The sequence below is a fragment of the Equus asinus genome, chromosome 26, assembly GCF_041296235.1.
Source record: "Equus asinus isolate D_3611 breed Donkey chromosome 26, EquAss-T2T_v2, whole genome shotgun sequence".
In the NCBI taxonomy this organism is placed as follows: domain Eukaryota; kingdom Metazoa; phylum Chordata; class Mammalia; order Perissodactyla; family Equidae; genus Equus; species Equus asinus.
The window spans coordinates 21,281,466-21,399,328 of NC_091815.1; the positions used below are offsets into that span (position 1 = coordinate 21,281,466).

The 117,863-nt window shown below is 53.1% G+C and overlaps 7 protein-coding genes across 20 annotated transcripts; 4 read left to right on the plus strand and 3 right to left on the minus strand.

Annotated features, from left to right (window-relative positions):
- Positions 1 to 9,865: 9,865 nt before the first annotated feature.
- NPHS1 (NPHS1 adhesion molecule, nephrin) lies at positions 9,866 to 27,350 on the minus strand. Of its 5 annotated transcripts, none has more exons than XM_044759344.2 (29): positions 27,044 to 27,340; positions 26,719 to 26,934; positions 26,521 to 26,643; positions 26,202 to 26,330; positions 25,588 to 25,669; positions 25,103 to 25,206; positions 24,775 to 24,902; positions 24,516 to 24,687; positions 24,171 to 24,328; positions 23,766 to 23,910; positions 23,543 to 23,667; positions 22,175 to 22,361; positions 21,832 to 21,961; positions 21,558 to 21,730; positions 20,982 to 21,122; positions 20,760 to 20,900; positions 20,096 to 20,217; positions 18,980 to 19,151; positions 18,724 to 18,880; positions 18,477 to 18,628; positions 17,017 to 17,128; positions 16,754 to 16,935; positions 15,009 to 15,065; positions 13,166 to 13,285; positions 13,011 to 13,035; positions 12,828 to 12,903; positions 12,577 to 12,670; positions 12,364 to 12,479; positions 9,866 to 10,392 (listed from the first exon to the last, which is right to left on the minus strand). In XM_044759344.2, the coding sequence occupies exons 1-29, from the start codon at positions 27,297 to 27,299 to the stop codon at positions 10,261 to 10,263; spliced, it is 3,927 nt and encodes a 1,308-aa protein (XP_044615279.2). In that variant the 5' UTR covers positions 27,300 to 27,340; the 3' UTR covers positions 9,866 to 10,260. The 5 variants fall into 5 exon arrangements, with proteins under 5 accessions (XP_044615279.2, XP_070354925.1, XP_044615277.2 ...); XM_070498825.1 differs by having other exon boundaries at positions 10,123 to 10,392; positions 12,364 to 12,470; positions 27,044 to 27,343; XM_070498824.1 differs by having other exon boundaries at positions 12,324 to 12,479; positions 21,832 to 22,361; positions 27,044 to 27,350.
- Positions 27,351 to 30,541: 3,191 nt separating this feature from the next.
- Positions 30,542 to 38,630, plus strand: KIRREL2 (kirre like nephrin family adhesion molecule 2). 6 transcript variants are annotated; one of them, XM_070498869.1, is made up of 15 exons: positions 30,542 to 30,788; positions 31,033 to 31,182; positions 32,074 to 32,223; positions 32,384 to 32,544; positions 32,946 to 33,096; positions 33,367 to 33,472; positions 33,564 to 33,712; positions 34,034 to 34,161; positions 34,253 to 34,385; positions 34,678 to 34,778; positions 34,941 to 35,160; positions 35,633 to 35,731; positions 36,059 to 36,159; positions 36,486 to 36,551; positions 37,672 to 38,630. In XM_070498869.1, the coding sequence occupies exons 1-15, from the start codon at positions 30,737 to 30,739 to the stop codon at positions 38,005 to 38,007; spliced, it is 2,103 nt and encodes a 700-aa protein (XP_070354970.1). In that variant the 5' UTR covers positions 30,542 to 30,736; the 3' UTR covers positions 38,008 to 38,630. The 6 variants fall into 6 exon arrangements, with proteins under 6 accessions (XP_070354970.1, XP_070354973.1, XP_070354972.1 ...); XM_014838282.3 differs by having other exon boundaries at positions 30,600 to 30,788; positions 35,633 to 35,737; XM_044759368.2 differs by lacking the exon at positions 35,633 to 35,731 and having other exon boundaries at positions 30,597 to 30,788.
- A 965-nt stretch (positions 38,631 to 39,595) lies between these two features.
- APLP1 (amyloid beta precursor like protein 1) lies at positions 39,596 to 48,677 on the plus strand. Of its 2 annotated transcripts, none has more exons than XM_070499381.1 (17): positions 39,596 to 39,884; positions 40,770 to 40,913; positions 41,713 to 41,845; positions 42,057 to 42,169; positions 42,401 to 42,534; positions 42,651 to 42,832; positions 43,291 to 43,421; positions 43,790 to 43,864; positions 44,749 to 44,907; positions 44,986 to 45,114; positions 46,022 to 46,121; positions 46,897 to 47,004; positions 47,264 to 47,287; positions 47,479 to 47,549; positions 47,775 to 47,837; positions 47,969 to 48,112; positions 48,228 to 48,677. In XM_070499381.1, exons 1-17 carry the CDS (start codon positions 39,738 to 39,740, stop codon positions 48,324 to 48,326), a joined length of 1,956 nt encoding a protein of 651 aa, XP_070355482.1. In that variant the 5' UTR covers positions 39,596 to 39,737; the 3' UTR covers positions 48,327 to 48,677. The 2 variants fall into 2 exon arrangements, with proteins under 2 accessions (XP_070355482.1, XP_070355481.1); XM_070499380.1 differs by having other exon boundaries at positions 39,637 to 39,884; positions 47,261 to 47,287.
- A 3,193-nt stretch (positions 48,678 to 51,870) lies between these two features.
- NFKBID (NFKB inhibitor delta) lies at positions 51,871 to 58,746 on the minus strand. The gene is made up of 12 exons (XM_014838285.3): positions 58,651 to 58,746; positions 57,224 to 57,324; positions 56,996 to 57,056; positions 56,404 to 56,621; positions 55,955 to 56,145; positions 55,757 to 55,862; positions 55,492 to 55,638; positions 55,324 to 55,375; positions 55,092 to 55,240; positions 53,563 to 53,679; positions 53,092 to 53,256; positions 51,871 to 52,518 (listed from the first exon to the last, which is right to left on the minus strand). Exons 4-12 carry the CDS (start codon positions 56,407 to 56,409, stop codon positions 52,465 to 52,467), a joined length of 987 nt encoding a protein of 328 aa, XP_014693771.2. The 5' UTR covers positions 56,410 to 56,621; positions 56,996 to 57,056; positions 57,224 to 57,324; positions 58,651 to 58,746; the 3' UTR covers positions 51,871 to 52,464.
- Positions 58,747 to 60,576: 1,830 nt separating this feature from the next.
- Positions 60,577 to 62,114, plus strand: HCST (hematopoietic cell signal transducer). Of its 2 annotated transcripts, none has more exons than XM_014838288.3 (4): positions 60,577 to 60,749; positions 61,153 to 61,176; positions 61,604 to 61,735; positions 61,959 to 62,114. In XM_014838288.3, exons 1-4 carry the CDS (start codon positions 60,707 to 60,709, stop codon positions 61,997 to 61,999), a joined length of 240 nt encoding a protein of 79 aa, XP_014693774.1. In that variant the 5' UTR covers positions 60,577 to 60,706; the 3' UTR covers positions 62,000 to 62,114. The 2 variants fall into 2 exon arrangements, with proteins under 2 accessions (XP_014693774.1, XP_014693775.1); XM_014838289.3 differs by having other exon boundaries at positions 60,588 to 60,749; positions 61,962 to 62,114.
- A 142-nt stretch (positions 62,115 to 62,256) lies between these two features.
- On the minus strand, positions 62,257 to 67,080 carry TYROBP (transmembrane immune signaling adaptor TYROBP). 3 transcript variants are annotated; one of them, XM_070498487.1, is made up of 6 exons: positions 66,740 to 67,080; positions 64,837 to 65,793; positions 64,430 to 64,456; positions 64,134 to 64,274; positions 63,916 to 63,962; positions 62,257 to 62,488 (listed from the first exon to the last, which is right to left on the minus strand). In XM_070498487.1, the coding sequence occupies exons 2-6, from the start codon at positions 65,117 to 65,119 to the stop codon at positions 62,423 to 62,425; spliced, it is 564 nt and encodes a 187-aa protein (XP_070354588.1). In that variant the 5' UTR covers positions 65,120 to 65,793; positions 66,740 to 67,080; the 3' UTR covers positions 62,257 to 62,422. The 3 variants fall into 3 exon arrangements, with proteins under 3 accessions (XP_070354588.1, XP_014693772.1, XP_014693773.2); XM_014838286.3 differs by lacking the exon at positions 66,740 to 67,080 and having other exon boundaries at positions 63,916 to 63,959; positions 64,837 to 64,991; XM_014838287.3 differs by lacking the exon at positions 66,740 to 67,080 and having other exon boundaries at positions 64,837 to 64,990.
- A 24,567-nt stretch (positions 67,081 to 91,647) lies between these two features.
- On the plus strand, positions 91,648 to 101,566 carry LRFN3 (leucine rich repeat and fibronectin type III domain containing 3). The gene is made up of 3 exons (XM_014838292.3): positions 91,648 to 92,695; positions 94,102 to 95,538; positions 97,798 to 101,566. Exons 2-3 carry the CDS (start codon positions 94,118 to 94,120, stop codon positions 98,261 to 98,263), a joined length of 1,887 nt encoding a protein of 628 aa, XP_014693778.3. The 5' UTR covers positions 91,648 to 92,695; positions 94,102 to 94,117; the 3' UTR covers positions 98,264 to 101,566.
- The last annotated feature ends 16,297 nt before the right edge of the window (positions 101,567 to 117,863 follow it).

Sequence of the window (117,863 nt, forward strand, 5' to 3'; positions counted from 1 at the left end):
GTGCAGTCGCTACACACCCCCGCCTTGCCTGGCCGTTTTGTTATGCTTGGTTTCCTAATAGGCTACAGGCCGCAGGCACAGGCAGCCCGCATCAGGCGCTGAAAAACTGTCTGTGGGATGAACGGAGGGAATGAACTGAGAGTGTGTCTCACCCTCTGGACCACTCCCTGGTCCACCCCCAGTGTCCGACTCCTCCCGCAGGCTCCCATCTCGGGGAGGCCCCCCTCCTGCTCCCCATTGCTCTGAGGAGGAAGAACAAACCCCTTCAAATGTCTACATGGCCCATCATCAGTGACTCAACCTTGACATCACTTGGGGAGAGTATTTTTATTTTTTAAGTTATCATATTATAAAAATAGCTTTTTTCCTTCGGTGTACAGCTCAATGAATTTTGACACGCGTATAGATCCATTTAACCCCCACGGCATCAGGAAGGAACAGTCCCGTCATCTCCAAGCACTCCCGTTCCAGCCACACCATCTCCCCACCGTAACCCTGATGACCACTGACCTCTTTTCCATCATGCACTTTTGTCTTTTCGAGCAGGTCAAATACATGGAGTCACGCAGAATGTCATCTTTGAGACTGGCTTCCTTCACTTACTACAACGTCCTTGAGGTTCTTCTGAGTTTTTGTGTGTCTCAAGAGCTCACTCTTTTTGCTGCTTGTGTAGTATTCCATTGTGAGGATCCCCTCAGCTTGTTTATCCGTTCACCTGTTGAAGGATAATTGTGTTGTGTCCAGCACTTGGTGAGCTTTTAAAAATCCTGATGTTTGGGCCCCACCACCCCCAGAGAATCTGAAATAACTGGTCATGGGCATCGGGAGTGTCACCAGCTCCCCTGGTGATTAAATGTGCAACCCGGCAAAGACACGCAGCTCCCACAATCTGGCCCCTTCACTTCTCTAACTTAGCTCCTAATCTCCCCTACCCTTCACCCTCTTTTACTCTTCATCGTCCCTCAAACACACCAAGCTTCCTCCTGTCTCAGGGCCTTTGCACTTGCTGCCCCTTAAAACTCTTCCTTTCCTCGTTTGTCTAATTAACTCTAACATGTCATCAGGTCTCAGGATCTAAGCTAATCCCTCAACGAGCCCCTCCTGTGAGGGGAAGTTTTCTAATTTCACACTCGAATGCCAGCCTTGTAGTTCCTGAGACATTCATTTATCTTGGAGGGAACACTTAGTTCAGGTCTCTCCCCTCAAAAGAACGTGAGCGTCATGAAGACAGGGGCCACATGTGTTTATGTCATTAATTTATCCCCAATGATTAGCGCAGAACTTGATTTTTGTTGAATGAATGATTTAATGGATTTCTTTGGCATTTGCTGGACAGGGGACTTGAAAATTCCTTCTTGCAGCAATACAAGTGGATTGTGGATAAGACCCACTTTTTGGGGCTGGCCCCGTGGCACAGCGGTTAAGTTCGCACGTTCCACTTCAGTGGCCCGGGGTTCACCGGTTTGGATCCTGGGTGCGGACATGGCACCGCTTGGCACGCCATGCTGTGGTAGGCGTCCCACATATAAAGCGGAAGAAGATGGGCATGGATGTTAGCTCAGGGCCAGTCTTCCTCAGCAAAAAGAGGAGGATTGGCAGCAGATGTTAGCTCAGGGCTAATCTTCCTCAAAAAATAAATCAAGATCCACTTCTTGAGTCATTGTGATCTTGCAGGAAGTAGAGGAAACCCCAAGAATCACCCCCTCAAGAAATCATGACCTGGCCCAGCCCTGGTGGCCTAGCGGTTAAGTTTGGTGTGTTCCGCTTCAGCAACCTGGGTTCAATTCCAGGGTGTCAACCGACAACATCGCCTGTCAGTGGCCATGCAGTGGCAGCAGTGCACACACGAAAAAAAGGGGAAGATTGTCAGTGGATGTTAGCTCAGGGAAAATCTTCATCAGTAAAAAAAAAAAAAATGAAAATAAAGAAAGAAATCATGACCTGGCAGGGGGTAGGGCAGGGGACAGCAGGGAGAGGTGGAGTTGCCATGAGAGCAGCTGCTGACAGCAGCACTGCTATCCAGGTGCGGAGTCATGGGGCATCTGAGAGGTGGAGAATCTGGACCTGGTGCTCTCAAGTAAAGCCAAGACCCCGAGAGGGGCGGAGACGGACCCAGGTCAATGGCGCCCATAAGCACCACCAGAACCAGAAGCAAATCCTCTCTGGAGGAAGGCGTCCCCTGTTTAAGTTTGCAGGACTCCCAGTGACCAAGATCAAGCAGTAAATTCACACTCAAAAATCACCACGCACACAGGAAAGTAAGCCAGCACGAGTGAGAGCCAGCAGAGCAAACGGCTCGAGGTCTCTGCGGCTGCCAGATCAACCTCCCCTAAGCTTGGCAGCTTAACTTACTGTCCTTACAGATCAGAGACTTGAGCAGGGCCCAGCATTGATGGCGTGTCTCTTCTCCACGCAGTACGAGCTGAGGCGGCTCAATGTGGGGTGGGAGGGCGTGCTTTGAAGATGCTGTACTCACGTGTCTGACCACCTGGTGTTGGCTGTGGGCAGGAAGCTCAGTCGAGGCTGTGGGCTGGGGCCTCAGCTCCTCTCCACAGGACGCTTGGGTTTCTTGACAGCACGTGGTCAAGGTCGTAGAGTGAACATCCTAAGGGAACCAGGGAGAAGATGCACTGCCTCTTACGACACAGCCTTGGAAGCCACACAGTGTCATTCCATCGTAGTCATAAATCTGCCCAGACCAAAGCGGGGAGAGCAGATCCTGTCTTTCAGTGGATAGTCTCAAGTCACTCTGTAAGAAGGGCAAATCTCGGGGCCATCTTTGGAAAATACAATCTGCCACGACAACAAACAAAAGATTCGGACTTGCAAGAATTCAGCTATTGGAACTGTCAAAATCACACTATAACCTAGCCCTTTGTAAATGTTTAAAGAAATAAAATGCACAATCACAAATATAAGCAAGCAACAAGAGAAAATCAGGAATAACAAAGTGGATTTGAAAAATAAAATGAAACATGGAACTTCAAGAGATGAAAAATATAGTAAATGTAATTTCCAAAATGAAAATTAAAAACTCAGTGGATTAGACATAGCTCAAGACAGAACTATTGAACTAAAAGATCTATCAGAGGAAATTACACAGCACAGAAAGATGAAGAGATGGATATATGAAAGAGAGACAAAGATACATCAATATCTATTGAAAGTTCCAAAAGCAGAAAGTTGGGAGAATTGAGGAAAGGCAGTCTTTGAAGAAATAATGGCTGAGAATTTTCCAGAGCCAATGAAAAATATGAACCCACACTTCCAAGAAGCAAGCATATCCTACACTCAATAAATAAGAAGAAATCCATTCCTACACACGTTAAAATGAGATTGCACAACATTGAAGATAAGCAGATCTGTTGTTTATCTCTGCATCCTCCAGAGTATAGCGTGGACTAAATGACCCACAAATTCTTATTGAATAAAGAAGAGTATCCCCAGCTGAGATCACAGACAAATTAAAGATAAGGAGGTCAAAACAACTATGGCTCGTAGAGGAGAAAAGCTTTTCTTCTGACATACCTACCGTAAACACAAAACTAGGGTTGGGGGAAAATAAAGTTGAAAATGACAGTGTGGGAGGGGGAGAGACCAGGTGGGTCATCTTGAGGGCCTGGCAGAAGAGACAAAACACAATGGGCTGCTCAACAGCAGTCAAGGAAGGTTCTTGAAAGAAGTTCCCAGATGGTCCTTCTGTGAGTGGTCACCTGTTTTGTGGTGAGAGGGAAGGGGGCCTTTAATCTTAGCACAGCGGCAGAGTCCTAGTGGGAGAACAGCTCTGGGGTCAGAGTCCTCTCACTGGTTCTGGCCGGGTCACCTGATGACCTCTAGACCAATTACTGGGCCTGGAGCATAAGATCCTCTGACGGGCCAGATGGGAGTGATACGCCTTTGCATGGAGCCCCAAGTAGAGTGGACCAGACACAACTCTCAAAGGTTCCCTGCGCTCATGAACGGTTCTGACGTTCCAGGAGAGAATACACAAAAAGAACTTCGAATGGGGATTGGCATGTGGGAACGGCTCATAAATGCTGTCTGTTTTTGTTGGTTCAACGAGTCAACAGCTTCCTATTACCCTTAGAATAAAGTACAAACATGATAAGATGACCGTCGTGACTTATCCCTGTCCATCTCACTAGCCTCAATTCCTACCACTCCCTGCCTTGACCGTTATTCTCCAGCAACAATTTTAGGAAAATCTCTCCACGCGTTGTGCTCCCGCGGTCGTCTATGCCTCCATGCCCTGCACAGCTACTCAGCCTTAAATGTTGGGGCTCAGTGACCAATGACCATACAGAGGACACTCCCACCACTACCACCACCACCGAGTTTTATCTCCAGCACAGAGCCCTACTGAGCTCCAGACCCCAACACACAAGCGCTTACATAGAATCTCCGACTAGATTGGTTCTTCTCAAACGGGGCGGTACCGCCCCCTGGTGGGAATTTTGGAAATCTTTGGTCGCTATGCAAATTGGAGAGCGTTACACTTTTAGAGGTCAGGGACCAGGAAGGCTAGACACTGGGTCGGCGTCCCGAACAACTTAAAGATGTTCTTTTTTTTTTTTTAAGATTTTACTTTTTTCCTTTTTCTCCCCAAAGCCCCCCTGTACATAGTTGTATATTCTTAGTTGTGGATCCTTCTAGTTGTGGCATGTGGGACGCTGCCTCAGCATGGCTCGATGAGCGGTGCCGTGTCCGCGCCCAGGATTCGAACCAGTGAAACCCTGGGCCACCTGCAGCCGAGTGCACAAACTTAACCACTGGGCCACGGGACCGGCCCCTAAAGATGTTCTTAAAGGCGTTCTCTGAGAAAAAAAAAAAAGTTTCTAATTATCTGAAATTATTAATATAACACATAAACTTATGCATGACAAATTTTGGTGTGGTTTAAAATATACTTTTTCTGAAATGAAACTATGGTGTAAGTGGAGTTGAAGATTGTGATTTTTTTTGTTCAGAACAGGACCAAGGGTTGTTCACCATATTGGAAAATCACAATTCCAACCACAATGCCATCTAAGAGATATAGGGAAAAAGTTTTAAGACATACAACACACATGAAGAAATGTGCGCATATGGCAAGTGTTCAGTGTGATAAGGTTTCAGAAAGTGACGTCTGTATGACTAGCCCCCAGGTCAGGGTGCTGGTTACACAGTCCCCTAAAAGTCCTGATTGTGCCCCATTCCCATCACTCTCTCTCTCACTCAAAGATGACCACCGGTGACTTCCAATGTCATAATTTAGTTTTGCCTGTTTTTAACTTTAAGCAGATGAAATCATATATTATGTTCTCTTTTGGGTCTGACTCCTTTGGTTCAATATTAAGTTTGTGAGATTTGTCACGTTGTTTATCAGTAGTTCACTTATCCTCGTTGCCATGGAATCCATTGGATGAATATCCAGTTTAGTTATCCATTCTCCTTTGGTGGACACTTGGCTTGTCTCCAGTTTCTTGTAGCAATGAGCTTTCTAGTTCACATCTTTTTGTTCACCTATATAAGCATCTCTATTGGGTGTGTACCTAGGAGTGTAATGATGGGGTTGTAGGGTATGCAGATGTTCAGAATTAGTACATACAGCCAAAAAGTTTTGCAAAGTGGGTGTATTAATTTACACTCCCATGAGCACATGGCTGTGCCTGAGCATTTTTGTTTACTTTTGTTTTTCTTTGTTCTTCTTGACCTTAGGGACACCGGACAGATTAACCATTATCCTTGGTTCATGATGCATTCTGGCCCACGGAAAGCCCCCTCTCTGATAGTGAGAAATCTGGCCATTGTTAATATATTTATTGCTTTGATCAATGCCCCTGTATTTACCTGACCTCCCGGCGTGTCTGCTGCCCCGTCCCGGCACCAGCCCTCTACGCTGGGGCTCTGATAGCCTGCACGGCCGCCCTGCTGTGCACACCCCCCAACTCCGCTTGGGCTCTGACACCTCCCCCAGGGCTGTCATGGCTCCCCACTCAACACACACACACACACACACACTCGTGCAGTCTCCAAGGTTGCTTGAGCCTCACAAAATACCATTAGGACTGAAAACCATTACCTTATTTTTAACCCTTGCTTTTCACTTACGGTGCCCTATGCATTCATCACCTTGATGACTTTCTTTCCTATGTCATCAGATTTGTATACTTTGTTAATGTCAAAGAACATAGTTGTGGCTTTTTTAAAAAAGAATCTCTATTTTACATTTTTTCATTCATTTATTCTCCTTTCATTTTCTTACAGCTTCTGTTTTCTTTGGGTTTATTTTATAGTTCATTTTCCAGTTTCTTAAGACAGTCACTTTGTGACTTTGGAGCTTTCTCCTTTTCTAGGATAAGTATTCAAGGGTATAAATTTCCCTCAAAACACTGCTTTTGGTGCCTCCCACAGGTTATGATAGGTAGCATTTTCATTTTCATCCAATTCTAGATAATATTCATTTCTTCTCTTATTTCTTTTTATTTTTTTCGTTTTTTGCAGAGGAAGATTTGGCCTACGCTAACATCTTTTGCAGATCTTCCTCCTTTTTTCTTCTCCCCCAACCCCCAAATCCCCAGTACGTAGTTATGTATAGTTGTAAGATTCTTCTGGTTCTTCTTTATGAGCCGCTGCCTCCACAGCATGGCTAGACACATGAGTGGTGCGGTTCTGCACCTGGGAACCGAACCTAGGCCACTGAAGCAGAGCACACCAAACTTGAACTGCTAGGCCATCAGGGCTGACTCTCTTATTTCTTTTTCTTAACCCAACTTGGGCCAGCCTGATTCGGCCTGTCTGAAATTTGGAATAAAGACACTACGTTTCAGAGCCGGGCAGCTGTGTGGTGCTGGGCTTCAAGGTGCTCTAGAAGCGGGGCAGTCAATCCTGGATGAGCAATGATGATGGACAAGGAGAGCATGGAGGAAACCTGCTGAGGGAAGCAGTCGGAAGGCAATGTGACCAATGAAAAACGAAAAGAACTGGGCAGATTTACACAACCCGTGAAACCCCGCGGCACTTCCTATTCTTTGCTTCTATGACGGTGTTGTGCACATTTATAATACATATTTTTTATTTTAACTTTTATTTTGACATACTGTCAAACCTATGGAAAAGTTCTAAGAATGCTACAAAGAATTCCAATACACTTCATCCACATTCCCCAAATGTCAACATTTTCCACTGTTTTATCCATTTCTATCTCTGTGTATAAACACATATTATTTTTTCTCAGCTGTCTGAGAGCAAATTGAAGGCACAATGTCCTTTAATGCTACGTGTATGAGTGCTCATTTCCTAAGAATGAGGCACTGTCTGACACCACCGTCGTATAATACAATTAACACTGATACAGTATTATTGTCTACTCTACAAGCCATATTCAGTTTTGCCAATTGTCCCCACAATACCCTTTACAGAAATTATGTTTTGCCCTAACCCTAAGCCTAACCCCTAACCCTAACCCTAACCCCTAGCCCCTAACTCTAGCCCTAGCCCTAGCCCTAATCCTAGCCCCTAGCCCCTAACTCTAGCCCTAGCCCTAGCCCTAATCCTAGCCCCTAGCCCCTAGCGCTAGCCCCTAACCCTAAACTCTAAACCCTAACCCTAGTTAGTTATCCTGTCTCTTTAGTCTCTTTGAATCTGAAACAAGTCTTCAGTCTTGTGTTGCGTGACCTTGACATCTGTGGAGATCACAGGCCAGTTATTTTGTAGAATATTCCTCAATTTCGATGTGTCTTTCTCATGATTAGATTCAGGTTATGCACTTTAGTGTGGTGGTCTCGTGGTTAAGATTCGGGACTCTCACCTCCATGGCCCACGTTCGTTTCTGGTCAGGGGACCACACGGCCCGTCTGTCAGTTCTCATACTGTGGCGGCTGTGTGTTGTCATGATGCTGGAAGCTTTGCCACCGGGATCTCAAATACCAGCAGAGTCACCCACTATGGACAAATTTCAGCGGAGCTTCCACACTGAGACAGACGAGGAAGAAGGAGCTGGCCACCCACTTCTGACAAAACCGGCAGTGAAACCCTAGGAATAGCGGTGGGGCATCGTCTGATAGAGCGCCAAAGGTGAGAGGATGACGCAAAAGACCAGGCAGGGCTCCACTCTGCTGGACACAGCGTCACTAAGAGTCGGAATGGACTGACGGCATGAACAACAATGCCCATAGGTCAGGAATATCATTGACATATCGTTGTATCCTCAGTATTTCAGATCAGAAGGACCTTGATGTCATTTTGTCCATGACTGGTAATGTTAACTTTGATCATTCGGTTAAGGTGACATCTGTTGGGTTTCTTCCACTGTGAAATTACTTTTTTTTTTTTTTTTTGGTAACTAATAAAACAAATGCTCTTTTAGCTCTACTACCTTTAGTGAGTTTCTGCCCCTTGTAACTTATTCATTTCTGTATCAGTTAACTGAAGACCCATTCAAAATGGCTTAAGAAGGAGGGTAATTTATGGTTGCAACTAACTGAAGACACTATTCATTTTGTCCTAAGGGAGAAGGAGCATTCATAGTCTAGGAGCAGTTCTGACTTCAGGTGCATTTGGATCCAGGGGCTTGGTGTGATCATCGATACCTATATAAATTAAGAGGGGCTAAATTTTCAGCAGACAGAAGTAATAGATATTTGCTACATTGATTCTGACGATAGCAAAGAGGAAGAAGTAAGAAGTGCATGAACATACCCAAGATACAACATGGTGTTCCTTTGGCGAGCCTTACCCAAGTGGTTCATGTGGCGCTGAGCAAGCCACGGCCTGGATTATCAGCATATTCTGTTCCCTGGCCACAATTATTGGTTCAGGGATGGGCATAAGACCCAAGCTGGGCTGATGAAAGCCCCAGGACTTTCCAGAACTGTTGGCAAAAGAGACATTCTGGCTACTGAGCTTGTGGAATGCCAGTCTAGAACTGTAAGTGGTCATTTTTGCCTTCCAAATGAAGGGTCTACCTGGAAAAGAAGTTAACACAGAAAAAAGCAGAACAAAGAGACATAGAGAGATATACCCCTCATGGCTTTTGTTTCAATGCTGGATCCAGCAGAGCTTGAAGCCAACAATACACCTGGGATCATCAGCTATAAGAGCCAATAAATTTACCTTTCCTGCTTTGCCAATGTGGAAACAGAATGTTGTAGGTTTCTTCTTTGAGAAGGAGAAATACACAGAAAAATTCTGCTTTTAAGAATGGAATCATCTTTTAATTAAAGGGAAATCATTTAGCCTCTAATGTATTTGTGTATTCAAGTGCTATGATGTAAAAACTTATTTTAGTCTGCACTGATAAAAAATAATATATGGACAAACGTTTGAATTTAACAGTCTTGACAATATGATTCATCAGGTGAAAGTGGAGGCCTAAAGAAAGGTTATATTTTGTTCCGCAAGGAAATAGACAGATTTCTCAGTTATCTTTCCTGCTATTCAATACAAAGAATAAGAATTCTCTTGCTGGGCTGCTTTATTATTTATTTTTTAAAATCTCCTTTGCTGAGGTGTAATTTATGTACCATACAATGAACCCATCTTAAGTGTACAGTTCAATGAGTTTTGAGAAATTTATATACCCATGTAACCACCACCACCATCATAATAGAGAACATTTCCATCACCCCAAAAGCTTCCCTCATGGCCTTTGCAGTCAATTCCCTCCTCACGGCCCCAGGAAACTGCTGATCTGCTCTGTCACCATAGATTAGCTTTGCTTGTTCTAGAATTTCTATAAGTGAAATCATACAGTATGCATCCTTTTTGGTCTGGCTGTTTTGATAGTCTATTTACTTTCTCTTTATAGAGTCTATGTTTACATGTTTGTCATAGTTCATACATCATGTTTTAGATAACTGTGGAAAACAATAAAAAAGTAGGACATAGTGGTTCATAAATTCCATTTATTCTTATTTAGATACAGTTGAACTCAAAATGAACTAAGTTTTTAATGTCTTTTCCACTTATGAAATTTTTACTTTAAAAAAGCATAAGAGACCCTCAGAATAGATTTTCATTTTTAAGATGTCTTTTACAATTCGCGGTGTCCCTTTGGAGAAGTTTAGTTTCTAAAACCAACCCCAAAAGGAGCCTCGCTTATACTTTGACCCCAGCTTGAATCATCTTCTGTCTCTTACAACCCTCCATGTCCTCTCCTGAATAAGTCCAGTCCTTTGTGTCTTATGGAGCTCACTTAACATGCTCAGCCCCAGCTGGACTGGAAAGGACCATTGGAAGATTATGTCCTGCAGGTGTAGGAAAAGGGTGTTGAGAAGGCTTTCACACCAGATGTCCCCTCAGCTCAAATGGGAGAGAATCAGGTTCCATAGGGTCAAAGTCTCCTGCCACCTGATCATAGATTCCTCTTGGATCCTCAAACTTGTCTTCAGGCCAGCGGGGGTCATAGGGGCCCTGAGAGGCAAAGGTGGAGTTAGAACCATAGAGAGATGCCCTGTGGGTCATCACTGAAGCTTTGGGGGGATACACACTCCTGCTCGACTTCTCAGGGAAAAAAAATGTGTTTTAGCTTCTAATTATGGGGAAAAAATTCTAACATATACAAAGAGTAGAGTGATTATAATGAACTCCCATGTACCCCTCACCTAGCTTCAACAACATCAACCCTGCGTCAATCTTGATTTATCTATATCTCTATCATCTCATCCCCACCTCCACTAACTGGATTATTTTTAAGCAAGTCCAAGATATCCCATGATTTCTTGTCAAAAAAAATTTAAATGTCAGAAATATGAAATGTTTAAAAGCCAAAGATAGCAGCTATGGGAACTGTGGAATGTGAGTCATGATTCCGTTAGTCCTATGATTTCCAAAACATTTTCTCATCAAAATAAAAGAGAAAAAAGACCTCGTAGGATGGTCTTTACTGGGAGAAAATGGTTGCTTTAGGTCAGCAAACTTTAGAGCAGATTTGCCCATGGGCCAAAATATGGCCTGCCACATATTCTCGTATGGCCTGAGAGCTAAGAACAGTTTTACATTTTTTAATTTGGGGGAAATATCAAAAGAAGAGTATTTGTGACATATGAAAATTACTGTATATGAAATTCAAATTTCAGTGTCCAAAAATAAAGTTTTATTGGAACTTAGCCACACTCGTTCGCTTGTGTATTGTCCATGGCTACTTTTACACTAAAATGGCCGATTTGAGGAGTTTTGAGAAAGACAGTATGTCCTGCAAAGCCTAAAATACTTGCTATCCAGCCCTTTACAGAAAAAGCGTGCAGACTGCGTCTGTGCTTTAGAGGGGCATCCGGTTCAGCACCGCGGACAGCACTTCGTGCCTGTATTTCCACGCTGGTGGGAACAGCGCCTCACCTGGCGCAATGTTACGGAGCGAAATCCTTAGCCCAGAGGGGCCAGAGCATTGGCCAAGGCCACACGGAAAGTCAGCGGTTCTGTCCCACCTCCCTCGCTGTGGGTTAGCGGGTGGGGGCTAGCTGAAAGTCAAAGTGCCTGTCTGTCGCTTTTGCCTGCCCACCACCATCTTCACTTCCCTCTGGGCTCTCTGTCCCTCCCCACTCTCAGCCCAGTGGATTGAATGGGGCTGGCCCTCACTCCCTGATGCCAGGGACACATAGTGATCCAGACCTGTCCAATTAGCATAGTCCATCCCAAGCCTCCGTGATTGGTTCAGCGATGAGTATGTGACCCATGCTAGACCTATAACTGTCAGCAATGGGGCTCTGGGGATAATGGAAAAGATACATTCTCTTTCTTTGGAGGTTTCTAATCTAATATGACGCAAACCTGGATTTGCTAGGGATATATTTAGGGAGGAAATTCTGGGTCCAGTTGGGTGGGCCTGAAGACAATTCTATCCCTTGACTTTTCAACTGAGTGGGCCAAAAAATTCTTTCTCTATATCTCTTTTCTTAACCAGTGTAGTATAGATGGCTAATTATCCAATGAAATGCATGCCTTCCTTCTTCCACAGTGATAGAATTGTAGCAAGGCATATAGCTGCCAAGCTAGACTACGTTTCTCAGCCTCCTTTGCCATTACGTGTGGCCATGTGACCACGTTCTCACCAGCGGAATGAGAGCAGAGTGTATCATTTCCAGGCCTGGACCATAGGAGGGTTGTGCCTCCACCACGTTCTCTTTTTCCTTTTCCCACAAGCTGAAATCCCCAGTGAACTGGCCCATCCAAGCAAACTTGCACAACACACTAAGGGATACCAGAGGAACACAGTGGGAAGAACTCGGGTTCCAGAATAACCACATGCGACAGGGCCACTCATCTCTGACTGCTACCTGAGAGAGAAATAGATGGTCTGGCCCCTGGATCATGGCCAGGCCTCTTTGTTACAGCAGCTGGCTTACCCTAACTAACACAAGCAGTAGGAGGTGGGTTTCTCCTCACCATCTGTACTTCATCATAGAGGTGTCCCCAGGCCCCAGACGGGGCGTACAGTCTTTCCACCTCATCATACAGGTGCCCAGGAAAGGTCACATCCTCCGCTTCAAGACCTGTGAAAGCTGGAGTTGGAGTGGAAGGAAGGGATGATCATGGCACCCAGTCCGGATGTCAGAGGTGGCTATGAGTGGGGGAAGTTCAGATGTGCTCTTGACTCACCTCGGGGATAAGACACCTCCTCCAGCGTGGGGGGCAGCTGGGGACTGAAGTCCCTCGTGGAGTGGTAATATGGCTCTACGTCTGTTATGCTCACCTGTAAACCCCCCCCCCCCAAAATAAACCAGATAAAGTTCTCCCATCCTCTGACTCCATAGTTCCTGGAAAGGGCAGGGATTCAGCTGAAGCTAATGGCAGAATTTTAGTCACTGTCAGTTCCCTGCCAGGGGGCTGTCGGGACCACCCTCACTCACCGTGGAGCTTCGAGTGTCCCGGTCCCCAGTCCACTGGCTCTCCTCATATTCATTTCTGACTCGGTCCTCCTCCGACCTTCCAGGATGGAGGGAGGCAGGGCAGTTGAGTGTTGACCCTCGGACACCTGTCGCTCCAAACCTCCTGCCTCCAAGCCTTCCTTCCAGAAACATATCCCCACTTACCCTGCCTCTGTCTTCTCTGAGATGCCTGAGGGAAGCAGAAAAAGGAGTCAGAGACTCCCCCCAGAGCCCACCCAGCCTTGGGAGACCTTCAATACGCAGCCGCCCCAGGGCTCCCTGTCACCCTCCACCCCTGCAGAGGAAGGGTCTCTCCTCACCCTCAGCAAGACGCCTCAGCCTCCGCCACCAGAAGAATCCCCCAACACAGGAGGCGTTAGAAAGCAGCAGAAGACCCCCAACAGCAAACAGCACAGGCAGCAAGGGCAGCTCTGAGGGTCCTGGGGGCAGAAGGTACCACTCAGTGAGCCCAAAACAGCTAGCTCTAGGCCGAGAGCAGGGTTCTTTGGGAAAGCCTGTCCCTGACAAAGCAAAGCCCTACTTCCTAGACAGGGAAGAAGGTGGGCAGGGGTTTCCATGTCCACTCCTTCTTGCCACCCCAGGGCAGGTGGCTCTTTTCTCAAGTCAAGCCACTAGCAGCGGGTCCTACCTTTGCCTGAGCCCCACGTATGGACTCAGGAGGGGCTCCAGCTCCTTAGCTGGACACAAGACCTTCTGTGATATGGCCTCTTCCCACATCTTCAGCCTTTCCCATCAACCATAGACTCTGGTATTCACCCTCCACCCACACAAACTAAACACTGGCTCTTTCCAGAATTACTGAGGCAAACCCACACCACCGTTAAGGCTTGGAACAGCCAACTGTCTGTCCTTAAATGTCCTTTCTTCTCAAATTCTATTCACTTTTCCAAATCCAACTCAGATGACTTCTTCTTTGCATAAACTTCCATCCCAGATGATACCAGACTCCTCTGCTGTATCCCTGAGGACAAGACTAAGTCCCTATAAGTAGACAACTGCTCAGCATCCGTTTCCCCGTCTTCTGCTAACAGCACTCATTTCCTTCAAGGAATCAGCTGCACCCCCGCTCTCATCTGCGTGGCTCTGCAGGACTCCGTGGAGGACATATGGCCCAGCCTCACCAATAAGAGCACCCGTTCCTCTTTCCACAGTGATCGCCTCAGGGACCGGCATTTGACCCAAGATGGGTTTTTGCCAGAATGTTTAGGCCACTCTTCTGCTGGCTGCTAAGAAGTGGAACAAAAGCTGGAGGTGTGGGGGGAGTTCTTTGCCCTCTTGATGGAAGGACCTGAGAAAGAAACCTTCAGAGACGAAGGCAGAGTTGAGAGGGGAAGAAATAGATCCTTGGTACAAATTTTGAGCGCTTGAATCCAGCCACATTTGGAGTTTTCAATTTCACGAGCCAAGCAATTCTTTCTGTTGCTGACAACAGCTGAATTTCTGTCACTTGCAACCTTCTTTTCAGGCTCTGAAGGGGATTGTTTGCAAAATGGTCATAATTCTTTGTACTCTTGAGTAGTCCCCTTCCACACCGACTCCGAGTTGAGCCACGTCTCTCACTTCAGCCAATGAGACAGTAGCAAATGTGACAGAATCAGAAGTTGAAAAGTGATTGCAAATTGGAGCTTGCCCTCTCTTGCTGCCCTTGGGACTCCTGGGACCAGCTCCATGTGAAAAAGCCAAGGAGAGACACGTGGCCAAGGTATCTTCATTGACCCAACCAAGATCCAGACTGTCAGACAGGTGAGGAGGAGGCCATCCTAGACCGCCAGCCCCAGCAGAGCTGCCAGCTGACTGCAGCCCAGGCCAGAACTGGTGAGCCACTCATACAACCATGAGAAATAACGTTTGTTGCTGTAAGTGCCCGTGGTTGGGGTGATTTGTTATGCAGCAAAAGCCAACTGACACCAGCTCTGCACAGGGCATGGAATCAGCTTATTCTTTTAGAATTAAACTGAACTAGGAAGAGAGAGAGTTGATCACCCTCCAAGCAAGAGGAAGAGCTAAGGATATGAGTGTGGGCCTACAGGGGCAGAGTTAAGTCTTGAGGGACTGTGGCCACAAGGAAGAGGAGGCAGGTTAGAGACCAGGGAGTTCTATTCTCAGGGGAGAGAGGGGTGTTCTGGGGCCTTGAGGACTTGCCTGCAGGCTGCTCTGTGGGCAGCTGGTAGTCAGGTTCTCCAGAAGGCTGATCTAGACCTGGGAGGTGGATATAGAGATTGTGGATTAAAACCAAGAATCTGGGATAAGCCTTAAATATTTCTCAGTCTCCTATTAAGCTTTTCAACCCATTTTGAGACTCATGGGAACTGATTTATGGCTTCTTAGGAACATTTCAAAGAGACCTGGAAATTGCTGATAATAATGGCAATACTATTAATTGCCATTCTAATGCCAGTAATAATAATAATTAATTATTGATGAGCGCTTTATGGTGTGGAAGGTCCTTTTAACCTGAATTGTCAATTTTGGAGGTTAACCAAAAAAGTTGCTGGGCTGTCAGGATGCACTGAAGAGGAATATGTCCCAGAGCCAGGGAGGTGAGTGTAGTATTTTATGTTTTGGGGCTTAAAGGAAAGACTGGAATGGGGGGCAGGGGAAGAGGAGGAAAGATTGTAGGGATGGGAAAGGGTCCTTACTTCTGTGGGGAAAAGGCTGCTCTTTCAGGAAGGGAAAGACAGAAAGAGAGAGACTTCATGGGGCAAAGTAAACCGAAGGTGAGCAGGAGTATTTCTTTAAATTAGCATTTACATAGCACTTACTTTGTACAGGGCCCTGTTCTAAACACTTCAGATTTATTAATTTATTCCTCGCAACTGTCCAAGATAGACCTTATCTTCAGAAATTGAGGCATACAATATACAACTATATACCAGGGGGCTTTGGGGAGACAAAGAAGAAGAAAAACAGAAGGTTGGCAACAGATGTTAGCTCAGGTGCCAATCTTCAAAAGAAAAAAAAAAGAAAATGAGGCATAGAGATCTGAGATATGCCTTATTTTTAGAAACTGAGGCTCAAAGATGTTAAGTGCTTGCCTGAAGTCTCCCAGCTAGGAAGTGGCAGAGCTGGGACTCAAACCCAGGCTGGTCTGAAGAGGCTCTGTGTGGCAACCACTATAGCAGAGTGTATGTCAGAGGCACAATGTTCTTACTAGTCATTTTCAAAGAATCTGTCCATTTCATCAAAGCTGCTGAAGTTATTGGCATAAAGTTGTTCATGTTCCCCAATTACCCGCCCAGCGTCTGTAGGGTCAGTAGTAATGTTCCCTCTTTCATTTCTAATATTGGTTAAGTTGTCATCTCTCTTTTTTGCCCTGATTACCTTTACGAATGTTATGGATCTTTTCAAAGAAGGAACTTTTGGTTTCATTGATTTTTCTCTATTGTTCTTCCGTTTTCTACTTCATCAATTTCTGCTCCTGCCTTTATCATTTCCTTCCTTCTGTCTACTTTGGGTTTAATTTGCTCTTCTTTTTCTGGTTTCTTAAGATGGAAACTTAGAGCATCAGTTTGAGGCCTTTTTTAAAATCCAATATGAGCATTTAATGCTATGAATTTCCTGCTAAGCACTGCTTTAGCTGCATCTCACAATTTTCTCACGTTTTCATCTTCATTCAGTGCAAACTCTCTTCTAATTTCCCTTGTGGCACTGACCACATTCAGATAGTATGGTTTCGTGGTTAAAAACTGTCTCTGGAGTTCATTTGCCTCAGTGTCAACCGCATCTCTACCTCCCTCTAGCTGTGTGAGCTTTGACAATACGCTTAACCTCTGCTTAAGCCTCAGTTTCTTTATCTGTAAAAGAGGAAAAGTAGTATCGACTTCACTATACCACCTGATAAGTCCTCTGAGGAACTCTGCAACCTGCCCAAGACTGTCCCTTCCCACCTGGCGTGGTGATGGGGATCTGGGACCCCTTGTCGGCTAGTCCGCTGTCCCCCAGGGCATTGCTGGCCAGCAGCCAGACCCTGTATCTCGTAGAAGGCTGCAGCCCAGTCAGTGTGAAGGTGGTGGCCTGGGGAGGTAGGACATCCACGTAGAGGAACCCTGGAGTCCCCAGAGCCTCATACCTGTAGGAGAGGGAGGGCAGTCCTTCAGGGTGGTGCCCCAGCCCTGTGGCTTCACCCCTTCCTGCCTTCACAGGAACCCACCTGATCTGGAACCTCTGTGGCAGGCCCCCATCAAAGCCCGGTTTCCACTCCAGCCCCACCGAGTATGGGGTCATGCTCACGACCTTTAGTCCCGACGGAGGATCAGGGCGGCCTTTGAGGAAAAGGACGGGAAGAAGATACAGAAGGATTCTGGAAGATTACTTCCAGATTTTTCCTAAGAATGATTTTGAACATGCAGTCGATTCTCATTCTTCGTGGTGGTTTTCTTCTATAAAGTCTCTGTGGACACCGAATTAGCAAAAACCCAACTATTGCTTCTGGGGGTAAATGAGGGGTTAGGTTCCTGCCAGCCGATAGTCACAAGGTTTTCACCAACCAATCAAAACATGATCTTGTTTCACGTGTGTTTCTGTTTAAAGACACCTTCTTTAATACGTGTCATTGGTTCATTAACAGTGTGCTCATGGTCAACAGCGCCGTAACTCACGCCTGAGCAAAGCTCATCCCACACAAGTGTTTCCTCCATATGGCACATCATGGCCTCCTTGCTCTCAGGAACACTAGACAGCACTGTGCTTGGGACCAGTTCAAATAGCAGCATCACTAATAAAAAGCACAAAAATGCAAAAAAAATGTGGCACTAAGGACACATTTTTGTCTGAGAGCTGAAACAGGAAGGCAGAGGGTCGCCTGGTTCTACCACAGCTGACAATGTGCTCAGAAGATCACTCAAATTTTCACCCACTCTGTACACGTCTCTGAGTGGCTGTGAAAGCACCATGAGAGTTGATCTGGGGGTGACATGTGAATTTTAGGGACTAGGCAAATTGCAAATACAGACTGGACAAATAACGAGAATGGACTGTGTCACATACATGGTCCTTGCAGCAGACTTCTTGTGCCTAGCTCGCATTCATTCCCCTTGTTTCTTCTGGATACAGAACCCTGAATATCCTTTGAAGAACCACCTGCCTGCATTTTCAGACCACGTACTTCCGACAGAAGTGATGCCACCCCTTGTAGGATGGACATGCGACCCGGCCTGGCCAACCAGAGTGTCACCTTCCCCTAACAACATTATTGGTTCAGGGATGGCCCGGGAGCCAAGTAGAGCCAATGAATCTTAATTCTGGTACTTTCACACCACGGTTAGGAAGAGAAAAAATTCTGTTTCCCCTGGGAAGTCTAACAGCCAACTATGAGGAGCCTTAGAATAAAGCTGACACAGAGAAAAGCAGACCTGAGAGATGGAGAGCTCTTGATGATGGCTGAATCTAGAGCCAGCTGCTCCTGAAAATCTACTTCTCGATTATTTGGGCCAAAAAGTCCCCTTTCATCTTTTATTCTTTTGTTGTGCATTTTCCTGAAGATCCAGTCTCCTTTAGGATTTTCAGGGCAGGCAAAAACTCCATCCTCACTCAGTGTGGGGCCAACCAGAGACTCAGGGATTGACTGAGGGAGCACCCTCCCAACCCCGCGACAGGCGCCTCCCACCGTACTGATGCTGACGAGTTGAATGTTGATGTGGTCTGAGCCGAGGGGGTTGGTGGCTGTGCAGGTGAAGAGGGCATAATCCTGGGCTGCAGACACATTGGCAATGGTCAGGAGACTGCTGTGGACCCCACCCTGGTGGTATGTGTGCTCCGTGTACCTGGAGAGGAGGTGTGGCAGGGACTCAAGGACGGTAACTGGGACTGGAGGTCCAGAGTCGGGGCTGGAGGGCTACCTGGCTGGACCTGGGCTCACCTGGGATCCTGGAGATCCAGAGGGACTCCATTTTTTGTCCAAGTAAAGACAACGTTGGGGACTCCTCGGGCACGACAGTGGAGGGTAGCGGAACTGGTGCTGTCTCCAGCTGCAGCCACCTTACTTAGGGGAGTGGGGTGCTCCACCTGGGGGGCAACTAGGAAGAGTTGGGGGTCAACAAGAGGCATATGGAAGAACATGAGAGAGGTGGGTTTAGTGGCAGGCCTTGAAGTCAGGGGTTTGGGGTGTTACTCACATCTGACAACAAGACGGACTAGCCCTCGGGCTGGAGGTGCCACTCCATTGTCTGCAATGCACTGGTAAGCACCAGCCTGGGTCAGCTTGGCCTGGCGAATCTGAAGACACCCTGTGGATCCCTTTGACGTCATCTCCATGTCATCCAGGCTCCGGTCCTCCTCCTCTTCTCCCTAGAGGCCCAAGACTCGAGAGTTGACCCCCCAGTTTCATCACCCTCTAAACTGGGTCCCTTCTGTAGCCTCATTCTCCCAGTCACAATCACCTTCCACAGAGCTAGCAAAGAAAAATCCCCCCTGTCATCCATCCAACCATCCATTTATCCCATCATTTGTGCATGGATCCATTCATTCATCCACCAATCCAGCCAACCATTCACCCATCCATTTATCCAATCATTCATGCTTGGAACCATCTATCCACCCATCCATCCATCTATTTAACCATCCACCTAACCATTCATCCATTTATCCATCCATTCACCTCTCCTTCCATCCATTCATTCATTCACCCAACCATTTGTCTTCCTTCTCTCCATCCATCTATCCGCCCTTCCATGTCTCCACCCACCCACCCCATCTATTCACTTATACGTGCACACACTCATAAGTTACATGCCTCTGTTCATCAATTCACCCAGCTACCTATTTACCCATCTCTCCATCTCTTCATTGATCTATCCACCCATCTTCTACATCCTATCCTTCTACAGATATCTTTCCACTGATGACATATCTATCCATTCATCTACTCGCTAATCTAATCCATTTTACTACTCATGTCTCTTATTCAATCACCTAGCCACCCTTCTATTCATCCACTCACTCACTTGTCCATTTGTCCATTTGTTCTTTCATCCACACATTCATCCATCCACTTGTTCATCCACCCACCTACCTATCGATCCATATATCCATCTACCTGCCCACCCACTCACCTGGTTATCTATGCACTCATCCACCCATTCATCTGCCATTCAACAATTAGTTCAATTAGCCCTGACAAATATATGGTTACACAAGGTCATATAGATGTGACGCCTCCTCCCAAGGAACTCACAGTCAAGAAACCATATCCCCCAGCCTCCACTTCCATTTAGCAAAGCTTGTTTCCTCACCAATCTCTCCCACTGGAACATCCCCGGAAGGATTGGGTTGGCATCCACAGTGCAGACTATGTCCACAGAACCCCCAACATTCACCTCAGTGGGGTCCTGGAGAGCTCGGATGGTGGGGGCATCTGGAAGAGACAGAGGCTTGGGGGAGGCACTTGGGCCCAGATAAGCCATGGTAGGAGAGGGCCCCAGTGGGAGAGGTGTCTTAGAGGTGCCCAGGAAAGCCACGAGTGTGAATTCAGTCTGCCCTTTACGTGGAGCACTTGGAGTAGAGTTCTCAGGATTAGTGAGGTTGTCCACACCCTCTACTGTGCCTCTGTGGTGACATGAGTAGGTCTGGTGGACTTGCAGAATTGTGTAGGGGTGGGGCTTCCACAGTGGGCTTGGCTTCCTGATGGGAGCAACTCCCGTGTAGGTGGGCTCCCTGTCTGGGCAGAGACTCCATTCTTGGTCTCTCTAGTGGGCAGGGCTCCCAAAGTGGGCGTGGCTCCAACCCAGCAGGGCTTCCAGAGTGGGAGCTTATGGGATGGGTGAAGGTCCCTAGGTGGGCGGAGCTTCCACAAAGAGGAGATTCCGCAGTGGGCAAGGTTCCCCAGGTGAGGGTGATCTACACGGTGGGCGGGGCTCCCACAGCTCCCTAGTTTCCTGGGGTTGTGAGGGGGCTCACAGTGGACATCCAGCCGCACTAGCGCTTCAGCGGTGCCCTCGGAGTTCTGGCAGTGCAGCTGGTAGAGACCATCATCAGCGCGGGTCACATTCCACAGCTGCAGAGCTCCACCAGACAGGATGCGATGCCGGGGGCCGCCAGCTGGGAGAGGTCAGGATGAGCAGCCCGCCAGGCCCTCCCGTCCCGGAGACCTGCGCCCCTCTCCATGCCCATTGTGCGCACCTGGGCTGAGGCGGTAGCCGCGGAAGGTCCAATTGAAGGCCTCCGGGGCGGGGTTGGCAGACACGGACACCGGCAGCAGTGCCTCGCCCTGCTCCACCGCCGTCACCACAAGCACCTGCTCCCCCAGGAACTCTGGAGGGTCTGCGGAGGGGCACCACCAGGAGTCAAGACTGTTGTTAAGGTTAGGGTCTGGGAAGGCTTTGAGACCAAACACAGGTACAAAGGGTTAAAGTCAGGGTCACGACTAGATCAAAGCGGTGGACAAGGTAACAATTAAGTTCAGAGCTGAGCTCGAGGGTTAGGTTCAAGATAGCGGTTAGGGTCCGGTTTAGGAAAAGGGTAGAGACCAGAGTCAGGTTTAAGGATGGAGAGAGGGGTCAAATGGGGGTCATGATCAGGAGCAAGGATAAAGGACAAAGGCAAGATGCAGGTTGGGCAGGATAGGAGTTGGTGCCGGGCCAGGGGTCAGGAAAGTTTCAAGATTTAGGATGGAGGTCAGGAACAGTGTCAAGGTGACGACCCAAGTAGTATAGTGTCAGGAGGGAATCGAGAGGGGTTCCAGGCCGGCGCACGTACACAGCACGTTGAGGCGGTAGAAGGCGCTCACGGTTTCTCTCAGCTCCGCGCTGTGGGCGCGGCAGGTCACGCGGTGGCCGTGGTCGCGAGATGACATCCTCAGAAGGACGCTCCTGGCGGCGGCGGAGCCTCTGAACGGGGCGCTCCGGGCCCGGGCGGCCACGCCTTCCAGCCTGCGGACCCGGCAGAGGGTGGCGGGGTCGGGGCGGGGCGGAACTCGGACCCAAGGGGAGCGCGACCAGAGCCAGGGCTCGGCGAGGCCACGTGCGCGCACCTCTCCCCCTCCTTGTCCCACGACAGGTTGACCGGAGGGTTGCTGCTCACGCTGACGCACGTCAAGTTTAAGGCCTCCCCGGGGCGCAGCGCCGACGCGTTGGCCAGGATCGTCACGTTAGTCGGGGGGACTTCGAGAGCGGGTCGGCGGAGGGAGGGTCCGAGGTGAGGAGGAGGCCCGGCCTGCTCCCTCTCCGCCTCCACCCCAGGCCCGGCCGGCCGGCCGGCGTCCCCTGCCGGCCTGCGCGTCCCGGCGCTGCGGCATCGGCTGTCCCCCGCCCGGCGCCGGCTCGGTCCCCGCCGCGGCCAGCCCGCCCTCGCCTCGCCCGGCCGCGCGCCCTCACACTGCACCACGAACTGCGTGGACGCGCTGAGCTGGCCCGCCTTGCACGTGAACTTGGCCTGGTTGTCCGACGGGCCCGTGACCAGCACCAGCTCTCGGGAAAAGGTGCTCCCCGACTTCTCCAGGCTCCCCAGCTGCACCCGCCGCGGCTCCTGGGGCGGCCGCGGCTCGGTCACCGTGCGCGAGTCCTGAGGGCGGAGACTGACTGCAGGACCGCGGGTGGCCCTGCCAGTCCCCCCTGAGATGCCCCCACTGGGTTGGCCCCACCAGCCCAGAGAAATCCTTCGTGTGATGCGGAAAAGGCGCCCCCTTCCGCTGGCACTCTGCTGGGGTGGGGGAATGGGGACTGGAATCCAGGGTCCCCGCCCCGCGGTGTGGCTGCCTGACCCCGCCCCCAGCCCCTGCCCCACCCCCGCCCCGCCCGCTCGGCTCCCGGGAGCCCGCGATGCTGGTGCCCCCTGCCGACCCTCAGCCCACTCCTCACTCTCCATTCCCCCCTCATTTACCGAAAACCGTGTGCCGGGAAACTCCCTGAATTCCCAAGCCTTCCCAGAATTCCTTCATTTTCCCTATACTTAGTTCTTTATCGTAACATTCCCTCTTTCCCAAAAGATTTTCTTTGAGCTTTCCCTTAATTCCATTCTCTTTCCACAGATTTCTGACTCCTTTTCCAATATTTTCTTATTATCCCAGTCTTTCTTTTACTAGAATCCTTGGTATTGCCCAAGTTCTTGGGATTTCCCTAGAATTCCATCTAATTAAGTGGGATTCCATTTCATTCCTATAATTCCTAGTCTTTCCCCCCAGAATTTCCACTAACTCCCTAACTTGCTTGGATTTTCCTAGAATTCTGTCAGAATGTCTTTTAATTTTAATAGAATTTCACTTTCTTACTCACAAATCCCAAGAATTCAATTTAATGTAATGGGTTTTCAAATGCTATGTGGAATTACTAGTCCTTCCCCCAAATTTTGGGCCTTTGCTCAGACTATCATTGTCTTTGTTCCTGGAATTCTTAGTTTTTCCCTAAAATTCCTGTCATTTCACCTGAATTCTGATATTTCACCAGGATTTCCTTGAATTTTAATGAAATTAATTGGCTTTTCTCTAGAATTCCCGATCCTGATCCAGAATTCCTTCTTTTATTCTAGAATTCACACTGTTTTCCCAGAATTCCCAGAATTTTCCTAGGACTCCATTTAATTCTCATGGCGTTTGTGTCTTTTTCAATTTCCTGACCAAACTCAAAATCTGTAGTATTTTTCACCAAATTCAGGTTTTTGCAAGATTTCCCAAGACTCTGGAGGAGACAGGGGTTTCATCCTTTGCCACATTCCTGGCCACCCCACAGCCCTTGCTTGACACCGACCTTGTACCAGGTGAGGGTGGGGTCTGGGTTGCCTCCAATGGCCAAACACACCAGCCTCACCCGAGTCCCAGCCCGGAGGCGCTGCCCCACTGGGGGACCCTCGATCCACAGCTTCTGGGCAGGATCTGGGGGAGAGCCGGGAAGAGGGGCTTTTCTCTCTGGGCTGAAGCCTTGGGCGGGGTCTCTAAGGCGTGGGGCACCCCCAGGCATGGGTGGGGCTCACATTTCACGTTCAGTGTGAGCGTCTTCTTGAAGGTCTCCTTGGTAAAGGCATCACTGAAGGCCTCGCACGTGAGGGTCAGACCATTGTCCTCCCGGCGCACGAGGAACGTCAGGTTGGACATGGAGATGTGGCCACCATGCAGGCCCTGGCAGGGAGTGAGCTTCAGACTTGGGGACTAGGGTACCCCCATCCATGGCACCGGAAACCTGGGTCCACCCCAGACCCCAGCAGGGACATATGAAACGTCTCCATCCCCTCCTTGTCAGACCCAGGAGGCCCAGGCCCCAGTCCATGCTCCCCAAGGACCAAGGCATCCAGGCTGCCAGACCCTTCCTCTCCCAGATCCAGGAGCCATGCCCTCAGCTCCCTCCTCCCTCAGACCCAGAAGCCTGGCTCCCGCCTCACATCCATGACCGTCTCCTCCGTGGGCTGCAGCTGCCGCCAGCCCAGCCACCATCGCAGGAGAACGCGAGGGCGACTAGACTTGGTGATGCAGGAGAGCGTCACGTTCTTGTTCTCAGACTGGGATGCAGAACCCAGGATGGTAATGGCGCTGGGGGGAACTGCAGGGACAACGGGCGGAGGAGAGATGCCAAGCTGGGCTGGATTCCTCACAGGCCAGCCCAGAGAGACAAGAGACCGGGGACAGATGCCAAGGTCTTTGGCATCAGACAGGCATGATTTGGGGGCACAAACAGATGGTTCTCTGGGGCGTGGACTGACAGATGGGCAGCTGGCACCAGGACTTACAAGTGACCTGTAGCATGACCCCACGTTCCTGTATCTTTGTAGATACGCTGTTGTGGGCCTCACAGCTGAGCCTTGCCCCGTGGTCTTCCGGCTGCACCATCATCACTAGCATGCTGCGGGCCACCGAGTGAGCATGCTCCGTGCCCCATGCTGTGGACAGAGGCTGACCATTCTGGAGACAGAACAGCCCTGAACCAGCTCAGGGCCAGCTCCTGGCCCCTGCCCTTTGCCCCACCCCTGTGGCTGTTTCTGCCCTCACCTTCAGCCACTGCAGTGTGGCTGGCGGATTCCCGCCTCGGGCCATGCACAGCAGCTCCAAGGTCTGCCCTGCCCGCACGTGCCCCTCGTCCAGGCCCGGCCACTCAATGACAGGGGGTCCTGGGGGGACTGGGGAGCAGGAGTCATTCAGTGGGCCTGGGGAGCCCATCCGTTCTTTCCAGGCTTCTCAACCTGCTTCTGAACTGCGCCCGCCCCCCCAGTTTCTCCTTGACAGTCTGAATCTTCCATAATCCCTGTGCCCCCCCCCAGGCTCCCCGATTCCTGCTCCCCATTCCCAGTGCCCACAGCTGACTCAGTTTCCCACTTACACAAAACATTCATGGTGACTGAGACCTTGATAGGGGTGTCCAAAGCTGGGCTGGACCCCTCACAGACCAGTAACTGCCCATTATCCGAGCTCTGGGGTGTCACCCTGGATGAGAAATTGGGATTCTGGAGTCAGAGTCATCATCTGAAATTTAGGGAGTCAGGGTGAAGAAGTGGGGGTCCCACGTCCCACACCTGATCTAAGTCTCTATGCTGGTTTCTTCTAGGATCTGGAATTTCGTGGAAGAGATTTAGAGGGTCAGCAGTGAGAACTGGGGTTCCAGAGGCCCACACCTGGCCAAAATCTTTGTGTTTGATACTCAGGAATGGGGGTTCCCATAACAAAGTTTTGGAGTGTCAGGTGAAGACTTGGGTCCCAGGTGTTCATACCTGGCCCAGGCTTTCCTGCTCGAATCCCTGGGATATGGGGTTTTCAGAGAGAAGTTTGGGGGTCATCATGGCGGGGAGGGCATCCCAACATCCGTACCTGACTTTGGCCTCTGTGATGAAGAGTTTCTCCTGGGACCCCGCATTCACGTTAGCAGAGATATCCGGGATTACCTGTCCACCTTTGGGTAACAAGAAGGCTGGAGGAATGCCAGGCTCCGCCCAACATAGACCTTGGGGAGCATGGCCTGGAAGTTCTCAGGGTAGACACTCTGCTCCCTCCCTCCTGGCTCTGGGGGAAAAACACTAACTCTGTCCCCTCCACATCTCCAAGCCTCGCTGAATACTGGGGTCCTCAGGGCTGGGGCCTGAGTCTCCCCACTCCCCTCCCCTCCTTGCTGGGTTGTATCACCTCCACCCCATTACCTCAGCTCCTTGTTTCTGCACCAACAATGACACTCATATCTCCATGTGGAGCTTCGGCCTCTCCCCGAGTCTCAGACCAGCAGTCCTGCCATCTCCTGGGTGTTTCTCCCTGATGTCCCCTCCCATCCACAGGGTCCAACACTGTCCCCGGCATCTCCCCAGGCCTGCTCCTGCATCCTCATCTCAGGAATGTCGTATTTTCTGGGCCCCTGGGAGGTCACTGGCAGGGAGACATCCCCTCCCACTCCAGGGGCTTCACGTTGCCCCCACCAATTCACCCACACTCACTCTGGACAAAAGTGATGTCAGGTGCTGGCTTTGCGTCCCCAGACACACAGCTGACCTCGTACTCCTGTCCAGCCACCCACGTGACCGTGCTCCCTGCCTCGGGGGTCAGCTGAAGCACCTTGGGGGGCACTGGTGAGAAAGGGTCTGGGGTGAGAGGCCACTCCAAGAGGGAGATGAGAGTTTGGGCTTTGGGGCTCATTGCTCATGAAATGAGTTCTGCGCCCCTGGCCTTGGGAGAGGGCTTGGACTCTTGGATCCCAGGGTAGGAGAGGGCTTCGGGTCCAGCCTCCTGGGCCCTGGGGGGGTCTCTCATCCATACCCAGCACGGAGAGAATCACTCTGGGAGACACGAGCTCCGGGCCCGTCTCTGAGCGGCTGACCTGGCACTCGTACTCTGCATCATCGCTCAGGTTGCAGGCTTCAATGTGTAGGTGGAATTCACCTGCAGGTGGGACCAAGATCAGGGCCACAGTCAGCCTCTGCTGGTGGCTCAGGGTCTCAGGCTCTGACCCCTTACCTCTAGCAGGGTCCCCTTCCAGGCGGTACCGCGGGAAGCCCGGGACCCTGCGGTCAGGGCCGAGAAGGAGCCCATCTTTGGCCCATTGCACAGCACTGCCAGGGGCGCTGACCCCACACCGCAGCTCCGCAGCGGCCCCCTCCACCACCGTCATGTTCTCAGGCAAAGCCCAGAAGCCTCGGGGGGCGGAGGCAGGGATCGGCAACTGGGCCAGGCCTGGGGACACAGGGGGGTCAGGAGGAGAGAGCAGAGGGTCTGTCTGGAGAACGTGGGTGGGAAATGAAGGCGACTTGGCGCTGGGTCATAAGGCCAGGATCCCACTCACCTGTGGTCAGCAGCCCCATGAGGAGCAGGGGAGCATTGACGGGGATCCTCAGGGCCATCCCAGGTCCTCTGCCTGTAGCCCCAAGCGCCCATTGCCTGCCCCCTGCGTCTGCCTCTGTCTGTCTCGTGGTCCCTCGTTCTATGTCTGTCTCTAGCTTTTCTCTTTGTCTCTTTCTTTCCATCTCCTCTCTCTCTGTTTGTCTCTCTTCCCCTAAGTCTCTCTCTCTCTCTGCCTTCCTATCTCTCTCTCCCTCCATAAGTACCCTCCACTCTCCTTCCTCCCGCCCCTGTCTTTCTCTATCTCTGTCTCCCTGTCTAAGACACTCTCCCTCTCTCTCTCTCTCTCTCTCTCTCTGAGTCTCTATCTCCCTCCCTGTTGGTCTCTGTTTCTCTTTCTTCTATCCTGCCACCCCCAGCCCTGCTCTCCTCCCACCGCTCACAGTCCCTCAGGGAGGACCCGCTGTTCAGAGTCTAGCAGACCCCATGAGCCCAGGAGAGCGATGAGGCTGATGAGGTCAGTGGCTGAGTTGGGGCCATCCTCGGATCCAGCTTGGTCTCCTCCTCACACTGCTCCCTCCCCCAGGCTCCTTCCTGGGTCCCCAGCTCCAGGCCTCTGCCCAGCAGGCTCCTCCCGGCTGAGCTGGAACATGAAATCCCCTGTCAGCACATGCCAGGCACATTCCTTGGTGCCTCCCTAGCCCCCATGACCCCAAGGGCCTGGCTGGGGCCAGGGACAAGGGGGAGTAGTCAGACCCAGGCAGTCCCAGCTCAGCGTGGGGAGCAGGGAGCCGGCCGGCTCTTCCCTGCCCTGGTACATGACCTTGGTAAGCCCCTTCCCTCCTGGAGTAGATATCAGCCCATGGTGACACCAGAGATCTCTGCTGGGGAGTGTGCAAGAGTGTGTGTGAGACACTGGGAGAGTGCAGATACCTGTGTGCAGTGTGTGTGTGAAGTGCATGTGAGCATGTGAGCATGTGTGTGAGCGTGGGGAAGGTGGGAGTGAATTGTGAGCTGTGAAAGCATGTGCAGAGGTGTGAGTGTGTAAGAGTGTCTAAGGTGTAAGTGTGCAGAGTGCAGGGCAGTCAGAGTGAGTGAGAGTCAAAGGCAGGGTGCGAGACCCCCAGCACTAAGTGTGTGTATAGCACTGAGCCAGCGGAGGAGCTCAAGTTCATGTAGCTTCCCTCCGTCTCTCCAGTCTCTTCTTTCCTCCTCTGTGTCTCTCTCCCCCTCCCTCTATCTGCCTCAATACATCTTTCTATCTTTCTCATCTCTTTGAGACTCTCCTCTCTGTTTCAGTGTCTTTCTCTCCCTCTCTCTCCGTTAGGTGTTGTCATCTCCATCAACCTGTAACTATTTCACTGTCTCTCTCTCTATCTGCCTCTACGTGTCTGTTTTTCTGTTTTTCTGTCTTTCTGTCTTTGTTCTCATCTCCCTCCACTCCATACTCTCTCTCTCTGATACACACCAGGAGCTCAATAAATGTTTGCTCTCAGTCAACTTTTGACTATGTCTCTTTCTTGTTTGTTTCTCCATCTCTGAGTCCTTCAGATGGTCAGATCTTCGAATTTGACAACCATATGCTGGCTGGCCTGCCCTCCCCACCCCAGTTTGCGCATACACGCTCACAGGGGATAAGCTTCTTCTGCCTGCTTATCTCCTGCAGGAATTGGAACTGCTCGCTTTCTCTCTCTCTCCCCCTTCAACTCCCCTCCCTGGTCCTCCTCCAGGAACCAGATGAAGCATCTGGCCTGAGCCCCCACAGCTCCATCCTTGATGCTCCCTCTAGTCTTTCTCCTTCCCTCCCGTTATTGACTCCTTGCCCTCCTCCCACGTTGCCTCTCCCACTACCCTCGACACCTCCTGGGGAATGGGCTGGATGCAGAGCTGGAGGTTCTGTTATAGGGGCCCTCACCAGATGGTGTCCCTTGGGGCCAGGGCGAGAGCTGTCAGTTGCTGGGATCTTTAATTAGCACAAACCTTCCACCCTCCACCTTGGCTGTTTTCCTTCTCTGGTTGCTCCTGGGACCTCAGGCTCTATGCCTGTGGCCCCAGAGAGCTTGGAAGGGGAAGTGAAGTCAGGTGTCTGGAAAAACAGCCTTACTACCTGACTTCCTCCCCAAGATTCAGGAGTCCTGGCCCCAAGCTCATCATCCTATTTCAACATCCAGGAGCCAGGAGTTCGAGCCCTCAAGCCTAGCAGTCTGGGCCCCCAGGATCCATCCCTCTCAGACTCAGTTGTCCAGGTCTGCAGCCCCTTCTCCCCAAAGACCCAGGAGTTCAGGCCTCCAACCCTTCCCCCCATACACACAGGACTTAGGGCAGATGTTCACTGTTGATTTTCAAATCCTCCTGGGTCTGTGTGGGGGTGGGAGAGAGATTGGTGGTTAAATCCACTGAACTCTCAGACTTAAGACCAGATTTTCTGACCCCCTGTCGTCCTCTCCCAACTGCACCCTGCCACAGGCAGGGGACCTAGTCGAGTCCCCAACTCCTCAGAAACTAGCAATTCAGGCCATTGGTGTCTCAATCAACAGAGGTCTGAACCACAGACTTAGAATCCTGGGAGTCCAAGCCCCTGCCATGTAGGGATGCAAGAATCTGAGCTCAGGAACAACGGAGAACCTGAGTGTGGACCCCCAGTCCCTACAGGTTCAGGAATGTCAGACCCAGGGTCCCAGGCCCCCAGGTCCCCCTCAGTGGGCTCGGGGTCCCGCCCACCTGCCCGGCCAGCTGCGCAGCGCACTGGCCTGCCTGCAGCGTGGGAACGCCCCAGCTGGGCGGCAGCAGCCGTCAGGACAAGCTGTGCGGTTCCCAGCCTCCCTGCCGCCCCCAGCCCGGCCCCGCGCCGCCCAGCCGTCGCCCAGCAACCACGGCCTGAGCCCGGACTGCGGGGTCTTGGCAAAGGAGGGGCTGGGGGCCTGGATCTTCGGGCCTGCTTTGGGTTGCAGCGGTAACAAGGCAGGCAGACGGATAATTTGAGGAGGGGTTTTGGGGTGGGGAGATCTGAACCCCCCTCTTCTCGGGGGTCCCAGCTACCCCTCAGGTCCCCCGGTGCCCTCTTCCTGACCTGCAGGCCGAGGGGAGCCTCTGGCCCCGCCTCCCCAGGGCGCGGAAACTAGCGAGGCCCCAGGGGCTCCCATTTATAGCTCTGTTTCCACTCAGCGCTGTCCCTCCAGGACCTGGGCTGAGCAAGTTTCTTCCACTCCCTCGCCTCCCTCCTCCTCACTCCCGGGCCACCCCCCCCAACCATGGCAGGATGCAGGTGTCCAACCCAGCCGGGACCCCCTCCTTCAACCCAGGTGTTCCGGCTCCCAGACCCCAGTTGGGCTGGGGCGCTGGCCCGCCGGGGGGACCCCGCCCTGCATGCCCCCATTCATCCGCGTCGTGGCCGCGGGAGTTTCTCAATGGGAAGAGGGCGGGTCTCCCAGGGGCGGGGCGAGCGGGATCCGGCCCTCCCGGGGTCTCTCCCAGAGCCAGCGCGCGGAACCGGTCGGGTTTCAGAGCGTCGGAGGCTGTTGCTGAGCGGACTCGGGAACCTCCAGGCCGGAGACTAGGGGGCGTCCAGCCTGGGGCGAAGAGTCGGGGGCGAAGGGGGCTCTGGGCCAGAGTGGTGGGAGGTGTGCTGCCGAGGAAGGAGTTGGCAGGGAAGCCAGTGTGAAAACAAGTCTGCGGGATCTTGGGGGCCACACTCAGGATGCCGGTCCCCGCCCTCCTCCTCCTCTTTCTCTGCCTCAGAGGGCGTGCAGGTACCGCCAGGGGCGGGGGATGGGGGGCGGGTGAGTAAATATGGGGGAAGATTGTTTGCCAGCCCCCGCTTTACTGGGGTGATGGGGCTGAGGGCTCCGACTCCTGGGTCTGAGGGAGGAGAATTCTGGGGGCCTGGGCTTCTGGGTCTGAGGGAACAAGGGATTGGGGACTGGACTCCTGGGTCCTGAGTCAGGGAGCTGGTGAATGTGCTAAGCTCAGCTGTGCTGCCCCCTATTCTCCTAGGCGGATTGCCCCACTTCCTGCAGCAGCCCGACGACCTGGTGGTACTGCTGGGGGACGAGGCCCGGCTGTCCTGTGCCCTGGGCGCATACCGGGGGCTGGTTCAGTGGACTAAGGATGGGCTGGCTCTAGGGGGCGAAAGGGACCTGCCAGGTGAGGCTGTTCTCTCGACTCAGGGAGGGGCTGGCTGCATAGTGAGGGTGCTGGGCTTGGGATGTTAGTGAAGTTTCGATTTTGACATTTTCAGGTTTGGAAAATTAATGGACTCAAGTAAACATTTGGGAGTCCTGAATTTTTAGCTTCTTTGAGGATGACCCATAGGGTTTGGGGATTTTTATTTTTACTGGAAAATAAATAAATGCAGAAAAGCACATAAAACATAAATGGGGGGGCCGGCCAGGTGGCGCAGCGGTTAAGTTTGCACGCTCTGCTTCTCGGTGGCCTGGGGTTCGCCGGTTTGGATCCCGGGTGCGGACATGGCATCGCTTAGCAAAAGCCAAGCTGTCGTTGGCATCCCAGGTAAAAAGTAGAGGAAGATGGGCATGGATGTTAGCTCAGGGCCAGTCTTCCTCCGCAAAAAGAGGAGGATTGGCAGTCTTTAGCTCAGAGCTAATCTTCCTCAAAAAAAAGAAAAAAGATATTAAAAAAACATAAATGGAAGATTTGCCAAATAATTATAAAGTAGACATCCATGTAACTACTACCCAGGTCCACTGCCAGGCCCCCGGAAGCCCTCCTTATTCCTTTCCCCTGCTCCCTCCTTACCCCAGAGGTAGCATCTAATCTGACTTTTGTTCCTTAGTTTATTTTTTTATTGTAGTCATTTGTAACATCATGCTGACTTTTATGGCAGTTGTTTTCTTGCTTTTTTTTTTCTACTTTACCCCCCCAAGTTTGCAGTGACTCTGGATTTGGAGAGGGTCAGTGTCTCTCTGGCCCAGCATCTGCTTTTGGTAGTGTCTTTCTGGTGTGGGACGTCTGGGGATGGAGGCCTGGGGCCAGGAACTCAGAACCATGGCACGATTGCCTCTCCCCCAACTCCAGGATGGTCCCGGTACTGGATATCAGGGAACGCAGCCAGTGGTCAGCACGACCTTCACATTAAGCCCGTGGAGCTAGAGGATCAAGCATCGTACGAATGTCAGGCTACACAAGCAGGCCTCCGCTCTCGACCAGCCCAACTGCATGTCCTGGGTGAGGACCCAGCCCCCCTTTCCCCCGGGAGCCCAGGGGGACAGCCAGTGCTAGCCGGGAGTATCAGAGTCCAGGGAACCCAGAGGAGTGGTCTGTTAGAGCTGGGAAGATCAGGGTCTCTGGGCCCATGATCCAGCTCTGACCCTAGACCACCCCACAGTGCCCCCAGAAGCCCCCCAGGTGCTGGGTGGCCCGTCCGTGTCTCTGGTTGCTGGGGTTCCTGCAAATCTGACTTGTCGGAGCCATGGGGATGCCCACCCCACCCCTGAGCTGCTGTGGTTCCGAGATGGGGTCCGGCTGGATGGGACCACCTTCCACCAGGTCAGGTCCAAGGCCCTGTGCTACCCTTGCCCACACAGGGAACTTGGGGGGTCCACTCCCACCACAGGCTCATCCGGAGGAGAAAAGGTCATGGGAGGGCAGGGGTTCAAGGGCTGGGACCCTTGGTATGTGGTTAAAGGTAAGGACTCTAGGACTAGACTACTTGGGTTCAAATCCTGCCTCAACCACTTGCTAGTTGATTGATCTTAAGTAAGTAACTTAACCTCACTATCCCTCAGTTTCCTTATCTGTACAATGAGGATAATAGCAGTATGCACCTCATAGGGTAAATGAGAGGATTAAATAAAGTAATCCCTATAAATGCCTAGAAGAGTGCTTGCCACATAGTAAGCACTATGTCAGGGGTAGATGAAATCATTATTATTATTGATAACCTCCAGACCCTGCTGAAGGAAGGAACCACTGGATCAGTAGAGAGCATCTTATTCCTGACCCCTTCCAGCCATGATGATGGAGCCACCTTGGTCTGCCGGGCCCGGAGCCAGGCCCTGCCTGCAGGGAAGGACACAGCTATCACACTGAGCCTGCAGTGTGAGTGCGGTGGACCCTGGGCCCTGAGCTGAGGTCCTGGGGGGAAGAGGAGGCTGGGGCCTGGACTCTAGGGTCTGAGGAAGGAGGGAGCTGCAGATCTGGGGTCCCTGGGGGAGTTGGGGACTGGAGGTCTGGACTCCTAGTTCAAAGGGAAGAGAGGACTGGGGACCCAGACGTCTGGGTTGGAGGAGCTGGGAACTGGACTCCTAGGCCATCAGTGAAGGTGTTCCAGGTCCTTTCCCACTGCTGACTGTTCACCCACCTCCACAGACCCCCCAGTGGTGACTCTGTCTGCAGAACCACAGACTGTGCAAGAGGGAGAGAAGGTCACTTTCCTATGCCAGGCCACGGCCCAACCTCCTGTCACTGGCTATAGGTGAGGACAAAGATCACCTCTTCCCAGCCGGGAGCACAGGCTTGGGGAGAGCTTGGGCTGGGACAACTCTAACAGCCCACCTCCTTCGCAGGTGGGCAAAGGGGGGCTCCCCGGTGCTCGGGGCCCGCGGGCCAATGTTGGAGGTCGTGGCGGACGCCTCTTTTCTGACCGCACCGGTGTCCTGCGAGGTCAGCAACGCCGTGGGTAGCGCCAACCGCAGCACCGCGCTGGATGTGCAGTGTAAGCTGGAGCGGGGCCGTGGGTGTGGCCATAGTGGAGAGCTTGTGTGGGCTCGGGACTAGAGTGGGGCGTGGCTGCCACCCGCTGTGGGAGGGGGTGGGGCCTGAATAGGTGGTAGGTCGGGTTTGGCTGTGCCGGGTCAGCTTCCAAGTGGAGCAGGGGCGGGGCGAGGGCGGGGCGAGGGCGGGGCTGGGCGAGTGAGCAGAGTTGTCGTGGACAGAGGGTCTATACTGGGACCCTTGAGGGCGTCGTTTCTGAGTGGCTGATCCTGAGTCAGAAGTTGCATCCGTCCCCGGTCATGTGACTCCTACTCTCCTCCAGTCGGGCCAATTCTGCAGGCCAAGCCGGAGCCCCTGTCGGTAGACGCGGGGGAAGACGCCTCCTTCAGCTGTGCCTGGCGCGGGAACCCGCTCCCACGGGTAACCTGGACCCGCCGCGGGGGCACGCAGGTGAGGCCCGATCTGCGGCTTGTGGCGGTGGCTGGCGGTGGACGGGCCTTCCTCCCAAGGTCCTGCCCCTGATGCCCCTTCCCTATCCCAGGTGCTGGGCTTCGGGCCCACGCTGCGTCTTCCGTCAGTGGGGCCCGAGGATGCAGGAGACTACGTGTGCAGGGCTGAGCCGGGGCTCTCGGGCCGGGGGGGTGGCGCTGCGGAGGCTAGGCTGACTGTGAACGGTGAGAAAGCGGCGCCTTCCAGAGGCCGGGGCAGTTCCTGGGACGCCGAGCGGGCAGAGTGGGTGGGGCTAACGCATGGGCGTGGCCTCTGGAGGAGGAGCTTTGTGGGGGCGGGGCCTGGCTAGGGGCGGGCCCTGGTGAATGAGTCTCCGAGGGGTTCAGAGTTAGTTGAGGGGCGTGGCCTGGTTGGCTGTGGCTCCTGGAGGATGCCCCAGGTCTGACCCGCCCCATTGAGGACGCGCCTTGGGGAGGCGGGGTCTCTCATCTGATTGGTCCACAATCTCCAAACCAGCTCCCCCGATAGTGACCGCCCTGCAGTCTGCTCCCGCCTCCCTGAGGGGCCCCGCCCGCCTCCAGTGTCTAGTCTTCGCGTCCCCCGCCCCAGAGGCCGTGGTAAGGAAATGTCCCTGCAATCATGACCCACCCAGCCGTGATCCCTGACCTCCCAGCCGGACCCCTAAAACTGCCATGACTATCTCTGACTTCCCGACACCCTGCCCGCCCTCTACCCGCCTCCCCAGGCTCCTCAGTGACCTCCCTCTTTTGTACCCCCAGGTCTGGTCTTGGGATGAGGGCTTCCTGGCAGCGGGGTCGCGAGGTCGGTTCCTGGTGGAGACGTTCCCAGCTCCGGAAGGCCGCGGGGGACAAGGTCCGGGTCTGATCTCTGTGCTACACATTTCTGGAACCCAGGAGTCCGACTTTAGCCGGGGTTTCAACTGCAGTGCCCGGAACCGGTTGGGCGAGGGAGGCACCCGGGTCAGCCTGGGCCGTCGAGGTGAGACCCTGGGCCTGAGGACCCTAAATCTGAGGGTCCCAAACCGCAAAAGCTCTGCAATCCCAAGACCGATGACCCCCAAATGCAGAGACGCCCCAAACCTTGCGAACCTCAAAACTATGAGTCTCTTGAATCCTGAGACCCCCCCAAAAAAACAATAAATTAGCTCAAATACGGAATCCTAAACTGAGAGACCCCTCACACTTAGGCCTCCCAAAAACTGGAACCTCCAAATAACCCCTATAAACTCAAAGACTCCTTAATGCCATGGAGTTTAAACTTGTGGGACCCCAAATTCATGAGCCCTTAAATCCAAGGACCCCAAGCTAGAGGACTCCAAACCTTGGAAATTCCCAAACTTGGAGACCTTCTGAACCCAGAGAGCCCCAAGCGACGCCCTGAGCCCCTGTCCCCCAGTTCCTCCTCAGTCTTCTGCTCACCCTCCTCGGGACACCCCCTCTTCTCCCTGCAGACTTGCTGCCCACTGTGCAGATCGTCGCTGGAGTGGCTGCTGCAGCCTTGACTCTCCTTATGGTCATCACTGGGGTGGCCCTCTGCTGCTGGCGCCACGGCAAGGGTCGGCTCCCAAGCCCCGCCCCAGCGCCTCCCCTGGCACACACTCACCTGCCCACTGACTGGCTGGGCCTTGGGACCTGGCCCCAGTCCCACCTCTCTGGCCCCTCACGGGCCTTGGGTCACCTTCAGGCCTGGTTCCTCCCTTAAGTCTTAACTCCATCTCCTCAGGGTCATGCTCCTTGCCTTCCCAGACCAGAGTTCTCATCTTCCCAGCTTCCCAATCTTATCGGCCCCAGTCCTCTCTCTTCCTGCTCGTTGATCTCCCCAAACTATAACCCTACCCCTTTGCTTACCTCTGCCACCCCACTGTCTCTGGCCTCAGCCTCTTTCTCCAAGCAAAAGAACCTGGTGCGAATCCCAGGCAGCAGCGATGGCTCCAGTTCGAGGGGTGCCGAGGAGGAGACAGGCAGCGGCGGGGACCGGGTAGGATGCCAGGAACAGACTGAACTATGCCTCTAAACCCAAATAGTAACCCAGACCCAAATGGACCCCCAAACTCAAATAGGGCCCTAGTCCCAGCAGTGACCCCAGACACAAATGTCCCCCAAGTCCAAATATGCCCCTGACCAATTACTCCCTAGACACAATATGTCCCCGGGGCCCTTTGTTGTCCTCAATCCAGACCCCAGCTCCCTGGTGCTCTTGGTCCCTCCTGCCTGGCCTCCCCTGTCCAGCTGAGGGTCCTTGGGTCTGTCACTGGGGCAGGAGGATCCTCTGACCACTCCCTCTCACTAAGCACTCTCCCCCAGGGCCCCATCGTGCACACGGACCACAGTGACCTGGTTCTGGACGAGGAGGGAACTCTGGAGAGCAAGGTGAGCATTGGGAGGGGAAGGACTCCCTTCACTGGATCTCCAACTCTCTCCCTGCTTCTGTCCCCTCCTTTCTTGTTCTGTTGTCCCCAGAACCGGGGCCTTGCCCCCCTCCCCTGCCCCCCCATCTCACCTACCTCCACAGCCTCAGTTTGCATGTCTGCTGACTGTGCCCACATAGCTGTCCCAGCCTTGGCCTCTATCTTGGGCCCCAGATCAGGGTTCACTCTGCCTGTGCTTTCCCCATCACAGCCATGTTTCAGGCCTCCTGTGTGCCTCCCCCAGGCCCCTTGCACCTACCAGGTCCCACACTGGCCTTACATCTCCCCACACCTGCCCCTCCTTTGGGGTCCCATCTCAGGACAGCCCCACTGACCCCAGGCTCCAGTCCAGAGCACTTCTCTCTCTCCTCTGTCCCTAGCACATGCTATCCTCTTGGCCTGAAACATTCCCACCTTCCTTCCCATCCCTACCTGATTCTCCCCTTCATTCCTCCGGTCTCAGCTCAGACATTTCTTGTTCTAGAAAGCCTGTGCTTCCCTCCTCACAGCCTGGATCCTTCACAGCCAGGACCACTCTGACCTGGGCTTCCCCGTCAAGCCCTATCACTCTTCCTGTGTTTCCACCATCGCAGCCCCAGACACTCTGCCTCTACTTACCCCCTCACAGCCCTGACCCCTCGGGGCTCTGTCTGGTGATTTGTCATTTCCCATTTGGCCTGGGATCTCCCTGAGGACAGGGCCAGGTCTCTCCTAGTGGTAGATGTCCCAGCACAGCGCAGGGCCTGACTGTAGGGCAGATGCATGAATGAATGTCTTGGTCCCTCTCTTGTTCCCTCTCATCCCCTTCCACACCGCCAGCCCTCAGCAGGCCTATGTCCCTCTCTCTCCACCTTCCTCTGCCCATCTTCTTCTGTCCCTTTGTCTCTTGTCACTATTTTTCTGTCTTACTTTGTCTTTCTATCAATCTATTTGTTTGTCTCTCTGTCTCTGGGTCTCTGTCTGCTTCTGCTTCTGTCTTTTTGTCCGTCTGTCAGTCTGGCTCTATCTCAGTGTGTTCCTCCATCAGTGACCCTCACCCACATACCCTCACATAGCTTACCTAGTCCCGTTTGTCCCCTCAGGACCCAACCAACGGTTACTACAAGGTCCGAGGAGTCAGTGTGAGCCTGAGCCTTGGTGAAGCCCCTGGAGGAGGCCTCTTCCTGCCACCCCCCTCTCCCCTTGGACCTCCAGGGACCCCTACCTTCTATGACTTCAACCCGCACCTGGGCGTGGTCCCTCCCTGCAGACTGTATAGAGCCAGGGCAGGTTATCTCACCACACCCCATCCACGAGCTTTCACCAGCTACATCAAGCCCACATCCTTTGGACCCCCAGATCTAGCCCCTGGGACTCCCCCCTTCCCATATGCTGCCTTCCCCACACCCAGCCACCCACGTCTCCAGACTCATGTGTGACATCTCTCCAGCTGAGGAGTCCTAGGATCTTCAACTTGCCATAATGGTTTGTCCTGATTTCTAAGAACCAGAACAAGTTGGCGAACTTACTCCTCCAAAATTGAACATTGAGAGGAGGGAAAGATTGCTACAGTTGTCTGGGTCATTGATGTACAGTCAGCTCAGCCAAAGGGAACGTCCCAAATGGGAGCAAGATGGCCACTATACCCACCTCTCCCCACGTGGAAAAGAGATTCGAGATGGCAAATGGGCCCTTTGAGAGGGATGGAGACAGGGGGTGATGGGAGTTAGGGGCAGGGATGGAAGTTGTTTCCAGACACTGAAAGAAGGTATTTCAAGATGACTACCTGCATTGAGAAGAAAGGTAACATAGAGATGGTAGCCAGGCCAGGCCATGTGCTGAAGGGCACTTTGCTTGGCCACTGGAAGTGCTGCCAAGATGGCCCTTCACTCCCTGGGAACCCAAGATGGCCACCATCTTGATTCCTTCCATCTTCCTTAAAGAAGAAGAAGTGGACCTGGAAGAAAAGGAGTGAGGATAGGGCGAGAACTGTCCCTGGAGGTGGGGGAGGGGAATCTGGGGATGAGAATATTTATGTTTAATAAAAAAAAATCGAGAAGTGAATGTGTCTTAGGGTTCTCCTGGTGTTATCACCCTCCATCAAGGAAGCGGTCCATCCGACCTGCCCCAAGGCCCTTCCTCCACCCTAGGCTCTGAAGTGGCTATCGGAGCAAAACTGTGAACTCCTCCCAGCTCCTTGCTACCCATTTAGCACTCCAGGCTCTTTTATTCCACAGCTACACAAAGATTCACACACCTGACGGGGCTGCCCCAGTTGGCTTGGGTAAGACCGGATTGGCTTGGGGAAGACAGAATTCAGTACCATCATTTGAGGAGACAAGGCAGTGAGCCCTGAAGGGGAGGCGGGGAGGAAGAGGCCAGGGATGGGAAAATACAAACGTCCTGGTCCTTAGAGCAAGGATAGGGGTCCTGGCCCTTGCCCTGAGGTGCTGGGTACCTGACTCTGGTCATCCTTAAAGAAAGGGCCTGGGGGCTTTGGTGAGTGGATCCTTGAGCTAGGAATTAAAGGTCCAGACACCTGGGACCTCTGGGAAGCAGAGCAGAAGGCCTGGACTCCCGGGTCTTAGGGAGGTCTCTGGTCCCGAGAGAGAAGATGCCTGGGGCCCAGACTTCTGGATCTGAGGGAGAAAGGGACTGGGTCTCAACTGATGTGTTCCTGATTAGAGAAATTTGGGAGGCCTGAATTCCTGAGGAGGAATGGGGGCGGGGGCTGGGGAGGAGTGCCGTCTCCAATGCTGGCGTGCCTGGAAGAGGAGGAAGGTGATTTGTGAGTGTCTGGGTCCAAGGGAGAAGAAAGCTGGGGGTGAGGGTCCGGAGGGAGGACTCAAAATCCACCACGGTGGGGCCCATGGTCTGGACTCCTGGCTGGCTGGGCCCTGGACTTGGGCCGGGCCGCCTGGCATCTCGGGGCGGGGACCTGGCGCGGGCTCCCCCCAGGTCCCACAGCGCTCCACTCTGCGCAGAGCTGCCACTCTATTGTCCTGGCCGGGAAGGCGGGGCCGGCGCGGGGCGGGGCTGGCGGCGCCGGCGCAGCCCGGGGGCGGCGGGAGGAGGAGGCGGCGGCGGTGGAGCCGGGAGCTCCTGTCACCGCTGGGGCCGGGCTGGGCCGGGCGGGAGTGCAGGGACGTGAGGGCGCGAGGGCCGGGACATGGGGCCCGCGAGCCCCGCCACGCGCGGTCTGGGCCGCCGCCGGGGTCCGCCGCCGCTGCCGCTGTTGCTGCCACTATCGCTGCTGCTTCTGCGCGCGCAGCTCGCCGTCGGGAGCCTGGCCGGTGGGAGCCCCGGCGCGGCCGAGGTGAGCCCCGGCTGGGTCCTGCGGGATGGGGGAAGGGGCGGGACCGGGCCTCTGGACCCCAGGGCAGAAACCGCAGTCTTTGCAGCCAGGTGGCTGGCCCCAAGGCGCCCCTAACGGCACTAGGCGTTCACGAACCCAGGCCCCAGCTCCCCCATCATCTGTCATCTCAGCCCCCTCCCGTCCTCAGCAAAGGGACTGGCTTTTCCAGAGCCCCTGGTCCCAGAAGTCCAGCCCCCTCAGACCACCGTCTCGACCTACGTGACTCAGCCCAACCCCTTCCCGCCTGAACATAGGACCCATCAGGCAGGAAGGCACCTGGATCCAAGAATCCGGACACCTTGAATTCTCTGCACCCACTGAGGGCCCCCACAGCCTCCCAGAACCCAGGAGTCAAGGCCTCCAGCCACCGCCCCCTGACCCAGGACGTAGCTCTCCAGCCCTCAAGGACTGGTGTCCAGGCCTGCAGGGCCCTGAAGCCCGGCCTTGTCGTCTTTGCACCCGAGAATGGGAGCCTGAGCTGGGGATGGAGGGAGGAGGGGCCAGAACGCCTGGGTTCTGGCCGCCTCCCCCGCGATTCGGGTTTAACCCCTTCGGGCTCCAGCGCGGCTGCGTCGGGGTGGGGGCGGAGCCTGTCTCCATGGCAACCAGGCCGCGAGAATCCAGGGGGACCCGGGTCGCCATAGCAACAGGAGAGCCGGGGCGCCCCCGCCCTGTGGGAGCTGTTTCCCGGGGAACGGTCCCTCTACGGAGCCGAGCGTGCAGTGCTTGGTGGAGGAGGCTGCTGCTGGGGGTCTGAACATCTGAGTCCTAGGGAGCAAAGGACCGGGTAACCCACGTGCCAGCGTCCCCTGAGCCCTCACTGACCCCCTCCGCCTTCACCCCCAGGCCCCGGGGTCGGCCCAGGTGGCTGGACTATGCGGGCGCCTAACCCTTCACCGGGACCTGCGCACCGGCCGCTGGGAACCAGACCCACAGCGCTCGCGACGCTGTCTCCGGGACCCACAACGCGTGCTGGAGTACTGCAGACAGGTGGGCTGAACCTACTGGGAGGGGCGTGGTCGGCGGCAAAGCTGGTCCAAGATGGGGTGGGGTCGCCCATAAAAAGCTAGATATGCAAAAGACGTGGTTCAACGGGCTGAGGGATCTAAGAAGACAGGGGAAGCTAGGAGGCGTGGCCAACAAAGAGGCGAGGTGAGGATAGGGCAGGACCTGTTTTTGAGAAACCAGATCAGGAAAGGTGGAGAACTGTGCAAAGACCAGCTGAAGAATATATCCATCCGGTGAAGAGACGGAGTCTAGTGGTAGGGTCCTTAAAGAGTAGGGTTAAGTGGGCGTGGCTAAAGGAAAGGCAGGGCTAAGACAAAAAAACCTATGGTCCAGCAAGATAGGGAAAGGGGTGGAGTCCAATGAGAGTGGATAGCGAGGAGGCGTGGCTATAGAAAGGCAAGTCTAGTACACAGAGGCGGGACGGTTACTGAGAAGCCAGACTGAGAAAGAGGCGAGGCTTAAGGGAGGGCGGAACCTATGGGGAGATGAACCTGATTGGGGAAGGGAGCAGAGGTGACAAAAAGAGAGGTGTGCTTAGAGGAGGGACCTTTGTAACAAAACTGGACAGGCAAAGGGGCGGGGCCTAAGGATAGCGGGGCTTTTAAGAGAGAGCTACTAGGGGGCGTGGCCAATAGGCAGGCAGGCGCTTAGATATCTAAGACAGATTCTGTGGAGAAGCAGGACCTGGGGCGGAGAGGTCCTTCTGAGCTTTGAAAAGGGACATGGCCAGTGGAGAGGCGCGGCTGGCAATGGGTTGATCGCCCCCAACCGGTCCCTGCAGATGTACCCGGAGCTGCAGATTGCACGTGTGGAACAGGCGACACAGGCCATTCCCATGGAGCGCTGGTGTGGGGGTGCCCGGGGTGGCCGCTGTGCCCACCCCCACCACCAGGTTGTGCCTTTCCACTGCCTGCGTGAGTCACAGGCTAGGGGAAGGGAATGGAGGTCGGGGGTCTCCAAGGGTCAGGTTTCTGGGCCCCAGTCTTGGGTCCACATTAGGGAGCCGGATGCCTGGGTCTGGACTGGGGCAGAGAAGCCTCCGAGGATAAAACTATCTAGATTCCGAGGAGGGTGGGGTCAGTGGCTGTGGGAGGGTCTCTCACTCTGGTGTCCCGCATTCCCCAGCCGGTGAATTTGTGAGCGAGGCCCTGCTGGTGCCCGAAGGCTGCCGGTTCTTGCACCAGGAGCGCATGGATCAGTGTGAGAGTTCAACCCGGAGGCACCAGGAGGCACAGGAGGTGAGGACCCTGGCCCATCCATCCGCACTCCCCAGAACCCGAAAGTCAGGTCCCCTAACACCCTGCTCCTCCAGAACCCAAGAGTCTGGGCCTCCAGCCCCCTCTTCCCACAGAGACAGAACCAGGAATCTAGGCTCCCAACCCCATCAGCCCCCAAGACCCAGGCATCCAGGCCCCCCTCCACCCTCTCCTACATCACACTCCTGGCAACTGGGCCCACTCTTCCCACAGGCCTGCAGTTCCCAGGGCCTCATCCTGCATGGCTCGGGCATGCTTTTGCCCTGTGGCACGGATCGGTTCCGAGGTGTGGAGTATGTGTGCTGCCCCCCTCCGGTGACCCCCAACCCGTCCAGGACAGCAGTTGGGTGAGTGGGAGGGAATCCTCTATGCCCACCCATCCCAAGGCTCCCGAGGCAGGAGATGGAAGCCTGGGGGCCTGGGCCCAGGTTCTTACTGCATCGGGTCTTTCCCTGCTCCCTAGTGACCCCTCCACCCGGTCCTGGCCCCCGGGGAGCAGAGTAGAGGGGGTTGAGGATGAGGAAGAGGAGGAATCCTTTCTACAGCCGGTAGATGACTACTTCGTGGAGCCCCCACGGGCTGAAGAGGAAGAGGAAGAAAAAGCCCCACCCTCAAGCTCCCATACCCCTGCAGGGGTCAGCAAAGGTGGGGCAGTCTCTGAATCCCGAGGCCCCTCCACCCTGGAGGGAGAATGATTTGAGGGAGCCTTGGTGGAGGGGCATCTTTGGGAGGGGTCTGTGGGGCTGAGGCCCAAATGGGGGGAATGGAAGGGATGGGAATAGCTTTGGATAATGTAGAGGTGGAAGGGCTGGCCTGTGAAGAATGCAAAGAGTGAGAGTGGCTTGGGGGTACCTGAAAGTGGAGGAACCGTTTGGTAGGTCTTGAGGATTATTTTGGGAAAGATTAGAGGATGGTGTAATGGATTCCTAAGATTTGTAAGAACAGGCCCAGTCCAGAACTACATCTCCCATGATGTCAGATAGCAGCTATGGCTAAAATGGACCCATGATGGTCTCCAGTGTGCTCTAGGAAATGTAGTTCTCAAGGTAGGAAAAGTGACCTGGAGATGAGCTTCAGTCTGACTCCGATTCCCGGGCTCGCAGTGACTCCCACCCCAAGGCCCACAGACGGTGTGGACGTGTACTTTGGCATGCCTGGAGAGATCAGCGAGCATGAGGGCTTCCTGCGGGCTAAAATGGACCTGGAGGAGCGTAGGATGCGCCAGATTAATGAGGTGATGATACCGGGGGCCCTAGGATCCCCCACCACATGGAGCTCCCTAAATGCCAGGAAACTCCTCAGAGATACATTGAGACAACCTCCAAGGGCTTGCCAGGCCCCCATCAACCCCTAGCCCTCACCACCACCCCTAAGACGACCTTGACCCACATAGAATCCCACTGAGATGCTACCAAATGCTATGGGAACTCTGGTCCACAGTATTCTTCCACTTTAAATTCCTCCTGAGTCTTCCCTCTTGGGAACCCAAGAGCCTGTGGGACTAAAGGGATCTGGAGCCTCCAAAGTCTTGAAGAGGGATTCAGAGACTCAGTGAGTGGATCAAGGTGGGTTCTAGGACCCTGAAGCCCCCCTTACCCCCAGGTGATGCGTGAATGGGCCATGGCGGACAACCAGTCCAAGAACCTGCCTAAAGCCGACAGACAGGCCCTGAACGAGGTAGGACAACCTCCAGCGGGTCCCACTCATGCCTGTCGAGGAGCTGGGGCACACCTGGGCTCAGCCTGGCTCAGACCTTGTCCCGCCTCATCCATTTCCACTCCTTCCTACTTATATAGGCCTCTCCTGGCCCCACCCCCCTACATCTGGCTCCACCCCTCTTGGCTTCCGTCTGACCGGACATTGCTCTTTCCCTCCTCCGATTGGCCATGTTTTGCCCTGTCTTAACTTGATCCTTACTCTGAGGGCTGGCTCTGAAGTTGTCTCAAGCTGGGCCCCCTGTAGACCCAGCCAGGTCCCTCTCAGCCTCTCTTTGATGCGGTCACATCCCTGTTAGGCCCCGCTCCCTGACTCTGGTCCTGCCGCTCTACTCTCACTTTCACTCAGTCCCTCCCCAGCAGGCCCAGCCTCCTGACTCGGTCCCCCCCTCTCAACCTCACCTCGGTGCAGGTACCCACTGTGGCCCCGCTCAGGTTGACCCCAATCCCTGACCCTTGCTCTCACCCTTCTCAGACTCGCTGGGGCACAGCCTGGCTCCAGTTGGCCCCGCCCAGGCCTACAGCACTACCTTTCCTACAATACTTGGTCTCTTTCACCTTAACACAGGCCAGCTCTGTTCCTAGATTGTTCCCACCCAATACACTTTACGCCATCAGCTTGGCTCCCAGTAAGTCCGGTGCTGTCCCCACCCTACCTGGCCTGTAGCCCCACCCCTTCCGGTCAGTGTCCTGTGATAGTCCCACCTCCAGGTTGACTCTGCCCAGACCTAGGCCCACTGCTCCCCCACCACCACTTGGCCCTGTAGCCTGCCTTTCCAGACTGCCTTTGACCCCGGTTTTCACCCATCTTCATCTCTCCTGACCTTGTGCCCACCCCGTTGCCAGCACTTCCAGTCCATTCTGCAGACCCTGGAGGAGCAGGTGTCTGGTGAGCGACAGCGCCTGGTGGAGACCCACGCCACCCGGGTCATCGCCCTTATCAACGACCAGCGCCGGGCTGCCTTGGAAGGTTTCCTGGCGGCACTGCAGGGGGATCTGCCTCAGGTGTGGGGGCTGTGGGGGCAGAGGGCAGAGGGTGAAAAGGGCTGGGATGGGCGAAAGCAGCCTTCATCCCTCCCACAGCCAGAGCACGTCCTGCTGGCCCTGCGGCGCTACCTGCGGGCGGAGCAGAAGGAGCAAAGGCACACGCTGCGGCACTACCAGCACGTGGCCGCAGTGGATCCCGAGAAGGCCCAGCAGATGCGCTTCCAGGTGCTCAGATTCTTCCAGCTCCCAAATGCCCTGCTATCCCTCAGACTCCTCTCTTGGCCCTCAGACCCTCTTTCTGTCCCTCGGACCTCCTTCCTATTCCTGGAGTCCCCCGTTCTGTCCCTTGGGACCCTTTCCAGTCCCTTGGACCCCCACTTGCCAACCTAGAACACTGCCCTCCCCACACCGTAGACCCCTTTTTGTCCCTTGGATTCCTACTTCCTGTCCCTTGACGCCACTTCCTGTCCCATGGATTCCTACTTCCTCCCCCAGAGTCCCCCTCCTGTGCCTTGAACACTGTTCCTGTCCCTCAACTCTCCTTTCTCCCTAACCCTGCTTATTTTCCCTGGAACCCCTGTTCTGTGCCTTCAGATCCTAATTCCTGTCCCTTGGACGTCCTCTTCCTGTCCGTGAATAATCCATTCTATCTTCTTGAACTCCAAGTCTTACCCTTGAACCACATTATTTCTATATGACCCTCCAATCCCACTTCCTTTTCTGGACGCCCCTCAAACTTCACTTTCTATTCTTCAGACCCTACTTTCTGCCCCTCCTACCCACTTACCTCCGCTTCCTTTCTTCTACGCCATGTTCCTTGTGTCCTGTACTTATTTTGTCTCCTGTGCCCCGCTTTTCCTAGCAACTGCTCCTTTTCCTTCTACTTTACCTCCTTTCTCAAGCCTCTTACTTCCTGTCTTCTATACGTCTTTTTCTTCTTTTTATATTCTGCTTCTCCTCCTCCAGTTTCCTTCCTCTGGTGGCCCAGTTCCTGGCCCTTGTGCCCTGCCACCTGTCCATTATATGTGCTACTTGTCCTCGGACGCTATTGACCTGCCTCCTTCACCCTGCCTCAGTTTCCCCACCTCTAGCCTATACTGCCCCTTCATACTTCATATTCCCTCCCCCACAGGTGCAGACCCACCTTCAAGTAATCGAGGAAAGGATGAATCAGAGCCTGGGGCTTCTTGACCAGAACCCCCAGCTGGCTCAGGAGCTGCGGCCCCAGATCCGTGAGTGCCTGTGACCCCTGGTTCCCATTCTAGATCTCTAAGAGCAGATCCTGACCCCCAACCATTCACTCCCACCCGCCAGTTCAGTTATGTATTCCTATGTGACAAACCCCAGAACTTAGTGACTTGAATCAACCAACTTCTTTGCTCGTGATTCTGCCATCTGGTCTGGGTTCTGCTGGGTGCTTCTCCTGCTGGTCTTGCCGGTGGTCAAGCTCGTAGCTACATTTGGCTAGCCGATCAGTTCGGGCCTGGGACTCTGGCACAAAAGAGCCTTTCTCCCTCTCCGTGTAGGCTTGGGGTCTCTCTTCTCTGGAACCCCTTCACATGGTCTCTCCAGCAGAGTAGCTGGACTTCCTACATGGTGGTTCAGGATCCCCACAAAAGTGGAAGCTGCCAGGTCTTCTTGAGGCTTGGGTCCACATTCTATTGGTTAAAGCAAGTCACAAACCCAGTCCAGATTCAAGGAGAGGGCCTACACAAGAGCATGAGTACCAGAAAGCGTGACCTCCCACAGCCCCCAGATCTATTGTGACTTCCTACTGGATGTCCCACACCTAACCCGAATTCCCCTACTCTTTAAGGAGGCCATTCTCTTCAAACTTCAGCCTCCATCCTCCCTGCCAGGGCTGCCTCCATCTAGCTCCCACTTCCCCAGATCATACTCGGGCTGCCCCCAGTCACTCAATTGTTAGGTGCCATCTGCTCACCCAGTTTTGTTTTGTGGGGTCCCTGTGCTCACGACCTCAGCCACCTTTCTGCATGTTCCCCTCAGAGGAACTCCTCCACTCTGAACACCTGGGGCCCAGTGAATTGGAAGCCCCTGCCCCGGCGGGGAGCAGTGAGGACAAGGGTGAGCTGCAGCCTCTGGATTCCAAGGATGGTGAGTTAACCCAAATACAGGTAACACCAAGCTTAGGGGACAGGCCCTCAACCTCAATCCTAATCCCCTAAAGTCAGGGGTGTCTCAGTCGCCACAGTGAGTGGGAGAGGATGGGAAAGAGTGTCTAAGATTGGGGAGGCCTCTGAGGATCCTTGGTCCTTCTTCTGTGGCCCCCGGGAGGGTGTTTCTCCACCTTTCTTCGATGATGCCCTCCTCTCTTCATTGTTCCACCTGCCTTGCCTCCCCCGGCTGCCAGCAGACACCCCCATGGCCCTTCCAAAAGGTGAGTATCTCACAGAGTAGACCCCAGCCACCAAATCCCATTGAGTCCCTGAACCCGGAATGGAAAAAGGGCCCACAGGTTGGGAACCTCAGACCTCCTGGGGTGGAGTCTGGTGCCCCCTCTAACCCCCTCCTCAGGCGAGGGTAGCACCACTCTGGACTCTCTGGAATGAGATAGCACTTGGGGGGTAGGGTCCACAGAACAAGTTGCTGCATCCCCTGGGAAAGAGAATATGTCTCCCCTGGAGCAGTATGAGCGAAAGGTAAGTTAGTCAGACCTGCGGGCACCTGAGGGAGGACAGGAGAGGGGCTGGACTCCTGGGCCTGAAGGAGGAGGGTGCTAAGGGTTTGGATTCCTTGGCCTGAGGGAGGAAGGGACTGAGGACATGGACTTCAGGGTCCTGGGAAGAAGAGGGCTGGGGGATGCCCTCTTGGGACCCAGGGGAGGAGGAGGCTGGGGCCCAGACTGACACCTCCTGCTCCCCCAGGTGAATGTGTCTGTTCCAAGGGGTTTTCCTTTCCACTCATCGGAGATTCAGAGAGATGAGCTGGTAAGAGGAGGAATATTCTGGGTACCTAGGGGGAGAGGTCAGAGGTCAGTGGCTAGGCTGTGACTCCCAAAACCGCCTAGGGCCCTGGTGAGCCTCTAAGGTGACCCCTGCCCCATCTCCTCTCCCCACAGGCACCAGCCGGGACAGGCGTGTCCCGAGAGGCTGTGTCCGGTCTGCTGATCATGGGAGCGGGTGGGGGCTCCCTGATCGTGCTCTCCCTGCTGCTGTTGCGCAGAAAGAAGCCCTATGGGGCTATTAGCCACGGAGTGGTGGAGGTGAGAGACACAAAGACGTGGAGTGGGGTGGAGTTCCAAATCCTGGGCTTGGAGTGGCTGTGAGATCTGTGGTCAGGTCCCCATGCCCCACTATCCCTCCGCTGTCCCTTTGCAGGTGGACCCCATGCTGACCCTGGAGGAGCAGCAGCTGCGTGAACTGCAGCGTCACGGCTACGAGAACCCCACCTACCGCTTCCTGGAGGAACGACCCTGAACCAGCCCCCTTCACCCCTTCGGCTGAGCCCAGACCTTCCCTCTTCCTGGAGCCCCAGAACCCCGACTCCCAGCCTGGGGGAGGGGTCTTGAAAAAGTTCATTTCACACCCCTTGTGAGGGGGCTGGAAATTATTTTTCCTTTCCAATTCCAAATTCCATCCCTAAGAAGTCCCCAGGTATTCCCAGCTGCCTCCCTGCTTGGGACCTCTTCACCTTAATTTATTTTGTACGTTAATTTATTGTTCCTTAAGGTGACCACTAGCTTGGTCCCAGTGTCTGTTGTTCCCTGAAATTCACCCTCCCACGTGTCCCCCACTAACATCCCAATAAAGTCCTCTTCCCCACCAGGCCATCCTGCGTCTCTGTTGGGGAAATCGGTGTGTAATCATAGCTCTCAGCGCTAGTGTGCATCCTTGCCGGGCCCTCCTCCACCTCCTTAAACCGTAGGAGGGATATTTAAGTCTGGGCGGGGCCTGTGGGAGGGGGCGGGGCCCGGAGACCTTGGACAGCCTCTCACGCCCAGCCAGGAGCTTTCCGTGGTGCTGAACGGGCCTCGACTGCTGGGTCCCAGGGTGGACTGCGATGAGGCTGGGCTCTGGCGAGTTTCCCCGGCCTTCTTGTTGCCCTCACACACAATCACACACAGCATCCCCCACTAAGCTGCGAGCCCGATGAGACACTGGTAATCTTGAACCGCTCTTCTCATTCGCAAGTCTTCATCCCTTCTTGGGGAGGCAGTAGGAATTCCTCTGGGGCGAGGAAATTTCAGTCACATGTTCCAGAGAGGGTTATGTGGTGTTTGCAAGTGCCTATTGGAATTTATACCCTCACGTGTCCCATTTTGTAACATGTTGGAGTTATTACTCTGCGTGAGCTATTACCTGTCCCGTGAGGGTTGTTGTGAGGATGAAAACAGTTAATATTTATAGATATTATTTTATAATATCTATATTATATGTTATTTTATAATATCTATATTATATATCTATCTATATATTATATATCTATATTTTATCTATATGATAAATATAGATAATATTTGTAGGTTAATAGAGACGTTAGAACTGTGCCTGCTACTTCACAGGTAATTGTGGGATAAATGTTAAAATGGTATGGGAGCAAACGCCCATGTGGCGCTCACCCTGTGCCCGGCACTGCTCCGAGGGCTTTACATACATTGGCACACTTAATCGTTACTTCTCCTCCATGAAGTGGGCACTACGGCTATCCTAATTTATAGATTGGGAAATGGAGGCAAGGAGAAGTTACATCATGTTCTCAAGGTCACCATCTAGGAAGGGTCGGAGCTAGGAATTCAACCCAGGAAACCTGGCTCCAGCACCCATACAGTTGGCCATTTTGCTAACCTGCTGCCTAATAATTCGTGGCTGTTCCATATGGCGTTCAGGTTGTGCACTGCAAAATTCCAAGTGATATGGTTCACTTCCTAGACATTATAGATTTGCATTTTTACCACATTTTCCCAGCAGATGGCAGTAGTGTGCCATGTTCCTTTGTCAGCACAGCAGGCAATTTTGGGACGAATGACTTAGGAGGGAGCACCTATTTCTAGTCCTCCCGAAGGACCTATGAGCTCACAGTGGCTCTTCAAAATGTATACATGTAAATACAGGTCATGTATATTAAATATAGGCCTGGAGGTATTAGGAGGAAGATGCCTACACGATGCAAATCGGAGGCAATGCCACAGCTTCATTAGAGAATGCAGTGTGTAGCAGCATCTGATCCTGGTTATACCTTCAGGTGTACGCCAATGACCCTAGCAGAAATCTATGACCAGCATCACCAGCAGGGGAAAAGCTGCCTTTGGGTTTGCACAGCCAAGGTTGATGAACATGCTAACAGTGGGTGAAGAGCTCCAAGCAGGTGGGATGGGAAATGAAAGGCCATTTTGCTCCATGTGCTCAGTGCGTGATTCTTTAATGTTTACCTTTTAATGGCAATACTTAGAGTAATTAATTTAAAAACATTGTTATTATTGAAATTCCAGCAGGAAAAATAACTTTACTATTGCTCATTTGATGTCCTTGTACCCCTAAGCCATTCTTGTTTTCCCACTGAAAATAATGTTAATTCTTTTAATAACACGAAGTTTCTTGGAGACATTTTATCAACGTCAGTGGCATGTGTGTGTACGGATACGTATTGGGATATACATCTTAGATGTCAGCAGAATCTAAGATGCCATTAATGATAAGAAATAGTATTATTTTATGTACCAAAAGGAAAAAAAGGCAGAAATTAAACTATGCCACGTAATTGACTGTAAGATGAATTTCAATTAAGCTCTTAGAAGAGGTGACATTTACAGTGTATTTCCATGAATTCTTCACGGGCCAGCTGCCTCTATGTGAGTACACAGAAGAGCTCACGCATGCCGGCACAGGGCAGCTGATGCAGGAGACTTCCACTAGTGGCCCCTAACAACTCCACCTCCCAAAATTCATGCCCTTGGGTAGTGCTCCCTTCCCCACCAAGTCTGGGCTTGGCCACGTGACTGATTTTGACCAACGGGAGGTCAGCAAGCACGATGCAAGCGGGGGGCCTTGTTCTCTTGGAACACTCCCTCCGGGAGCCAGCTGTGAAGGGATGCACCCACCCTCCTGCAGAGCCCACATGGAGAGAGATGCTCAGCCCACTTCCAGCAGTTCCGGCCGTCTCGGCTGAGCTATCAGACACGTGAGTGCAGCCGTCCTGCCTGATCGGGCCTCCAGCTGACTGCAGACACATGAGCGACCGAAGAAGATAGCAGAACTGCCCAGCTGAGCCCAGTCCAGATCGCAGAATCATGAACAAATAAGTGGTGACTGTTTTAAGCCTTACATTTTGAGGCAGAGGCACCAGCACATACCCTGAAGTGTGCTTGGTTTGTTGTCCATGAGGCTCTGAGCAGTGGGGGGCTACAGTGGGTCAAGGGCTGTCTGAGGTGGCAAGATTGGGATGGAGGCCAGAGCAGAGGCTGTGGGGCAGGTATGAGAAGGGGGCATTGTGGAGGTCTTCTGTCTGCCTTTCAGTTTCTCCAGAAGCAGATGCTGAGGCAAGGATGTGAGGACAAGACTATTGGAAGGGGTGGAGAACTTTGGTCAGGTGGGTAGGAAGTGACACAGAAAAGGGAAAGCAGACAAGAAAGGGTATGTTATCAAGCGAGAACCACTGTGGGGAAGTGGAGCTTAATTCTGCAGGGGAACTTGGAGAGCCAGTGCAGACCACGCACTTGCGAGTTCTCCCACGGAGAGGTGAGGGACCCAGGGTGTTTATACACCATCTTGTCAGTCCCCGGTAGGGGGCTGCGGGAGGGGGAAGTGGCAGGAACTCCCTGGCATTCAAGGCTTGCACACTCATACCCAGGGCAGAGCCACAAACAAAGATTCCCTCGCTGGCCTCAGCCGTCAGACCACCAGGTGTCGACAGGGTGGCACCCACAGTGTCTGCTACGCGCCCCACCCAGGCATATTCATCTGAACCTGACTCCTCAGCCAGGCACTAGCCACTCCCCTGCACCAATGCCCCCAGAGACCAGATGACAGTTCTAGTCCAAACTGAGTTTAATAGGGAGTTTCAGACAAGGGAGGGGTTCACTGGAATGCTGAGGTCTGGGACAGGGCGGGCCCTGAATTAGAAAGCAGGAGAACCTGGGACTCTCAGCTAGGACAGTCCTTCCTACGTCTCAGAGTTAAGGACCTGCAGGGGGTGGGTCCTGGGGAGACTGGGGGGTCTACTTGGATGCTACTGGGAGCTATTTTGAGATGTCCCAAGTACCATGGAGGGGAATTACCTCTGGGGCTCCAGGTATGATGAGCTAAGTTAGAGGAGGGGACCCTAAAAGATCCCGGTGGGGAAAGGGTTAGGGGTCCAGGGTGTTTCACAGAAACAATCAAGGGGCCTCGATTTCACAGAAATCATCAAGAGGGCTCCTTGCAGGTGGGGGAGGGGTATTACAACACCCCAAATATTGGGGCCTGTTTACCCCCCAGCAGCCATTTTGGGGTTTTAATGTAAGACCCCAATGGCAGGACATTCCACATACATTATCACGGATTTGCAACATTCGCATACGCTGGCTGTCCCACAGGACGGTGGGGACTGGAAAATCAGTCCAGGTTCTGGGTTTGAGTCCTAAGAGGACAGGCCTGGGGGTGCCACACGGCTCCTCTTCAGTAGCTGCCGGAGCTGTGGACGAGACAGGGCAGGCGGAGAAGTTTGGGAGGTTGCCAGGAGAGGTGGGGAAGGCACACCCAGAGAAGTTGGGGCTTAGAGAGGGAGAGTGGGGTCGGCTGGGTTTGAAGGTCACGTTCAAAGTCAAGATTTGGAGTTGGGGGTGAAGGTCAGGGTTCACTCATTGAGGATGAAGGGAAAGGTGTTTGTTGGGGGTTCCCACCTGGGGTTAGTATTGGGGACTGGGAGTCAAAGAGTAGAAGGAAAGGGTCAGAGGTCACATTTGGGGGTCAGAAGTCCCATTGTGAGGTCAGGACTCAGGGTCAGGGGCAGAAGGTTGGAGGTCATACTTGGGGATCAAAGGTCACACCTTGAGGTCAGGATTCAGGGTTAGAAGCAGCGGATACGCTTTGAGGTCAGAGTGGAAGTAGAGGTAAGGACACGCCATTACAAGGTAAGGGAGCAAACACTGGGGTCAGAGGTCACATTTTGAAGTCAGGGTTGAATAAGGGTCAGGAATGGGTGGGGTCGGGGGCTCACCCCGTAGGTCAGAGGCCACTCTGCAGTCAGGGTGGGCTCGGTGCTTACCCCCTCGGGGCCCGGCCCGGGCCGCAGCAGGTGGACAGGCTGCTCGTTCTCCAGGTTGCGCAGGGTTGGATCTGCCCCAGCTGCCAGCAGGCGCCGCACGATGGCTTCCTGAGGCGGCCCAGGGGGCAGGGCGGCCGCCATGTGGAGCGCTGTGTTCCCATGGGCCTGGGGACAGTGAGGGGAGGGCTGATACGGATTCAGACTCAGCTGGTCTGGGACCTCAGCAGCACACTTCACATTCTGCCACATCCCTGTCCCACATGTCCCCTTTCACCTCCCAGACCGCCCTCCACAACCACGTTCCACCCACCCCTCTGTCCATGTCTTACACATCCCCCAATCCACGTCCACATGCTACACATGTCCCACACATTATCCCCTCCACGGCCACAGGCCACAGGACTCCCCACATCCCACTGCCCTTCTCTGCCATATCTCACATAAGCTGCACATTCCAGACTAGGCCCCCACCTTCATGTTGACAAAAGCCCGCAGGTCTCCCCGTGGCAGCTCCAGCAACAGCTGAACCAGGGTAGGGTTGGCGGCCTGCACGGCCAAGTGCAGAACTGTCTTGTTGCTCTTGATCTCCTGGAGGGAGAGGAACAGCAGAGGTCAGGCCAGTTCTCTCACCCAGGCCCCCTCCCACAGAACCCAAGAGCCTTTAGAAGCCCTGTCTCTCCTTTGCAAGCATCCAGGGGTGCCTTATACAGTTGTATGTGTTGTGCACTATACAAGAGTACAATGTCATGTGCATCATAGAACTATACATTTATCATGACAAGTTTCCAGCCCAGGTGTCTTTGAGAAAAAAGTTCCTTTTCTAATCCACCAAAGGACGTCTCTGGGCTAGCAGCTGCCCTGGCCACCCCACATTCTATTAAGCACAGTAAAATGCACCAACATCCCACATAGACTGTACTCTATCTACAAGGATGCGAGCTGAGCAGTGGACTGACTAAGTGTATATCCACTTCCATATTGAGCTGTTCTCTTCATATTTTGGAGCAAATAAAGATATTTTCCACAATGAAACTTTATTATGTGTCTTTAAAGAGTTTGTAACGATAATGAACAGTAAAACTTTTATGTGTTTTTACCTAGTTGGCTCACCAAATAAATTATGAAGAGAAAACCAGGAGACGGCAGGGGAAGCTCTAAATTAAGAGCAACTTAAAAAGACATATTGCATATTTGGGCTTTATTTGGATGCTAGTTATTTTAAATGAAAAAAATAAATGTACGTCACTTCAGAGCCCAGTGGAAATTTGAACACAGCCAGGACATCTGATATCATGAGATCGTTCATTTTTTTTTAATGTGGAATAATGGTATTGAGGTTAAAAGAGTTCTTATCTTTTAAAGACACAAATATTTATGGATAAAATTATATGCTTGGGTGTGCTTAAAAGTAATATAGGAAAGTGGACGAGTGGACGGGGCAGGACTGGCTACTGATGTCGGGTACATGGAGTTCATTTTATTATTTTCTGTACTTTATCTGTGTTCCAAATTCTTCGGGAAAAAAACCCAAAACAATAAGTGGATGTTTACTTTTCTCAGCCAGCCTGTGAAGGAGGTACTGTCAGGGGAGAGAGAATAACAGGATTGTTAAGAGCTGGATTCTGGGGTCAGACCACCTGGGTTCCAGTGCTCTCTCTGACATTCACGAGCCATAAGATTTTTGACTCCTAGTGCCTCAGTTTCCTTAGTAAAACAGAGACAGTAATAAGAGCACACGTGTCAAAGGCTGGCTTTGAGGATTCAATTAGCTAATCCATGAAACTCAGGGCTTGATAAATAAGCAGCGCTTGATAATTATAAGCTAGGACCCGTAACGTTATTCCCACTTGACAACTGGGGCACAGAGAAGTGAAGTAACGTGCTCAAGGTCACACAGCTGGGAAGAGGCAATGGTCATGGTCTGTTCGGAGCCCCTGGACAGCCAGGTGCCCCCATGCCACACGCCCTCCGAGGGGCCGGCTGCCCGCAGCCCAGCTCACCTGGCTGGTGTGATCAGCACCCATGTGCAGCAACATCTGGACACAGGCCAGCCTGTCTCGGGCCTGGGTACTCAGCACCCGGGGACACAGGTCGGGTGGGTGCATAGCAACGTTGAGGGCCAGGATGGCTGTGTGGAGCGGTGTGAGGCCTGCAGAATGGAGACAGTGAGGGCTCTGCATCTGGAGTGCCCACCCCGCCTGTGACACCAGCCCTGCTCAGCACCCAACTCACCCTCGAAGTCTCTGGCTTCTAGGTCAACGCGAACCCCTGAGTTAATCACAGCCTGGGAGGAGGAGAAGGCAGAGGGCTGGATTAGGGTCTCCCCAGGCCTCCCAGACTGGAAGCCAGGATCCGGGCAACCAGTCCACCCCATTCACCCCAGCTGCCAGCTGGCCATACCGAGAGGACTCCTGGGAGCCCATACGTAGCAGCCACGTGCAAGACAGAACGCCCCTGGTGGTCAGCGGCATTGGGCTCTGCTCCCAGGTTCAGTAGATCCTCCACAATCAGGGGCTGGTTGGCGGCGGCAGCCACCAGGAGAGGGGTCTGCAGGGGACAGGAAAGGTCAGTCTGGACCCCCAGGCCCCTCCCTTCTGAAAACCAGGCATCCAGGCCCCCAGTCCCTCTGCCCTCAGATCCAGGAGTCTAGGCCCCCAGCCCTCACCTTGCCCTTATGCTCGCGAATGTCCAGGTGTCTGTACACTTGAAGAATCTCGGCTGCAGCATATGCTGCCCAGCGCAGCCCCCGAGCCGCAAACAGGTGCAGGAGCCTGAGCACAGGTGGGGCGGCAGTGAGCACAGCTGCCCAGCAAGCCAGGAGCCTGCCGACGCCATTCCCCATACTCATATTCCCTATACTCACGTGTCCCCCTCCTCATCCTGGGCCAGCAGCTGTTGGGGCCCCAAAGCCAGCATGTGAGCACGGGCTGCATCCAGCGATGGTCCGGTGACCACAGGGGGCAACTGTGGGGGTCCTGAGGGGAGTCCGGAACCTCTCCAGGATCCCGCCTGTGGCAGGGACGGTTCTGCATAGAGCCGGGTATCCAGGGGTTCCTGAAGGGTGCGGGTGGTAGGGAGAGCCAGTCAGCTAATTCCCTCTTCCCAATCCACGGCACACACGTACACATACAGAGCGCCGGCAGAGTGGCTGGGAGTCCCATCTGTACCAAGCGACCTTGGACCTTCGGGCCTCAGTTTTGCCAATCTGAGGAATGGGATCTTAACCCAGCCCCAGACATCTCAGAACACTGCATGAGGGCAACTGGGAATTCTAGGGGCCCTTCAGCATCCCGTTCCCACTCTGCATCTCACCTCCATCCCCAGGGGGAATGGACACGGCCGCCCAGGGTCCGAGGGTGGGTAGAAGTCGGAAGTCAGGAAATTTTCAGCAGCAGCAGCAGGGTAAGAGTAGGGGCTGTCCGTGTAGGCAGCATGCGTGTTGGGGTCCCAGTCTGGAAAGCCCGTGGGAGGTGCCAGGCTGCCAAGTCCAGAACCCACAGTCTCCTGGTGTGCTGGGAAGTGAGTATGGCCTGTGTGTGAGAGGAGTGGGGGGGCCCTCATTACCAGAGTGAGGGAAGTCATGGTCAAGGCTGCAGGATGGGCATGAGGGCCTGGAGTCTCCCAAGGTACTGAAAGCTAGTACTTCTGGGACCCCAAAGGGCTGGGACCTGGACTTCCGGGGACCCCGAGGGGTTGAGGGCTTAGACTCCTAGAGCTCCAAAAGGCTGGGAGCCTGGGCCCCGGGACGCCGAAGGACAGGTGTATAGACTGGGGGGCTGAAGAGAATCTGGAACATCAAACCTACTGGGTCCCAGCAAGAAGGAGGGTCTGACTCCGAAGTTCCTAAAAGTTTTGAGTTGGGATGTTTGAGCCCTGAGGGAAGCAGGTGAGTTTCCAGACTTACCAGCCTCAGCCTCATTCACAGATGGCGTCAGGGGCTGCGCCAGGGGAGGCGGGAACTGTCCCTGTAGAGGCAGAAGCAAAAAGAACAAGGGGGAATTTATTTGGCAGGCTCCTCAGCATCCACTCCCCACCTACAGGGCATCTAAGTCAGGACGACATCTCTCATCAGCTCCGAGGGCGGCAAGCCAGCGAGTCCCTGCACGGCAGGGCAGGGCTTCATGGGCCTCACCGGTACCCCACCAGCGTCAGGCTGCTGCTGGCGGCGCCTCTGTTCCTCCAGGAGCTTCTTCACGGTCTGCGACGGACAGTGGCTGCGCTCACTCCGGCTCACTGCGCGGGGAAGGGAAGTAATCAGGAGTCCTTAAGTCACCCAGGGGCGCGGGGGAGTGGATTCTGGCTCCCTCCCGCGCGGAAAAACTGGCACACTGATGCCGCCTGAGAACTCCAAAGCCAAGCTTAACTTTCGGGTGTGGCGCCCGCCTCCGCCGTTTCCTTCCTTTTGCTCCGCACTTTCCCCTCTGACCCAAGTTTCCACCAGCGTCGTGGAAACTAAGGAAGGGGGAGGAGAGCGCCCTTCTGCAGCACCCCCAACTTCCGTGAAAAATCCCACCTTCCAGATCTCCCAGGCCTGAGGTCGGTGGGCTGGGAGGGGAGAGGGGGGTCACCGGGCATCACTCCCTGGAGACGCAACCCAGGTTCCCAACATCCCTCGGCCCTAGAAGCGGACCTGATACTCCTTCCTCGGGAAACCGGGTGTCCGAGTCCCCGGCCCCTGTCCCCGGGGAAGCACGAGTCAATAGCCCCCTAGCTCAACAGGGATCCAGGGGTTCAGACCCCGCGCCCCTTCAGACCCCGCAGTGCAGGCCCCTCCCGCAGGAATCTGGGAGCCCAGCAGCCCTTCCCCAGGACCCAGGAGTCCGGGCTTCCTCCTCCCTAGGACCTGGGAGTCCCAGTTTCCAGACGCCTGGACCTAGGAAGCCCAGGCTCTCAGCCCACACCCTCCGAGCCGGTTCCGGCGGAGGAAGGGTTAAGCGGGGGAGGGCAGACACGGAAACAGACGCGACGCGCTGACGTCACGGCGCTCACGCAAGGGAATCTTCCATCTCCCCTAACTCTGGGTGCCGGCCCAGGTGTCCGGTCCCGGGGCGGGGCGCGCGGCCGAGCGTGGCGCTCGCGGAATCCCCACACGTGGGGAATTCCTGCTCAGCCCGGGGACCCCGGACGCGGGGCAACTCGGGAAATCCCGGGGCGAGGGCAGGTCACGGCCGGCGTGGACCCCCCGCGGTCAGGCGCCCGACCCTCCCCACGGAGACCCGGGCTGGTTTGAAACAACCACGCCCCCGACGACTCAGGCCAGGCCCTCTCCCCAGGGGAAGGATCCGGACCGCCAGCCCTCCTTCCACGGGACCCAGGGGTCCGGGCTCCCAGCCCTTTCACCCTCGGGACCCAGGAGCCCGGATCCCAGCCGCGCCTCCATCAAGACCCAGGGGTCCGGGCCCCCTGCCCCCTCCAAACACCGGGTACCCTCACTCCTAGGACCCAGGACGTGATGCTCCAACTGCGTCCCTAGAGCCTCCGGAGTCCCCCTCCTAGCCCCACACGCCGGCCGCTCACTCTCCCACCGCCGAGCGTGCCGCGCCTCCCTGCCCCCATTACCTCGGGGATTCCGGGGAGCGGACTGGGGGCCCCCAGGGCCCCGGCCTCGGCGCTGCGCCAGCCTCGCTGTGTCCCCGCGGAGCCGCCGCCGGGTCCCCGATCTTGGGTCCGGTCCCCCGCGAGTTTTTAAACGAGCTTCTGGCACCGCCCCGTCCTGGGCAGGGCCCCGCCCACGGGCCGGGGAGTCCCCGCGTCGCGCTCCAGTAAACCCGGGCTCTCAAGGGTCGGGGCTGATTTTGCGGGCCTGAGTCTCTCGGGAAAGAGGGAGCTGGGGACCCCACCTTTGGTTTGAGGGGGAAGGGGTCAGGGGTAGCGAACTCCTGAAGGAGGAGGGCCCTGGGGCCTCGACTTACGGGTCTGTGTCCAGGGGGTGCGGGAGGCCTTGACTGCGGGGCCCTGGGCTGGGGCCTGGGGGGCTTATTACTGGGTCGCAAAGGAGGAGGGGGCTGGGGTTCTGGACTCCCTGGTCTGGAGGGAGGAAAGGTCTGTTGGTAAGAGTGATCTAGGTGGACTCAAATTGCTCCGTCTTCCTCCCATCACCTTTTATTCCAGAGTTCGGTTCTCATTCATTCATCATTTACAATTATGTATTACCGCGGGGCCGGGGGGCGGGGTGGGGGGTGGGGGCACTTTGCTGAGCGCTGTGGTGGAGCTATGAACGAAGCGGGCAGGACTTCCCAGCCCTCAAGCCCAGCGACATTCCGGTGGGAGGCTCCTTCTCAGTTCCCATGTTGGGACCATCCGCAGCGCTGACCGTGTCAACCATATTTCTCCCCGGGTTCCAAGACTCCATGTTTCCGGGTTCTCCTCCCTCGCTTGCTGCTCCTTGCTTTCCCTGGCTGTTTCCTCCTCTCCACCCATTGTGGGGGCGGGGGGGGGGGGGGGGGGGGGGGGGGGGGGGGGAAGGGGGACGTTGCTCCTCTATACGCACTTCCTTGGTGATCTCATCCAGTCTCATAGCTTTAAATACCATCCATAGCCATCAACCCCCAAATTTACATCTCCAGGCCGGACTTATCCCCTGAACTCAGAGGCAGCTGTGGTTGTTCAACTTCTCCACAAGGAGATGCCGGGGATCAGAATTGGCCACCCCAAAATGTGTCTCTTTGCTTTGATTATTTTTAAGAACAAAAGACTAAAAGAAACTTTGACCTTCCCCCTAAGTGCCTAAAAGAATTTAAGATAATTCTTAAATTATCTTAAACAATTTAAGATGGCCTCTCAGACAGGCCATCACCATAGATAACTCTGGGTCTCATAGACTATGAGGGTCCTTGCTAAGCCTGTTCTCATCTACCAAACATTTGCCTTTGCATCTCGTGTGAACTGCCTTCGTCCCCTTTGAAACCCCAAACCACTACCCCCAACATCCTCCTGTGTCTTTAGCTGAAGATGATATTTAAGGTGATAGCTTTGGCCATTCTGCGGAGTTACCCAGTTTTCCTGAGTTTCTCCCATGTATACATGTTATAAAGCTTTGATTTTCTCCTGTTACTCGATCTCATGTAAATTTAATTCTTAGGCCAGCCAGAAGGACCCAGAGAGGGTGGAGGATTTATCTTCCTCCCCTACAGAGCTCTATCAGACATTTCCAATTCAGTGTGCCCAGACCTCAGGCATTTTCCCCCTGTACTCACTTCCCTCCTTCTGCATCCTGTCAAAGGATCCTCCATCTTTTCAGTTGCTCAGGCCAGAAGCTTTGGTCATCCTGGGTCCTTCTCTCTCATACATACCCACATCCACTCCATCAGCAAGCTCTACTTCCAAAACCTTCCAGAATCTCCCTAGTGCCCACACCCTGGTCCACCTGTCACCTCCCACCTGGACAATGGTAGCAGCCTCCCTGGTTTCTCTGACCCTCCCCCCAGTTGGTCCCTGAAGGCAGTCACAGGGACCCACCACCTCTCACCCTCCCACACACACAACACAGGAAGCAGGTGGCTTTGTAACCAGCAGGGTGACATCCGCTATTGCTGCCAGTCTACTCCCCCACTGTTCCTCAGGACTTCTCTGGACCAAAGCCCTTTGCCAGACCCCTTCCAGCCCTCAGCCCACCATGGCTTCTCCAGACAACGTCCTGTTCCTACTTTTGCTCCCAGGTGAAGCCAGAGGTTATGGGGCGTGGCAAGCCAAGTATTTGTGAAAGGGGTGGCTTGGGTGGCATCTGAAGGGAGGAGTACTCAGGGCGTGTCCTTCTCCCAGTACCCTTTCCCTTCCCCTCTCTTCCCAGAGATCTATGCAGCTTTGGACCTGGTTCTCTGGGGAGGGAAACTGAGTCTGGAGTGGCTGCCTGTTCATCTCCCTTCTCACTGCTGGGTCTCTGCCTCTCCCTCTGATTTTCTGTCTCTCTCTGTGTCTCTGGGAGCTCCCCTTCCCATCTGACCCCTCTTGCTCATTTGATCTCTCTGGAGTATGGGTTACTTTTCAGGACGTCCCCTCTCCCTGCACCCTATTTTGGGAACCACCTCCCCCCGCTGATCCACCTTTCTTCTCTTCTCACAGTGGCTGCAGCTCAGATAACCGCAGGTGAGAAATTGACGCTCCTTCCCTCTGCCATGCCACTTCAGGGACTGCTGGCATCCCTAAAGTGTGTCTCGAGGGCCCTGGAACTCTCCCAATGACTCTCCAGGTCACCATCTCAGCTCGCATTCCAAATCAGAGCTCCCAGAGGATCTGAAGCCCACCCTGGGTCCCCATCTCACTGCCCTCATCACCAAAGTGAAGCCCCAGGGACTTGGCCACCCCCCAGCCTCTCTTTGGCAGTTCCTACTATGCCCAAAGCACAGCCCTCGAGTCCTGGAACCCCTCAGTTTCTCCCCCTTTCACCCACAAGTGCAACCCCAGGGAGTCTGTGACACCCCTTCAGCATCTTCCTTTGCCCCATATGCCCAAAGCACAGCTCTGAGGGTCTGGAGCCCCTCAGCTGCCTTCTTGTCTTGGCCCCCACCCTCAGGTTCCTGTTCTGGGTGTGGACCCCTCTCCCTGCCGCTCCTGGCAGGCCTCGTGGCCGCCGATGCGGTGGTGTCGCTGCTAATCGTGGCGGTCGTATTTGTGTGTATGCGTCCCCGGAGCAGGCCCACCCAAGGTGAGGGCAGGGGCAGGGCGAGGACGGGAGGGGGGTGTCCCTAGGGAGGAGGTCCCCAGGGAGGGGTCCCCGGGGAAGTCCTGGAGGCGGTACTGGGGAAACCCTGGGGGCGGTGCTTAGGGGAACCCCTGAGGAAACCCCTGAAGAGGTGGGCCCCCAGGGAGGAGGAGATGTGGGTGGGCAGGAGTGGTCAGGCCTCATGGTTTCTCTCCCCCACCCCTAGAAGATGGCAAAATCTACATTAACATGCCTGCCAGAGGCTGAGCCCCCTGTAACTGTGACCTTTGACTTCTGACCCTCTCATCCCGGATTGTGTGTGATGGCACAGGAAACCCACTCCCAGCTTTGGGTTGCTTTGGAATAAAGCAATTGGAATACATCTACTTCGAATTCTTATTCAAAGAACCCCAGGGTCCCCGAAGCCTCCATCCCATTTAGCTATTTCTGGGTCCATGACTCTCCCCCAGAACCCCACATATCCCCCTCCCCTCAGCCCAAGGATCTGGAATAACTCAACAGGGTTTAGGGGTGCCTTGTTTATTTGGGGGCAGTGGTGGGGAAAGGTCTGGCATCTCAAGGAGGGCACTCCGTGAATCTGTATCTTGGTGGGAGTAGGAATAGGGTGCTAAGTAGGCATCAGGAGTGACTGGATCCAGGCATCAGGTTGTTGACTGCCGTGGTCTGGGCTCATTTGTAATATGGCCTCTGTGTGTTGAGGTCACTGTAGACATCTGACCTCTGACCTTGGAGCTCCTAAAGGGAAAAACAGGGTAGGGAGCATCAGTGGAAGGGATCCACCAAATAAACTCAAAAAGAATCCAGCCCTCTCCCAGAACTCCCCTCGCAGCTTCTTCAAGCTTGCAGCCATGGAAGAGATCTGGGTTTTACTCAAGTCCATTCAGTGTTCCCCTTCTCCTCTACCTTATCGTTATGCCCCAGCCTCAGGGCCTTTGCACATGCTGTTCTCTCTGCCTGGAACACTGGCCCCCTAGATCTTCCTACAGATGGTTCCTTCCCCCTCTTCATGTCTCAACTTGTGTCATTTCCTCAGAGACGCATTTCCTGATTTCCCCATCTGTGGTGTCTTCCCTCACACCCCACTCCCGGTCACATCAACCCGTTTTATGTCTTTCATGACACCTCCCCAAAATGATCTTATTTGTTAACATGCTTCCAGTCCATCTCCCCAGATAGGTTGTAAATTCTGCTGCTGTGTCCCCAGCATCAGCCCGTACAGATGCTCGACAAATCCTACCAAAGGCATGAATACCTTGGAGTAAGGCTTGGCCCTAAAATTTCAGTGCCCCCAGTAAGTGAAAGCCCCTTCTGTCTCCTGGACGTCACAGAGCCAAACTCAAGACTGTCACACTTTATGAAGAGACCGTTTACCCACAAGTGAGGCAAAGCAAAACTGGGCGCAGAGAATTCAAACAGACTTCACAGGGCAGGACTCACAACGGGGGGTGGGGATGGGGGACAGTCTGTGGCCCCAAGAGGCAGCCCTCAGACAGAATCCCTGAAATCAACGGCAAATGCCCCGTCTGGATGTGCGTCTTCACGGGGAGGGGCTGTTTGGCTTCCATTAGATTATCAGAGGAGCCCATGACCCCCGGAAGGGTCAGAATGGTGCTGACAGAGAGGCAGGAGGTGGAGAGAAGCGTCTGGCTGGATCGTGGTTCTTAAGAAGGGTGTCAAGGATGCTTGCACCACCCCTAGATTATATGCACGATTTTGCATTTTTGGTGTGGATTTTCCTGAGGAGTCTCTAGCTTTCGTCAGCTTCTCAAAGGGATGCATGATCCCTCCCAAGACAATTCGGGAACTCTTTAGTTACCAAACTAGGGCTGAATTATATCCTTATATCCCTTCTGAGAGCTTCTCCCGGAAACCAGCCTGTCCCAGCCCGGGCTTTTCCAGAACAATCTGGAGCCTGCCTTCTGGCTGAGGCCTGCATTTGCCTTCACAAAGGCAAAGCCATCCCTCCTATTTCTTCTCCTCCCACTAAGCTGAGCATAAGGTCCTGATTGCTCATTGAAAGCAGGTTTGGGCAGACGCCCTGTTTGTCTTCAAGGGTTTACAGTGCTGCTGAGAAAGTGGCTTCAGGGTCTCGGTTCGGGGAAGACTGAGGAGTGTTTAGGACAGACACTCACAGGGCAGGAGCGAAAGAGTGGTTTCCTCACCTGGTAAGGCGACTCTGTCTCCGTGATGCGCTGTTTCCGTGTCACTGCTGGGGGTGGCGAGTGGTGCAGGGTGCAGACACAGACAAGGTGGTGAATGGGGACCATTTTGTTGATGCGAAATAAGCCCCTCCATCACCATCCCTTTGGATGATGGTGAATTGGGAGCCTCCCCTCCCCGCCAGGCAAGTCCCGGGCCATCCCCCGCCAGCCCCACTCACCCTCCACAGCCCCTTTCCCTTTCCCCTGAGGGACCAGGCGGCCCAGGGAGTACACGGCCAGGGCGATGAGGAGGGTCAGCACCAGGTCCCCCAGCACGATGGCTGCCAGCACACCGGGGCTCACCACAGAGCAGTTGCATTCTGGGAAGGTATGTGGTACGGGGTCAGGGGCGTTCCAGTGGGAGTTGGGAACTGGGAGGAGGTGTCAGCAGGGGGAGGTCTGGAGAGAGTGGGGAAGGGGCAGAGATGGGGAGGTCTTTGGGAGGTAGGGAGCGGGATTGAGGGTCTAGGCCTACCACTCTGGGCCTGGACAGGGCTGAGACCTGAGGAGAGAAAAAGAAGGTAAACTGAGGCACAGGGCAGTGACTAGCGGGTAGGCATAGAAGCTGGAGAGGGTAGGTTCCGACAGCCAAGAGGCGGGGTGGAGAGCAACATCTGGTGGGGCCTGTGGGCTGTCATCATCAACTTCTACTTCTACACCGACCATCCTGTCCCAACACCCTTAGAGTCCCCTCTCCCGGCTTCTACCAGAGGCCAGATCTTGGGGGCTCAGACTCTGAGAGAGACCCGTAGGGTTTGAGGGGCTGGGGATCTCCTCCCATCCCAACCCTGCCGTTTGGTTCTCTCTTTCCACCCTGCTCTCTGCCCTGCCCGGCGCTGGGCCCAGGGGCTCAGGAGGCAGATACAGAAGCCCCCAACTCACCACCCACAATGAGAAGGAGAAGCAGGAGCAGGACCCTCTGGGAGGGCCCCAGGTCCCCCATGATGCCGGCGACGCTGCTGGACACCATAGTCCAAGGGCTGGTGGGATGTGGCGTAGCGTCGAACCAAGTGAAGGAGGAAGTCTGAGGTGGGTGGTGGCAGGAGGAAGGAGGGGACGGGACGGGAGGAGGGACAGAGAAAAATAACGCCTGAAAGAATGAAGCCCAGACATCCCAGCGCTCCTGCTGCAGCCCAAGGCTGGACCCGAAGGGCAAGGCGTCCATGTGTCAACTAGACCTCCACCCCAATTAGGGGTCAGACATCACTGTACCAGGAGGGTCAGTGGCTGACCATGATTGAAGCCAGTTCTGCCTCTTCCTGGCTGGACAACCTTGAGCAAGTCACTTAACCTTTCTGGGCCTCAGTTTCCTCATCTGTAAAACGAGGAGTAAAATAGTACCTACTTCATACTTCATAGGGTGTTGTGGGGATCAAATGAATTAGTGTTTCTAGAACAGGGTCTGACACTTGTCAGCTTTTTATAAGTGCCGGCTATAATTACTTGATAATCAGAACCTTGATTAATCAGAGCGCCACAACACCCTTCTCAGGTAGACAATCTTATCATCCCCATATTACAGAAAGGTAAAGACGCTCGCCCAAGGTCACACGGCAAATAAAGGTGAAATGGACCCCAGGAGCCAAAGACAGATATTTGACCCTTTGAGAGAAAGAAAAAAGAACCGAGATGAAAAATAGGGAAGGAGAAAAGGACGGCGAGGCAGAGAAAGAGGGAGAGGAGCAGACAGTGACACAGACATAGGATTGGGGCTTTGGAGTGAAGCAGGAGGGCGGCAGTGTGGTGACTCCTGGGCTGGGCTGGGCTGCCCCAGCAAATGAGGAAGTGGCTGGAAGCACGAACTGAGGGAGGCCACCCAGGAGGAGACAGGAGCCGGGGCTGGGGAAGGAGGAACCTGAGGTTAGGGCCAGAAGCAGGAAGCCCCCCTCCCCCGTCCAGGCGTCACACCCCACCATTCCCTGGGCCGGGGCTCAGGAGAGAAAAGGGGAAACTGGATGCTGATCATGGGACAGACGCTGCATGGCCCCTTGTGGGGGGAGGGGTTTTGGAGTCCAGAGGAGGGTCAGGGCCCAGTCCAGGCAGCACTGGCTGCTACCAGCTGCCACTACCCAGGCCTGGCGGAGTCCTGAGTCCAGTCGCTAAAGAACCAACACCCCTCCCCCCCCGCCCCGCCCCTGACCAGGCGTGGAGTGAGCGTGGAGCGAGCAGACCCCGCAGGCCCTCGTGGCCACCAGGCCTGTCCAGGCGGCTGGAGCCAGGTGAGCCAGGGGCCGGCAGAGACCAGAGGAGGCTCTGAGCCAGGAGGGCCTTGGTCCGACTCAGGTGTTCCCCAGCACCCTGTGGCTGGGCGTGGGGACAGACTGTGGGAGTGGGGACAGGAGCAGGGGCCAAGCTGCTGCAATGGTCCAAGTTATTGCAAGGATTTTGTGAGGTCGATCAGAATAATGCCTGCCTGGCACAGTGTGTACGCTCAAGGACTGTTAATTCAGTGTCCTCATTAGCATCACTGTTAGAACTTCAGGTCTCCAGTTCTGGGGTCACCTTGATAAAAATCCTCCCTTGGCCTCTCAGCCTCCTCCCAGCTGCAGCCAGGCCTGGGCCGTCCCCACCATTCAGTCATAGCCAGCACACCCAGGCACCAGCCCATCAGAACTGATGTGGCCCTAGGACTGGGCCCGAGTCCTGGGGCCCCCTTTCAGTTGCAGAGATGTGGGGAAGTCCAAAGTGACCCAAGGGAACGGACTGGGGTGATGGCAGAGATCTGTGGGATGTGGGGTAGAACTTCTTTACCACCCAGAAGTGAAATAGTTCAATATTTTCGCACCTGGTACGACTGTAGGGTGCAGACCACAGAATGCCGGTCTGGGCTGGTCCCTTCTCCAGGGTCTCCGTTCCACGGGCAGATGGGGTCCCCCCACAGTGGGTGAAAGAAGGCTGAGACGGAGGGCTGGGCCCCGCCCCCCCACTCCCACCCCACTGCCAGACTCCAGGAAGCAGGGTGGCCCACCTCCCCGACAATTCTCTCTCTGTAAAGTGTCTCAGTCGCTCCTGGAGGCAGTCCGAGAGTCAGGGAAGGCCAAAGCTGACTTTCCCAAAAAGCAGGCACTCTGTTGAAATTACGTGCAACAAGCTCACCTCTAGGGAAGCAGCAGCCCCTCCTCACTCCCCCTGCTTCCACTTTCGCCCCCTACAGTCCATCCTCCCCGCGGCAGCCAGGGGAAACTTTTTGAAACAGAGAACCTATTTTTTTTTTAACGGCCTAAAGGTTTGAACAGACGCATCATAAAAGAAGATATATGAATGGCCAATCAGCACGTGAAGAAGCGTTCAACATCATTAGTCATTAGGGAAATACAAATGAAAACCCCAATGAAATATCGCTACGCACCCACCAGGATGACTCAGTTCAACAGACTGACCCCATCAGGTGGGCCAGCTGGAAATCTCATACACTGCTAGTGGAAACGTAAAAGAGAACAACCACTTCAGAAAAGAGTTTTGGTAGCTTCTTATAAAGTTAAACACTTACCTACCCAGCGATTCAGCAATTCCACAGAAGTAAGCAATTACCCGAGAGAACCAAAACATTTCTTCCCATTAAGACCTGCCCACCCCTCTGTTCTTTCCCCTCCCCCTTGCTGTTGCTGGAATAAGTCAGGCTCCTTCTCACCTCTGGGCCTTCGTACCTGCTGTTCCCTCTGCCCGGGATGTTTTTCCCAAAGTCTTTGTATAACTGGTCCCTTCTCATTCTCCAGGTCTCAGCTCAAATGTCACACCCTCACAGAGGCCTCCACTGACCACCACTGCTTAAGTCATCTCCCACCACCTGCAGCATTTTCTTCCTGTATTTGTCACACCTGAAACTCTCTGATTTGTGTCCCCATTTCTACTGTCTGCCCCTTCATCTAGAATGGAAACTCCATGAGAACAGGGACCTTTCCGTCTTGCTCACTGCTGTAATCCCAGCACACATAGGAGATGCTCAATCGGTGTTCCTTGGCTATCGGACTAAAGGCCACTAGTGGTAACAGGGTGGATTTAGCATGGCTCCTCATCTCTGCAGACATGCTCTCTTTCTTCTTGAATTAGTCACTTGACAGGTAAGAACGCTAGTGTCCTCCAATATCCTCCTGCTCCTTCGACAGGATTTTTAGCAGGGCTTCTGGCCACTAAAGTGAAAACTGTGTTTCCTGGCCTCGTTTGCATTTAGAGTGGCCATATGGCCGCGTCCTGGCTGATGGGCGGTTTGGGAAGTGGACGGGCAGTTTATCTGTCAGAGCCTTGTGGAAGGCTGCACGTGACTCCTCTTTGATTTTCTTGTTTGCTGGAACGGGAACGCGGGAGGGGTCCTCTTGGAACTAGTGGCTGAGGGCCACATCATAAGGACAAAGGAGGAACAAGAAAGAAGGAGCCTCAGAGCCGATCGTCCTGGAGGAGCCGCCCCAGCCCTGGACTGTTACGGGAGACAGAAACTTCTACCTGATTTAAGCCACTCATGGTAGGAATTCTCCAAAGACAGTCACAAGAATTTCTTCCTCCCAGTATGCACATGCCATCTCGCTCATCAAGAGAGAGAGTGCATTTTCCCTCCCCTGGATTCTGAGCTGACCTTGTGCCTGGCTTTGACTAAGGACGCAGAGGAAGTGATGCTGTGCCAGCTCTGAGCCCGGGCCTTAAGAAGCCTTGTAGCTTCCACTTTTACTCTCTTGGAACCCAGCTGCCATGCTGTAAGGAAGACCAGGCTCCCTTCCTGGAGAGTGAGGCTGCACACAGAGGCCCTAAAGGACGAGATATCGTGTGGACAGAGAGGCCACATGGAGGAGAACCACGGCACCCCAGCCGGGAGCAAGTGCCAAGGCTCCAGGCAGGTGGAAGAAGTCACCGTGGATCTGCCGTACCTGCCAGCTGCCAGCCAAGTGCAGCCACAGGAGTGACCCCAGGCAACACCACGTGGAGCAGAAGAACCACCCAGTCAGCTCACTGAATCATGAGAAATAAGAAAGCATTGTTGTTTTAAGCCACTGCATTTTGGGATGGTCCGTTACAAAGCAAAAGACAATGGAGTCAGAACCGCTATTTGGGGGACTTTGTTACTACATCCAAATCTGTGTCCTACCTGCCATCGTTGCAGATGCCCAGCTCGAGCTAGCTGAGTTCAGAGGGCGAAGTCTGTGAAGATCCGGAGGTTGATGCTCTAAGGGAAAGCTGAGCACCCAGACCTCAGAGGATAGGGCGTGGTGGACCTTCGGACACATCTGGGTTGACCCCAGGACCCTCTGTCCATAGCTTGCCTCTGCTTCTCTCTGGGCCAGCTTTGTTCAGCCCTCTCTGTTCCTTATGGAACAGCAGAGTTTCTGCCATCAATTGCTCACTCTTGCTGGTCCCATGATAAAAAAAAAAAAAAAAAAAATCCTAGGAAAGGGCTAAGACTGGCTCAGCACGAATTACCTGCCCACCCCAAGCTGGCTGGGGTAGGGAGTGAAGTCTGTAAGAAAATGGCAGGATCCTTCAGAACACTGAGATGGAGCAGGAGGGAAGGACAGTCTCTAGAAGCAGCCTGTAGGGGACGCCACGGCTGCCTAACCCCCGTTCCCCTAGCATTTACCATTTCCAAACACACTACCCTCTTCCAACTGCCTGCACTGTGGCTGTCTTCTCGAGGCTTCTTTCTGACTGCTGGAACCCACTCTGCCCAAGCTAGGAAGGGCCAGGGAGTCAATGCTTCTGGCAGCTGCCTCTGCCAATATCTGATGGGAGCCAGTGGGTAAATACCCCAGCTCCCTCACCCCTTGGATGGAACAATTCTAGGGTTCTACACTGTCTGCCAGAACTCCCCAGCAAGATTAAGCTCCTGGATAACCTGCCTTCACCGACTCCCCCTTCCCCACCTCTCCTCCCCTCTCCCCACCGGCGTTCTCTGAACCTCCCAAGTAAATGACTTGCACTTGAATCCTCTTCCCAGGGTCTGGTTCTGGGAGAACCCACACTAAGACAAAGGGAGTGTGATTCCCAGAAGAAAGGAGGGGCACTGGGTCATCAGTACAATAGATGCCATGACATCTCCCATCCCCACACCCTTCTCAGAGAACCTGCTGATTCCAGATGGAAAGTAGGAACTACATATGCCCAACCCCCCAGCTCTGGTCATCAAACCAAGGTTAACCTGACCCGACTGTAGCAGTCAGGGCTCTTCGTTCCATACAAGAGAAGCCATGTAACTAGTTTAAACAGAGAAGGGGATGTGTTCAGGGATGTTAGGGAGACCACTGAACCTCCAGGAGGGCCAGAGAATCAGTCCTGGGGCTACACCAATCCTGATGCCATCCAGGACTTTCTGGTAAGACTTCCGTCATTCACATCAGAATCGATTTTACAGGTTGCCTCCTTCTCCTCACTCTTTCAAATCAAATTCTGATGTGAGTACCAAAATATTTACAGATAAAATATGTCTTGGATTTGCTAGATAACAATACAGGAGAGGGAGATGGTGGGAAAGGATGGGCCATTGTTGGTTGGTTGTAGGGGTAGATAGATTACTGAGAATTCCTCATACTCTCCTGTCTTCTGTCTTTTCAAAATTCTCCAATTTAAAAATTTTTTAAAGCATGAGTGCATCTGATTGGCAGACTGCAGCCTCAAGGAAAGCTGGTTAAAGTGGGTTTCTGACTTCTCGATTGGGGAGGCCGAATTCATAAGGTAGGAAACTCCCAAAATGTAGAGATGATGTTCAAAAGGCTCTGAACGCCTGGATAGAAAGCATGAGAATTGTCCACAATACCAGAGGAACCAATCCCGAGGGCCTGCCTTACCCTTCCTGGATAAGGTAACAGTTTGAGTCTTTGGTCAAAATAAAGTGGAAAACCACAATAAGATACCACCTCACATCTATTAGAATGGCAAACAACGACTTTGAACATAGCTAGAGCTGCCAAGGATGTGGAACAACTAGGATTCTCATCCACTGCTGGTGGGAATGCAAAACAGTACAGACACTTTAGAAAACAGTTTGGCAGTTTCTTATAAACAGGTACTTATCATATGACCCAACAATCCCACTCTCAGATATTTACCCAAGAAAAGTGAAAATTTAACTTCATGCAAAAACCAGTATGCCATATGAATAGTGGCTTTATACATATTTGCCCCAAACTAGAAACAACCCAAATGTTTTTCAACAGATGAATGGGTAAACAAACTGTGGTATGTCCACATGATGGAATACTACTCAGCAACAAACAGGAATATACCACCGATACACACAACAGCATAGACGAATCTGAAATGCATCACGCTAAGTGAAAGACACCTGACTCAAAAGTCTACATACACGATTCCATTTGTATGACATTCTGGAAAAGGCAAACTATAGGGAGAGAACTCCAAGGAGTGCCTGCCAGGGGCTGGCAGTGGAGGGAGCAGTTGACTACAAAGGGAAATGAGGGAAATTCAGGAGGTGATAAAACTCTCTATTTTCATTGTGGTGATGATTACATGGCTGTATGCATTTGTCAAAACTCACAGAACAATACACTAAAAAGGATGAACTTTACTTTATGTAAATCACAGCTGAATAAAAAAAAATTGTTTTAATGAGATGAAAATTGTAAGCACCAAAGAAACAGGTAAAGAGGTGCCAGGGTCTTTTTATTTCCTGTCAGTTGCAGTGTTGATGACTATCCAGATGTTGCCCACTCTGGCTTGGGGGAAGGTGCTAGCAAGTGCTGACTTGCTGGAAGGTGAGTGAGGCAGATGCCAGTGATCAGCAAATACTGTTTTCTCCCATTCTTCTGCAGAAATAGAATTTGTAATCGGGCATCTGGTCCCCTAGCCAAGACCATGTTGCCCAGCCTCTTTGGAACCGGGTGAGGCCTTGTAGCTGTCTTCTGGCCAATGGAATGTGGGAAGAAACAACGTGGGCAACTTCCGGGTTGTCCCTAGGGGCAAAGCTGTGCCCTCGCTGTGTCCGTCCCTCCTCTTGGCTGGAACGTGTCCCTGACACCAGCAGCGGGCAGCCATCTTAGACCACAATGGCTGACTTTTCTTTGTAACGTTAAGGTTTTTAAAATATAATTAAAGTCATGCTTGATAGACTTATCAATGGTGGTTCATCCGTATCATAAACGCAGTCACTGCAAATGAATTAGGACTCGACAGCAGATTTGAAGGAATATTATCTGAGAAAAGTAAGATGCAGAGAAGTGAATACAGTACAATCCCCAACCATGACCAAGAAGAATCCCTTAGGAATATGTGTATAAATGTTTGCATATTGAGCAATGGTGGGGAAAGCTGTGAAAGGACACACCTCAGGCTGTAACATGAGTAATGTTGGTGACTGGGGTCAGGAGACAGGAGAGGGTAAGAGCAAAGCAGAGTTGAAGGTGAAGGAAATATGTGATAACAATAGTGTGTATAACATGACGCCAATTATATAAAATTACCTAAATAAAATTGTATATGTCTGCATAGAAAAAAGTGTGAATGTGTAGTCAGAGAATGTCAACAGTGGTATCTCTGGGTGATGGGATTTAAATGACATATATATTTTTTAAACTTGATTGGTTTCTTTATGGAGAGTATTTTTAACCCATATCATCAGACATGAGAACACATACACAAACACTTAAGATCCTGGAATTATCAGATACAGACTATGATATGGCTACATGTATTTTCAAGAAAACGAAACATACGTCTGAAATTTTTATCATGGACCTGGAAACTATAAAAAGTGAAAGAGCATATTAGAATATAAAACAAGGGGCCGGCCTCGAGGCCAAGTGCTTGGGTTCGAGCACTCCCCTTCAGCAGCCCAGGGTTTCGCTGGTTCGGATCCTGGGCGCACACATGGCACCACTCATCAAGCCACACTGAGGCGGCGTCCCACATGCCACAACCAGAGGCACTCACAGCTAGAATATACGGCTATGTACTGGGGGCGGGGGGGGGGGGGGCGGGTTGGGGAGAAGAAGAGGAAGGGGGAAAGAAGATACTAAAAAAAAGGACTACAAAACAAAAAGCAATCTAGAACTGAAAAAATACAATCCTGGAAATTAAAAACTCAATGGATGTATTTAACAGCGATTAGACATAGCTGAAAAAGAAGGTAGGTCAAAAGAAACATCCAGAATTCAGTAGAGACCAAAAATGAGATGTCCAAAAGATAAGCAAAAGAGAATTTCTACCTCATTTTATTGTAGTTCCAGAAGAATGGGGTAGAGGCAAATTTGGAATAGATCATGGCCAAGTGAGAGTTACAGCAAAAATGCAAAGTTGGTTGAATATTAGGAAATCAATTCATGTAAACAGAACACTGACAGGTAAAGGAGGAAGGCAGATGATTACCTCAAGAGGTGCCAACAAAGTGCGGACGAAACGCAGCATCAGTTCATGATTCAAATTCTCAGCAAACCAGGAATAGAAGTGAATTTTTTAATTGGATGAATAGCGCTACCCAGACCTACAGCTCACGTCATTCACGGCTCAGTATTAAAGCACTTAATGGTTAAACAGGAAAATCTTTCCATCTAAGATCTGGAATAAGACAAAGGTGCCTGTTGACCCCACTTCTGTTCATTATGGTCCTGGAGACCTACCTCTGCCGTAAAGCAGGAAAATAAATAATATTAATTATTTAATAATAATTTATTTATTTATTAATAAATATTAATTTATTAATTTATATTAATAGATTATATGATTGTGGGTATAGAAAAATAAGAAGACTCTATAGACTAATTTATTGAAGTTCATAACAGAATTTAGCTGGGTTTCTGGATATAAAAATCAACCTACAAAAATCAATTTTATTGCTATATACTAGGCATAAACCAAACAAGTGTAGAGAAAAGTAGCCGTTTACATTGGCGTAAATGGTTGAGCATCTAATAATAAATCTAACAAAGTGTGGGAAAACCTATACAGCGAAACTTTGTAAAAGACTTTTTTAAAAAATCTAAATAAATGGTGCAATGTATCATGTTACTGGATTGGATATCAGTTTTCCTCTGAATTTACTTATATACTTGATGCATTCAAATGGAGATTCTAACAGTTTTTTCCTGTGGAACTTGCAGGTGGATCCTAAATTTTATACAGAAATATAGAAAGCCAAGTATAACAAAGACGCTCTTGAGAAGAACAAAGTGAGAGGTCTCGTTCCACCTGATATCAGGACTTATTGTGAAGCTACATGGACTGGTGAGCTAGATCAGAGCAGAGGAACAGAAATACACCCCTGCGAGTACGGCCACCTGACTTGTGACAGAGGTTTTACTGCAAAGCAGTGGAGGAAAAGATGGTCTTTTCAATAAATAGGCTGAACTAGTTTGCTATCAAAATGGATAAAAATGACATTAGACTGCTGCCTCATGCCATACACAAAAACCAGTTCTAGGTAGATTACGGACAAGGATTGAAAGGCAAAGCAAAAGTTTTTAAAAGATAATATTGGCGAATAAATTTATAACCTCAAGGAAGGGAAAGATTTCTTAATCAAGACCCCAAAGCACTAACTATAAAAGAGAAGGCTGTTACATTTGATTAATCAACATCAAGAAGTTGCATTGGTCAAAAGATATCTTAGAGTGACAAGGTTATATATTTATTGTTTTAAGGGTCATTATTGCTTAGAGATAGCCACTTACTAAAATTTTTTTGGATAAAATGATAAGACATTTGGGATTTGTTTAACATAATCCAAGGAGGAAGAAATGGGTGCAGGAAGAGAAGAAATAAGATTGGCTATAAATTGACAATTGTGGAAGCCAAAGATAAGTCTGTGGAAACGCATTATACTGTCCTCTCTACTCTCGTGTATGTCTGAGATTTTCCATTAAAAAAAGATACCATTAGGGGCTGGCCCCGTGGCTGAGTGGTCAAGTTCCCACACTCTGCTGCAGGCAGCCCAGTATTTCGTTGGTTTGAATCCTGGGCGCGGACATGGCACTGCTCATCAAACCACGCTGAGGCAGCGTCCCACATGCCACAACTGGAAGGACCCACAACAAAGAACATACAACTATGTACCAGGGGGCTTTGGGGAGAAAAAGGAAAAAAAATAAAATCTTAAAAAAAAAAAAAAGATACGATTAGGGGGCAGCCCCATGGCACAGCAGTTAAGTTCACACGTTCTGCTTCAGTGGCCTGGGGTTCGAAGGTTTGGATCCCAGGTGCAGACCTACACACCACTCATCAAGCCATGCTATGGCAGGCATCGCATATATAAAGTAGAGGAAGATAGGCACGGACGTTAGCTCAGGGCCAGTCTTCGGCAGCAAAAAGAGGAGGATTGGCGGCAGGTATTAGCTCAGGGCTAATCTTCCTCAAAAAAAAAAAAAGATACCATTAGAAGATGGTCAGAGAGTACGAGAAGATATTTGCAACATACAGCATAGACAAAGGATTTGAGTCCAGCATTTATAAGGAACTCCTTGAAAACAAATGGCCAACCCCTAAAGAAAAGTGAGTGAACTCTCAAACAGATGCTGACAAAAGAGGAAATCCACATGGCAACGAAGGTACCAAAGGTTCTCAGCTTCAGTGGGATGCGAACATGAAAACAGCAGTGCCAAACCACACCACACCGTCCCCTCTGCCCTCCAGAAGTGACAGAAATGTCTAAATCTGACGAGCCCAGTGAAGGTGTGGAGCAACAGAGATTCTCACACGCTGCTGAAGGAGCTGAGCTGCTTCAACCACCTCGGAAACAATTTCGTGTCGTCTTTCCCAGCAACTCAGAACTTCTGCCCCCGTATCTGTAGCCTAGAGAGACTGGTGGAGGGACGCCAGGAAGCCCGTGTAAGCTCTCCACAGCTGCTCTCTTGGTAAAGCCCTCCAGAAGAATAACGCAAACGTCCATCACAGTAGGATGGATACGTGCGTGGCAGCAGATTCACACAATGGAATACCCCAGAATCATGGGAATAATTACACTAGATGCACAGAATAAATACTGTAGGTACTAACATTTGCCACAACAGGGATTTATCTCACAGGACATTGAGTGAAAGAAACCAGCCATATACATAATCTGGCTCCCATTTACATAAAGTTTAAAAATAATCCAGATTAGACTACGGTGCTTAGGAAGTTTACAGGGGTCGCAAAACTATTAGGAAAAGCAGGGAAGGGATTCCATCAAATCAAAGTGGTGGTGACCTGTCAGAGCAGAGCGAGCTTTATGAACAAAAAAGGACACAGCATTTTCTAGAACGCACGGACGACCTCCTTTTTCCTGTGGAGGTGGGTGCCTGAGTATCCACTCAGTGATTCATTGTGCTGTGTAAAATTTGCTTTTTGTTTTCGAGGGGGTTTTTCTTGTACATGCTCTACATGTCACAATAAATAAAATTTTTAAACGCTGGGGCTAGCCTGGTGGCTTAGTGGTTAAGTTTGTGCCATCTGCTTCTGCCGCCCAGGGTTTTGCCTGTTGGGATCCTGGGTGCCAACCCATGGATCAAGCCATGCTGTGGCAGCATGCCATATACAAAGTAGAGGAAATGTGGCCGGCCTGGTGGCCAAGTGGTTAAGTTCACGTGCTCCGCTTCGGTGGCCCAGGGTTTTGCTGGTTGGGATCCTGGGTACAGACGTAGCACTGCTCATCAAGCCATGCTGAGGCAGCATCCCACATAGCACAACCAGAAGGACCCACAACTAGAATACACAACTATGTCCTGGGGCTTTGGGGAGAGAAAAAAAAAGAGAGAGGAAGATTGGCAACAGATGTTAGCTCAGGGCCTATCTTCCTCACCAAAAAAAATCTAATAATGCTCGCTCACTATAAAAAATTTGAAAAATACACAAAGAACAAGAAAATTGCCCTACCTCTCAGAGACAACTTCATTATACTGTTTTGTAATATTTCCTTCCTGTCATTTTTTCCTGGGCATGGTTTTATATATTTCTAACCATATCATATATGCAAATTTGCATCCTGCCTATTTCAGCAAACAACTTGTATTAACCTGGAACGTGCAGCTACATTCCCTTCGACTGCGCACCTGTGACATGAGCTCACTGTTATACATCTGCCCTTTGACCTGAAAAGTAACCAAACAGACGACCCTCACAGTACAGAGGGCAGAATAAATCAGACAGCAAAGCTAAGATTTCATTCCTTGGTTCACCTGTGCTCAGAAAGAGCTGTGAGTGAGTCTCCACTTCCCTCTTCCCCCTCCTACTGCCTGGACCATGGATATTGTGGGAGTCATGCTGAGCCACGCAAGCCGGGGCACTCCCCTATGGACGGCAGGGCCATAGGTCGAAGCAGCCTGGATCTCTGATGCCATGAAACCTATACTGATGCCATGAAGCCCTGGACTGTTTATTCTTGATCTGTTGATGAGAGAGAAATGAAGTTCTACTTTGTTAAGGCCACTGTTACATTGAGTTCTTTTACAGGGTTCATATCCTACCTAGCCTGTATCCTAGCTAAGTGTTCATTATACGTGAGCAATTTCTCATGTTCCCCAAATCTCCTTAGAAACATCAGTCTTAATGATGTAACATTATATCTTCTGAAGTTACTGGGTTGTTTTCTTTTTTTTCGCTTGAGGAAGATTAGCCCTGAGCTCACATCTGTGCCAATCTTCCCCCACTTTGTATGTGGGATGCCGCCACTGCATGGCCGATGAGTGGAGTAGGTCCACACCCAAGATTGGAACCCTTGAACACGGACTGCCGAAGCTGAGGGCATGGAACTTTAACCCCTTGGCCATCTGCCAGCCCTGAAGTTACTGAATTTTTTTATTCACTCGCATTCCTTCATTTATTCAACATATATTTGTTGAGTGCTTACTACGTCTGGGCCCTCGGATGGGTGATGGGGATGAAGTGGTGAACAAAATTGCCCTCGTGGGGCTTACATCCTAGTGGAGGGAGACAGATGACAAAAAAGAAAACACATAAATAAACCACATAACCCTTTTCTATTTTCAGATACAGCATGTTCCAAAATGTGTGGCAGAGACGGGCTAATTGCTCGCCTAAACTGCTTCCCTTTGCTCCTTTGCACACAGCTGGACTACATTTCCCATCCTCCCTGGCAGTCAGGTATGTAAGGCAATGGGCAAGCGGGCAGATATGTATCTGACCTCCAGGTGCGACCCTAAAAACCTCCCACTTGTGGCCCTCACCTCTTGCAACACCCACTGATGGAGAGGACCGGGGCCAGGGGCAGGGGAATTAGAGGAGCCCAGAGTTGCCAGATGGAAGGAACCCGAGTCCCCAAATGACTGAAGAGCAGTGCCGCCCCACTGACTGGGTTGCACTATGGTGCAAAGAAAAAACAGACTTATCATGCCGCCGAGATTCGGGGGTTCTTTGGTTAACGACCGCTAGTTAATTACCTTACCCAACACACTGCGTGAAAAAGGGCTCTGGTGGACTGCAAAAGTGGCTCCAATTTTTCAGCCCTCTGTCTCCTTGCCCTTTGCCATCTGACTTCACAGTAACTTTCACCGAAGGGTAGAGTCTGGGCAGGTCTTGAGACCTGATGTGGCCAATAGAATGAGGTGGAAGAATGGCATGACGGCAACAGCTAACTGAAACAGGCTCCCAGACCAAATAAACTCAGGAAAAAGATGCCTGGGAAGCCCCCTCTTGAACAGTTATCATGGACTCCTGCATGCTGATGGCCATTCCTCATCTAGCTTCATTCAAGCCAGCATTCCCGTATTCCTTATATCTTCAAATACCAATTAACGTCCATGGATCTTTGTCAAATGCTCATAAGACATATGATTATTTCCAATTAGTTTTTGGCCTTTTTTTTTTTTGCTATATATATATTTTTAAATGGTGCCATGAAAATACTGGTAGTGAAATCTTTTCCCACTTGCTGGATTATTTCCAGGGGCTAAATTCTTAGAAGTGTAAATGGTGGATCAACAGATGTGCGTTTTCAGGCTCTGGACTCAGGTTGCCCCGTCCTTCTCCAGAAAGGTCATTCCTACCCACATCCCAACCACAGCGAGTGGGGCCTCGCCTCCCTCCGAAGTCTCCTCAGCCACAGGGAACCATGTTTCAAACATCGTTGCTGATTTGACAGGCGAAGAGATGCATCACAGTATTTCAAGTGGTAAGACACTCAAATATTACTGGGGATAAACTTGGCTTTTTTTTGGCCGTTTGTATTTCTTCTGTGAATTGCCTTTTCATATTATTTGCCCGTCCTTCGTTTGGGGACTGGCTCTTCATGTTAATTCCACATTAACTTATTAATATCTTCACTACATGATGTTAAACATTTTTCTGTCACACCTGTTGCGAATACTTTTGTCTGTTTGTTTAACTTCAATTTTACTCATGCCTTTTTGGACATACGGAATAGTGAACTCTTCATGCAGTCAGATCCGTCAGTCTTTCCCTCGGTAATTTGTTCTTCCACTTCAAAGTTCAGAGAGTCTTTCTCTACCAGAGGTTATTAAATATTTATTTCATCCTCAAAACTTTTATTGTGTCATTTTCTTCCCACACTTTACTCTAGTCCATCTGGAATTTATTTTCATTTGTCTTGTAAGATGAGGCTCCAGATTGATATTTTCCCCGCAAAGGCTGAAATATAAATCCACCCGGCGTGACATCGGCTCCTGTTCCATAATACGTTCTTGCTTTCTTTTTTTTTTTTAAAGATTAGCACCTGAACTAACAACTGTTGCCAATCTTTTTTTTTCCTGCTTTTTCTTCCCAAATCCCCCCGTACATAGTTGTATGTTTTTTTAGTTGTGGGTCCTTCTGGTTGTGGCATTTGGGATGCCGCCTCAACGTGGCCTGACGAGCAGCACCATGTCTGTGCCCAGGATCCAAACCAGTGAAACCCTGGGCTGCTGAAGCAGAGTGTGCAAACTTAACCATTAGGCCATGGGGCCAGCCCTGATTCTTGCTTTCTTATTGTCTTTGGTCAACCATTCTGATACATTCCCCAGGATGATTGCTCTTACACTGAAATCGCACTCTACATTAGGTGAACTCCATGACTTTGTATCTTGCCACAGGTGCCGTGTATCATGCAGGATCTCAATAAGCATCTGGTGAAAGAATGAATGGGTGAATGAAAGAGTAAGCAAATAATTGAACGCATACCATATGCCACTCCTGATCCGGGCAGGGGGTGTACATCTGTTGGGAATAACATTCTGCCCCTTCCTCTCTGAGGCCCACCGACAGACAGGAAAGCCTGCACTCCACCTGTATCGGGCAGACATTGCTGCATAACAAAATTCCCCCAAACTAGTGGCTTACCACAGCACCCATGTTATTATTTGCTCACTGTCCTGTGTTCCAAGAAGGTGGATAGGACACAGCAGAGGTGGTTTGTCTCTGCTCCGCACAGTGTCAGCTAAGGCTAGAACACCCAAGAGTGCTTCTTCACTTACATGTCTGGCGCTTCAGGACAGCTCAAACTGCTGAAGGGCAGCTAGAACAGTGGAACTGGGGTCACATATGAAGGGCTTCGATTCTCACCATCATCTGGCATCCTCAGTTCTCCAGGCAGTTTCTCCACGTGGCCTTTTCATGTGTCTCCCCAGCAGAGCTCTCAGAGCTCCTGAGTGCACAAAAGCAAAAGCTGCCAGGCCTGAGGCTTAGGCCAGAACTGGCGGGAGGTGACTTCTGTCACATCCTATTGCTTAAAGCCAGTCACATGTCCCAGGCAGATTCAAGGGGAGAGGACCATGTAAGAGTGTGAACAGGGAGGTATAGCTCTTTGGGAGTCACAGTGTAACAGTCCATTAAACGGCTCCTGTTGACCATTCCAAGGGCCGGGCAGGAAGCAAACGCAGGGGCAGGCCACACAGACATTGTCTCCTGAAACGCAGTGAACATATGGGTCCAGCCCACTGCTGGGCCCTGCAGCAGCTCTCTCTCCCAACCTGGGAGAGTGAGCGCCTGGCAAGGCTTCCATGGGGGAGGTAACCCTAGACCTATGTCTTTAAAATGACACAGAACATAGTCAGTCAAATGGAAGAGCATGTACAAAGGTATACAAGGGAGAAAGCACTTAGAGATTCAGTCTTGGTGGATCCTTAAATTTCAAGTCAGAGATGAGGGTGGAGCCAAATCAGGGTCCACGAGAGTCTGTGCTACAAATCGGGCTGGGAATTGTAGCGATGTAGATTGCCATCAAAGCCCCCAGAATATAATGGAGAAGCTAATCAAAGGACAATGTCTAGAGTCAGGAGAGAAAAGGACTCATATCAGCGCCTCAAAGAACATTCTTTGTAGCAAGATGTGGCCATCAGCTGCTCACATCAAGAGGTAGCTTCATCTTGAATCTGGACAGGCTTGTGACGGCTTTAACCAATAGACAGCAACAGAAGAGATGCTGTGTGACTTCTGAGGCCAAGTCAGAAAAGGCTGTGCAGCTTCCGCCTCGATCTTTTGGGACATGTGCTCCGGGAGGAGGCAGCCACCAGGTAAGATCACCATGCTGGAGTGGCCAGGTGTAGCTGCTCTGGTCCAGAGCCCACCGAGCTCTCAACTGACAGCCAGCAACACTGCCAGCCATGTGAGGAAGCCACCATGGACACCAGGCCAGTCGAGTTTGCAAATGACTCCAGCTCTAGTCAACATCCGACTTCAACCATATGACAGACACCAAGCAAGAACAGCCCTGCCAAGGCCTTCTTGAATTTCTGATCCATAAAGTTTAATTTTGGGATAATTTGTCATGTGGCAATACATAACTGAAACACCAAGGTTGCAAACTCAACCCTAAGCCTAATCCTATAGCAGCCAGATAGCTAACGTAAATCAGGGAGTGGGGCCCGATATGGGACAACCAGGTGGGAACCCTGCATACCGGGGACCAGGCTGTGCTGCTCTGGGCTGTATTTGCCTCCCTCTCCTTTCTGCCTGCACCCCAGGCCACGGTTCCCAGTCTCCCCCTTCATCTGGATTCACTGGGGTTCAGCCAATGGGAAACGTGAGCAGGAGACTGGAGAGCAAGAGGAAGGGGCCAGGGCAATTCTCCCCTCTCTCCCTGTGGTCGTGCTTCCTCCACAGCTCCAACCAGCTAGACAATCCTACTGGGTTTTCAGCTTCAGTTAGGCGATTCCATCTCTGGGTTCTGGTGACACCCTTTGTTCCTCCAGCCTGGAGCGGCAGTGGCTTCTCGCTGCTCTAATTTCCGATTGCATCACTGGCTCCTGTCTGGCCCCTCAGCTCCTCCATCTGCTGCATAACCACCCCGATGTGTGGATGTCCCTCTGTTCTAATACGGGAGTGGTTTCTGTATCCTCACCAGGCCCCCACAGGTATAGCAGCTCCAGCCTACTGTGCCCAAGGAGGAAAGTCGGCACTGTGTTTTGAGATATCCCAATGCAGCAGAAGCCAGAAATCAGGATTGTCATGGGGAATGTTCTGATATTTCAAACACTGTGGATGCCAACAGTCCTCTGACTTCAGAGTAGGTGGAGGCAGCAGGAGCCACTGAGGAGGAGCAGCTGGAGCAGTTCACTCACTGTGTCAGTGAACAGGACTTTACTGAGCACCTGCTGTGTACAGGCACTGTGTGAGGAGCTGGGGACAGAGTGGTGAGCAAAAGAGATGGTCTTTGCCCTTGTATGCTTATATCATAATGGGGAAGACAGATGAACAAACGAAGGAGAGGGAGAAAAGTGTGTGGCTGCTGGTAGGGATGCAAACCAGTGCAGCTACTATGGAAAATAGTATGGAGATTTCTCACAAACTTAAAAATAGAAATACCAGGGGCCAGTCTGGTAGAGAAGAAGTTAAGTTCACACGCTCCACTTCAGCAGCCTGGGGTTCACAGGTTTGCATCCTGGACACATACCTACGCACTGCTTATCAAGCCATGCTGTGGCAGGTGCCCCACATGTAAAAACTACAGGAAGATAGGCACAGATGTTAGCTCAGGGCTAATCTTCCTCAACCAAGAAAAGAGAAACATCATATGATCCAGCTATTCCACTACCGGATATTTATTCAAAAAACATGAAATCAACAATTTGAAGAGATTTATGCACCCCTATGTTCATCGCAGCATTATTCACAATAGCCGGTTGAGGAAGTAACTCAAGTGCCCATCAACGGATGAATGGATAAAGAAGACGTATATATATCTTACAATGGAACACTACTCAGACATAAAAAAGACAAAATCCTGCCATTTGCAACAACATGGATGGGCCCTGAGGGTATGATGTTAAATGAAATAAGTCAGACAGAGAAAGACAAAGACCACATGATTTCACTCATATGTGGAAGAGAAACAAACACGTGGATAAGAAGAACAGATTAGTGGTTACCAGAGGGGAAGGGGGAGGAGGAAGGGGAGAAGAAGTAAAGGCACACATGTGTGTAGTGACAGATAAAAGCTAAACTACTGGTGGTGAGCAGGATGCCGTCTACACAGAAACTGATAAATAAGGTACAGCTGAAATTTACACAATGTTATAAGCCAATATGACCTCAATAAGACAATTTTAAAAATAAAGAACGAACATTGTGTGGTATGTGCCACGCAGAGAATGAAATGTGGGTGATATTGTGTGAACATGGGTGGGGAGAGTCAGGCTTTAGTGAGGGTGACATGATGGCATCATAGAGATGGAGGCATCTGGCTGAGACTTGAAGGAAAAAAGGGAGCCAGCACTATGAAGATCTGGGAGGACGCTGTTCCTAAAAGAGGGAATGGCCATCAGAGAGTCCCCAAGGCAGGAAACAGCTGGGAGTGTGAGACGAACGGCAAGGAGGCTGGCATGGCTGGGGCAGAAAGAGCGAAGGAGTAGGGGGACAATGTGAAGATGGGGAAGCTGCAGGGACCACAGGAAGGAGTCTGGATTTTACTCTAAGTACAAGAAGAAGCCACTGGAAGGTTTTAAGCAGGGAAGTAATGTGATCTGACTTATGTTTTTGAAAGATCCCCCAAGCTACGGTGCGAGGACTACAAGTAGGGCACAAGATTAGAGCCACGGAAACCAGTTTGTAAGCAATTGTGGTAGTCCAGGCGGGAGCAGATGGTGCTTGAGCCAGGGTGTGGACAGTGAAGGGGGGAGAAGAGAGCAGGTTTGGGAGAGCACTGTGTCACAGAAATCAGGAGGCAGGAGGAGAGGTGGGTTTTTTTTTTGGTTAGGAAGATTTACCCTGAGCTAACATCTGTTGGTAATCTTCCTCTTTTTTTTTTTTTTTTTGCTTGAGGAAGATTAGCCCTGAGCTAACCGTCTGTGCCTATCTCCCTCTATTTTGTATGTGGGTCGCCATGACATCATAACTAACAAGTAGACGAGGTCTGTGCCCAGGAACCGAAGCGGTGAACCTGAGCCGCTGAAGCGGAGCGCACAGAACTTTAACCACCCAGGGAGGGGAGTTTTCAGACAGAAATGGTCTGGAGGACTTGTTAAAATGCAGGCTGTTGGTTCAGTGGGTCTCCCGGCCTCAGAGAATTTGCATTTCTAACAAGCTATCATGTGATGCTGATGATGCTGGTCCAGAGATCACATTTTGAAAACCACTCATCTAGAACAACACCTTCTAACAGAAATATAATGCGAGCCACATGTGATTTTAAAATTCCTAGTAGCCACATTTAAAAAGTAAAAAGAAACAGTGAAAGTAATTTTAATAAAATATCTCACTCATATATTTTATTAATAGATCCCAAATACTATCATTTCAACATATTATCAATATTTTTTAAATTCCTGAGATATTTTACATTCTTTTTCTTGTACTAAGTCTTTGAAATCCCCATGTGTATTTTATATTTACAGCATATCTCAATTAGGATGAGCTAAGTGCTCAATAGCCACTTGTGTGGCCAGTGGCTACCATAGTGGACAGCACAGGACAGACCTGTTATTTAGGACCAGTGAGTTGAGGATGGACAATTGCCTCTCGAGTTTAGCAACAAGGAAGAGCTTTAGCAATATAAATTATCGTTTTTGTAAAATAAAGGGAGAGATGGGGAGGGGAGCATGCAGACCCTTCCTGAAGTTTGGCTGAGGTTTTATAATGGATGGATCAGGCTGACAACGCTCAAACCCAACACTGGAAATTAACATCACAAAAAAAGAAACATCCAGACATTACTACGCGCCTCCTGAGGGAAGGACTCGACATTACCCATGAAGTCTACTTACCCCCAAACTGAACCTGAATCTGACCCAGCCTCTACATCTACCACTTTGCAGGACATACAGGGGACATAAAATACTAAAGGACACCAAAAAGTGCAACCTGCCAAATCAGACTGTAGGATGAATGAGAGGGAGGGGGAACTGTCACAGAATGAAAGACTTGAAGACATACCAACCAAATGCAGCGCATGGATCCTGTTCGGCTTCTGATAGGAACAAGCCAACAGTTACAAGACCTTTATAGGACAAATAGGGAAATTCGGAGACGGGCTGAATACTAGATAAAATTAAGGAATTATTCATCTTTTAGGCGTGATACAGGTTTTTTTTTTTTTTTTAAGAACCTTACATTTTAGAGGTACATAGAGAAGTATTTATGGGTGAAATCATATGATGTCTGGGATTTGCTTTAAGCCAATTCGGCGGGCAGGGGAGGCGGAGAAATAAAACAAGATCGGCCATTCGTTGATCATTAAAGAAGGGCACCTGGAGGATCGTTATAGTGCTCTATTTTTGTGCATGGTTGAACATTACCATAATAAAGTTTTAAAAAGTTGGGGGGGGGGGGGGATGGCTGTGAAAGAAAACACAGAAAAGAAGGCAAAGGGGTTTTTTGATTTTTAAGACCGGAGCACAGGAACAGGCTGAGCTGACAAGGGGCGGGGAGACGCAGGCGAGCCGGAAGGGGCCGAGCAGGCCCCAGGGCCCACACAGCGGCAGGGGCGTCGGTCTCGCTCTCCCCCGAGTTGGGAGCTCCACCGCTGCCCAAACTTCAGCTCGGGAGCCCGCGGCTCCTAGCCCAGATCGTCCACGCTCCCCGCCTACAGCCCAGCGGGCGCCCCAAGTCGCGCCTGCGCAGCAGTGCCGCCTCTGGCGCGCAGTCCAGGCCCTACACCCCATAATCCCCGGCGTCGCTCTGGAGGCGCGCTCTCAGACTTGAGCAAGGTGAGGCGGCTGCTGTCGCGTGGCCTCCTGGGAAATGCAGTTCGCCTGCCAGGCCGGAGCCACCGCTTAACACGCCCGCGAGACTACACGCCCCACAACGCGCCGCGCGCGCAGCGGCGGAGCGGTATGTTGCTGCCCCCACGTGGCGGTTGAGCGGTTATGCCCAGCCTGGAAACGGTGCTGGGAGGGGTGGAGGGGGGCGCAGGAGAGGGGGCGGAGCTGGGGAAGCTGAGGCTTGACCTGGGAATCCCTGGGAGGCCTTTCAGAGGGTGAGGTTCCCCAGACCTGGACGAAGAAAGGTAGGTAGTCGTGAAGAAATTGGAGTTGGGGTCCGCTCTGAAGATTAAATGAAACCAAGACAATGACTGTTACCTGCATATTATCATTATTTTACAGCTAGTACTTACTTCTCTCAGTGCTTTACGTGCATCTCATTTAATGCTCCCAACAGCCAGACCCCTTTACGGGAATGAAGCTGAGGTCCAGAGAAGGGAATGACCTGCCCAAAGTCACTCAGCTGGTCAGTGGCCGAGCTGGGATTTGAATCCAGGCTGTCAGGCTTCAGAGTCTGTGCTTTTCTTTACTATGAATATAACACCCTCTGATCACTCTATAAATTATCCCAAGATTATAATTAGCACATGAATCAACTCTGGATGACCATTAGTATATGGGTCTCCTTGACTTGGTGATTAGTTCCTACCCACTTGTGACTTAGCCTTGCTCCAGGACAGAGTTTCAATCAGTATAAATTTATAATTATCACATGAATCAGCACAGGTTTGTGTTCACAGGGATCAGATTTCTGATTGGCACTTGAATCAGCAGTGGTTTGTGTTAGGAGTTGGAATCATTGGGTTTCTGATTCACACATGGATCTGCATGCAGGGATTATGTTCATGTCTAGAAAGCCCTATCCCCTTTTGGTCCAGGCGACCTCCTCCTCAAATGTTGCCCCTATTCCTTCCCTGAACCCCCACCCCTGCCAGGAGGCAGGCCCACTTGGTGATTTCCTTGCTTCTCCCCTCTCCCCCATCTGTTCATAAGGGAATACCACAGTGACAACCTCAGGTTGAGAAATTATCTGTTCTCTTTCTGCCTTATGAGGTGACACAGTCCCAAAGCCTGGTCTGTGTCTGATTCGCGGGCATGTTCCCAGCATCTGGCCAGGCCCCCAGTGAGGGCTCAATAAATGCTTAGGGAAAGAGCATGGGCACTCACCACACCTTTCTGTACTGACCTAAAGATTTAACAGATCACACCAGATTCACTTTGCCCTCAAAGGGGTCAAATTTGTAGTCACCTACCCCAAAGGCAGGGGACCAGAGTGGGTGGGTGGGTGGTCTGGGTGAGGCTGGGCACATCTCCCTGGAGCAGGATTTGGTATAAGGGATGGAAGGAGATTCCACAGTCTCTTCCTGCGCCTCCCCTGAGGCTGTGGATCCGGTGGTGATCCAGATAGTGATGTTGGGTCCATTATAATCCAAATTCTTTTTGCATACTTGTGACTGGGTGGGAGCTGCTCAGCCTGGCAATATGTTCTCAGCCCCCTTGCATCCCTGATGGCCAGGTTACTAGTTCTTCCCAATAAAATATGGGCAGAAGGAAACTATGTAGGTCACTTCTGGGCCAAGTTTTTTAAGAAGCTGGCAGGGGCCGACCCCGTGGCTGAGTGGTTAAGTTCGCACACTCCGCTTCGGCGGCCTGGGGTTTCTCTAGTTCAGATCTTGGGCACGGACATGGCACGACTCGTCAGGCCACGTTGAGGTGGCGTCTCACATGCCACAACTAGAAGGACCTACAACTAAAATATACAACTATGTACTGGGGGGATTCGGGGAGAAAAAGCAGAAAAAAAAGAAGATTGGCAACAGTTGTTAGCTCAGGTGCCAATCTTTAAAAAAAAAAAAGGCTGGCAAACCTTCCCCACCCTGTCTGCTTCCATTTGCCTGGTGGAAGCAGATAATTCTGAGCCCCAGGAAGTAATGGAGGCATGTGATTAACAAGTCTCTTGCGTGAATCACCAGATGGAGGACAGCTGCTAATCAAGCAGGACGCCTGTGGCAAGAAATAAACTATTGTATGAAGTCACTGAAATCCAGGGGGTTATTTGTTACAGCAGCTGGCATCACACTCACCAGTACAATGACCCTCCTCTCTGGGCCCCTGCTGTCAGTACAGCTTGAACACCCTGTCATTCTGTGGAAAGAGCTTCTGACCCCTAGTTGTGGTATTCAGGCTTTCACACAGTAGGTCTGTCCAGTGGCCCAAGTCTCTATATTTGCAAGTTAAAAGTCATCAGTACCTTTCCCTCCGTTCTTTGCACAAATGTAAACTTTTCCCCACCTTCTTATGGAAGTCTTCTTCCCTGTTGATGGGTAGGAGTCATTAAAACAGACCCTGAAAGTTGCGTTAGTTCTCCGACCATAGTTAAGCAGAACCTCATGCACAGGGTCTTGTGGTTGCCCCGCAGAAGTCGGTGCTTGCCTGGGACGCCTGAGTCTGATGTAGGGTGGTTAGTGTGTGTGTATGGGGGGAGGACATGTTCATCTTCCTGCCCCTCCCTTTGACCCCTCCAAAGGTGGGTGCACCTTTAGACCCTTCTTTAAAGTGAGTCCCTGGTCCTGGGTACCAATTCATGGGCTAATTACCAAGCTGAGCTGATTCCAGTGAACCCCACTGGCTCGACTTGGGTCAGTGAGTACTAGTTGAGGACAAGGGGACGCCACCTCACCTCCATCCCTCCTTGCCCTAACAACCCCCGGACTTGGAAGGGGCCCACATTTATTTATAAAGTGACCCTTTTTTGGCAGACAGACTGACTTCATTGATTTGAGTGTGCATGCGGACCTGTGTGCTTGTGCGTGTGTGTGTGTGTGTGTGTACCCATCCCTTGTAGGTGTTTGATGTGACCATGTTTCTTGTGTGTATGTGGGGGAGTGTGGCTCACATGTGTGCAAGAGAGAATCTATGTGCAGAGTATGTGTCTACACATGTGACCTCTCACACGTCTGAGTGTGAGTCTGTGTGTGTGTTTTGGAGGTGTGTGTCTAAATGTGCACTTGTGTGTGTCCCCTGTATTTGAACATGAGGCCAGCTGTATGTGTGTTCCATGTGCCTGCTGTGTCTGTGTGTGTTCTGGCGAACCTCTGAGGACGTGATGTGCCTGTGTGAGTGTGGGTGTGTCCCCTGTGTGTATCTGTGTTTATTCTAGCAGATTCTGTGTGTAGATAAGAGCAGTCCCCTTGCCCCCGAGGCCCCCTCAGCTCCCAGGCAGATTAACCTCACTCTTCCCGCTGTGGCTGTTTCTACTGCTTCTGTTCCCTTCTCCAGATGTTCCAGTTAAGTAAATGCAGCAATTAAGCGGAGCCTCCCCAAAAAACATCCCACCAGGACCCCCTTCCAGGAGCTAATGAGGGGTCACAGCACATGCAGACACACGCACAGTACTATTCAGGCGCTGCAGGGACACCAGACTGCACATGCTATGGTGTGAGGGCACACGAACGGCACAGGGGACACTTGTGCCCACCTGCTTCATCTGTCCTTATCCTTCAGGTCGCAGCATAAAGGTCTCCTCCTCCAGGAAGCCTCTCTGACTCCCTCGGGTCAGGGGTAGAAGGAGTGGACTCTGCCTCTGGGGCCTCACACCCCTCTGCTTCCCCCATCAGAGCCCTGACCACTCTGGCCTGGGCTGTGTCATCAAAGCCCTTATTATTCTGCCCTGTGCTTCCTCATCACACCTTGGCCACTCTGGCTCTAGGGCTGACAAGCTCTCCAGGGGATCCCGATGCAGCTAAAGCATGAGGACCGCTGGTCTGGCTCGGGCAAGGCTTCCTTCTCTGCTTTCCTGCCTCAGAGCTCAGATGGCTCTCAGTGCCACCCCCTTCCACCAAAGGGACGAACATCAGCGAAGCACTGAACGGGATAAGAATTGGTGGATAAACGCCCCACAGCCTCTTTGAACTTTGCAGGGGAAGGAAAGGGAGGGACAACAGTCCTGATGTGTTCTGCTAGGCTCCTTAATGCTCCCGGCCCCAGCTGCCCAGAGAGGCACCCTCTCCTCATCTGCACTTCCCATTAACTTTCTGCTCCTCCGTCTTACTCTTCCCCCTCCCTTGCCCGTTTCCTGGGGTCACTCCCTAAATCAGCCAGTTCCACTGAATTCTCATGCCTGTCCACTCTTGGGAGTGTCTCCATACATGGCCCTCTCTCTCCCCCCACCTCCCCCGCTTCTGTAGTGCTCAGAAACTCTGCATCATCTTTCCGAGTGTCTGAGTAACCAGTATCCACTGTGCTGGGCCAGGAGCACTGATGAACTTTGCTAATGATCTGGAAAGGCGGGCCCTGGAGTGGAGTTAATTTTAGCTGCAGTTTTTCAATACACATAAGTGGAAGGAGCCAAAAGTCTGTTCTGAAGCCTTCAGCAGAGGCAGGGATGCCAGGGTGGATGTGCATCCATGCCCCACCCCCAACAAGGTTGCCTGATTCCTCCACTCAGTGGAGGTGGCTCGTGACCATTCAGGTTCCCCCAGGGTAAGGCCATGACCACTGGCCAAGGATGTGTCCCCTTCAGACCAGGGCTCCCAAAAGATCAGGTCCCCCGTATTGCTATAACCAAGTTCCCAGGCCCGCATCCCTCTTCCTGCGACACCATCTGCCAGGAGATACGTGGGACCCCCCCCCCACCCCCCTCCTTCATCCTCTCACAGGCAGGCGTCAGGACAGGCAGACACCACTCCCGGTGAGTCATATGTTAGTACAATTCTAGTAGAATCCTCTGTGGGCCAGTGGACCTGAATTGGAGAGAGGGGAAGGCAGTGAACACACTTTTCTGGGTCGACCTGGCCAGCCCCCTGCCTCTGTCCCATTTTCCTATCTTCTCCTTCCTCCATGGGCTATCGGGCCAGTGTGTCTTGAGGTCTAGCTCTAATTCCAGAGGGCACAGCGTCTTGGAGCCAAGTGTTCCCCTTGTACCAGGGCAAGGAGCCTTGGGAAAGAGCAGTCTCCCCTCTGGCCGCAAAGATCAGGCCTGTTGCAGCCAGGGTCCCAGTAAGGGGACTCCAGCTGTGGAAGGGACATCCCAGGGAGGTGGTGCCGAGACAGGTTGGGAGCAGTGCTCTGGGATGGAGGGCCACATCCAAGGCTGTGAATGAGAACTGGACACGCATACACATACCCATCCTCACAGTTGAGTTGCCCCAGTCTGTCTGTCTCTCTGTCTCTCCCTGTTTCTTTGACTTTCTCTGTGTCTCTGTCTTTGTCTATCTCTGACTTGTGTTTGTCTCTTGTCTATTTCTCTCTGGGTCTCTCACTGTCTCTCTTCTTGGATATGTGTGTCTTTCTCTTTCCCTCTCTCTCTCATTCTACTCCTCTCTGTCTCTCAATCTGTCTGTCTATCTTTTTATCTCTGTCTCTCTCTATCTCTGTGCCGCTCTCTGTCTCTGTATCTCTCTCTGTATCCAAGGATCCTCTCTCCCAAGCGACTGCCAGGGCGACTCCTTGGGAGGTGGGGCTGGGGACGCGCCTTGCAGAGAAGGGGGCTGCTTACACCTTTAAGCGCGGGCGCGCGCGGGGCCTGCTCCTTTAAGCGCGGGCGCGCGCGCGGCCCCGGGTTCCCGGCGAGGAGGCCGCGGGAGCTCCCGGCCCCGGCCCGCCTGCCCTGCCCCCGCCCGGCCCCCGCCCCGGCCCCGGCGGGGGAGGGGTCTCTGAGCGTGGCCCCTCCCCCCTGCGCCCCCACCTGCCTTGAGGTGCCCCTAGCCCGCGAGTCCCTGTGTGTCCGTCTGTCCGCGCCCAGGCCTCGCCCCACCCCGGCTGCGGGGGCTGCCTGGCCGCCCCCCCACCCACCGCAGCCGCTCCCCTCCCTCCGGGCCAGCCCCCGCCGCAGCCCGGGAAGCCAGCCGGCACGCCGCCGCCCTAGACCCAGGGCCCGCACCCCGACATCGGGGCCCTGCACCCCGAGATTGGATCCGGGGATCTGGAAACCTGAGCCTGGGACCCTGATCTGGGGCTGGGAGCCCAAGACCTGGAGCCTGAACACCAATATTTGGGGCTGGAATCTCAACATCCGTCCCTGGGACCCCAAGATTTGGCATATGGACGGCAAGATTTGGAGCCTGAACCTCAAGACTGAGCACCTAAAACCCCAAATCTAGAGCTCAACTCTGAATTCTGCGCCTGGGACCTTGAAATCTGGGACCAGATTCCCATATCTATACCCTGGAACCCACTATTTAGGACCTGAACCCTAAGAATTAGGCCTCAAATTCCAAGATCTGAACCCTGGCATTCTAAGGGGCCTAAACCTGAGTTTGGGCCTGAAGTCTTTGCTGCAAACCTGAATACTGAAATTTGGAGCTAGAGACCTCCAAATCTTTACTAAGCACCCCGATATCTGAACCCAGCACCCCAGTATTGGATCCCAGGACTGGGCTTGGGGCTCAGACCCTAAACTCTTCATTTGGCTATTTAGCATCTCAAGACTGGAACTGGGAGACCCTGACCCTCAGCAACCCAAACGGGGTCTGGGTTCTAAAATTGGACCCTAGAGGCCCAATATTTGGAGATCCAGGACCCCGAGTATCAAGGTCTAGAGTCTCCGTGGCCACAGATCTGAGCTGAGACACAACAGAGGCCTTGGGGACAGGAAAGGCATGACCAGGTGCTCCCTCCAGAACCCTGCCCCCTGCCCCCTTGGAGCCTGAGGACATTGCTCCCTGGGGTGGCTTCCAGCTCAGGTAAGGCTACTGGGAGACCCCCATGGTGGGGAGGGACTTGGGAGGAACTTTGTGGCTGGGGGTGGAGGTAAGTGAGGACCAGGTCCCCCTGGGCACCCTTGGGATTTCCCCAGGAAACAGACATTCCCCTGTCCCCTAAGGGTCTACCTCCAGCTCCTGCTCTGCCTCAAACCCTCTGGCCATTTGGCCAGCCCTGCCCCTCTGACCTCCTCTTCCCCCCGTCGATGGCATCTCCAGGTCTCTGACCCTCCACCCTGTTCTCCACCTTCTTCCCACATCTGTCTTGTCTGACCCTCTCCACCACTCTTCTCTCTAGTCTCCTTCCTCCACCTCTTCTCTCTGATCCTCTGTGACACTTCTGTCCACCGCTCCTCTCAATGGCCATCTCTGTCTGCCTCTTCTCTCTTTGATCCTCTTTAACACCCCTGTCCACAGCTCGCTCCGGCCACCTCTGTCTACTGCTTCACTCAGTGACCACCTTTGACATCTCTGTTCGCCGGCTCCCTTGCCCTTGTCCACCCCTGGCTCTAAGGCTTGACCTGTGACTGTGACCATCTCCGTCTACCCCTCTTCTCTCCAGCCGCTTCTGTCCATCTCTCCTCTCTCTGATCATTCTTCACTGTCTCTCTTGCCCTCCTACCGTCCCTGACCCTAACTGCCTGTCTACTGCCATCCGACTATCTCTGGCCTTTACTGACCAACTCTCTTCTCTTGTCTCTCTTGATCATTGGTGCTGTCTGATCATTTCATACATCTTTGACTGCCTTTCCTCTCTCTGATGACCTCTCTCCACATCCATCATCCTAACCAGCTGTCCTCGTCTCCAACTATCTCAGATGTGTCTGTCCTCTCCTACTCTCTCTGACCACCTCTCTGGCTTTTGACCATTTCTGACCACCTTTGACCATCTCTCCTGAATCTGACCATCCCTGACCACTTCTCTCTTTGTCCACCTCTCATCTTCTTGACCATCTGTAATCACCTCTCTTCTCTGGTCATGCCTGACTACTTCTAATCCTTGCCCTCACCACCACCACCACCTCTCCTCTCCTTGACCATCTTTGGCCATGTCTCTTCGACCTCATCTAAAGCCTTTTGACTTACCTTCTACCTTCCAAGACCAACCCTCCCATCCTCTGACCATCTCTAACCATTTCTAACCACCTCCCTACCCTCTGACCCTTTGTTCACTTCTGCTCCCTCTGTCCCCCTGTGACACGTCTGTCTCTCTGAGTCTTTGACCATCTCCTCTGGCTTTTGATCTGTCTGACTACTCCTTTCTCTGACCATCTTTGACCATTCTGCTCTCAGCCCACTGTGACCTCTCCTGCTCTCAGACTACCCCAGCCCCTCTGGCACCCTTCTGCTGGCCTCAGCCTGCCCTAACGCCTCTCTTCTTCCTGCAGACCGCCCCCGCCCGCGATGGCCGTCCTCCCGCTGCTCCTCTGCCTGCTGCCGCTGGCCCCCGCTTCATCTCCACCACAGCCGGCCACATCCAGCCTGTGTCCCCGCCGCTGCCGCTGCCAGACACAGTCCCTACCCCTGAGCGTGCTGTGCCCCGGGGCGGGCCTTCTGTTCGTGCCCCCGTCACTGGACCGCCGGGCAGCCGAGCTGCGCCTGGCGGACAACTTCATTGCTGCTGTGCGCCGCCGCGACCTGGCCAACATGACGGGCCTGCTGCATCTGAGCCTGTCGCGGAACACCATCCGCCACGTGGCGGCCGGCGCCTTCGCCGACCTGCGCGCCCTGCGCGCCCTGCACCTCGACGGCAACCGGCTGACCTCGCTGGGCGAGGGTCAGCTGCGCGGCCTGGTCAACTTGCGCCACCTCATCCTGAGCAACAACCAGCTGGCAGCCCTGGCGGCTGGTGCCCTGGACGACTGCGCGGAGACCCTGGAGGACCTCGACCTCTCCTACAACAACTTGGAGCAGCTGCCCTGGGAGGCTCTGGGCCGCCTGGGCAATGTCAATACATTGGGCCTCGACCACAACCTGCTGGCTTCTGTGCCTGCCGGCGCCTTTTCCCGCCTGCACAAGTTGGCGCGGCTGGACATGACCTCCAACCGCCTGACCACCATCCCGCCCGACCCACTCTTCTCCCGCCTGCCCCTGCTGGCCAGGCCCCGCGGCTCCCCTGCCTCTGCCCTGGTGCTGGCCTTCGGCGGGAACCCTCTGCACTGCAACTGCGAGCTGGTGTGGCTGCGGCGGCTGGCACGGGAGGACGACCTCGAGGCCTGCGCCTCCCCCCCTGCTCTCGGTGGCCGCTACTTCTGGGCCGTAGGGGAGGAGGAGTTTGTGTGCGAGCCCCCAGTGGTGACTCACCGCTCGCCGCCCCTGGCGGTGCCTGCAGGTCGGCCCGCCGCCCTGCGCTGCCGGGCAGTGGGGGACCCTGAGCCCCGAGTGCGCTGGGTGTCACCCCAGGGCCGGCTACTGGGCAACTCGAGTCGCGCTCGCGCCTTCCCTAATGGGACGCTGGAGCTGCTGGTCACCGAGCCGAGCGATGGTGGCATCTTCACTTGCATTGCGGCCAATGCAGCTGGCGAGGCCACGGCTGCTGTTGAGCTGACCGTGGGTCCCCCGCCACCCCCCCAGCTAGCCAACAGCACCAGCTGTGACCCCCCGCGGGACGGGGATCCTGATGCCCTCACCCCGCCCTCTGCCGCCTCTGCCTCCGCCTCCGCCAAGGCGGCTGACACCGGGCCCCCTGCTGACCGTGGTGTCCAGGTGACTGAGCATGGGGCCACAGCTGCTCTCATCCAGTGGCCAGATCAGCGGCCTATCCCAGGCATCCGCATGTACCAGATCCAGTACAACAGCTCAGCCGATGACATCCTCGTCTACAGGTGCAGGGTCTAGGCGCGGGCAGCTCGTGGGTAGGGGGCAGGGTGGAGGGAGGGCTGGAAGTCCACCTACTGATACCCCAGGCTGCAGCACAGCCGAGAAATGAGCTGCAAGGCTACACAGGAAGTCAGACAGCGAAGGTCAAAGAAATCAGGCCGAGAGAGTAAAAGAAATCTGGCAGCAGTGGTGAAAAGAAATCAGACAGTAGAGACAAAATAAATTAGGTAGCAAATGTAAAATAAATCAGGCTACAGGGCTAAAATTTATCAAGCAATGAGGATAAAAGAAATCAGGCTGCATGAGTAAAAAGAAATAAGGCAGCAAAAGTAAATGTTAAACATAAAAAGGCAATCAGGCAGTAAGAGTAAAAGGTTAATGGGGGGCGCAATTTAAGAAGTCAAGGTAAAGAGGAACCAGGTGTTTCCAGATAACGGGGCCAGATACGAGCCAGGCTGCGGAAGAAAAGGAGATCAGGGGGGAGGGTACGGGGGTCACAGGAAAAGTAAACTGAGGCAGCTGTGCTGCAAAGAAACTCAGGCCGGAAGGGGAGGAAGTTAGTAGAGATGGCCTTGGGCTTTGTGCAGTGGGAACTGCTCCACGTGTTGAGAGTTCTGTCATGGAGACTTCTCAGTTTTTGATGTTCTAAATCGAATTAAGCCTAGTTCAGGCTCCACCTGGCAGGGGAACTGGGGAGTCGCCGCCTGTTGAGGATTCCCTTCTCTCTTCTGTTGTTGCAAACACAAACTTGGGGCTTACATACTCCGAGATGGGGGTCAGTACATCTTCTGCGCCCGAGCCGGGCACAGGGAACATCTGTGGTGGCCACAGGTGGTCAGTAGTGGTGGCTGTGACACCTTGCACCCAAGTCCAGCCTTGTCTGGCTGGCCCTGGATGGCTCCCTGCCGGGCTGGGCCCCGAGGCCTGGCTGCAGAGGACTGGGCCTCCCAGGGCCTAGGATCTGCACCTTGTAAAGCCAGTCCCTAGGTGCCCTTTCCCTCCCCAGGGGCCCACACCTCAAGAGATTGTCACTTGATTTCCTTTCTAGTCCTGGAAATCCAGCAAGCTCCCTCCTTCCGTCTCTTAGACAGCAGCACTCAATCGATCCCTCGGAGGGCCCACACCTGACAATCACACACGTCCTGTCCGCCTTGCCTGGCCGGGAGGGGACAAATGCTGTCCTAGATAGTCACCTTCCCAGAGTCAATCATGCAGTTCCCTGTACCTCCCTCGTTAAAGCAGTTTAGGAATAAAACGGATTATAAAACAAGTTAAATCTCCAACCGGGCGCTCTGCTACAAAAGGAAATAGAGTGGGATTGGGTACTAAGGACAGAAGGATGTGAGAAAGGTAAGGATCTCTAGAAACCAGTCAACAGAGATAAAAGGGCATCAGGAGACAGAGCTGGAAAGAAAGAAGGCAACAGGGAGGAAAAGAAATCAGCAGCAATGGCTGAGACACATCAGTTTAATGAAAACGGAGTCAGACGAGAGGAGCGTTGGCAGGCAGTGCTGGAGAAACAATAACAATAATAAGGCAGTGGGGCTAGGGGGACGTGCATTGGCAGGTTAGAGGGGAAGCAGGCATCAGCGGTTGGATTAGAATTCTAGCTGTACCCCGGAGGAAAATCAGGCAGCTGGAAAAGGGAATCAGCACAGCTGGTGAAGAGTCAGACGGGGAGCAGGGGGAAGGTGGCTGAGGGTCTGGAGGCAGACTGGGAGGTGGGATTAGGGGGAGATTGATGGGGACCTAGAAGGAGGTGGGCATGGGGTAGAAGGAGGTCAGACGGTTGGGACACAGTTGGATGGCTAGCTGGAGAGATGTCTGGTGGCAGGGCCACAGGGTACTCGGGGGGCGGGCTGGCGGGAAGCTGGGTGATAGACTGAAGAACTCCGGCAGTGAGCTGGGGAGAAGCGGGGAGGAGAGTGAAATCAGGTGGTGGGTGGGACAAAGTTGAGCAGGAATCTGGGGGAATTAGGGCTGCACGCCTGGTGGGATATTGGGTTGGGTGGCCGTGCAGGACGGGGATCAGGGAGCTGGCGACAAAGTAAAACAGGACTGGGAGAAGTCAAGGGGTGGGCTACAGAGAAAACCACAGGTAACTTCCGGTTGTGGTTTGAAGGACTCAGGGTCTAGAGAGAAATGAGGTAGTGGGCGGGGCCGCGGGCCGGGGCAGTGGAATCCTCCAGACTGCAGGGCTGGGGCAGAGGGCAGGGTGGCCGCTGGGCATCCAGAGACCTCACCCCACCTGCCTGTCCCTCCAGGATGATCCCGGCCGACAGCCGCTCCTTCCTGCTGACAGACCTGGCCTCAGGCCGCACCTACGACCTGTGCGTGCTCGCGGTGTACGAGGACAGCGCCACCGGGCTGACGGCCACACGGCCCGTGGGCTGCGCCCGCTTCTCCACTGAGCTGGCGCTGCGGCCATGCACGGCCCCACACGCACCCTTCCTGGGCGGCACCATGATCATCGCGCTGGGTGGTGTCATCGTGGCTTCAGTACTGGTCTTCATCTTTGTGCTGCTTATGCGCTACAAGGTGCACGGGGGCCAGCCCCCGGGCAAGGCCAAGGCCCCCGCGCCAGTCAGCAGCGTTTGCTCCCAGACCAACGGCGCCCTGGGCCCCGCGCCAGCCCCGCCCGCCCCTGAGCCCGCTGCACCCAGGGCCCACACCGTGGTCCAGCTGGACTGTGAGCCCTGGGGGCCCAGCCACGAACCCACGGGACCCTAGCCTGGCAACCACCTCTGTGGCCCTTCTGGCCCCAGGCGGGGCAGGACCCAGGCACCTGGTGGGACCTGGCCTCAGACTCACCAAATGGCTCACGGTTTTTAAAACTCTGATGGGGAGGGTGTCGGGGGCACCAGGGCACAACAAGAAAGTCCTATTTTTCTAAGCTTGGGCCTGGGCTCTTGCCCTTGTCTCTGTCTGTTGGGGTGGGGGGATCATGCAGGGGTCTGGAGCTGGGGGGTGGGTGCTATCTCTGGGGAGAGACCCCCACAGCTCTGTCTGAGGTCCCTGGATGAGGCTGACAATGGTCATCCATTCAGTCAACAGACATTCTGTGAGTGACCTCTCTGGGTGTGCCCTGTGCTGGGTCACACCATGGTGACACACAGAGCCCCAAGCTCTGTCCTCAGACAGTGACAGCTTGGAGTGATCGGAGATGTGGCAATGAGGGGAGCTGAGGAGATTGTGGGAGCCCAGGGAAGATGCCTGACTCGGCCTAGGGTGTGGTCAGGGAGGGCTTCCTGGGGGAGACGTGACCTGAGAATGACATCTGAAGGAGATAATTGGGCAAAGAGCAGAGGGAAAGGTTCCAGGCAGAGGACACAGCACAAGCAAGGACTTAGTAAGTGCTAGGCACTGGGGGTGCAGTGGTAGAGATGAGGCAGGAAGGGTGAGCGGGGCCAGGACCCCCAGGCTGAGGAGCTCAGACTCTGGCCTCATAGGACTAGGGAGCCATGGAGGATTCTGTCCAGAGGAGGGACAGGATCAGGTCTGGGCTTTCAGAAGATCCTTCTAGCCGTCATGAAGGGGGTGGGCCAGAGGGGAAGACTGAAGCTAGAAACCCGGGGAAGGCCAGGGCCAGGGCCTGCGTGGGTGAGGACAAGACTAGACCAGGGCAGGGCTGGGGAAAGCAGGGTTGGGGGGACCTTCCGGAAGCTGAGGGGGTGGGTTATGGAGCTGAAGGGCAGTGGGGGAGGGAAGTGTATAGGGTGAGGCCCACGGCTCTGGCCAGGGGAGGGGACAATGGATCTGCCCTGATACAGGACCAGGGTGGGGGGGCAGGTTTGAGGAAGATGCTGAGGCCAATGAGGGGCCCAGAGGACATGCAGGGGGTGGCAACCAGGAGGCCTCAGGACCCCTAGTCTGTGGCTGGAGCTGGGGACAGAAATGAGGGCTCTGCTCAGCAGTGAGGGGGAACTGAGGCCACCAGGGTGGCGAGGCAGCCTCTGGGACTTTCCATATTTAAGGAACAGGCAAACCTAGGCTGAAAAACAAAGACTAGACAGAAGCAGCGGGTGGAGGGACAGAGCAAAGCAAACCAGGCAAGTGAGACCCAAGTGACTGTTGTGTTTAATGATATCAGGCTTCAGGGCCCCCCGTGAGAGCAGCGTGAGGGGCTCGGCGGGGCAGGTGCCAGATTCAGCTGACCTGAGAGCAGGAGGTAAGAAAGTGTAGACAGCTAGCAGAGACCCTACGATTCTGGTTCAGGTCGATCTGGGCCTTTCCACCCCACATCCCTCCAGGGCTGGTCCTCACTCTGTCTCAGATTCCCCTGGGCCGCCCTCAGACACCACGCCTGGAGGTTTGGAGGACAAACCCTGGGCCTTAGAAATGTCAGAGCTCATTGGAGATCCAGCAAGGGGATGGGCAGTAAGAGGAATAGCACTCCCTGACTTCAGGCCACTCTGGGGGGTGGTCCAGAGGCAGAGATGTGGAGGGAACTTGGGTCCCATGAGTCCTCTCTGGAGTGATGCTGCTGTGAGGAGCATGGCCAAGAGGTCCCAAGACTGGACTGGCCATTCTCATAACCAGGGGCGCATGACTTGTCCTGGTGGGATAACGTCCCAGATTCTGCTGCAGCTTTCTTGGTGGGTGCGGGCCTTGGAAATGATCTTCCATCTGCCATGGGAACAACCTGAGTCTCAGGGACCTGGTCTGACTCCCGGGTCCTCCAGCAGCATCATGAGGCCCTTCCTCTTGTCACCCTCCAGTGGCTGAGATGAGGTGAAGCCAAGGGGCCTAGGGAGTGGGAGGGTTGGATACCTAGTGCCAGCTACAGGATACCAGTTGCTGCCGTGAGGGGGCACCAGAGTGCGCTGTTCCTCAGCCCTGCTTTTCAAATTTGAACAATTTATTGGGTGCCTACTTGTGTGACCTGCTGGGAATTCAATAAGGGACAGATACAGGCCTGTCCTCCCTCACGTATCTCACCATTTGGTGGGGGGAAAAATGTTAAATAATGACACAGGCAAATGTAAAGCATCTATGGTGACAAGGAGGGCCATGCAGGAGAGAGACGTGGCACTGGGGGAGGCCCTGCAACCAGGGGACCTGAGCCAGGAAGAGGGGTTGAGAGAGGCTTCCTGGAGGAAGTGACACCTCCCTGAGACCTGAGGATGCTCAAGTTGGACTTTATGCAGGGTGTGGAAAGGGCATTCCATGCGACTGGAACAGCATGTGCAGAAGTCCAGGGGCAGAGGGATGCATGGTGAGTAAAAGGGACTGAAGGAGGCCGGGGGGTGAGGGAAGGGAAGTGATGCTACATTGAGGCTGGTGGGCGGGGAAGGGGCAAATGACGCAGGACGCTGTGGCCTGGGAGGAGTCTGGATTTTAGTTTAGGTGGCATGAGAAGCCACTGCAGGGTTTTGAGCAGTGAGGAGCGGGGTGCTCCCGGATCTCCAGGAAGCTCCAGGGAGGGTCTCGTTGCACATGGGCAGAGACACCAGGGAGGAGGCTGCTGCAAAAGTCCGAGCAGAAGGGTGATCCGGACCAGTTTGGGGCCTGAAGTGGATGGACTGGAGAGAGATTTGAGCCTGCCTCGCCTGAGGCCTCCCTCCCCTGTGCAGAATAGGATAGCGTGGACCACTGTCCAGCTACTCCGTTCTTAGGCAAGACTGCAGAGACACTGGGGAAGAAGAGCTGTGGGGCTCTGGTCTCTGATAGCCAAGGATCCATCCCTCAGGTGGGGGAGCTGACCTCTCTGTAGCATAGGAATTAAGGCCCTTTTCCAGGTTCAAGTACCAGGCAGACAGTGACCAGGGCTCTACAAGGCAGAGCTGTGGGTGGTCGGGGGGAATGTGGACACTGGAAATGCAGGCCCGGAAGGAGGACACACACCCAGTGGTAGTTCTTGCACATCCAGAAGCAGGGAGGTGGGAGGAGGTGCATGGGCACAGGCTGGTCTCTCTGGCATGGGCCCCTCTGCCTGCCCCACAGGACGCCTGGGCCGTCCCCGCCCCCACGCAGGAACAACACAACTGTGGACAAATGAGCACATGTATCTGGAATTTAAAACGTAGCTTGTCCAACACTGTCCAGCCGAGTCCACTAATTTCCTGAGCTCGGGGAGGGCTGTTCCTCCCACTGTCACCCTCCATCTGGCTTTGAGGATGCCCTGCACATTTTTGAGACCAGCTTTCCTGGGGCCAAAGCTCCAGGCTACTGGAGCATTTTCTTTTCTTTTTTTTTTTTTTGTAGGGAAAGCTTCGCCCTGAGCTAACATCTGTTGCCAATCTTCCTCTTTTTTTTCCCCCTCCGCAAAGCCCCAGTACATGGATGTATATCATAGTTGTAAGTGGTTCCAGTTCTTCTGTGTGAGCCGTCGCCACAGGATGACAACTGACAGACGAGGGCTGTGGTTCTGCAACCAGGAAGTGAACCAAAGTGGTGGGTGCCAAGGTTTAACCACTAGGCCATCAGGGCTGGCTCTGGAGCATTTTCCTGAAGTGACTATAGTCCTGATAGTGGGACTGTTCCCTATCTGCATGCTGCCGGATCCAACCAAGTGTGGCTGAATCTGACACAGTACCTGAGCAGGCATACCTGTGACCCCTTACAAGGCCTCCGCTCATGCCAGCCCTTGCAGCTCTGTACCTGGGCACATAGATGAGAGAATCAGACAAAGGGGTCCCCCAAAGGGGAGCTTTCTCTTCTGGGTTGAACCTGGGCCTGGCTCCTGCTTTTGGTTCCTCCCTGGTGCCTGTGCCCTTGCATGCCTCACAAATCCAGGCTAGGCATCCACACTCGCTGTTGCCCTGACCTGTGTAGAGTGATGCTGGGATCACGGTGGTGACCAGCACGGCCCTCAGAGTGCCAGTCTAGTGGAGGAAAAGATACCCACCAACAATGGCAGCCCATAAGCAGGGCTGGGATGGGGGAAGCACAGGCAAGGACCATTAGGGCCTGTTTAAGCCCGAGGGACTTTGGGAGCTGGCAGGGGCTCTTAACCGAGCCTGGGATGGGAAGGGGGAGAGTCCAAGATTTCCTGAAGGTGGCCCAGCTTCATGGCAGCAAGACCTGTGCAATCACACAGTGTCCCACATTTAAAAGGACCCTGTGCTTGGTTGAATGCCCTGCTGTCGCCATCTTGAAATTCTTAATGATTTTTGAACAAGGGGCTCCCCATTTTCGTTTTGCACTGGGCCGTGCAAGTTACGTAGCCAGGCCTGCCCAAGGAGAGAACACTTGAAGGATATACAAGGAGAGAGTGTTCCAAGGAGACAGAAAATCATGTGCGAAAGACAAGAAGGGAAGAGAGAGGACTGGGCACTTGAAGAGCTGGCGGAAGTGCCGTGTAGCTGGAGCACAGCGTGGGAGGAGGGGGATGGTGATGGGTGAGCCCAGGAAGTGGCCAGAGGCCAGCTGCCATGGCGAGGAGCTTCGACTCGATGCCAGGGACAATGCAGAGCCATGGGGGAGGGACAGGGTCAGGCTTGGACTTTAGAAAGATCCATCTGGCGCTGGTGGAGAGAGTGGCTGGGGGCACATGGCAAAGAACAAAGTCAAGGGTGGGGGGGCTCGGTTACGTGTGGAGGGGTCGGGAGTGTCTGGCCACCGTGGGCAGGCTTATAAGAGCCTGAATGTTTGGGTGACAGACCCCCCCCAATGCACCGGGAGACTGGCCAGGAGACCCCAAAACCACAGCTGAACCCAGAGCTGCATTTTCACTTGAAGATTTTCACTGTTGAGGGCGGGAGGGGGCATGCAGAGGGGAGGTTAAAGGGTGTCACTGGTAAGTACTTGAAAATCTTCTTTTTATATGTGAATTCACATGGAGACACTGATGGAGGTGAATGCAAAATTGACAAGAATTTAGAGTATAAAATGTGAGACTTCAGAGGACTTTATTCTGGGTATATTCCGGCTTCAACTCTGTGGAACCCCTGGGACGCGCTTCACTGGCCCCGGTCCTCTGGATAGAACATCGGTTGTTTGGGAACTTCCTCTCCCTCCACAGCCCCAAATGCAGCCTCAGGGTTGGCAACTGACCCCCTTCCTGCTTCTCCACTCACCTCCTCCTGACATCCTGACCCCTCCGTTTTCCTCCTCTGCTGATGACCTCCACATCTCTGTGCCCAGCCCCAGCCCACTCCTAAACGCCAAGCCTGGCTTACGTCGGATTCCTGGACAGCCCCCAGGCCGCTCCCACCCTCTGGGTCCCACACTGGCCTCAGCTGCTTCCCAAACCGGCCCCTCTTCCCACTTCCTGTCTCAGGGCAACCTCCGCTCAGCCTCCTGAGCAGCCCTCCCTTTTGCCCTTCCACCCATCTCTGGTCCCATCTGTGCTAGCTCTGGCCTCACCCACCTGGGACCCTACATCTCCTCCGCCTGGGCTCCTGGACTCAGGCTCCCCCTCTGGTCCAGGGAATCTTCCTAAAGCCAAACCTGACCCTCCTCTGCGTAGAACCCTCCATGGCTCCCCAGGGTTCCTGGACAGAGTCTCAGCTCCTCAGCCTGGCGTTGCAGGCCTTGTCCCGCACCCTGCCCCACCTCTAGCGCATGTGTTCCTCACCTCAGGCTGGAAGGAAACAGCCGCTCCCTGAAGGGCCCACATGTTTGTGCTCCCACGCCTTCCCTCTCATTGTTCTTTGTGCTGGGTGAGCTTTCCCTTGCCTCCTCTGCTTGTGACAAAGAGCCCAGGAAGGATCTTAAGCAGGTGAGAAATGAAGCTATTGAAAGAAAGCTGGTTCCTTCTTGAATTCTCCCCCTACTCCCCCTCCCAAAGGCAAGGGCTCTGATGGAGAAGGAGGCCTGGGGTGCAGGATCCAGGACACGAGGCAGAAGGGGCTGGAAACCGTATCCAAGGTCCCTGCCTCGCCCTGTCTGCAGCCCCAGCCTTGCCCTTCCTCCCGAATCCTCCATGGAGGGTGCGGCTCCATCGCCTCCAGCTCAGGAGGTCCTGGGAGGATGGGAGTGACTGGAAGCCGCTGTCTTCCCTGGAGAGCTCTGCCGCCAAACCCTCCAGACTTCCACACCCAGCACACAGTGTCCTCTCCTCTCCTGCCTCTGTCACTTTCACGACTAGGAGTCCAGACCCCAGCCCCCTCCGCCCCAGACTCAAGAGTTCAGGTCCCCAATGCCCTCCTCCCTCAGACACAGAAGTCCAGTCTCCATTCCTCTCTCTCCACAGAGTCCAGGAGTCCAGGCTCCTGGCCCCCCCTTCCCAGGGCCCCAAATGCCCAAGCTTGAAGCCTCTCCCTCCTCAGCAGGCTCAGGAGTCCTGTCCTCTGGTCTTAGGAACATGGTCTTCCTGCCTTGCCCACTCCGATCCCCCGTCTCAGAAAGGTGGACCCTTCACCCCGTCCACACACAGCCACTCCTACCACACTCAAGGGCTCTCCTCTGAAGAAATATCTTTCTTGTCTCGCTTTTGGTCTTTGATCTCTTCCCCACTCTCTCTCTCTATTTCTTACCCTGTCCCCCTCCCCACACGCATCTCTCCATCTCACTGTGATTTTCTTGTATTTTTCCCTCTTCCTCTTTTAGTGTCTGTTCATCTGTCTCTCCCCTCTTCTTTCTCTGTCCCTCCCCCTCCCCTCTCTGTCTCTCCCTCTGACCCCTGCTCACAGAATTAGACCTCATTATGATCAATGGCACCGGGTCAGGCTAGAGCCAATGCTAATGGGGGCACCTGTGTACTGACCCAGGGAGGGTGCTGAGGCCCTGGCCCAGGCATCTGAGATGAAAAGTGTCCCCACAATGTGCCTGGCCTCAGCTCAGCTCCTGGCATGTGAGTCCCAGGGCCTTGCCTTTTTCCGTGGGCTCTGAGGCCAGAGCCCTTCTTTGGGATTCCCCTTGTGCTCCCTTTCGCTCCTGCAGTGGGGGGGCTGGAGGGCAGACTGGCAGGAGAGACTGCACTGACTAGTCCATATGTGTCCACCCCTCCTAGCCATGGCTGTCCTCACACCTGCCCTGCTGTGCCTCCGTGCCCCGGGTTTGCTACGGGCTGAGTGACCCATCAGGATGCAGAAGGCTGGTGAGCAGGTCTAGATCTGCACCAGGGGACTGGTTGTGCTGGCTGGGGTTGGAGGCTGCTTGGCATGGTTCTGTGACAGGGGATTGGCCACAGGGGAGCTTCTTGGGACAGGACCCTGGCCAGGTGGGACAAGGGACTATGTGGGCAGACTCTGTGGCAGGAGATTGGCCAAACTGGTTGTGTGAAAGTGGCTGGGCAGGCCCTTCTGGGACAGATGGTACAAAGGAAGCAATTTTATTTTAAGCTAATATTTATATACCAGACATTGTTCCGGATTACATACATTATCTCATCTAATCTTCCCATAGCTCTTGAAGTGTGTGCTAACACCCCCTTTTACAGACGAGCAAACTGAGGCTCACAGAAGTTAGGTACCTTACCCACGTTCACATGCCTAGAGAGTGGCAGCGTCAGGATTGGAACCTGCTGTATTTGGCCCCCAACTCCACTGGATTTTGTTGACTCCCTCCTTTCCCCTCACGGTTCCCTCAGGCCCCACGGCTGAGTTTGTGGGTTTCCAGGGCCGTCACTTCATCAGGGCTTTCTTGGAGAACAGGGCTGGGTTGGCGGGGGCGGGGTAGGGGTTGCTGAGAAGCCTGACTTCCGGCTGTACGGGGTCGCCCTCGCCTAAGGGGCTCCAGACGGCGTTGCTAGTGTGCTAGTGAGCCTGCGGCTGGGCGCCACTGGGTTGGTGGGTGGGACCGAGCGTGGTGAACGCGCGTGGGCGCGCCTCCCCAGACCCGGCGCTGGCGCTTCCGCGCCACCTGCTGGACACTCGGTACGTGGCCGTGCCGCCGTCGCTGCAGCCCCATGACCGACGCAAGGAGTTTGTCGCGGTAGCTGGCGCTCAGCCCACGCACCTGAGCCCCACACCTAGCCCGTCCTGCTGCACCGCGTCGAGCACGCTGCCCGCCGGCCCCTCCTGGCGCACCTGGAGCCCTTCTAAGAGCCGCAGATGCAGGGCGCAGGCGACCTATCCGGCACCCGCGTTGTGGCCACTCATCCTGTCGCGCTGCCAGCTGGTCATCGTTCCCTGCAAGCGAGAGACAAGACCTGTGGCCACGTGTCCGATCAACTGCTGCCCCAAGGTCGCTGGGGCCGCGTCTATGCCGTGCGGCTGTTTGCGCCCGGGAGTCGCTGGCCTTGAGACCGCGTGTACATGGCGGCTGGCGGCCCGGGCAGCCTACGCTTCTTGGGGGCGCCGCGCCGAAGAGGCGCGGACTCTGTGCCCTGGCGCAGTGCTGCGCTTCGCAGTGGACCCGGTGCGCCCGGGGGTGCTGCGCTCCTCGGCCCGCCCGCAGGTGCTTTTCCTGGCTGCGGCCGCGGCCCGCGGGGCGTCGCCTACGATCCCTCCTTCGCGCTCATTCCCGCAGTGGGCGCGTTCAGCCGCAGCTTCGCGCTCATAGCTCTGCCGGGCTTTTCCAACGTGGCGGCGCTGGTGGCACGCGAGCCCACCCCGGTGCTCCTGGACCAGCGGCTGCTGCCCGACCTGCACTGGCGCCTCATCCCCGTCGGACGCCAGCCAGGTCACAGGCAGCATTCTGTCCAAAGCCAAGCCCCGGCTCAGGGCTTCCCCTGGACGGAGGTGGCCTAGGGGCCGGGGCGCGGGCGCGGCGCCATGCGCTGCCTGGAGACGCGTGGGGCGGCCATAGAGATTCCCGGCTTTGGTACAGCCCTCGGCACCGGCTTCAGGACCCCAGGACAAGGGGCAGCAGACGGCGACTGAGCAGCCCTGGGGCCCAAGAGAGTCGAGAAGTCGGCGGGTGATGAGATTCCTGGGGATCAGGGTCGGGGAAAGTCATAACACCATGCTCTATTGCTCACATAGCAGCCAGCAAGACAGTTTTTAAATGCAAGGCACGTCCCTCCTCCACTCAAAATCCTCCCGTGCAATCATTCCACCTCACTCAGCAAAAGCGAAGTCCTTACAGAGCCTTATGAGGTCCCATACCGTCTGTGCCCGTTACCTCTCTGATCGCATCTTCTCTCGCTCTTCTTGTCCTTCCCTCAATCTATTCCAGCCACACTGGCCACCTTACTTTCTTCTCTCTGCTCCAGGGCCTTTGCACTGGCTGTTCCCAAGATAGCCTTGTGGATCACTCCCTCGCCTCCTTCAAGTCTTTGCTCAAATGTAACCTTCTTCCTGAAGCCAGCCTGACCACCCAATTTAAAATCGCAGCGCCCCAATCCCTACAATCTCTAGCCTTTCCCTGCTTTTTTTCACATCGCATATCGCTTTCTACATACTTATTCTCTTTCTCTGCCACACAGTTCTTTGAGGGCAATGTTTGTTTTAATTTTTAAGTAAGTTTTAGGATACACAGTTAGTTACACAATTTTTAAGGATCCAGCCTGATGAATTTTCGCACCCATGTAAACATCACCTAGATAAAGCTATAGAACTTTTCTATCACCCCAAATAGCTCCGTAAGGTCAGATTTTTACAAAAATGTCTCATTCACTGTTGAATCACCAGCACCTATGACAGTGCCCAGCACTCAGTAAATATTTGTGGAATAAATAATGATAATAGTTATCATTTGTTAGATGTGCACCGCATTGTATGCCAGGTGCTGGGTTCAGGTAGTTATTGCTGAAGTTCTCAGCTCTTTTTTCTTTATCACAGTGTAAAACGTGAACAATGGGGTCAGGGGAACGAATAAAATAATAATAGCTAATACTGAGTGCTTAATAACTTCCCCCTAGTCTTTGAGGCAGACTCTATGATAATACCGTAATAATTCATTTTTCCTGAACAGGGGAGGGAGAAGGGCTGGAGCTCAAATCTTTCACCAAGTTTATCTGGTTAGAAAGTGGCAGAGTCAGGATTTGAACTCAGGTCCACTTGCTTCCAGAGCACAAGTTTGTAACCGCCTTTTTGTTTTTGTACTGCCTCGCAAAGACATAAATAGTCCAGACTTATGAGCTAAGTGATAAGGGCTTTCATGTATAATGTATTCCTCACAACCACCCCGGAGGCAGGTCTTTTTATTATCCCCATTTTATAGAGGAAGCAGTTGAAGGTTGAAGGCGAGAAATCACCGCCCAAAGCTACGCACGGAGCGGGCGGCAGCTGCCAACCCCAAACTCGCTCAGGCTGCTGGGAAAGATGCGCGTCGCCGCCCAGAGCGCTGAGTTCTGCGCAGACTCAGTGTAGCTGGACGCTGGCCGTGGTTCTGAATACACGATATGCTGTGGGGTTCAAGATTTTCCCGTAACCTCCGAATTCGGGACTCCCACCCAATCTCTTCCAGTCCTGAAAAACAGGAGGAGACTAAGAAATGAGAGAAAAGTGAGAGGATACTCAGAGAGAGGCTATGGTTTCTTAGAAACGAAGGCATGGGCTTCAATTCACTTATTCATAATGGCTCAGAGCTGGACTCTAGAGCCAAGAGGCCTGGATTAAAATCCTACTACAAGCTGTGTGATCTTGGGCAAGTCACTCCACCTCTCTAACCCTCTATTTTCTCCTCTGAGAAGTATGGATAATAATACCAACAACATCATAAGGTTGTTGTGGCATTTTTAAAAATGAGTTAATACAACAGAGTCTGGCATGCAGTAAATATTAGCTATTTCCTTCTTCAATAATTTTTTTAAAAATTTACCTCAGGCCAGGCCTGTTCTAGGTACTGGAGATGTAACAATGAGCAACACAGACAACATCCCTACACTGAGGAGCTGAACTTCAGCTCACATCCTAATCCACACCAAAACTCTGTATTCCACCTTAACGGAAAATATGCAAAAGCTTACAGAACAAACAAGGTTATTTCTTTAAAGTCCACTTTGTAGATGGCTAACCTCATGTGCCAACAGCCGTGAAAATATAACTCCCCTCCCAGGGAATTAGGGGGGAATACATGTCTCCAGTTTCCCACAGAGTGCATGTGCGCATGCGCACACACACACACACTACTCTTAAGACTGCTTAATGTGGCAAGGTGGAAGTCCTCACTGGCCAAAATCAACCCACAGACGTGTCTGGACTTACTGGCACAGCGATTTTTAAATAATTGATAGGCTGTCTTCAGATGGCGCCTGTGCTCTCCAGCTCATCAATGTCCTATTCACAACCAGGCTGTGCTGATTATTTCTGCATTGTCTCTCAGCCCCACCCTTCTCTTTCGGCCAATATGGGCCCACTTCATTTTATACTGGGAGCCCTGCTAGCTTCTGAAGGTTGAGTCTCCAAATCCAGGGACCCTGGAGGCCTAGGGTTTGGAAACAGGTCAGGGATGCGACTAAATGCTAAGATTCAATTCTGCTGCATCCTCTCCTCATCTCATCTCCAGATATTCTGACTGAGGAGGATCTGAACCCGCCCATGGAGCCCCATTCCCTCCTACAGTCTTCCCAGATGATACCACTCCAGTTCCCAGTCTCCTGCAAGGACCATGCATGCTCTGATGGGACCACATGTCACCTTGTGAAGCACAAGCCTAAGTGGCCCAGCACCCAGACCACATCTGCATCCAAGACCATGTCCAGTTCCAAGACGGTATCTCTGAATAACTCCAAAACAGTGTCCATATCCAGCTCTAAAACCATAGCAAACCAGGACCAGAGAACATACCTCAGGCTGAACCCGAGCTTGCACCTGTGGTCATGACTGATCTGGGCCTTGCAGGAGGGGCTGTGAATTAACCCCAGTCTGAATCTGTAGCTGTGGTTGAACCAGCACCTGCCCCAGTACCCTTGCCCATGCCCAAAGCTGAAGCAGAGTCCAAATCCAAGACAGTGTCTGGGTCTGGGTCAGAAGCTGTCTCAGTGGCCAAGCCAGGGCTCAAAGTTGTGGCAGTGACTGAACCAGGCTTGGGGGCTGTGGCTGTAATGAAACCAGAACTTGAGATTGTGTCTGAATCCAAAATGGCATCTGTGGCCAAATCAGAGACAGTGGCTGTCCCTAGTAAGAAGCAGTGGGCCATTGCAGGGGGTACCTGCTGGGCCTCCAGGCTACCATACATCTACACTTTCTATGGCTACTCTTTCCCCTTGTTTGGGGGCTGTACCTACATGCTGAGCTAATGCCTGAAGGCCCTATCCAGCAGCCTCCCTGCCTTCCAACTGGGCATTACCTGCTCTGGAGGGAAACAGCCTATGCACTTTGTCACAACACGCATCTTTGGCATCATTGTCACTGCTGTCAAGCATGAGTTCAGCTTTGTCAGGGTAAGAATCACACTGTATGATGGGGCTGGCCCCGTGGCCGAGTGGTTAAGTTCGTGCGCTCCGCTGCAGGCGGCCCAGTGTTTCGACGGTTCGAATCCTGGGTGCGGACATGGCACTGCTCGTCAGACCACGCTGAGGCAGCGTCCCACATGCCACAACTAGAGGAACCCACAACGAAGAATACACAACTATGTACCGGGGGGCTTTGGGGAGAAAAAGGAAAAAATAAAATCTTTAAAAAAAAAAAAAAAAAAAGAATCACACTGTATGAAATCCCAGGAAATCCCATCCTTCTCTGTTCCTCATCTTTTCTCATCACTAAAATGGAGGCATCTCTAAAATTCAGGTCCACAGTCCCTTACCTAAAATGACTGGGGCCAGGTGAATTTCAGATTTGGGAATTTCAAATGGTCATACCATGCAAATGCCACATATTATATAACACTCCCAGTGGGTGTTACATAATCACAAACATTAATATCTCTGCAATGACATGTCTGAATATTCACACTAAGTGGGATAAATTAAGACTTTAAGCAGCCACACATGTGTTCTGGTCAGCTCTTGCTGCCAATCATCTTTTAACATCAAACACACAAAACACCTTTCAGTCTTCAGACCACTTTTGCATTTGGGGATTGTAGCCAAGGGACTGTAGATCTCTAGCCCTTATCTTATCAGGTGCCCGTGAGGTGGGAATGAGTTGACATATGAAAAGCACTTTCAACAGAGTCCTGCTCATGGTCACTGTCATATGAAGAGTGTTTGCTACGTTTATGGTCACCTAACACTGGCATCTGGAACCTCCAAATTCTCTGAGCTTTGGACATAGCCTAGGACCACAGGCAGCCACTGGCATATCCCAGATTTCTCCTCAGGGAAGGTTTAGGGGCATTGCTCTGGTTGGAAGCTTGCAGGGGCTAGACTATATTTAATCGGGGTTGCTAGAGCAGGCAAACCAATGGAGGCTAGGGATGTACTAAACCACCTCTCAGCACCACTATAGAAAGACAATGGACTCGAGAGCCAGGTGGCATGGATTCACATCCCAGGTTGACCACTTGTTATCTGTATGATGCTGGGCAAATTATTTAACCTCTCTGGCATCAGTTTCTTCAACTACAAAATCCAGATGATGAAAAACCTAACTCATAGGCCCATAGTGAGGACTAAATGAGGTACTAGATGGAAAGCTCAGAATGTGCATGATGCTAGGAGCGGATGACTGAACCCATGATGCTCCATACTCCCCTTCATGCTTCCTGGGAGCTCACCCTGCAGCTCCGGAGTCAGGAGTTTCCCAAGTGCTGTTATGGCTCCCCTGCCTGCAGCACCCTCCATTCCAGGTGTCCTCCAGGTATCCAGCACCTTCAAATTCTCAGGGCTCCAGATTTTTACTCTCACCAACATGGGCCCCCATCTCCCAGGGACCGGACATTCCTGAGCTCCTTCAACGATTAAGGAATGTTTTATTATTGTGTACCAGACCTTGTTCAAGGCACTGAGGAACACATCAGTGACAAAGACAGACAAAATCCTTGTTCTCACGGTGCTTCTATTCTAATGGAGAGAGATAAGCAATAAATACAAGTTAATTATATAGTGTGTTAGAAGATGATACATGCTAAAGAGAAAAAATAGAGAAGGGAAAGTGGGATCAGGATTTCTGAGAGTGAAGTTTTAAATAGGAGGGCCTTGCTGAGAAGATGAAACTTCAGCCAAGTCTTAAGGGAGGTGTGGGAGAGAGCCATGCGGATATCTGAGAAAAGAGCATTCCAGGCAGAGGGAACAGCAAGTGCCTAGAGTGAGACTCTGCCAGGCACATTAGAGGGGCAGCAAGAAGCCCAGGCTGAAGTGGAGGGATTGTGGTGCAGAGTAGAGGGAGAAAGAACGGGGGTCAGATCACATATCGCCACGTGACCTCTTGTAACAACTTTGGCTTTTATTCTGTGGGAGGTGAGAGCCAAGGAAAGAGTTCATGCAGAGGAGAGATGAGATAGCACTGGGGTATTAACAAGATCCCTGCGGCTGCCGTGTGGGGAACAAACCAGGGGGCTTGAGAAGGAAGAATTGGGAGGCCAGTTGAGGAGGCTGCTGCAATAGTCCAGGCAGGAGATGATGGGGGCTGGACCAGGGTGGAGGCAGTGAAGGAGAGTAAAAGGTAGGTTGGGAACCTTCTAGCTGGGTGGGGGCAAAAAGAAGAAATGATGGATTGGGAGGAGGGAGATACTCCCTGATCTGGAAGCTCTTGGTGGAGGCTCTTGGTAATTGGAGGAAAGACTTTTGGGTCCATGCTGAAAGCTCTCCTATTAACTGAAGGAGATGGGCAGTCCTAGCCCCTTAGTGGAATTACTTATCTGGATTCCCGAGAGGAGGGCTTCCAAGTTTGGCATGAGAGTGAGACCTCCTAGATCCCCAAAGCCCCCACTCTCTCTCTCTATCCCAACGTCCAACCCCCTCAGCTTCCACCCCTAACCCCTCCTCAAATGCTCAGGAATGCAACCTTTCTGGTGACCCGAGCTCCTGGGTCGCCCCTGAGGTGAACCAGCAGCGGCTTCTGCTCCCGCGACCCTGAGCGGTGGGCGGGTGCAGTTGTACTCCTGCAGCTCGGAACTATGGGCAGAGGCCGGTCTTGAGCAAGAGCCGCCCGCACCGCGCCTAGTCTCCCACTGGCAGCGCGCGCTGTCTCTGCAAGTGACCGACGGCCACCGCGCGCACGTGGTGGGCCTGTGCGGCAAGTTCAATGCAGACCAGACCAACCATGTCGGTGGTCCCGACCAGCGCGCCGTCTTGCGCACTTGGGCCCTGATGCCCAGTGCCACGCCCCTGGGCTGCTCCCTGTGCCAAGCCCGCATCCCCACCCCAGACCCAGGGGCCCTGCCCCCTCCTGGCAGCTCCGAACCAGCCCTTTCACCACTGCCACGACGTGCCGCCGCCTACGCCTTTCGAGACCAGCTGCCGTGCTGGGGTCTGCCCCTTCCCCAGCTACCCACCTGAGCTCTGCGTGGCCCTCCGGGTCTACGCGCACGCGTGTCAGCGCCTGGGTGTCAGCGTCGACCCCTGGAGGTTCTGGTCTGGCTGCCATGAGCGAGCCTTAGAAGGAGGTGGCTGAGGGCTGCTGGGGAAGGGCATTCTGGGACTTCGGGACGACACTCTTTGATACTGGCGTCGATTCCTGGGTCAAGGCTCCAGGGTCCCTGGGGTGAGACAGCCTCTGGGTCTCGGGGGTGGGGCTACTGGCTCCTGGGAGGCGGGCTCTTTGGGTGTGAGGATGGAGACTCCTCTGCCCTAGGGGCGGGACTTCTGGGTTCTGGGGACTAGAACACCTACGTCTTGGGGTCGGAGTCTTTGGGTCCTGGGAGTGAAGACTAACAGGCCCTCGGGCCCAGAACTACTCAGTTCTAAAATGCAGGATTCCGGGATTTGGTGGATGGAAAATCCTCTAGGCGGCAGGACTCCGGGGTCTAGGGTGAGAGATCTGTGTCCCACAGCCAGACTTCTATGTTCGGGAGGGGGACTTCTGGTTTCTGACGCTAGAGACTTCTTTATTCTGTGAGGTGGAGATTGCTGGGGCTAGGGGCTGAAAAGCCTCCATTCTAGGGGATGAGGACCCCAGGATCCTGGGGGAGACTCTCGGAAGCTGAGGGTGGGGTGTCTCCACTCTAGGGGTTCTTGTATGCTTAGGTCTCCCAAAATCATACTCGGAGGTCATGACTGGACTCTCTCTCCCCCCCACTTCCTCCACCCCTCCCCTACAGCCATCCAGTGCCCCCAAAACAGCCGCTGTGAGCCTCTGGCTCGTCCTGCCCAGAGACGTGCGTGGGCCTGTCGGGAGCGTAGTGCCCGGTGCCCTGCGGGGAGACAGGCGCCTGCGACGCCAGCAGTGGCTGGCGGCTGTGGCTGCACACAGCGGGGACACCTGCTGGCACCCGCTGAGGCTTTGTGCCGCGGCGGTCTGCAGAGGCCACTATATCATCTTCGACAGGCGCCGATTCCGCTTCCCCAGTTCCTGCGGGTACCTGCGGAGCAGCTTTCGTTCTCTGGTGCCACGTGTGCTCGCTGACTTCCGTGTGCTCCTGAGCACCGCTCCTGATGGGACCCGAGCGGCCTCCAAGTGCACATGCCTGGATGCCACCTGAGGCTGGATCCCAAGGAACCCCGTGGGGTCGTGCTCAGAAAACCCCCATCCTGCCCACACATACACCCAGCGATCCCCCCTTATGCCCTCTGACCCAGAATCCTCACCTCAGGACTCCCAATCCTGGTCCTAAGATTTCCCTAACCTCACCTAAGGCTCAAATCTTGAGTTTTAGTCCTATAGTACTGGACCCTAAATCCAGAACTCCCACCTCCTTCCTTTTGACCCCCAATCTCTGGTCCAGCAGCCTAACTTCAAAGACCCCCCAAAAAAAACCTCACCCCAAAATCATAACTCAAGCCTTAACCCTTTAGGACAAACTCTAATTCCAGAACTCCCTATCCAGGTCCCCCACAACTTCCTGGAGAGAAGGAAGAGAAGTTGTGAGGCTGTTGGAAAGGCCACATGTAAGGCACTCACGAGGAGCCAGTATAATAGCACATGCACAAGTCCTTTTAAGGTAGGTACAATTGGCATTACCATTTTCATGATGAGGAAACTGTGGCCCAGAGAGGTGCAGCCACTTGCCTGGGGTCACACAGCTGATAAAGAGCAGAGCTGGGATTTGAACCTTGGCAGTTTGGCTCCAGGGTCTGTTATGCTGTCTTTGCAAATAGAAAACACATGACCTCAGCTACCTCATTGGGAAACATAAGTTAGAGTCCCAATGATTTGGACACGACTTCGACGTGGCAAGTTCTCCCGTTAAGGTAGAAGATAGGAGCACTAGGAGAGTAGCCTCTGGGGCTGTGGGGATAAGTGAAGCCACTGACCACAGAGGACAGCATCCAAACGGTGCCAGCTATTTTATGTCAGCAGCGTGCCTTGGCAGTATTTTAAATTTATTACTAAGTTAGTTAGCATTCTAAAATGAGGATGTCTGGATTTACGGCATCTCTTGAGAAACCAGAACCTCTGGTGACTGGTCCCCTAGTCTCATGGCCACTGGTGGGTGGGGCTTCCCCCTCTAGCCAGGGACACATACTTTCTCTCGTTTGTCCTAGTCCCTGTCATGTCCTCCTGTATTACAGCCTTTCCACTTCACTCATTTAGTTGCTCACCTGGCCCCCGGAGGCATGTGAGTTAGGACCAGGTTTTATTGTTTCCTGGGACCAGGGGTCTGGCCCTGACTTCAGCTTTATGGGGGCCCTGGACCCTTCTGGACCCTAATCCCAGGATCTAAGATCCCTCTCTTGCCCCAAGATGTGTCAGGCACAGTTATAAATCCCCACAACAATTTTTTCCAGTTGGGCACTATTATTTCCCTCCTTTTACAGAGAAGTTAAACAAATTGCCAAAATGAAACAACTAAAAAAAAAATAGGGGCCAAGATTTGAAACCAGACAACTTTGCTCTAAAATCAAAGGTCACTTAACCACCATGCTTCCCTGTGCTGGCACATGTAGTTATTAAAGTCAAAACATACGAAGTTGCCAATATGTAATGTTTTTGTCCTACAATGTGGCAATTTCAAATAGTTTAACTTCTGTTTATATCCTGGGATAAAAACACCTAGCCTTGCCTCAAGAATCCTAGAACCTTCATGGTGAGCCCCAGCACACCAGAGCTTTCAGCCCTGATTCTGGGATCCTGGAACCCCAGTCCTGACCCTGACCCTGATTCATTCAACAATCATTTATTGGGTACCTACTGTGTTCCAGGCACTAAGTGCTTTTTACATGTGTTAACTGAATTTCAGACCCCACTCTCAGTCCAAGTCCTGAGCACCCCAAGACCTGACCCAGGGTCTTCAAATCCCCTATTCCCAAGGCTAACAAATCCTCACCCTCAATTCCTAGACCCACAGCCCCAACTGCTGTGGGCAAATATGGTCAGAACCATGGACAGCAGCTTCAGCTCGTCTGGACGCTGTGGACAGACCTCCCTGCCCTATGCGGCACACTGAAGCCCCTCCCACTGCCTAGAAATCCCAGCACCACTGAGACTTTACAGCCTGACTTAACCTATGAACTTTATTCATTCACTTATTCATTAGTTCCACAAGTATTTATTGAGCACAGACTATGTACCAGGCACTATTGTAAGTGTTTTGTACATATGTCACTTGCAGAGGCCCTGGCTTTCAACTCCCCAGATCTGATCCAGGAATACTACAGCCCCAACCCCCAGAATCCACAATTTTCACCTTCCAAATACTTGTTGGAAAAATTATCAGTACTGTGAACAGTATCCCAAGCATTTATAGGCCTATTTGAACTGTCCCCTGGATCCTCAATGGGGCCCCCTGGAGGCCCTGTCCTTACCTAGGGATCCCAGCGTCCTTGGTACTGACTCTGGGCCCCAGAATCCCAGCTTGACATCCTTTCTTCACACAGATGAGTGGTGCATAATCTGCCATTCCAGGCTCTTGGCAGCAATACACTCATCTTTCACTGTGGCTGGGACACTGTGGTCACCTGCCCCTTTGGCTTGCAGGTGACCTGTGCCCCTCAGATTTGCGTGGCACTGGCTCTCCAGCAGCATACAGGGGCCATGTGATGCGGCTGTGTGCTGACTACAATGGGGACCCCACGGATGACCTCCAGGTGTCTGGAGTTGTGGCAAGCACCCAGCTGCCTGAGGATGGACTGGCCTGGGCCTTTGGCCATAACTGTTTGGTGAATTCCCCAGCTGGGTGCCTGATGCTTCTTGGAAGATGCTGCCATCGCCACCATCCTGGGTCACCCTGCCAACCACCAGCACCACAGCCCACTTTGCCCACCTCTGTGACATCCTCTTGGACCCCCTGAGGCCCTTCTGGCAGTGCCATGAGTTGCTGGCAGCAAGCCCCTATTTCAAAAATTGCATGATGGACATGTGCCTGGGCACCAGACCCCGCCCCTCTACTGTGAAACCTGCCAACTGCTGGGTGGTCAAGTCTTCCCAAGGCATAAGTCAAGCCTATGCAGTGAGTGCCCAGGGCCTCAGTCCAGCCATCATTGCTCATCTGGGAAACCTGGCTCCAGTCCTAACCATGGTTTAGTTCCTTGGCTGTTGCCCATCCTAGGGTGCAGCCCCTCCCTGCACAATTTAGTCCC

Excerpts from the sequence above, each read along its gene's own strand:
- LRFN3 (XM_014838292.3), top strand. The coding sequence starts at position 94,118 with ATGGCCGTCCTCCCGCTGCTCCTCTGCCTGCTGCCGCTGGCCCCCGCT. Across the intron at positions 95,539-97,797 it reads GATGACATCCTCGTCTACAG|GATGATCCCGGCCGACAGCC; the intron begins GTGCAGGGTCTA and ends CTGTCCCTCCAG.
- TYROBP (XM_070498487.1), bottom strand. The coding sequence starts at position 65,119 with ATGGACGCCTTGCCCTTCGGGTCCAGCCTTGGGCTGCAGCAGGAGCGC. Across the intron at positions 64,457-64,836 it reads TCTCCTTCTCATTGTGGGTG|GTCTCAGCCCTGTCCAGGCC; the intron begins GTGAGTTGGGGG and ends TTCTCTCCTCAG. Across the intron at positions 62,489-63,915 it reads AGACAGAGTCGCCTTACCAG|GAGCTCCAAGGTCAGAGGTC; the intron begins GTGAGGAAACCA and ends TTTTCCCTTTAG.
- KIRREL2 (XM_014838282.3), top strand. The coding sequence starts at position 30,737 with ATGCCGGTCCCCGCCCTCCTCCTCCTCTTTCTCTGCCTCAGAGGGCGT. Across the intron at positions 33,713-34,033 it reads CACCGCGCTGGATGTGCAGT|TCGGGCCAATTCTGCAGGCC; the intron begins GTAAGCTGGAGC and ends ACTCTCCTCCAG. Across the intron at positions 34,162-34,252 it reads CCCGCCGCGGGGGCACGCAG|GTGCTGGGCTTCGGGCCCAC; the intron begins GTGAGGCCCGAT and ends TCCCTATCCCAG.
- APLP1 (XM_070499380.1), top strand. The coding sequence starts at position 39,738 with ATGGGGCCCGCGAGCCCCGCCACGCGCGGTCTGGGCCGCCGCCGGGGT. Across the intron at positions 47,005-47,260 it reads GCCTCTGGATTCCAAGGATG|CAGACACCCCCATGGCCCTT; the intron begins GTGAGTTAACCC and ends CCCGGCTGCCAG. Across the intron at positions 47,838-47,968 it reads AGATTCAGAGAGATGAGCTG|GCACCAGCCGGGACAGGCGT; the intron begins GTAAGAGGAGGA and ends CTCTCCCCACAG.
- NFKBID (XM_014838285.3), bottom strand. Across the intron at positions 55,863-55,954 it reads CAGGATGAGGAGGGGGACAC|GCTCCTGCACCTGTTTGCGG; the intron begins GTGAGTATAGGG and ends ACCTGTGCTCAG. Across the intron at positions 55,241-55,323 it reads AGAAGCCAGAGACTTCGAGG|GCCTCACACCGCTCCACACA; the intron begins GTGAGTTGGGTG and ends TCCATTCTGCAG.
- NPHS1 (XM_044759342.2), bottom strand. The coding sequence starts at position 27,299 with ATGGAGGGAGAGAGAGATAGGAAGGCAGAGAGAGAGAGAGACTTAGGG. Across the intron at positions 21,123-21,557 it reads CTACCGCCTCAACGTGCTGT|ACCCTCCAGAGTTCCTGGGG; the intron begins GTACGTGCGCCG and ends GCCCCTCCGCAG. Across the intron at positions 12,480-12,576 it reads GGAGGTGTCTTATCCCCGAG|CTTTCACAGGTCTTGAAGCG; the intron begins GTGAGTCAAGAG and ends CTCCAACTCCAG.
- HCST (XM_014838288.3), top strand. The coding sequence starts at position 60,707 with ATGGCTTCTCCAGACAACGTCCTGTTCCTACTTTTGCTCCCAG. Across the intron at positions 60,750-61,152 it reads GTTCCTACTTTTGCTCCCAG|TGGCTGCAGCTCAGATAACC; the intron begins GTGAAGCCAGAG and ends CTCTTCTCACAG. Across the intron at positions 61,736-61,958 it reads CCGGAGCAGGCCCACCCAAG|AAGATGGCAAAATCTACATT; the intron begins GTGAGGGCAGGG and ends CCCCACCCCTAG.